The sequence below is a fragment of the Lepisosteus oculatus genome, chromosome 16 (genome assembly GCF_040954835.1).
Source record: "Lepisosteus oculatus isolate fLepOcu1 chromosome 16, fLepOcu1.hap2, whole genome shotgun sequence".
In the NCBI taxonomy this organism is placed as follows: Eukaryota; Metazoa; Chordata; class Actinopteri; order Semionotiformes; family Lepisosteidae; genus Lepisosteus; species Lepisosteus oculatus.
Window position 1 is genome coordinate 6,195,628 of NC_090711.1, and position 135,339 is coordinate 6,330,966.

At 37.6% G+C, this 135,339-nt stretch overlaps 3 protein-coding genes across 10 annotated transcripts; 2 read left to right on the plus strand and 1 right to left on the minus strand.

The window, feature by feature from the left end:
• The first annotated feature begins 14,438 nt into the window (after positions 1–14,438).
• On the plus strand, positions 14,439–56,924 carry LOC102697711 (EMILIN-3). 7 transcript variants are annotated; one of them, XR_011181793.1, is made up of 6 exons: positions 14,439–14,996; positions 20,654–20,773; positions 22,370–22,692; positions 22,986–25,920; positions 26,767–26,816; positions 56,162–56,922. XR_011181793.1 is itself a non-coding variant. In XM_015364843.2 (4 exons), the coding sequence occupies exons 1-4, from the start codon at positions 14,830–14,832 to the stop codon at positions 24,797–24,799; spliced, it is 2,424 nt and encodes an 807-aa protein (XP_015220329.2). In that variant the 5' UTR covers positions 14,439–14,829; the 3' UTR covers positions 24,800–29,430. The 7 variants fall into 7 exon arrangements, 2 of the variants coding, with proteins under 2 accessions (XP_015220329.2, XP_015220330.2); XR_011181794.1 differs by lacking the exon at positions 56,162–56,922 and adding an exon at positions 28,804–29,430; XR_011181791.1 differs by having other exon boundaries at positions 22,986–26,816; positions 56,162–56,924.
• On the minus strand, positions 29,785–67,601 carry b4galt5 (UDP-Gal:betaGlcNAc beta 1,4- galactosyltransferase, polypeptide 5). 2 transcript variants are annotated; one of them, XM_006639527.3, is made up of 9 exons: positions 67,176–67,601; positions 46,003–46,125; positions 44,676–44,789; positions 43,852–43,976; positions 38,959–39,075; positions 38,073–38,260; positions 37,022–37,144; positions 36,641–36,742; positions 29,785–36,129 (listed from the first exon to the last, which is right to left on the minus strand). In XM_006639527.3, exons 1-9 carry the CDS (start codon positions 67,279–67,281, stop codon positions 35,982–35,984), a joined length of 1,146 nt encoding a protein of 381 aa, XP_006639590.2. In that variant the 5' UTR covers positions 67,282–67,601; the 3' UTR covers positions 29,785–35,981. The 2 variants fall into 2 exon arrangements, with proteins under 2 accessions (XP_006639590.2, XP_069035764.1); XM_069179663.1 differs by lacking the exon at positions 67,176–67,601 and adding an exon at positions 54,483–54,583.
• A 4,937-nt stretch (positions 67,602–72,538) lies between these two features.
• slc9a8 (solute carrier family 9 member 8) lies at positions 72,539–102,181 on the plus strand. Its single transcript, XM_015364915.2, has 16 exons — positions 72,539–72,886; positions 75,128–75,309; positions 78,462–78,542; positions 80,064–80,122; positions 84,294–84,377; positions 84,630–84,731; positions 85,243–85,277; positions 85,554–85,697; positions 89,670–89,808; positions 90,591–90,696; positions 91,380–91,496; positions 92,135–92,217; positions 92,690–92,801; positions 93,094–93,314; positions 98,056–98,202; positions 98,935–102,181. The coding sequence occupies exons 1-16, from the start codon at positions 72,636–72,638 to the stop codon at positions 99,046–99,048; spliced, it is 1,977 nt and encodes a 658-aa protein (XP_015220401.2). The 5' UTR covers positions 72,539–72,635; the 3' UTR covers positions 99,049–102,181.
• Positions 102,182–135,339: the final 33,158 nt, after the last annotated feature.

Consider the following 135,339-nt stretch of genomic DNA (forward strand, 5'->3'; position numbering starts at 1 on the left):
GACACTATCGGTTCCCAATCCACAAAGTTAACCATAATTCAATCTTAAATCCAGTTCTGCTCTTCCCTCAGTGCACAGGATTGCCCTGTCAATAAAAATTGAGCCCTAACAGAAAAAAGGTAAGCCATTCTTTGAGATTCATGCACTGCAGCTGTTCGCCCACAAACCCATGGCTGATAATTTGCTCTTGCCACAAATTTGTTGCACAGATTTTGAAAGCTTCTGTGCTGGGGAAAAGATTTCTGGATTGACCCACTGTAAAATCAAATTTCAAAGGAAACAACTTTGAGTGATCCAGTCATATGATCTGATATATAGTACTGTATGTGAATACCATATTTGCAAACACTGCCAACAGCACCTTTTACTAACGTGAGGACCTTTTGTTTTGACTAGAGTAGTGAAGCCACTGATTACTATGTAATTATTTACTAGTAAGACATCTCACTATTCATTTCCTGCAATTAATCTTTAAGAATGTTTTTGTTTGCTGTGAAATCTAATGACATACCACAGCAATGTGGGAGAAGTGGATAGTAATTGCCTTGATGAAACGGTTGTTAATAACCCATTTATGAGGAAATAAGGAAGCGAAATAACAAAGCTTCACTATGCAGTAATTATGGATTATACCTTTACAGGTTAGCATGCCATTGTGATAGTCTGCCCTCTTGAATAAAGAACTATTATTATTGTTAGAGCCAGGTAATGCTTTCTTTTATTTCTGTCCAGTTTTTGGTCAATGAATACACATCTGGTAGTTTTGTTAGGCATAACAGAACCATTCCTACTGTAGGTTGAAATCAAACATAATCAATGCCTTCTTTTTATCCCTACATATATCATTTTTGTTTCAGCTCGATGACTACTGAATGGAAAATAACTCCATATTGCCAGAGTAATTGCTATGTAAAAGTAAAAAACTACAGAGATTTTAAGTGGTCTCTTGAAAAACAAAATGTACCAATGAAATGGACCTGCAACAGGTTTCTGGCAGGTTTCTTCAGTAATGATCCTCAAAACCTTGCACAATTATTCAATAATTCCTCAACAATAAATATACAGAAGAACAGAAAGGCTATCTGTGGCAGTGAAATTGTTTTATTCCACTACAACCATTGTCAAAATGAAAATAAAACTAAAGCTGTGATTTTGAGGAAAGATTGAGAGCCAATCAATTTGTGGAGTATATATAGACTTACAGTATATCCCCCTAAAAAATACCTCTAACCTACAGTATACACATATACTGTACATACACACATATTGTATATAAACAATGTGCACAAATACTGTACAGCATCATCATCTTCATCATCATCTTCTGAAAATGCTTCTGTATGATCTGTCCTTCTCTTGCCTGCTTCTGTAATGGTAATAATTTAATCATTTACTCAGGATGAGTTCTTCCTGGTAATTTTGTGTGTCTAGGGATCTAATTCAGTTCAGTTTCTTTGGCCCAGTGGGGATCCGTTCTGTTTAGTTTATGTCTGCTCCATTTTCCATTGACAGCAGCCTTCTGTGACAGGTACAGTAGATGGTGGACAAGAACACTTCTTTAAATGTTACAAAGGCTTTTATTATGAAAACACTAAGCTGGTGTAAAACATTAAATCCATTACCATGAACAATATACAGTGGGCCATCAATGTGATACCAATTGGAAATGTAGGTTCTAAATGTATTTAAATGTAATACCCTTTTATTTTATCAATAAAAATGCATATTTTATTATAAGGTGCACCTGGACAATTTAATTATAATGTTTCAATAAAAAAATGTATAAGGAAGCAATATTTTTTATAAATGTAGTGTTACTGTAAATGTACACTTTGCCTCTCTGTAACTATAGGTTCCAAATATGGGTTAATTAACTTCCATTCTCAAAGTGGTGATTTATGTCCAACCATTTGATGCTAATTAACATTCAAAGAAACCTTTTAATTGAAGTTAAACAAAATACACCACATTCATCAACAAAACGTAGAGAGTGAATAATGAACGCAGCAACTGTTAACCCTATTGTAGTGTTTGGTCAAGGCTACATGCATTCTTTTCAAACCAAAATAAATATCTGAAATTTAAGAAAACACTGAAACACATTTTACAATGAACACTGTCAGTCATATTTAAGTAATTAGAACAGCCAGAAACCTGCTAATCAATTAGAAGTTAAGAAAAATAAAGAATATTAAAAAATAACTTATTTTCAACTAGCTCACACTTCAGTAATTAAGCACCATCAAAAGCTGGCTATGACTGTAAAACCTCATTATGATCAAAAACAGATGTACAGGAATCTGAAACCTTTGTAGGCACTAATGTTTTCATTGCATTTAATTCTTTATCCTTCATTGTGAGTCGACAAGACATTTCATAATACAAAAATTCAAATAAAAAAAACACTAAATATTTTATTTTTTCACTTTTTGACTTTAAACTTAGAGGGATGTCTTCTCTCTTACAATGTCTGCAGGTAATTAATACTCACTGTGTTCCACAATATGGGACATTTTCAGTTTCATTGTTTGTCTTTTTTAGAACTGCCACAAAAAACAAGCTTCTGATTCAGACTGTATTCCAAAACAATCCAGCCTATTTATCCTGATATTTATACCTACTGACTTCAGAACATATTAGAGTTAAGTAAAGGCTGTTCATGTAGACTGAAGCAGATAAATCTAGTTACTTTCACACAGCTTGATTAGAAACTCCTGTCTGTTGTTATGGCTCATGTTAGATTGTGGTATTACTACTCCTCACTGAGACTGAGACAGTTACCTGGGAGCTTAGGAGGACAACATCTAGGGTATAAATGTATAAACATCTAGGGTATAAATGTGCTTCAACATTTGCAGAAAACATGCATTTAAATGTATAAAGTGAGAAAATGTTTTTAATGTGTTATTTGGTAATGTAATAGTGTGCATTACCAAAGTATATTCCATAGAAAATGTTTAAGTTACATTTTTAATTCGTCAAAGTATATGCAGTAACTATTCTATTTAAATTGAATCATGGCTTCTATGTCAAGGACTACAAAAAAGTGACAGACATCTCAGATGGTAGAAGTTAGAGTTGCTCACCTGATGATTACAGATACTGAAACTGTTGCATTGACTAGAACAGCAGCCACTAGAAAATGATGTCAAAGAACACGAGCTCCCAATGTAAAGCTGCTTGATGCTTCTGTTTTGCAAGCCTGGCCTCTTTTTTTTTACTATAACAGCAGCAGTTTTGGAGGTTTACCAAGATTTTTGGTCTGCAGGGAAAAAATCTGGAACACCCTAAGTTATGATATAAATCGCCAGGAACAAATTTAGAGAATTCAATATCACACAGTGCCTGTGTCTGCCCTTTGCCACAACTCCTCAGTAGTATTGGAAGGATTTTCAAAAGCGAGAAAAGACCCCTATACACTGTACAGTATGTGTAGACAAGATAAAAACAAACTCAGGAAACAGAGAGCTGTTTAGCTAAAGCTAAGATGTTCATGTTTTTTTACTTAACATCTTAAAAATGTAGCATAATAGGCAATTCTTTAACCCCAGGTGTGAGACCTGTCATGCTTTTATAAATCCCCTGGTGTTTTTCTCCAAACCGAGCAATAGGAGGCAGTCAGTGTGGTTCCCTGTGTCCCCAGCCTCTGTGTGCAAGATCACATTCTGCTTCCATTCAGCTCAGGAACCTCACATACCACATGCTGTGGCACACTGGTCATGCAGATGTGACAAATACCACAGGCTAACCTAAGTGTCACATTGGCTAAAAATAACAAGTCTCCATGCAATAAACACTATGGCTATTATAATGCCTGGCCTAACTGTATAGTTCAAACTGCATGCAGTGCGTTTGATGTAAATGCTGAGCTTCCTGTGTCTTTTCTGCAGGTATTTTGACCTCCACATTCCATGCAAGGCAAAGGAATCATTGTGTTCCACATGAGGTTTCACTATCTGCCTTACAGGAAATTGAGAAAACTATAAGCTCTCCGTCTGCGAGGTTACCAATATGTGTGAGATAAATTCTCTTGCTTGATGGCACCTGTTTTTCACATTAAAGGCTTTTGAGGAATATATGCATGTGCACACATGCCAAGAATGGATCATTATCAGACCATAGGAAATACTGGGAAGAATCTCAAGTTGTAAAACAAAAATCATAAAGTTTGCAACGTCGATGCGGATAATGGTAAAGGCTTAAAGGATAAATAGCTAATGAACTTCTGAAGAGGATGTTGATTATATATATCAGGTATGGCAGATCTTGGTCATGGGGAATCACAGTAGAATACCTGTAGGTCTTTCATGGCATACTTACTGTTCATTATCAATATCGAAACAATTGGAACAATTGCTTTGACCATTTAAGATGATTAATTAAAAATGTAGTTTAGAAAATTATTTGAAATTAAACTTACTGCATTTATATAAACAGGTCCATATCTTACTAATATGATGACTTAATGATTACCTAAAAACATGCTGAATTGTGGCTCTTCAGAACCAGGGTTGGTCACCTCAGATATACTGTGTATAGTCCCAGTGATGCACACATGAAATTACATTTGAGTAAATATATATATATTCATATTATTAAACATATGTAAATACGAGCATTTATGTGTCTATAAAAATTCCACAAGCATTTAATCACTGCACAGTATTAATATTGTAACCTACAGAGTCTAAGCTATGAAAGCATAAAACATATTTATAATAGTTTTAGAAATCGTCTGAAAACTAAAAATACCAACTTTGTAAACAGAGTTGATATTACATCTTTGACAAAGTACTACAGATTTCCCAAACAATCACTATCAGTCATCTCTTAAACAAGAAAAAATCCAGACCCAGGTCCTGGCATGGTGAAGGGTTTTCCAATCAATGCCAGAAACCTTTCCCTCACACTAGGTGCTCATAAGCAAAAAGTAAGAAAATACACTGAAAGGGGCGACTTCATCTGTGCACTTTTTCCAAAACACTGGAAGAATGGCTTGATTGTCTTTTTCATTTGTTTACTGGAGGTGAGATTACAGGATCTCGGGATCTCTGTTGATTTTAATGTGGTGCACAAGTGCTGTTGCTTCATGGTCACACATGGCAGGGATGTCACACAGAGCTCTCGCACTGTAATTCTTCTGTTCTGTTTTGAATTGTTTTGATAGCAGTGTACCATACATCCACTTTCTACTGTCTAAACGTCTGTGTACTGTATATATGCTCTTCTTTCTTTCAAACACACTATCATCCTATCTTGGTTTTTAATTTGGCCTCCCATGTATTGTGGCTTTGTCTTTGCTGTTATATAATGTTGATGAGTTTATTGTTTAATCCGTGTATTATAAAGTTGTTGTTACGAACGATAATAATAATAACTGCCAGTTGGAATTCTGGCCAACTGAAAGAATGGAAAACCTACAAACTAATGGCCCAGTAAAATGTGTAGAGTATCACTTCCTTTGCTTCTACTGTTTAACTAGAAAAGTGGTTCTGAGCTGAGAGCTCCAGCAGTCTTCCTACAGTTTATATATTCAAGAGACTTTGTATAATTTGCATTTGTCTATATGGTTTTGTAGTGTCCTAGCTTTAAACAATAAAAGAATGAAATAGTCTCTTAGTCTGGTTTAGTATCCATTGTGTGGAGGACAGCTACAGATCTTTGCACGTGGCTTGTCCTGTAGAACAGGACCTAGGCTTTCTCTCTAAAATGCCTCACTAGAGCCTCGTTGACTGTGCATGTTAGTTTAACTCTGGGACTGAGGACTGGGGTTTGGGAAGCAGAGAGCGGGATATGTTTGGGAACGCTTTCTAACAGATTTTCTCTGAAGAATGGCCAAAAGGGAAACCCAGCCAAAGGTTACTCTTGTTGATTATTTTATTCCAGATTAGTGGCATTAGGCTTCGTGGAACTGTTGTTATTACGAAGGTCACAGTTTTACTTCCCAAAACCGTGGGCTGGATTTGCCCAGGTAACACCATTCCAGGAATTCATGCTGAGGTTCTTGTGGGGAGAAACTCAAATTAAATACTGTGATGTCAGTAAGTGTGCAGAGAATGGAGGGATTAGGAAAACATGGGACTGAAGAAGAGGGATAACTTCAGAAAGGCTAATGTTTGAGGGAGTGCAAAATAAATGCAGGGTGAGTTAGAGAAGGAAGAAAAGAGGCTAGATGGAGTGTTACGTTTTGAGTTTGGTACAGGCCTTCAAAAACAAAGGCCGGCATTGTTAAACCAAGACTGGAGCTCTGACTAACCCCCTAGAGAGAGTCAGAAACAGGAAATCAGGAGACAGCTCACAGTGGAGAGAAAGTGAGAGAGTTTCTCAGTTTGCCTGGAAAGGATCACAGTTGAAAAGCAGTCCAAATACTGGAGTCACACTGTCACTGTGTGCTACTCATGTGAATTCCTTTTAAAAATGTGATGAGTGTGCACTGACTTAAGTCAGAAAAAAAGTAAGAAAATAGCAAACCACAAACAGTGGTGGAGATAGGTGTGATGGAGAAGCAGTTTAAATTAGTTTCCTTAAAGGCATCAAATTCTTAAAAAGCTGTTAAAATGGAATATTAAAAGAGGAATGGAAACAGAGATTCTGAAATGCTTTGGGGATCTTTCACTTTTGGTCTGAAGGAACTGAAAGAAACCCAGTAATAGGGCTGATATTCTGAAAGAAACAGTTCAACAGTTCTGTATTTAGAAGACTGATGTATGGGGTTGTGCACTATTAGGTGTTGGGGTGAAGTGTGAACAGCTACAGTCAGCCCATGGCACAAGAGCAGGTATTGAGCCAGAGTTCAGATTCCTCAATACAATAATGGAAACAATTTTAACTGGCAGCTGTGGCAGCACCCCATCACTCCTGTGCCCTAATTACCTCATGGCTGCTTCTAAATTAAGCTCCTGCTTCATCATATTCCCAATGGCATGCACCACCAAGTTCACAGAACACCATTTAAAATTGCTAATGCAAACATCCAGGCACAAAGGTGGGCTTTATCATTCCCAAAACATTCACAATAACCCATTTATAAAAGTTGTTTTGTTTATTATGTCAGTAGTATACAGTCAGTAATTATGTTACCCATCTTAAGTGGGTACTGACTAGCCTGCCTGGTTGGCAGCCAGTTGTGCTGCAGTCTGCAGTCCTAATATTATAAGATCAGGGTCTTTTAAAGAACATTATGTGAGACTAAGGGCTCTTACAAGCACTGTTCCTGGACCTTAGTGAAAAAGTCTCTCTCCAACTTAATCTGATCATGTTTCCTTAAATTACTGGAACTAAGGGATGAATCTGGTTGGTAAATTAAAACAATAGAGAATACAATATGTTGAAATCTTTGGAACTACTGTATATCTTGAGTGAGCACAAAGAAATGTAATACACGCAGTGCTATGTCAAAATTCCAAACCCATTACTGTTTCAAGGAAGATGAGCAGTGTTTATGCTTGGGCTGTGTTTGGCTCCAGTGAGAAAAAGTGAGCTCAGATATTCTCCCCAAACAATTCAGAATCAAGGGCCTATTCATCTCTTCACTGTGTATAATCTTTTACAACAGAATGCTTAGATTAATTCCTTACAGTATATTCTATTTATATACAGTATGCAGAGAGGCTCACAGGTGTATTGGCAACCTTTATCTGAAGCTCGGCTATTAATGACAGTACTTTGTTAAATACAGTTTATTTTTATCTACATTATAACTACTTTAAAGTGATATCTCTTCAGACTATATTAAAACGTATTTATCTTAATGGTCAAGATACTCTAATACTCTAGTAAAAAGAACAATTTAAAAAACAGGATGCCCATTCTCTATATCTTGGATTCTGCAGATGTTTATACTGCAGGTTTGCTAATGGAAATTTCTTATTCAAGAAAACAATGCTGAAAATCCACTCCGAAGAAGCTGATATCGAGACAGTGGGGGAAAATAACAGGGCTGCATGGTGATGTGGTGGGTAACTCTACTGCTTCACAGGCCCAATGTCCTGGGTTTGATTCTAGCCTCACACAGCTTTGTGTGAGTAGACCGTAGGCATAATCCCCACATTTGTGTGATTTTCACTGGATGCTCCAGTTTTCTCATTTCTCTCAACAGTACGCAGAGAAAAGATTTGGCTAGAATTTAATTGGCTAATTTAAAGTGTCCCTTTCTCCTGTGCCCTGTGATGGACTGGAGTCCTGTCTAATCAAAGAGCAGTTGTGTGCTCTCAGTTTTCTAACTGATTTTCTGTAACAATTTACATTGAAATATTTCAGTACCTGAAGCAGAGGCGCCTGGTTTAGTATCCATTGTCAATTGCAGTTACTAATTTAACTCAACCATACTGCCCTGAGTTCAAAACAAATTAAATTTGGATAAAATGCAGATCTAGGGTGTTGAATATACATTGTTTTCGCAACGAAGGTTATATGAACCCTCATTCAAAAACCACAAGGTTCTACATCTTGGGCTCATATTCAGAAGAAATATGATCAAAGAGATAATTGCCTTTGCAAGTTAAATTATTTTGATTTCATTTAAAAGCAGAAACATGCATTGTGGAAAAAAGAGGCTTGTCTAAGCAGGAGCTTATCTGAAATGAAAAAACAAAATTAAGGTCTCCACCATCTCCACCATTAGAAAATATACTATGCTTTCTTTTCTTAAATAGGCCCTATTCCAAATCAAGAACAGTGCCCAATTTAAAATGAGCAGTCCTACCCCAAAACACACACACCAGCCATAGTAATATAATGGCTCCCAGTGAGTCATGCACCTTAATATGAGTCTATAAAACATTTAAAAGGGAGCAGAGCAGAAAAGAGATTGTATTCAGTGAAAATAAGACCAGGGGTTGATAGCTTGCAGCCGCCTGTTGGACCAACAGCATTTCGGAAATTAGGTAAACCATTGAGTTAGGCACTTGCTTTAAATAAAGAGAGACATTGTGTTTGAGCTTACTGGTTTTCAATGATGAGGTATGGGGAGGGGGGATGTAATTAAAACCAGATGCTCATTTGATTTAAAGTACTAACCTACTGAAGAAAGGGACCTCAATGGCATGTGCAAGGCCCAGTAATGATTACAAATCCTCGGGAATCTCATATCCTATAACTGACATTTTTTTGGTGGAATAAAAATGCACAGCAAACAAGAGACATTTTATGTGCATGCATACAGTAAATATACAGTATACATAAGTCATTGGAATGAAAGCTCTGTATTTTCCTACTACTACTCCAAATTTCTGCAGCAGTGAATTTTTTTTTAATGAGAAATGCATTCAAATCAAGTGTGCACAATTGTCAAGGCCCAGGGTTTCTTATTCCTCTGCTTCCTTTGTTTTCTGTGTGTCCTGGGTCGGACCTTGGTTTGGAACCCAGACACGTGTTGGACAGTGTCGCTCTCTTAGTGTAGTCCAACGCTATGCTTCATTTGCTATGGAGAGCGCAAATGTTCTCTCGCCCTGTCAGGAACATAGCAGCTTTCAGTCCAGGCTGATTTGTGAATTAACAAAGTGCCTCCCTGTCTCATAGGCCTTTGGAAAATCCTGCCCAGCTTTCCTGAACACAGGCGCTCCTGGGTGATGTCACTTGCAAAATCATATTTGTCAGAGAAAAGTATAAATTAACGGAAGCAAAAAGTGTTAAATAAACTTTTACTTTGAGCATGCAGGGCTAGGAATAATCATCCATTTTAGGCAGGGGCTGTCAAAAGTGCAAGACTGGCTGTCTGTGTTTTTGCTCATTGCTTTGTTTGCCTTGCTGAGGTCAGATTTTCAGTGATGGTGATGTAGGAAAAGCTCAAGGGCTCAAGGGCCAACCAACATCACTTTATGACAAGGGTCCCTTACCCCTGCAAGACTGCTACAGAGGTTTTGTTTTCACTGACAGACTCTGAATGTCTTTATGGAACCGTGTGGAAGGTTTTATTATTTAAAATGTTCCATACCTCTGAAGTGTATCTGATGAATAATTCACTTTGACTGAGCCTTCCATACGGCCTTAGCCTAGGGTACAAGATTGTAGTTTTGCTTAAAATATTCTCTGTATTTCAAGATACAGTTATAAGTGTTTTATTCCTCCACTCTTCAAGCATATTGAGTAATTAAGAAAAAGGAGCGGATATAATTGCCATTCATTAATAAGGACATAATCTGTTACAAAGTACTGCATGTAAATCGGAAGGCAACCGTTAATTATAACATAAATCAAGTGTTTCCTCAAAACTACATGGTTTTGTGTGCTGAAAGTTTTCGGACATGCTGGGAGACCACATCACCAACGTTCCAATTTAAACAGAAAATACACGGGATTTCTTATCACCAAAATGCTGTCTGAAATTTTAAAACCTGCCTACACCTAATCTTTAAGTCTAGGAAAGTCTGGCAAACTAAAACAGTAATATTTCTGTTCCTTGGTTCTTAAATCACTTCGTTTTCTTCAAATGCTTACAAGCACTTGTAAATATTTACAAGCAAGACAAATAGACATTTGTCAAGTGATGTGTTAGGAGTTAGGCAGGTGCTTTCATTAGTATTAATCTACTTAAGCAATTAGCAGAGAGTTGCGGGGAAATCAAACCTGAGGCACAGAGAGAGGAAAATCTGGGGAAATGGCTGAGGTCAATGAAATGATTGAGGTCAATGTCCCTTTGCCCTCCCACCCTCCCTTGCACTCAGTGGCTGTGTGGATTCCACAGGTCTGCCCAGATGTGTTGCAAGAAAACATCAATGTTTGCCGAGCACAGACAGCAGAGACTAGAAAATGAGAGGAGGGTTGAAAACATGCAGCTCGTCGCAGTGTGGTGACAGGGGCAGCCTCTTTAACGTCTGGCCGCCCAGACTGTCAAGCCATTGCCAAAAACCTGCTGTCCTCCTTGTGCTACTGTTCCCGACTCCATTAGTTTGCTTATTGGATTATTTTTCAATCCCGCCAATTTGTGTGCCTGTTTGGTAATTTGTTTGGTATTGTCCTTTTGTTTTGTATTCATCTGACTGCCGTGCGTTGTGCTACTATATACATGTAGTATACAGTACTTCATCCAATCAAGGTCTCCCCTCCTCTATTCTTTGTAGACATTGATAAAAAGTTATTGGCTAGTAATGTATAGATTTCTATTTGATTAAAGCTCATTATTCATATGTACATTTAAGATGCATGTACAGGTACATGATACTGAATGTTGTTTTACATTAACTTTGTTTTAATAAATGGAATGGGAAAAGATCTTACGATGAACACTGAACTTTGTGCAATATTTTTCGTTGATCTTCAAAATTGTGTCCTTTATACAGTAACTAAGGTAAGGAACTAAAAGTTTTGTTAATTTTTTTTTCTTCCTTTCAGGAAATCACAACACTTTAATCATGTCAGTCCATAAATCATTGCTTATTTCTGTTGATGCATGTACGGCCATTACAAAATAAGATTTTTTTAAAAGCCAGTATTAAAAGGTTAATGGCTAAGGTTTAATGTTTCATCTAAGGGTCAAACCACCAATGATTAGGTGAACAACTGGTCTGATGTTTATCCCATTCCTCACACAGACAAGTACAATACAGTGCAGTAAGTGAAATTTGAAGCTAAATACACATGCTTTCTGCTACCACAATAATGCTCCAGGCTTGTAATGTGTATTAAATGACGTGTGGCAATGTATACGTTTAGCTGTTAGGTTCTGTTAGTGATACCATAACCATTTGTGTGCAAGCCTTTCAGCATCCAAATACACCGACTGGTTCTTAGCGACTGCTTCAACTGAACTCTTGCTAAAAATGCCTTGTAAAGATGTTTAAGGCCAAAATCAAAAAGCAGCCACCATTGAAAAGAAAATGGAACTACTGAAAGAACAGCATGAAGGACAGATTTCCCTTGGATTGATTGTATGTTTTGTACATTCTAGTCAAAGTAAGTTCTCAATCTGCAGCCAGTGCCAGGGACTTATTACCACTTATTACCACTTCTCCCTATTGCCTATAAACAAGACAAACATATAAAATAGAGTTGAAAGCCGTGCTCAGTAATGTTTGATTGCAAATGACCAGGGAAATGTGTAGATAGAACACGATGAGACTAGTGACAGTAAGAGTAGGAATAAAAAACCTCGTTGTGTTAATAAGTGCTGTACTACATTAGCTACGGTAGCTTTAACATAGGGATCAGATGAATATATGTCCACCACTGTTTTCGTAACCATCACTTTTTCGGGCTTCTTTCCAAAGTCAGTATTTGATCATCAGCAAGATAATGACCTGTATAGTCTGACTGACATCTATTCACTGCTTTCACAAGGAGAAATGACTTTACAAAGTTCAAGTTAAACCGATAGTTTTGGAGCTTACCTCAACATTTTGTTTTTCAACCCTATCTGCAAAAGATTAACATTTCCAAGAGGTGTGATAGAAATGGTCAACATGTTAATGAAATGCTGGCTTTCCGTTGACTGAACAAGATGGAAGTGATTTTTTAAAATAGATAAGCCTCCTTATCCGAAACTGTTTGCAGATGTTTCTTAAACTGTACAAAGGGGGATTCTGACCAACATGTTTAACTAATCACAAAGAAAATTGCCACATCAAATAAAAACCATACAGACATTTTATGCATGTTAATCACATTCTGGAATCTATTTAATTAACGTGCTTTCTGATGCTATTCTGAATATTCTGTACCTGTGTCTGCACCCAGGTTTGACCAAGTAAATGAAATATTTAAGAAAGGAGAAAAAAGTGGTCCATGTCTGATTTTACCCCCCTGAATGGACTTACTCACAAAGTATTCTGACAGAAAAGTATTTCCTGTTTTCGACCAGTGTGTATATAATCAATAACTCCTGTTTTCCCAGTTCACTGTGCACTATTAAATTATAAACTATATAATACATTCTGTCTTACTGGGAAAGGACTTGCTCAATTTAATTGCTTTCTAACTAATTTCCTTACAATGAGGAAGTGAGGGTTCGTGGTAGGATCATTGCACCTGTTTGTTGTTGCTATCGTGCTACTGAACAGGTGTAGAATTGTACACAGAGAGAGATAGTGATACTGTAAACCTAAAAAAAGAAAGAAACAATAAAGACATTTTATTCTCTCTACTGCCATCCACCTGTTTCAATTTGGACAAGCAAGCTTTCTTTAAGGCAACATTGGAGTTCACCATTGTCTTCACATAGTGTAAGCTTCTACCATTGTCCACTGACTGATAAGAATACAAATAGGTGTTTGCTGCAGAATTCACACCTCTATGCTTTTAGTTGGAGAACTGGGTGGGCTGACTGTTCATAAATAAAGTTTTCGAGTCCTTTCTTCAATTCCAGCTGAAGCTTTTGTTCTTGTTGCAGTTCACCCTCAGTGTATTTGTAGAGTGTGTCAGATTGGGCTCATTGTTCCTCAGTCGTTCGCATGATCATCTGTCTCCCCAGAGCTCCCTCGTTTAGCTGCGAACAGCTGACACATTCAAGTTTAAATTATGCAGAAACATTGAAGGAAGATGTCCACATGCTTTTTTCTTAGTCTTTCACAAAAGAACATAAGAACAGTTACAAATGAGAGGAGGCATTTGGTAGCTAGTAGTAAATTGATATGAGGACATTTCTTGAGAGAACCTAGCATATTGGGCTTCAGCAACATAACTGGGTATCAACTGTCTCCAGTTCTTGGTTTTAAATTTAGTTTGTGTTTCCCTGTTTGTTCTAAAGTCCACTGGGTTGATTTTTTTCAGTGTCTTTGTCAATGCCTTACATATTGCAGAGGAATTGAAAATATTCTACCACATTATAATCTAAATTGTTAGGCTGATCAGCCCTATTCAGAAAACAAAAAAGCTGTCCATAGCCTCTAACTAGAACTTTATGTACATAAAAGGCAGAATTAGAAGTCTCTGGACCCCCTCCCAGCACTGTGAAATGCCAAGAGCTAATTAATATTCATGTTCATAATTCATAGCAACTGTATGCTTGTAGAAGAAAGGAGTTCCTTATCCTGTACCTGAAGAAGGCTCCACAGCCAGAACATTATTTTTTCTTCTTTTACATTCTCAATGGGGAATGTAAACTCTTCTTGTTCCTAGACAAATAAATAGAAAGGCAGGCAGACATATGGACACGTAAACATCAGTAAAAACAGAGTACATGTGAATTTTCCTTGCTTTGGTCTGTATGGGGGGGGGGTCTGTACAGTACAGTATGTATGTGCAACAAGAAGTTACCCCATCTGGGTACCCTGTGCACGGTAACCCCCCCACTGCCTTTGAAGTCGAGTTGCTAGAAAGACTGAAGGGAGGAGAATGAGAGACTGCTTGGAAAAGGATTGGTGGATTTATGTTGTTCCTCTCAAATCTAATTGGAGAAAAGATTTATTTCCCTCTGGTGTCCCCGTGTATAGCATTTCAAGGCAGAGGTTGGGCGGGATATGCAAATCCATTCCTTGCTGCCTGCCCCCTTGAAGAGACACCAGCAGGCTGTAGCTGGGAGGGAAGCAGAGCTGGCTTAGAAAGCCCAGTTAGCAGGTCAGCATCAAGAAGGCTAGTTCATGCAGTAGCTCTCCATCTGCCACTCTCTGTCTCCCTCTCTTGCTTTCTTTCTCTGTAACTTAGTTTCTCTCTGTCTTTTTTGCACCCCTCCCAGACCGCGCAAGAGGTGATGATGCAGCACAGATGTTGCAGATGCGATTTACTTTAGTGTCTGTTTGAAATCTCATGTGGCCAGCTTCAAAGTTCTGGGACTAAGCCAGGATTTTGAGTACACTACCTGCTCTTCCGGGAAAAAGGGGATCTTTTTCGACCGAAGCTGACACTTTTTATTTTCTTCTGATTTTTTTTTACTGAGAACTCACTTACCGTGCAGTAATGAAGCTGCACTTTTTCCAAGTGGTTCTCCATCCATTTCTGTTTGGAGTTTTCCTGACTCTCATTGATGCCAAAGGTACCTTCTATGGCAGTCCTTACAGGTACAACCTGTACAAATCTGGATCCAGCCCTCATTACACTCCAGGCAAACCCATGGGCAGACACAAGTGAGTACCCCTCTTGTCCTTGTAACACGATTGTAATGAATGCACAGATTATGTATGCTTCACGTGCAATTACACAGATTACGGATATTGTTGTGACTTTAATTATATAATAAACCAGAAAGAAGACAATTGATGACTTGCATCTTACTGCCTGTGGATTGGCTCTGTAGCCAATGTCTGATCTGATAACAGTGTTAAAGAAGGGACAGTCAATGACTGACAGAAAACAGAGGTTGTAGAACCTTGTACCTTAGGATATTTTTGGACTTACATCATTGTTTTACCATACAAGTCTATGAGGTCATATGATTTCAATAGACCTTCATTATATTTTACAAATACATGAATATCAGAATACACCCTGTGAAAAGGTTCTAATATATTTCAGAAGAATTTCTAATTTTCTGAAAAACACCTCAGTATTCTTCCTGTCATGGGGGTTCTCTTATGGAGGTGCTTAAGCACAAGCTTCTAACAATCTGGGCATTTCACAGACCTAACAGGGGACAAATCCTTTGCTTTTGTTCAACTTAGCTTTAGAGTTGTATCTGTTCAGATGGTTTGCATGCTGCTTGCTGGTTTTCCATAGCCATTTTTATTTTGTGGCAAAACTTCTTTTATTAACTTAACCAAATTTCCAGCGGAGTCTAAAAAGGTCATATTTCAGATTCAACTTTCAATTCAAAATAGTAATACCTGAGTACTGGAAGTCTACGAATACGTGTTTTTTTGGCAAGCCTGATTAATGTTAGTTTAATATTAGCCCCAACTGTGCTTAAGACTGATAAATCCAGAAGTGAGATTGCCTCATATTGGTGATGTGCAACTTGAAAATCAGTGAACATGTTCTCTAGTATTCTTGCCCTGTGTCTTCTGAGCGATTCTAAAAACTGTTGCCCTTGTTGGACGTAATTGTGTCTGGGCTCTCACCAGTTTGATTTTATTTCCTTTGGCCATAGTGATTTTAATAGTAGGGTCAAAACCTCGCTTTCACTGGAGTGCCCCAGATGGATTCATAAAAAACATGACATGTTACAGTATGTCAGCATAAGGTCTTTAGACTGCAAACATAGAACCTCTAGAAAGATCAAATGGCCTTTCTCACAAGAACACCCGTGGAGTGATCCGAGAGACACTGAGTAATGCTGCTCAGCAGCAGAATCTTTCCTTCTTCGCAACTGGGGATTTTTCTTCATTGCAGCAGAGCCTATGATTTGACTGCCTCACCCCCCTTTTTAAAACAAATGGTTCCTGGTGAGAGTCCATTATGAGCAAACACTTATTTGGAGTGACATCTTAAACAATGATCACAAAGGTCACACCATACTGTATTCCTGGCTGAAGTGCCCAAAAAAGAAGGTTTTTTGCTTAAATTCACCTCATTAGGCTCCGATCTTTCCCCCAGTCTTTTCTGCCATCCACCCTTCCCTTTTTGAAAAGATTTCTTGAACATGCAAACTCATTCTTATTACTTAGAATTTTATCTTGCATTTGTCTTGTACTTGGAAGTCACTGTAGTGTGCTACAAAAGTACAAGTATGCACCTTTTTCAGCCTTGCACTTAATTAATTAAATATTGCTATGTTAAATACAGTTTGTTAACAAGAACTTTTTTAAAACAAGGGAACCCAGGCACTTTAATTCATTCCACATCCAATTGGCTTCGCAGTTCAGTCACAATTTTACATTTTAAAGACAAATTCAAGAAGAAATATGTATAAAAGCAAAGCCAAGGGTGGATTTTTAAAGAGAATTTTTTTAGAAGAGCCTACTGTTCTGGCCAAGTTCCCCTGTTAATTCCAGTATACGTTATACATGTATCCAAAGTCTGGGTTTGATCATCGGGTCAGATCCAGGTGACATAGCACTCTGAACTCTTGAAGTCCAGAGAGTTCAAACTTGGCTCAGGTCAGGGGCTGTGTCTGTAAGACCTGTTTAGTTATTCTAATGGTGATTTCCCTGAAGAAAAATAACTACATTTTAAGTACAGCAAGAGTCTCTGCTATGCATTAACAAACATAACTACAACCAAACATGACAGCTGTGCAAAATTACTTTGCTTTTTGAAATATAGTAGCATGGTCACTGCATCTTAATACAAAGCATGTAAAGTATAAAGTTAACATTTTCCAGGGATGCATTAGTGTTCTTAAATAGCATCTCTTGTATTTAAGTAGGTTCTTTTTGCTTTACAAAACAAAATGGCAATTAAAATGGAGAAAGAGAACACGTGAATTTCACCACAAATGTTTACTGTTCTTTTAAAGAGGATTGACTTTGTTCAGCTCCCAGCAAATCTAGGATTTGCATACCAAAATCTTTAGCTACACTGGGCAAGTAATATACAGCATATAGAATCAGTGTAGAAGCCTGCTAGCTAGCAGCTAAATTCAGTGAGCAACAGGTTCATACATTACTGTATATAGGTAGCTTGTTGATTTGCAAAAAAGCTATTCTGTTTCTTACCACAACTTCAATTTCACTTTAAAATAATTTCTAATCAAAATACAATGCAGCCTTTGTAATGATCTGGTTGATAAACTCATTATACTATTTTTGAAGAGTGTTTAGATAATTTATCTTAAATGCATTGCTGACTTAAGTCCCATACAACCTCAGAAGCACACAAAGAGTTTCTAGACTTGTATAATTTTTTATCCTGAAAAGTTGCAAAATAAGAACTTGAAGCAGAAGAACCTTAATGATAGCAGTCACATGCCCTGTTACATAATGCTAAAATGCAGTCCATTGTATTGAGCTGAAATGGTAAATAGCCAAAATAAATACAGTACCTCAGTCTGACATAATATTCTTCTGCAGTGCCATAATGAGAAGTGAACTGCTGTAGATCTCATTTTCATTGCTATGTCATGTATAAAGAGCAGAGGATTGAAATCAACATTTTTTTTTCTTCAGACGAAGGATAAAGCTCACTTTCTCAGTAATAAATGTCACTTGATCAGCCTAGGCAATTTATAAGGACTTTTTAACCACACAGGAATTCGGCAGGTGCATACAATAAACGGTTCCATAAAGACATTCAGAGTTTGTCAGTGAAAACAAAACAGGACAGAACAGCATTAGAAGAACTTGGTATAACACATTCATCATAGCTGCCTGCCTCTAAGTTCCTTTTTCAGGAAAGACCGAATGTTTCTGCATAGTTTTTGACATCTCATCTGTGTTCATTTGTAGGACAGGGACATCTCCTGATAAAGTAAACAAGCAGTGACAATCAGCCTGCCAGTAGATTAAAGACATTTGCCAAAAAAAATCATCCTGTTGAAGTTTGTTACGCCGCATTGCCTCAAGTTACACTGATGTCTCAAGTAGACCTAGTCTACTGTACATGAAGAGGGAGCCTCCTGTGCTCATGACACTCGATCAGTATTATGTTTCCTGCTTTTTCAAATTACTTGCTTAAATGTCCTCACCTGCTGAAGGTGTTAATGTCATTATTCAAAGGGTTTGAGACTTTAAACCTGCCAAACCACTCAAAATAGATGTCATAAAAAGAAAGTCTTGGATGAAACCACAGCACAAGGATTTGTTTTTCCCTCACCAATAAATCTGAGGAAGGTCAGCTTGCGGTCGGCTGCTCGTGTCGGCAGGTGAAAGGATCACATTATTTCATTTCTTGAATGTCGCCCCCATTTACAATTTCATTAGAAGGGGAAAAAAAAGCTGCTTGCAATAATATTTGACAAAAAACACCATATGGGAATCTTAAAGGGAATTCTCCTTCACTCCAGGGACGGGCAGGAGGGATTTGTGAACTGTAATGGTATCCTGAAAATATTTACAGTGGGACCCGACTTACCAAAAAGGTATTCACCCAGAAAAATGCTAATATTATTAAAGCAGCAAGAGGTTCGCTCACTTTGCTTGCATAAGGCCTTCGACGCAAAGAAGTTTTATGAAAGGGACACAGAATCAAATGCAACACTTCCCATTCTTAAGAGCATATTTCTGAAGTATTGTAAGTAAACACAACGTTTCGGCTGTGGAGCCTTCTTCGGGTGTCGTGTTTGCTTTCTTCTCTTTTCAGCATGGAATAACAACTTACTTGTTCATTTGCAGCCTATGCATGATGATGCAGCTACCCACCATAATTATACAGTATAAGGCTTTAAATCCATGACAACATGAATGCTAACCAAGCATCATGTTGTATGAGACAACAGATCTTAAATAATAAATGTTAATCACCTGATTTTTTTTGCTATATTTTGCTCCATGAAACTACAAGATCTTTTTATAAGGCTTTTTGGCAAAAGAAATGTATATATACAACAAAAATAAGCAATGCACCCACCCCCTTTGCAATCTTCATACTCTGCCCAAGGTTGAAACAAAATAAGCAATCATTCTCAACAGTATAAATTATTGCACCTTCTTTAAACAAAAGGAATACTGCACCCTCATTGAACTTCGCAACAGGACACTGCTCCCCAGTGGCAGGGAAATGAATTCTTTGAAACAGAGAAACAGAAAAGAACGACAGAGGTACAGTAGCAAACACATAGTAGGGTGAGAAGAATTATTTTAAGAACTTCTGAATTACTGTGTAGGAGCTTTGAAAACTATGAGTACTATACGAGTATAGTTGCCCCAGTGTAAATCTGATCATCAAATCCTAACCTTTGAAGCAGAAATTCCTTTAGGAAGCTGATGGAAATGCTCCTTAAATCCCACATTAAAATGCAGTTGTGCATAATTCCAATCAACATGGAAGAAAATATTTCAGAGCCTTCAGGATAATTCAGTGAAAAGGAGAAATAAAAATAGAAATGAGCAGTTCATTATCTTCATATTTCAGCAGTTGACAATGTTTACAACAATGCCTGTGAATCTTGGCAGAGCCATGCCAAGAGCCTGGAAAAGAATTACAGGTGCTTCTTTCACTGCTGAAACAATTCAAAACCACCTGCAAATGTTGAAAAGTGAATAATGCATTTTTGTATACAGTACACACGGTTACCAAAATGAAAAATTTGTGGATGTGTGTGCCTGTGTTTACCAGTACTTTAGAACTGTCTATAACGATGCATGATGCAAATGCAAGTACAAAATACTGACTAGTCCAGAAATTAAGAGAGAACATGATTCTGCTTGACAGAGCACATCCTGGTTAATGCAGGATCACCACACTGGCCTAGCATCATGCCATCCATCCAGGCCATCTGAGTAATACTTTTCATGACTATAGCTTTTGAAATACAAAGACGTAATCTGTTCATGAGCAGGATGATTAGAACTTGCCATTAGCACAAAAATGATCTGCACGCTTGGAGGCCGTTCACATCATTTTTATGAAGATTGCGTTCCACCTTTTTTATTCTAGAAAGTGTCAGCAACTATTATCTGAACTTTTTTGCTCCTATGTTGTAGCATCTGTAAGCGACAATTGAAAGCCTAAGGGTTGATTTTGTCCTTAGATGTACTGTAGCAGACTGCTAACTCAGAGACTCTGAAGTTACGATTCAATCCAAAATTCCATAAACATAAATACACTCCCTGTTTATTCTGTTTGTATTCATAAGGTTTTTACATACAGCTGTTTCATTGCAGACATGTCTGGTACTGGAAGCACATTCAAAACCTGGTCTTGTCTGTCTTTAAACATCCTGTTGTTCTGCTTCCTTTTTTCTCCACAGAAACTATTGTGCATATGTTGTCCAGAGGAATATCTCATGCACAATACAGGATGGGACAGCTACCTATGTTAAGGCTGAGTACAGCAAATGTACCTGGGGACAGAAATGCCCAATTGTCATGTAAGTAAAGTATCAGTGAAACATTGGTCACACTTACCTAAAGAACACCAGTAATCTCACCCCCCAGCTACGATATCTTCAATGGTCCTCCCGAGTATTGCAAAGTACTAATGCACTTGGAATACATCGATCCTGGATAGGCAATTACAATCCTCAAGGGTAACAGCAAGCTTCTGTTTTCAATCCACCTCTGTTCATTAATTGAACTAATTATTTGGAAAAAAAGCTGAAGCAGTTTTATTAGGTGCTAATCAGCCGCCGGTGAAACCTGCAGGACTCTGGTTCAACTATCCCTCATACAGACACTATATTCCTATAGCAGGAGTTCTCAGAGACTGTTCATACATAGGGCCACCTGTAATGAAGGGGTGTAAAATCTAGAGTGGGTCAGTTCTAACAATGCTCACATAATTTTTTGAGTAGTGTTCTGTTTGTAACACTTTATAATTAGTAGGGACATCAAAGTCAAAATATGGAGCTCTGTTCCAGGCTTGGGGGCCTCCTTTTCTGGACTTTGCATGTTCTTCCTGTGGTTGTATGGACATTCTCCAGGTCCTCCACATTCCTCCGGTCTCACAAAGAGGTTCGATTGGCTACTTTAAACACCTGAGGAATGGAGATGGGCATACCACCTCATTACTTACTGTCTTGTAAACAGTAGCTCTGCTGTCTTTCTGATCTGTTCTACAAATCAGGTATGGGTGTAGTGGAAGCATAGATAGACTGACAAGTAGAAAGATGCATTATTTAGAATTATAGAATTCTGCTTGATTTTTTTTTGTTTTAAATAGAGGATCTTTACTAAGAATGTCACCCTACCAAAAAAAGCTTGAAAATCCATGATGTAAAGCTTTGCGTCTTTACATATTATCTTGAGAGAGACACGGACCATGACAAAATATCAGAAGAGGTCAGTGTTAAAGAGATTTCTCATGGTCTTCCACCTCTGTGGTAGCCACTCTACTTGGTATTTCATGCACTTTCCAAGTAAAATAAGTCACTCAGATATACACTGTACTTTAGAAAGCTAAGACTGAACAAGTTCATTCCAATGTGACGGGAATGTAAATCGAACACTGACCTCTTGTGTGTCAATTTGATTTTGCAATGCATTAAAAGTTTGAGACAAAAAATTATGTGTGGAAAAGACATGATGACTTTAAGTTAAAATTCAAAGGATTCAATACAGTGTTTTCATGAGTAAAGCACATATAATGAACATAATCTTTAAGAACAGGGGCACACTGTACACTGCAGCAGAATAGTATATACTGTACAGTATCCTTCTGCTCGTGTTTTAAGAAAAATTGAATTCACAAAAATACACATGCATTGAACAGCTTATTTCATAAGGCTGAAACAGAAAAAAAATATTTAAACTGGTAAACTACTAATTCTGTAAGTATTTCAAAAGATATTCACAAAGCAATAAAGTGAACATATTTCCAGTTGTTACTAACTTACTAAAACATATAACCAGTAGCAGAACCAATGTTTCTGAATGGTTTGTAAGACATGACATTTATGGGATGGACTGACTACATGAAATTAATTTATCTGCGGCTCTGGGTAGTAATTTCATATCTCCTCTCCCAGGTATCGGACCTTCTATAAACCTAAGTACAAGGTGGGTTACAAGGCTGTGACAGAGCTGGAGTGGAGATGCTGTCCTGGCTACTCAGGGGAGGGCTGCCATGAAGGACCCACATCACTCCCCGAGATGATGCCCCCGTTCATGGGTTCTATGACCCCTCCTGGTTTCAAGGGGCAACCCTGGGGCCATCCTAGAGTACCACCTGACCAGAAGACCGTCCCCACAGGTCACCTCGAGCCATTGAAACCTTTCCCTGTGGGACAGCCAGAGCAGAAATCCGTCCCTAGTGGGCACATACCACCTGGGCACAAAAAGTCTTATTATGGTGAGTGAATTGCCTTCCGTCAAACATTGACTCATATAGTTCCTGGTAATAATGTACTTAGGTACCAGGCACCACTACATGAAACATGGAAGCTTTTTTACTAGTTTTAAAAATCCTGGATGTTATTTGTGTTTTGAGCTAGACAGTGAGATGTATCAGACCCCAGTTTCACTGGATTCCCATTTCAATGACGATAACGGGCAGCCAGCTCAGAGTACTGTAACCGTACCAGATGACTCAGCCTGTAGATCTCTACAACAGTCATGATATTGTTGGTCATCTCTCTACTGCAGCTCGCAAGCTCACAGGAGTCCTTGGGGAGCGGCTGGACAGGATGGAGGAAGAGCTGCGGCGACTGTCCCAGGGCTTTGACACCTTGCATGGCATGGTGACCGGCCTGGAGGACAGCCTGCGCCTTTCCCTGAGGGAAGACACCAACAAGATGCTGGGCTCCCTCCTGAGCTCACCACCACACCACTCCGACTCTACCGTGGGCTTTGGGGTAATTCCCGATGGTAACCCCGATGGCCTGGAGGGTGGAGAGGGCTTCCCAGGCTTTGGAGACCTGGCAGGGAAAGTGACAGAGGTGAAGGATGAGCTGAGGATCAAGAGCGAAATGCTGGATGAGCTCCATGGCATGGTTTTGGGCCATGATGGGCAGCTCAAGCACTTGTTAGAGTCTGCCACTGGAAGACCCTCTCCCCTGACCTCGCAGAAAATTCTGGAGGAACTTATAGATACCAAGCTGGCAGGAATACGGGCAGAGATCCTGGATGGCTTTGAAAAGCGCTTGTCTGGATTGCAGAACCACTGTGAGGCACGTATTGGGGAGGTTCAGCGCCAGTGTCACCAGGAACAGCTCAATGGGCAGGAGATGATACAGCATTCCCTGGATGGAAGGGAAACAGGCCTGAGAAAGGAGCTGGGGAACCTACAAGCTCAGATCCAGGGCCTGACTCTGACAGAGAGCTGCTGTGGCCAAGTTTCAAGTCTCTCAAACAGAGTCTTGTTGATCGAGGAGTCATTGAAGGGCCTAACTGAGTCTCACAGAGAACTTCAACCCATACTGGACGCACATTCCACTATTATAGGGAATGTGTCCGACCGGGTGGAAATGCTGGACATCAGGCTAAGTGCTGTGGAGAGAGAATGGGTTGATAGTAAATTTGAAGGACAGAAGACTTGTTCTAAACGCCTGGAAGATATTGAAGCACGATTAAATTCTACAGAGGTGACTTTATCGAAGAACACAACTGATCCTCCTCTCCTGGAAGGCCTGGAAATTCCCACTTTGGAGACGGATCTAGAGGCTATAAGGAGGCAACTGGAGGGAGAGTTGAGTGGGATGCAAAACCAACTGTCTCATCTAGAGATCCTGTGCTCCTCGGCCTGTCCCAAGGCTTCTGGGATGGTGGAAAAGCTCCAAACAGAGATGGAGGAGTGCAAGGACACAGAAAAGAAAGTCTCTGGGCAGCTGGACGCCCACACGGATGACCTGAATAAGCTCAACAGCACCCTGCAACAGGTCCTCAACAGGCTGGTCAAGATGGAAGGGGAAGACTCCATTCAAGGCGAAATCACACTCCTGAAGATCAACTTCAACTCTGTAAATCGCACCGTCAAGGGCCTGAAGGACTCCGTCGGCCTCTTTGCTCAAGAGGTGAGCCAGGCTAACTCCACGTGGCAGCAGCACGAGCTCTGGCTGACAGACCAGGTCCATGGCATCCAGCAGCTGGTGGGACAACAGGGCTCTCAACTGGGCCTAAGCGAACGCCGTCTCCATCAGCTGAAGGGGGAGCTGCAGACTTTGAAGCGCAGGTTGGCTGGAGAGCTGCAGGGCTGCAAAAGCACGGCCCTTAATGTCCAGAGAGAATTCAGCGTGGTGGATGGAAGAGTGACGCAGGTAGAAGGGTTGTGTGGAAATCTGGGAGGGCTGGCGGACGACTTGGAAAGAATCCGTGGGGAGCTGGAGAGCCACTCCAACAGCTACCTCTCGCAGGTGAAGGGGACTCTGTCTACCCACTCCCATCAGCTAGCTGAGCTGAAAGACGGACTTAAAGACTGCCTCAACAAAACAGGAGAAGCAGGACAGAATGGAAACCATTAAAACCATTAATCTCTGTTCACTGACAAGGAGTGGGTGTGCTCATGGCTGTATAGATGAAAAAGATTTCGTCCAGGTTTTATATTAATGGGGCATTTTTTCACTTTTATATGGACTTAAATGATAGTTTTAACTTATATGAAGATAAAAGAAGAGAGACTGCAATGTGATATATTGGTAAAATTTGTTAAAGCAAAACAATACCAGAAATTACTAAGCTGCTACGGGTTTCTACTGGCAAGTCATTTCTATTTCTTTTTAAAATTTTAATTTTTTTACATTTTCAATTTCAAAGGTGCTAAACATTTTTGTACATTTGTTTTGTGTGGAAAAACACGAGTTTGTCCAAAATTAATTTGTCCTTTTGTTGTATTTGGCTTTCCAGTAGTTTTCATTATTATACCTTATATCTTTGTTTCTTAATTCAGAAAAAAAAACGATAAATCTGCAAAGTGAAAAATCTTTGGCCTTTGACAGGTAGATAAGGAAACAAGAAGTACTGCAGTACAGTTAGTTGTTGACATTTCACTATATTACCACAAGGTGCCAGTCAAGCACATACAGTATATTAAAATATCTTCCACATGTTCTTTGGGAACATTCAGAGCTATATACTGTATACTGTAACTGCCAGGGATGGATAACCAATTAAGTTAAAAGGGGGTAAAATAACAAGAGGCATTGCATTTGTTTTTTGTTTTTTCATTTTCAACTGCACGTTTGTTTTAAATAGAGTTTTCAAAATTCAGACCTTTACTCTTAGAGGGGCAAGTCATCAATCCCGTTTTTTACAAAATACTCATTTTGACGGTAAATATATTGAATGGTCATCTTTAATGATTCTTCCAAATAAAACAAAACAAAAAAACAATCGCCAGGAACCTTTTTGTGAAATGCGAAGCGGACACTGGTTGCAGTCAAGGTCCCGATTCGAAGGATGAACTGGGAAAGAAATAAAGCCCTTTTTATGAACTGTGGCTTTAAATCTAAAATCCTGAAGATTAGAACTCTAATTCCGAGCCGTCGTGTCAGTCAGTGTAAGGCCCGTTGAGGCACAAAGCCGTTTGATTAAAACAGCATCAACAGGGGAGAAAATGACAGGAAACGCTTCTCACGGCCACAACGTAAGTCTCAGCATCTGCTTTTAAAACACAATTTACGATTCCTCAAAGCACAAGTTTCATAAAACATAACTTTTTTTTATTTAGACATAACCACTGTTAGAAGATATTTCGTTTGGTAGCAAGGTTTCTTTAGAATATACAAAAATATATTGTACTGATGAAAAAGCAAACAGGATATTCTGAGTCTTCCAAGAGATAGCACAAGCATGCCTGATCCTTTACGATTAAATAACATATAATACAAATATGTAAACAATTATAGTTTAAACACGTTTAAAGTACCTTTTATACTGAATTGTGTGTGTGTGTGTGCACAGGTAGGTGATGTCAGTAGAGCTGACAGTCGTGTTTTTGTTTTGATTATCCTTGATTTGCACACGGGAGGTATTTCTTGTGACGCAGCTCCAAGGGCTGAGGTTACTAAAAAGCTTTACCAGAAACCTCTGGGAGAAAGACAGCATTGACTTCAGGCCCTGAGAGCACTGTGCTGATTAATTAGACAGGTTGCAATTGTCTGTAGAACCAAATACACCTGACAGTTTTGCGCAAGATTCTCTTACGCCCGGAGTATGAGTGTCTCACGGGCTTTATTAAATCACTAATTACCATGCAGTAAGTTGAGCGCGTTTTATGCGGAGGTCCCAGTTTAGCCGTGCTGAAATTAAATGCATTAAAAAATCCATTCCGGTCCTTGACGTCAGTACTATCCTATTAGCACATGGATTTTCTGCAAGTTTTAATTAATGGAACGAGTCAAGAAAACTGGAATGGCTTAAAATCCAGGTATCCACGATGTTTTGTGTTTTTCTCAAGAGCAAATCCCACAGAAGCTCTCTGTTCAAACAGGCCATCGAGAGAAGGCACCAGGAGACAGAGACCGATAGCGAGGTGTCACAGTAAGTGTGGTAGTTCTGCACCTAGGCTGTCCCCTGCAGTATTTCTTGCATAACATCATCCACATCATAACATCATCCACAAAACATCATGTATCCTGTTATGTCTCCTACAACTTCCCACCTTTTTTTTTACCAACAAGTACTGTAGATTTAAACCATGTCCCTTTTTTATCCTATTTTTTATACAATGGATTTGCTTTTTAAAGAGCAATAGATGCTACACCAATGAAGAACAGATACACTTTAAGACCACTGAGACATGGCTGGTGTTTAAAAATAAACAATTCAAGAAGCAGTCATGTAGTTGTGATGTCAAGGTTATTATTATTTTTTTTATTTTCAGACCTCTTACAGCCTGGGTCAGTATCTCTCAGCAAGAGAGAGCCAAGCAGAATAAAGGGTCAGTGACAGGGCAGGAAAGGGGATCTTGATATAGGTCTTGTGAAATATCATATGAGCCTCTGAGGATGTCTCTTGTGACTTGCGTTATGAGAACAAATTGGTGCTTACTTTTTTTGGTGTTAAATTGAGCTATTATGCCGTTGAAAGAACACATTAAAATTCTCAAGTGGGTAGCTGTGTCTGCATGTGTACGATGCAAAGGAACAAGTAAAGATTTATTCCATGTTGAAAAGAGAAGAAAAGGAACAACCTTTTGGCTGTAGATGCTCAACAGCCAAAAGGTTGTGTTTCCTTTCTTCTCTTTTCAGCATACATTAAAATGTTTCCTAGTGCTATAAAGGAATCACTTGGTGCCAGATTTCCTACAACACTTTGTTGGCTTGTGGTGTGCTGTCTCTGTTAGGGTGGTATCAATTCTATAGATCTAATGGGAGGTTTTGGAATGTCACATATTTTGAAAATAAATGTGACAATTGTGAGGCGTGTTCTGAGAATGCAAGAACAGTTTTATAACCTACTGCAACCAGTGGTAATACTTTTATTTAAAGTTACTACCAACATTTTAAAAAAAGCAGACTTGCACTTACAGGGAAACTGAAAAAAGAAAGCAGTTGAAAATGAATTGCTTGTCAAATTACCAACATGGCCCAGAACTAGATACTAAGATTGATAAATCTGCCACTGGTCCATAAGTCTTCTGAGGAACAGGACTGTAAGGTAGATAATGTAACTGACAAAGGCACTTTGTAAATCCCAACTGCTGAAGGCCACTCTTTTCATTCTTGGCTGTAGATAGCAGAAAGAGAACTGGGGGAATAAGAAGCAAAGCTCTGATAATAGGGCTTCAACTGATTCTGAGTGGCATCTCAAGTCTCTGTAAATCATTTTTCCTCAAATGCAGTGCTGTTAAAGTACCTTTCCTTTCCCTCTCTCGTGTCTATAAGCCCCTCAAAGTCATTTGTATTGTCTAAGTGCAGTTAAATGAAAGAAATTTTGGGAAGCAGATGGCTGCTGTCTTTGTACACTTCAGACACCTGCATTTCCTACTCTTGAAGAAAACTGCCTGATTTCATTTCTATTTGCTACAACATCACATGGACCAAATTGCCATACCAAGAAATAGAAAACACTACCTAAAATACACACTCCAGACAATGCAACCAGAGGAACCATACATTTACACTGTATTTTTTCAATTATCATTTTGACCAGTACAGTGTTACAGTGAGCCAGAGCCAAACCTGGCAGACAAAGTTTGCAAAATGCTGAATAAGTGCCAATCCACTGCAGAGAAAACCCTAACCATCCTAAATTACACTTAAGATGTAACAGGCAGATGTTTTAAAAGAATATTACATATTACTAGTCATATTTTTGCACTCTCCTTGGCTCACTAACTTAAGCCCAACGTTGGGGACTTGAGTCTGTGGCTGCCAGGTGACTGGAAAATGGCTGCAGAATGAGATGCACTTAATCCGATGTACTGATTAAGTCTGCGGGGCTCAGTGGGAAAGGAATACGCTCTTGTGTTAATGCATCGTTTAATACCAGGGTACCTTCTAATGTGACATGGCCCTGTCCACAGGGTGGGCTGAGATGCTACAACCAGACTAGTCTGCTGACACTGAGCACTGGCATAGACTGAAGAAAAATGCAGCAAGATCTCTTCTGCTAGTGTGAAAAGGGGCAAGGAGAAATGAAGAAAGCAGATTCTCATGTTCTCTCAGTTAATAATGCACATTTAATCTTATCTGTTCAGATAGGTGTAGGTTAGTCAGTCTGTGAAGGACAGAAGATCTGTTTTTTCTTTTCATTTCTGATAAAAGCTCAACAGATAGTAAGGATGTTATAGGCGAAGAACATTTTTGAGTGCAACTCAGCAGACACCTCTTGTACAGTCCATGTCAAATAGATTAGTGGCCCCCAGACAGACAAGCTTATCTTCAGTTGATGTTAAGTGTGACTTTGGATTGAAAGATAATGTTTAACCCATGCATACAGTATCTATCCTCTTTCTATTGAGATTGTTAAACTCCAGTGCAGCCAACTGAATGTCTCAGTGTCTGTGAACTGTAATGCAGTATGTTTTGTATGTTCAGCAGTACAGGTATATGGTGTATCCGATTCATCCTTTTAAAAACTGATTAAAAATTACTAATGGCAGTTTAAAAAATATAAATAAACACAAATTTTAAAATATAAAGGCAAATCACATGGAAAGTGACTAAGTGTGGTTATTTGGTCTGCATCACCATTATATTATGCAGGCTACTGTACTTCTTTTGCTGTGCCTGCATTCAAGTCATACAGTATGTTTCTTGATAAAAGTTGGACATTGTGATCACTGTTAAAACCGTGACCATAGAGACAATCCTTCAGCGGTCCAAAGAGATAGAGAAAGATTCAAAATAGTTGTCTCATAACACTTGCATGCCAATATATACAAGGAGTTAGTAGGTAGCTTCCCTGTGCATTGCACTAGTAATGCAAAGGCCTGTGGCTCAAACAATGTGCTAGGCCAGAGCAATGTATCACACCCCAAATACTCCAAATGAAGAAGCCCTCATTTTACATTTTACTCACTGAAAGCATTTATTTTCAGCATAAGGGAATTGTTCTTTTGATGTATTTTATTGGTTGATTAAAAAAACACTGCATCATACAAATCTTTATGGTCAACAAGATATGCAATAGTACAGATACAAGGTTTCAATTATGCATGTGACAAATGGGCTCATTATAAAGGTTGTATTGTTCATCCAATATGGCACTGAAGACAGAAGGTGCAGGGGTAGTCCAGAAGAAACCTTTAAATACACCAGTGAGCCATCTTATGATTTAGAATGTAATGGTGGAAAATGTGGACAAGTTTAAGATATCAAGATAAAGTACTGAACTGAAAACCCTTGAACCATTATAAGCTGTATAAGACCCATGTACTGTATATTGTGTGTGCTTTTATACTCACGAGCTTGAATTTGGAGGTGGAATAGTAATAGTGCAGTTGCATAGAGATAGATGTTACAGGGAATCCATAATGTTCAAGGTTGTCCAACCAGCCAAACCTAACTGGCTCTGGCCCTTGATCAGCTGGTGATCGCATGCAATTTCTCCCTCTATATTTTCTGACCCTACTGCATCTGGGATTCCCAATTTAACAAGGTCTTGAAATGGGGGGGGGTAAGTATCTCCCTTAGGAAAAGAGGAACAAAAAGGATCCTATTCTAAAAAAATAACACATCTGCTGGGAGGACAAACTCTACTGGGCTCAGACAGACATCAGACCCTGGATGTGACCTCTGGATCATTACTATTCCACTATCAGTAATTATCTCTACAGTATAAGGCTGCATATCAAATCGAGCTTCATTTAAAAAAGGGACAGGAAATGGGAATGGATACCAACATGCTTTAGGACAAACATGGTTTAGAAACAGCAAACCTTAACTTCTCCTTTAACTACACTATTCTTTGAAGCAGGACTGCTTAAGGGAACTCAAAGCTAAAGTCCTGTGTAGATAACGCCTATTATGTAAGGACCTACATGTAACACACAACAAAATATATACAGGTATAATTTTTTCGGTTTTATTTTGAACATTAAATAAATTTATAAAAAATAAAAATGCATAAAATAATTTAAGTCTTTAAGGCCCCCAACCATTCAGGGAGTAGCTATCCCTTCATTCCAGTTGCCTGAATTGGATTCCTCCAAGTCTAGAGCAAAGGCAGTCTAGAGAAGGGCCCGTGTGTGACATTTCTTCTTTGATGGATTAATGTAGCAGTATGACTCTGCACAACAGAACACCTTTTTTTCAGACTAAATATAGGAGACAAGATTTAGAACACTTTCATTAAGCAACCCCAGTAAGCACCTCAACATTACTGGCTACATGAATTCATACTGTGTTGCAGACTGGTTGAAAATTTCAGAAGTAAGAAAGCAGACATTTTAAAATATACTCCTTTCTCACCTGCTCCCAACTCACCTGAACAAAAACACAGGTTCTTTTCTTTAGAAACAGTGAAAGTATTTTAAATCAAAATTACACAGAGCATATACAAAACTGAGGTATTAACAGCAACAGCAGCAGCAGCACGAGAGCCTAAATGAGGTGCTTAAGGAGGTATTCTTCATAAATGTTCTATTTTTTATTTCCTTTACAGTCTTCATTCAAAATGGTGCCCTGTCTAAAAACAGAGCTGTACTTTGAACCCACAGGAAGAAAACATACACCAAGCACAGAGTCAAAAATCCATAGCTGCTCCGTTTCAACAAAACAAAAATTAAAAAAGAGGCCTGCCTCTGTGCAATATTATTACAACAAAACTATTTATCCCGAAAATGTAAACCACAATTAATCAGAAATCAAGGCTATTAGAAAAAAGAAACATTTAGTTTGTGTTGTCTTTTCAGATAAACCAGTCAAGGTAAAAGAATGATAAAACCAGCACTAGCTTATCAGTTACTCAAGAAAAAGTACCAGTAGAACCCAGGTTTATTTTTCTAAGTCAGAGGCCTGCAGATCATGTCCCAGGGGCCACATTAACTTCTGTTTATTCCAGACAAGGTCTTAATTAGTTAACATGCTTTCCATATCTCTGCTCAAGGCTGCCTATAAACATTGAAGGACTGTGGCTCTCCAGGACTGGAGCTGCAGACCCCTATGTAATCTATGCTTTTATACTGAACCACAGATGAGATGCCAGATATTGTAAGCAGTGTAAATAGATCAGAGCATTCTGTTCCAATACCTTTGGGTTAAAACGCACATTTGCTGCCAGCCTTGATCTGGTATCCCTCTCCTCTATTTATAGAGACTATCACATCTCTATTTCTGTTATAATAGCATTGTTGGACAGAAATCTCAGATGCCAGCTTTGAGGACTGTTTTTAAGAGTGTCAGTTAACAGGTGGTTCTTTTGGCACAGGCATTAGAAGTGCTTCCAAGAGGTATTAGTAACCTAGGTGTACAAATACGTTTTGGGCACGTTATATAGGTGTATTCACTTCATTTTGGAGGCACAACTGATTAGAAATACCACAATTCCACCTCTTTTAATTTAATGGGTTTCTACTCCATGAATTAGCTCAGTGTCACAGGGGGTCTCTTATTTACACAAGATCATTGATTGCACTAGATTTACGGACAGGTTTACAGTTACACAACCTTGTATTCCAGACCCTGGAATGAAGCACAGATTTACCCAAGTGAAAGTTGAGGAAAAGACACTGTTGAAAACGTTTGAGTTTGTGCCTGTTCTCATAAACAGCCTCATATACTGGCAGAATTAATTGGGTTCAGACTCCATAAATAGTTGATTTGGATTCTGAATGGGTTTAAGGTATATTTGGTAATACACCTAAGCTCTGTAAAGGTAAAATAACAAAAAAGTGTTTTCAACAGTGTTCTCAACCTGGAAGTGTTCTACACTGAAACTGTGTGGGGAGAGAACACGTACTACAAAACAGAACAAAAATAAGAGCTGTATGACTGAGCAACCTTTGTCAAGAGCACTGATAGTTGATAAAAATGTTATAGCCTTCTCATTTTCTGCATTTCCAGCTAGTTTATGATGAAAGCTTTGAGAACAGCAGGCAATGTTTGTGGAATACAGCTCGGCAGTTACACAAATGTACATGTAATAAGCAAGTCTCTAACTTGGCAAAACAAATATTTCTACTTGGTCTCCAAAACACTAAAAGCCACATCAAATCAATGTTGCAATAGAAAAATACAGACATTTTATAAATATAGCTGGAGCAGTGCAGATCATTTTGGGTTAGATAAAGCATTGTAACTGCAAAGAGTGTGCTAGTCTCAAAGTTTCCATCATCAACTCACAATATTACACCTTCGTTTCGGTAATAAGGGCAACATCTAAAAAATCAGATCTTGCTTTTAGGTTCTAATCAGTACGTGTAAAACCTACATGACTTTAAGACCTCAAGGATGAACTGAACTAAATGATTTTAGAAGACTAATATGTTCAAAGTATTCCCAAGTTAAAATGTCATACATGCATGAAATAAAAACAGTTTTGAATACCTACATTAAATTAGCACATATTGTGGTCCACTGGACAGGCCAGTGTGTGAGAGGGAGACAGTCTGAATGGAGAATGGCTGATTAGTTAATGTAATTAATGTAAATGTAATTAATGTAAATGTAATTCTTTGTATTGCTTAAACACACTCACGGGGGTAACACTAAAACATCTTCAATAAACCTTAATTAAAGTTTCCATTCAAGGTAGGTGTTTGAGAATTGTGCTTTGAGGACTGTCACTGTATTGTTATCACAACTGATCTACTTCTGAACATAGTTGAGGGCAGTTGGAGGACACAGTCTAGTTCTATTTTCTAAACCTACTGTAAATGACCACACTGTGGCATCAGCTGCCATTTTAATTAAGCAGAAGAAAATAAATTGTGCTGTTTTGGAAAAAACAGTAATATACTAAGACCAAGGTGTTTATTTCAAAAGCATTGTTCCTTTCAAAGTCTTTTAGTTTAAAAATCTGACTCTACATGTCCCTGTAATTTAGGATTATATTTGCAGTTCAGTGAAATTTTAAGAAAACTGAAGAATCACTTCTGATTTCACATTGTTTTCACCATAATTATAGTATTGTGGAGGCTGAACAAAGTAATGGTAAAGAATATTGCAGAGTAAATCTGTTTGTTTTACTTTTAATTTTTCTATAATTATTTTTATTCTTTTATGTATTTTTAGTCACAAAGGCTTGTGTGCTTGTAGGACAGACACATCAACAATGTCATTGTGTCCTAATTCCATTAACAGTACTAATTATTAAATAGTTGATTGAGAATTCTGGATAATTTATGTGGCCAACAATTAACAGCTCAGAAATGACTGAATACTAAAAACTGTCTACTCTGTTATAAATCTGCCTGGAACCACTGCTGTTACAGTACAACCGATTCCTCCAAAACCCAGAGTATTTTCTATTTATACACAGAACGCTGGAAACCTAATATTAAGAACATGTCAGTGTTACACTGCAGCCTCAAGCAATACACGCATTTAAATCTTACATTCTCTAAAAGTGGAATTAATGTGGAAACCCCAGACAGGTACATTCGTCTGTTTCACACTGAACTATATATCATATACAGGATACAGAGTTTAACACTGACATAAGATACCACATTGCCAAAAAGGTGTGAAAGTAACAATTTTTCTAAATAAAAACCTCTGCCTTCTGGCAGGAACATTTTCTGAAGTTGTTTCTTAAAGAAGTGATATGCAAATTGGTTGCACATTGCTCAAGGAGGCTGGTGAAGTAATCAAAGCAACTTCTTGGATACCCTTCATCTGGACACAATATGAAACATGAGGCTGTGAATACTCAAGGCCACTGAAGGCTGGCTTTTTAGATATCCACAATATTTCACTTGTCTACTGTTTTTTTCTGGGGGGGGGGGAACCCATCCAACACCTGCAGATATTTTACACTGCTAGTAAAGCATATAGATACACCCCTGTACATTCAAATACATTCTTAAAAGAGTTGGAAATGGCCTGCAGCACACAAAAGTGTGAGCGCCAACCCTTGATGACACATAAACTAGTGGACACTTGAGTGATTGCTTGAGATTAAGGGTCGTTTCTGAAGATTTGTTTTTCAATAGCAGCTTCAGTGTGGCCAGTTCTGAGAAGTCAAAGGACATAGTGCTGTACGGACAGTAGCTAATCCCACAAGACAAGGAAGACTGGTGGCACAGATTCAGCTATTTTGTCCAGGAAGTGTCCTCCATGCATGACAAAATTCCATGACAACAGTCACCACAAACGAATGTTCTGAATTCCATTGCAAGACACTCCCTTTCCTTAAACTATTTCCCAGTGTCACTATTCCCCTCCAAGAGAGGTTCTTTTTAAATAACCTACAATCCACAAGCAGAACCAGCTGCTGTGTCCCTAAATGCTGCTCCCATGTTGACAATAATTGTAAATATTCTTCATTTCAGTGCAGGGAAAGTTCTTCAGTGTACAGTTCAGCACACAGAGCTGGTGAAATGCATGCTCTCTATATTCTCTTGTGATGGGTCCACAACAGTAAACTCTTGCCGTATGGACAACGACACCACGCCCTGGTGTGAAGGATAAGAGAGAACCGAAGTTGTTGCACACGCACGCTTTCTGTCCTGGTAATGTGCCCAAACCCACACATGTTCAAGGACCGTTGCCGATGTACGAATGCACAACAAACGTGTTGGTCATGTTTGCATGTGCACTGGAATCATATCGCTTTTGCTGTTTGTGTTACTCAATAATGGAACATTCAGAAAGGAGACCTCCACACTGGAATAAATCAAACAAGACCCTGTGCACTTTGTTTTGCTCCGAGGTGTTGCCTATGGGAGCACGTTTTGCCATTTCACATGCTGGTACGACAAAAGTCAATGCAAACAGAAACGAATGAAGTCAATGAAAGTGAGTGGGCCAAGGCCACCATTCCTTTAAACAAGGCCTGCTGTCAGGTGGAGGCACAAAAACACAATAAAAAACACAGTGGAGCAGGAGTGCCAGGTTGTGTTGACACTCAATCTATTGATATTTGCTGGATCAATAGGTGAAGCCTCCTTTCAGAAACTCAACCCCAGGAACCAAAAATAAAAGGTCTCTGAATGTGACTGTTGTGTTAAACCCGATGATTACGTTAAGCGTCGCTTGAAACTTTCACGAGTGCTTGTGCTGTTGTAAAGCAACACTTGGAGCCGTCTCTGTGAATCGGTCAGTAGTCGGCAACAGGAGCCAGCTCTGGGCTCAGGTTAACCGTGATGTTGGTGAACAGGGCCTTCTGGGAGACAACAGGGTAGTACTTAAGGTTGTTCAGTCCATCCCGGCTTTGCCTGTCTTTGGAATGTCGCAGCAGAGAGTACCTGCAAAGACAGATCCGTTGCAGGCAATGCATTGAATACAGCCCAACAAACTGCCACCCAAACTAAGAGTGACAACTGTTGCAATACAGTGTGCAGAAATAAAAGACTGAGGATGATCATTGTGAAATGAAATACAACAAGAATATTAGAAATAAACATTTTAAAAAAATCAACATTCAGGACTGATCGGATACCATTCCCAGTAATGACATTTCATAGGGAAGATAATATCTAGACAAATATATTGATTAATACTTGTTAAATGCTTACTGTTGTTAGTTTGATGACTCTGTCAAAAAGGTAGTATTGCCTAGCTGTTCTATTCATTGTGTGGCTGTAACTGCTTTCTATTGACTTCACTTTTGGCACATGGGTCCTCTGGTATTTATGGTACTGGCTTATTGCAATGGTAAAGACAGCTGTACAGGGCCCTGACTGCTTGTTGTCTTAGCTGTAGTCCAGATGTTCACAGTGTGGCAGGGGGCTAATGGAGGAATAAAGGGTTTCTCACCTGCCCAGGAACTGCACTTCTCCTCTGTGGTGGTGAGGAATAGACATGTACCTCCCAATGTTACCCGGAGGCCGGCTAACTGTATATCCAGCAAATTGAACCCTGCCAGACACAAATCCGCATTACAAAGAATGATCATGGCAGACCGAGGGGTGCACAGGTATGGCAGTCCACCATTTGTTGCAAAGGGTAAATCATATGAATTTTTTAATCGGTAATAACTTCCAAATGATTGTATTCAACACAATACATCAAACAAAAGACAGTAAAATTATATTTCAAAAACAGACAATAATAAGAATACTAATACCAAAAATCAAGATCCACAAAATAAATGTGTACACTGTGTTATCTAAAAGTAATATAACCATAAAATCGTACCTATTCCAGAGGTCATCGTCCTCTCCTCCCCAGCCCCAGAATGCATTTGGGAAGCCATTGATTTTCCTAAACTGTTCCACAGTCAGACCACTGACGCCCCCGAAGAACTCATTGTATGGCAGCCTAAAGAGGGAAAGAGAAGCAGCCTCAGTCTTCCATTATGCCATGGAACTTGTCCTATTAAGTATTCTGGATAATAAAGGTTAGTTCCATTATGATGGAGTAAGGTTAGAGAATGAAAATATGTACCGTATTTTTTTACAATTCTGAAAATCACAAATTATTGTACATCCACCTTCTACTCCCACATTGGGATTATGCAGGCCCCTTGAACATTTGCTTTTGTGGGAATTGAGTCTAAAAGACAGAACCAGATTGCTGTTTTGAGCTGGAGCCAGTCAAGTTGCATGGGTAGCCTGAGCACAAGCCTCCGCCCTGTTCCTTGCATCACAGATACAGTATCACTGCATGCCTGCAGGACACCAAGTCACAGGAAAGGCTGTTGGCCCGAAAGCTGCAAGAACTCTTGACAACTATTTTCAACTTTACCTGGCCGCCAACAGCTTGGGAAATCTTTAGTCGTAGTTGGCTAGTGGAAGAAAAAAGTTTTTTTATCACTTTTGTTTTTCATTTAAGCTCATATACAGTTTAATGTATGAGTCCTTGAAGGAAATGGAAACCAATTTTAATTTTAATTCTATGAAAACACCTGCCAATCAAAAACAAGCAGTTCTGACAGGTTAATGGTCCAGTTTCCAATTACTTTTGTGGTTACTATCATGTGTGGCTTATAAGGATGTCTGCCTTTAAGGATGAGGAATGCGAAAAAGAGCTTGGATTTGCAAGAGGAGCGGGAAAGATCCCATATTATGGACCTTGTATCAGTAGAACGGCAAATTTATAGTGCATATGAATCTCAAATTTCATACTTTCTGTACATTCCATTTAAGAGCAGAAAATAAAGTAAAACAGGCAGCTCTTACTTTCTTTCGATGGATATTACTGTGGTAAGGCTTTTACAGAACTCCTGCAGGAGTGGCGGCTGACTCACATGTAGGAGTACTTATTGAGCTTGACGGCGAAGTGCCGGGGCATTTCTCCACAGCCGTAGTAGTTGCGGTCATTCTCTAGGATGTGGTCAACGTCATGGAAGATGAAGCAGTCCCAATTCAGGTCCTTCATTGCCTCCTGAAACCCCACGTTGAACAGCATGGCTCTGTTAAAGGGCTGCGTTCCTGCCTGAGAAATACCTGGTGTTACTCCAGAGCTCAGACAGCAGGGGGAGCCCCAGCTAAGCTCAATTACTCTTCAAAAGGGCACTTCCTTATGCACAGTAGGTTTGTACACCTACAAAGAAGCTGTTAAAATGCTTTACCCTACACTACACATTGCTCCCCAGCTCCACCACTGACAAAAATTACACTGAAACATTAAGATGGAATAAGCAGTACAACAGCACCCATAGTAGCGGAACATAGTTTTGAGGGAGGGAATGACTAATTCCTCTGGTTAAAAATCTCCTGTGTGTGAGTGCTCCTACACTAAAGATCTGCACCCCAAGCAAAAGGGGCCTCTTGCAGCAGATGACATCTTGAATACTCCCATTACTGTAATTTAGTCTTTTTTAGAAGAATCATCCCAAACGAGTACTACTCTGCTATTCTGCAATAGCTTTCAATTGCCACTACAATGAAAACAAGTCACTGGTGTAGAAGATTGGAAAGCCCTGCCGTGAATAATTTAGAGTTTCCCAAAAGGGTATTAAGCAATGTTGAGTAATTAGTGTGAGCCAGCTTAGTAGGAGGAAAGGTTGAGTAAAACATACCAAAGAAGTTTCCACACTGTTAATATGGCTTTAGTTTCATTTGGCAAGCATTTGACTTTGAGCCTGGTTTTGAAACAATGCCTAAAGCACACAGGGATTACAGGAGTCCTACCTGCTCAATAACGTAGAAGGCAAACTGAAGCCGTTGCCTCTGCAGAGCTGGGATGAGGTGTCTGAAGAGCACTGGGAGATGCTCGTGACGATTTCGGAAAGGAATAAGAATGGCCACCTGCAGCACAGGGAAACAGCACAGTGAGCCAGGCACAGTGCACCCAACCCGTTTTACAGGTGTGGCATTCTCCAGTTGCTTTCTAAAGGCCTACACCTTTTTATTAACCAAAAAACCAAATGCAAGGAAAGAGCTGCTTGCTTTCACAAAGGATGGTAAACACTGTGGTGGTGGGGTGAGACTGTTCAAAGTTAGGATGAAAAAGGCACAGTCACCACCTTGTCGCAGATCAGGATCTGTAAAATTGATTGCTTGTTGACTGGCTACAAACAGGCTTTTGAGATGTCCTGTCATTGAGCTTGGTGACAATGAGGAAAACTATTTAAAAAAATGTAGATGTGTTACAAACTGTGTTTATTCAATGCAGATTGTGAAAAGAATCCATACAGCTGTACATTTAAATCTTTCCTGTGGGCATAGTGTTATGGCTACAGTGGACTAGTAATGAGGTAGTACCCTTGTTGCTGTGGTTCAGTAGCAGAACCACTCTATTTCAGCAGAGTCTAATTTCACAGCATGTACTCAATCATCTACTGCATTCAGCCCCTAAGGCAACACTATAACATAACCACTCTTCCAAACACCAAATCCTGTACAGTATCTTGCCAGAGCCGGATATTCTCCCTGATTTTAGTTTCATTACCTGGTTTCTGTCTTGTGTGAGGAAATATCGGATTAAGGAAGCTCTGCCTATAGTGGGGGGGCTGATGTAACATTTCCTCAACACGGGGTGTAAGAAGAACTGTTAAAATGTTAAGTGAGCAACAGATCATAGAAAAGCAAATACCTAACTACACTGCACTGTCTGTGTTTGTTTCTGACTAATTTACCCAGCCAGAAATGAGACAAAACAATAACATTGAAAAGTCAGTCAAATTTCATATTGACAGAAAGATTGAGTAGCTATTACAATTTTATTTCAGCACAGTAAGTATCCTAGACAATTCAGAAAAGAAATTCTTGTATGTTTTGCAGCCCTAAAGAACCATCTATAGCCAGACATGTCAGATAATTAAGACAAAAATGTACAGTACATTTTCTCAAATTCACATCTGAATGGCAACTATGTAAATACAAAGGATCCGGTATTTATGATGCTCTTTCCTTTAATTTTGCTCACTAGAGCTACAGCAATTGTGTACTCTTCATTTTTTGTTGCTTACCATAAGTCCATGAAGTATGAATGAGCTTTTAATTTACAAGCTTAGAAATTATAGTTTGAGATAAAATAATCTCTTGAAAACAAGATTGAAGGGCTAGATTTATCTTAGTTCAGGTGGGTAGCTGCGTCAGCATGCGTAGGCTGCAAAGGAACAAGTAATAGGTTTATTCCATGCTGAAAAAAAGAAGAAAGAGAACACAACGTTTCGGCCGTGGAGCCTTCTTCAGGTGTGAGAGAGACAGGGCAGTAGGCAAAGGTAAAGTAGCTGGAGAACAAAGGTTGGGAGGGAGGAGGAGTGAGAGGCGGGAGCAGGGGACAGAAAGAGAGGCCAATCAAGAGGTGTGAAGTCAGAATGGGTGCAGAGAGGTGTGAAATGAAACTTCCAATGAATGGAGAAAATTTAAAAGAACAGTAATCTGTCGTTAAGGGAAGGGAGAATGTGTGATCCTAACTGCAGAATAATTTTAGTTTCGGTGGTCTTTCTGATGTATGAGTTCGGAAAACCGTCTTTGAGAACACAGACGGAGAGATTAGTGTGGTCGTGGCCGTCAGAGGTGAAATGAGAAACAATGGGCTTGGAGAGATCTTTAATCTTCACAGCCCTGACGTGTTCTCTGAAGCGGTCTCCGAGTCTCCTTCCTGTTTCACCAATGTAGATGGCTGGGCATTTACTGCAAGAGATACAGTAAATAAGGTTGCTGGAGGTACAAGATGCTGTCTGGGTGATCCGGAATTGTCCTGAGGGGCCTTGAATGAGTGTGGTGGTGGCTGTGTACTTGCAGGTGATACAGCGAGCTCTGTTGCAAGGGAAAGTGCCTGGTGTGGATGGTTGTTGAGGGCGGTCAAGGGAGCTGTGAACAAGGAGGTTACGCAGATTAGGTGGTCGGCGATATGAGATGATAGGGCGATCAGAAAAGAGGGCCCCAATGGAGGGATCATCCTGTAGGATGGAAAAATTCTGGTTAATGGTCCTGGGGATAGGAAGTGTGTTAGGGTGGTAAGGAAGCACCAAGGGAATGCGGTTGTTACGGCGGGAGTTCCTGATCGGGTTGATGGTCCGGGGGGTGTTTTTGGCTCGGGCAAGGGCCCTGTCAATCACACTGCTGGGATATCCTCTGTTGATAAAAAATGAGTACATTTCGAGGGCTTGGTTCTCGAAGTCGATGTCGTCGCTGCATAGTCTTCGTAACCTAAGGAACTGTGAAAAAGGAAGAGAGTTTTTAGTGTGGTTGGGGTGAAATGAGCTGTACAGGAGGTAGCTGTGTGAATCCGTGGGTTTGTAATAAACTGAAGTGGAAAGTCGGGGGTAGTTGATAGACAAGTGGATGTCTAGAAACGGAAGAGTGGTGGAAGATATGTGAACTGTATATTTGAGGGACGGGTGGAAGTTGGTGAAATGGTGCAGGAAGAACTCGAGCTGATCGTTGGAGCATGTGGCGGCACCGACGCAATCATCAATATATCGTTTGTAGAGGTCAGGGACAACATAGATTTATCAACATAGGGTCAACATAGATTTATCTTATGTTGCCATTATCAGTTAAAGGAAAGTAGCTTGGCTGACTTAGTCATGAAATTCTAGGGGCCTCTGTTCAGTTCCATGAACAGGTTCAAGTGAGACGGATAAAATAATTAAAATGAACTTTAAAAAGATACCCAAGCTCATTAAAATTTACTCAACTGTAAATAAGACAATGACATAATCGAAGTCAGTAAGAGTAAGACACTACTGGCTTTTGCTGCTGTAAGTTTTTAGAGGATAAGAAGTAGGTCATTCATCAGGTATACCTAACATCTCAAGATACAACTTAAAGTATTCTCTAGTTCTCTTTACAGGTTAGATGTCATAACACACTGCTCATCCTGAGTCCGGCTCTTTCAAAATGTCACTGCACTGCAAGAATATTTCTCAGTTTAAAGAGGTCCGAAAAAACAACCATAGATACTGTACACGTGTATACCCATATCAGTCAATGCAATTCAGTTGTTCTGGTCACTTTTTGAGCTTCATGCAGTGATATCACATTCTCCAGGTCAGTAATGCTCTTTCATATACCAAGAGCATGTGTACATTTTGTAGTGAAAGCCTTTAAGAAGAGTCAAACAAAGTTCAAAGTAACTTGGGTAAATATTTAAATAAAATGTATGTGGGCTTCAAGATTAATTTCTTTATTTTCATCCTAAAGCATATTGTAACAGGCTCCATAGGCTTTAGGTTTGTGCATTAAATCATTCATTACTAGAAATAACTGGATGGGGAAAAAAACGTAATCGCCATTCAATTATTCAGAATGTCACTGATGCTGTTCTGCTTTTTCAGTCATACGCACAGCTAGTTTCATATCTAAGAGTCAAAAAAGGAATTTGTTCTCTGTCAATTACTATTTTGTACATTATTATTAACATCAGGAAATCCTCATTTCAAAGGTGAATGTGGATAACTGCTCACATGTGCTACAACTAGGACGATTTCTATTGTGCTCATTTAATAATAACATTACAAAAAAAGAAATGAGAATTATTTTCAAAGGTTTGTAATAGGGTTCTGATCTTTCTAATGTGGACATTTTCCATTTCACTTCTGTCACTGAAGAATCTCAGATGAGCCTCTGTTTATAATTGTATTTGATCATGCTTCTACCTAAAGTGAACTGTCATGTTCTGCTTTTAGTTTGTCTTCTAATTTTATACATCCCCAAGACCTTGAAAAGCATTATCCAAGCACACTACCACAGGACACCTACAGCTTAAACCTTTTATAAGTGCAGACTTCATTACAGAATATTAAGAACAGGGCTATCGGGTTTGCACATCATTCATATTTAGTAGAATAAGAACAGGGACAGCAGGTTCTGGACTTGTAACTGGAAGTTTGTGGCTGGCACTGCAATTGTACACCTGTTGTTCATTTTTAAAGTGAAAGACAGCTATTCAGAAATTTGTCACTGTATGCCAGGGCTTTTTTGATCAACTGAAATAATCCAATTAAGCAGTTCCATCTGCTACTCTTCTTAAGCTTGTAAAAGTGTATTTAAAAATGCCCATCACTTAGAGGTAAGCTCTCTGAATAATGCACAACAATCTAAGATTTTCCTCCTATCTTAACCAGTGACAACAGTCTAAAATTTAGTACTAATTACATCTTTTAAAAGAAAAAAATATGGAAAACAGAGGCAGATGCTGCATTTTCAAATCATTAAGGAGTTTCTAGGCAACCTCCAAAGACCTCCTGCTTAGTGTGCTATCAGTGCAGCCAAGCACATAGTCACACACACAACCGCACAACTTGCTTAGGCAATTGTAGCACATACTTTTTTCTCCATGAAAACCATCGCTCACCCAAAAAAGAATCAGGCTGGATACTTATATAGAAACAAAAGCTCTTTGAGTTCCTGTCAACTTTTTTGTCCGTTATCTTTTGTAAATATTGACAAGAGATTAAAAATAAAGACCAGTAATTCCCTTTTTGAAAAGAATGGACTAGGGTGAGAAAAGGGAAATTTCGACAAGGGAGGGAGATGCTGAAGGTCGTGGTGGTGGTGGTGGTGGTGGGGGGGTCACAATGCTCTGGCAGCTGAGCCCTGGAGTCCTTGAGGAAAGTCAAGGCATCTCACCTTCCAGCGAGGAATGCAGTCACTGGGCTTCCAGTGCCCTCCTGGCAGGAGATTAGGGTCCTCATGCAGCCACTGCTCCACCTCCTCCAGTGCTATCTCGCTCATGTTCACATCCACAGCGCCCTCTGAGACACAGACACACACACGGGCAGGAGAGGTCAGCATCAGATTCACACGCCCTCTGGACATTCTTACATTTCTTGACTATGGAGAACTGAGAAGAAGAAATGAGCCCAGTCACAGGCATACAGTATACACCATGACTACTAATAAGGCCACACAGGGATGACAGCTAATATTTGTGAAGTTATATGACATAGGGCTCACTAGTCCTTAACTTTCTCAGGATTTCAAACCCTTGACCTGGACTATTGGCTTGAAAAGATGTTCATTTAACCAATTTCAGATTTAACAATGTTACTGGGGATTGAAATTCACACTCATCCAGGCTGCTCATACTGTAAGTGAACAGATTTCTGGAATGTAAGCAATCGAGCCCACAAATCATTAATGATGCTTATTATGGAAGTGTTTTGTATATTTTACCAATGTCTCTCTGGATCACAGACTACTAACCTACAAACAGGTGTTAGGCATGGGGAGAGCACGTTTATTAAACTAGTTGAGGACAGAAAGATCAAAGTTCTATTGGGTACATCTCATCTTATTTGCCAAACGGCTTTATACCATACAGTGTCGCGGGAAGCTGGAGCCTACCAGACAAGCAAAGATCGCAAGGCAGGGTAGACCCAGTCAGAACAGTCAAAAAGGGTTACTGATTTAGTAAAGAAATAGTGCCGGGATTTTGCAACATTGACACTCACTCATTGAGGGGAGTCTTTCCGGACATGTCTCATTGGGATGATATGTAAAGCCCTCTGGTAGGAAAGTTGTAGTTTGGATGTATGGGTCACTGATGTTAAAGTCATAAGGATAATCTGTACAGAGGAATAAATAAACTATAAGTACTTTTTAAACCAAGACAAAAGGCACATTGGAAGAGATCCCATTGCACATAAAACTTAGCATTCAGTAGAGATATTTTTATTAAAAAGTTATACAAACCCTTCTTAATGTTCAAAGGAAAAATAAAAATGGCAAATAGTTGTATAATTTTAAAACTGTACTTAAATATATAATAAAATATTCAGATGGTCAATACATATTGGTGTTAAAAGGCATGCTCTAAAACACTCTTCATCTATGTCCTTGTTACCACACAGGATGCCCATTTCCTCTTTAACAGTTTTTGGTGTTAATTGCCACAGTGTAAGTTCCTCAGTTAACATCATTTGCAACAAAATCTTTAGTTGACAGAAGTATGCATGGCCCATTTCAGCCTTTACACAGTGTGCTACTATTACATGACTGGAAAACACATAAGCCATCAGTTTTCTCATTAGTGAAAAGTACTTCTTTCGTGCTTAGAAACCAACGCTTCAATTACAGAAAAAGAACACCTGTACAAAGTGCAGTACATGCTGAAAACCAGCCCATCTAAAATGAGTATCTTTCTATATGTCTTTAAGAGACTTTTGAACCTGTTTAAGCAAAAGCTAGGTACTGTAATTATGACTACATACTATGGACAATTTTTATTTTTAAATTAAGGAGGGCATTGTGGAATTTATAAATTAACTTAAATTAAATTAATTTATTAATTACTGTAAGGTCAAACAGCAGCTATATTGTGAAAATAGGACCCCAGAGAGCACTGAAAATTGGTGGACATGAAAGAGACCTCAGGGAACATGACTGCATACACCAAAGCAGCCATTCCAGCACTGGACCTTATCATTTCTGTTTGTCTTTAAGTCACCAACCAGTTTATGACTGTGGAAGAGGAAGACTGGGTTATTTACAATTTATGAAGACTAAGAAGTCCTTAGGGTCCAGAGTCCCACAGGTTTAAAGCTGGGAACCCCAGCTCTAGAGGGCAATAACATCAGGGGATCCCCCCATTGACCAAGAAGTATATTTCTGAGGTAAAAATCCAGGTGGCCAATGCCGATATCAGTACTCTGTGGTGTTTCTCATCTTTCACAATGGGGAATGTGTTCCCTATGATCCTATTGTGTGGGATTTCGTTATGTAAACAGATCATTCCTCCATTATCAACTAACAGTATGAACACCCTGACCAAAGACTTACCTGTGCCATTGAAGGTGCTATAAGCCCCACGGACTACCTGCTCATAAACTTGAGCTCCAATTGTCCTCATGTTCTCTCGGAACTGGATTCCCCGAGCTTGGACCATGAACAAGTACTCATTCACTGAAAGAAAGAAAAGGAGGAGTGAGTACTGTTACAGCACTACTGTATATGGAACATATGCAGTTATGCCCTCAAATCATACTACAATTAATAATCTTCCATTATGGCTAATATACCAAATACAGTACACAGAGAAGGATGACAGCTCTTGCATTTCCTTAATTCACATTAGCCTGGACAATATCTCTTTTAGGAAGTTTATGGTCCCAATATAACATTGTACAAAATGTTCCACACTTAAAACTATTGTTACTGATAGAGGTGGTCAACATCTAGCTAATGTCAACATTAGCAGCTCTGGGGATTTTCAATGCAAGAGAGGAATTGAGCTGTGCACCCTGTTGTAGAGTGTCTGAAACACATTGATCAAAGGAATCATATGGTTTACCCGGGTTATTTATGTTCTTGGTAAATCATTAAGAGTCATCAAAAGTCCAGGTACACAAGATGTAACAACAGAGGAGAAAAGGCACAGACAGATGGACCCAAGGAGGGAGAACGGACAGTGCCAGGTGGAAGGTCCTTGTCCCGATCGGGCTTTAATACCAGATTCAAGTATTTGAACCTTGTTAACAGAGCCATTCTGTTGTTTTAGAAAACATTGGTTTCCTGTATAGATAATCCATAGGTTAAAAACGGTCTCTCCTGGTTAGTGAATGCATTTTTAGAATTGGGTGATAGGTTTCCCATTTACTTTGTAGCATTTGGATTTATAGAGAGATTTAATTGTAGACTGAAATCTGTTTGGTTTAGAAGGCAGTTTTTTTGCCTGTTTTGGTATTACATACTGTACAGTAGGATTTGAATACTAAGTAGCAGTCTGGGGCTTTTTTTTGCTTATCCAGGATGTTGGCCTCTAAGATGCCTTGTTTGTAAATAGAGTAACTTGGATGCTGTATTTTGTGTTGTGCGTTCCTTATGTGTGTTATTGTCATAATTACAAAATACATATTTAACCCAGTGTGCCTGATTTAATACTCTATCTCCAAACCTGTGCCAGAGAACAAAGATCTCAGGTGCCTTTAATTATACCATTCGCTCGGGTACATTCTTAGAATATCTTTACAATTTGTGGGTTATGATTATTTAATTACTGATTAATCCACTCAGTCTATTTTCTGTGATTCTTTATTTTCATAACCTCCTATTTGTAACAGTATTTATCATAAAAGTGTTTTGTCACCACATGGTGGCTATTTAACATGTCTTACAGCACATCTTTTGATATGCAATGTAATCACTAAGTTAACAAGAAGCCAACAAACACCACAAAAGAGATACTGGAGTTTATTTTAGTAGACAGTTCTGTAGTGGGTCTCAAGTGTTTCTTCTTGGACTACAAAACCAAAAGAGTTTACCCCAATACTTCCTTCGGAAAATAAAGGTACACTCTATGGCCTCCAATTGGGAAAAAACAGCAGACACAGGGGTATTCCAGGATTGAGAACCACTGGACTAAACCACTATAATGTCCTTCTCTTGTCTGAAGTCAGTGAAGAAACAGACTCACTGAAACATGTTGGACTGCTACAGGAAAGACAACAGGACAGTGGCACTTTGCTGCCACTCCTAACGAAATACCAAGAAAAAGACATCACACTACACAGAATAATAGAAGTAATCAGTAAAATTTCCCTCAGTCTTTCCAACTCATCAGGATGAAGGTCTATGCACCTTCATTTGTTCAGCACACTCTCCCACCCCACCAACACCACCCAACATTCACTTACTATCACCATGACAGGTGATATGCTTTTAAACAAATGTACTGACGCTAAGGTAGCACTTAACCTCGCCAGCCTCTATAATCTACACTCAGAAATCTATCAGTTCTCAGAAAGCCTTCCCCACCATCATATTCTAGTCAGCTTCAAACCTCCTTTCTGACTTCTTGCTCTTAACTTCATTTAAACCTTTGGTCAATTCAAAGAATGTCAGCCTGGAAACACAAGTGTCAGCTGTGAATGTTTTAACATTTCCTGTTTCACTGTGGGATATCTTGGCTCAGGCCTACATACAGTAGTTTTGAGTAGTCTCTCCTTAACTGTGGTGAATTTTATACGAGAACTCCCTCACTTTTTATTCAGGCCTATATTCAAGGTTTTTGAAGGTCTGGAATTGTAATGAATCTCACCATTGCAAAAAAAAAACTACACCTTTAACATCTTCTCCCTTCAAGCCAGCCTGTTAATTAGTCATAAAGTCGTCACTGCTTGTCTCAGATAATAGTGCCAGGACTATGGACTCCAAAGTGATGTGTCTTTTTATCTGAAAAATTTACATCAGTCATAATATATTCTCAACTTTACTGCTCTGACATCTCTATTCAACAAGCACAGCTGAGAGGAGATAATGAACCTTTTCAGGAAATTAATTTTTTAGTATGGAAAACTACCATGGGGATTGTAGACAAGGAACAGATAGGGTGTTGCTTTAATCATTCCAAAGATTATGTGTGTGCTTCAATATGTGACTTATGCAAGTTGTGCTTCCTTGAGTTTCTCTTATTGGAATAATGACAAAGCACTAAAAAAATCTAATTTTGCTAAGCAATAATACCAGAGTTTTACTTCAATGTTCAATCAGGTCCCAATAAAAAAATCAAACACATGTACATATTCAAAAAATCAACAAGCTTATTAATGTATTCTAAGGTAGCATTACATTTATTGTTATTTTTCTTTTTCATTACCAACAGAGGGATATAGGCTGTAAGGTGTCAGGAAAACTGACACTTGAACAGCTCTTTAGTGACCATTTCAGTCTACTCGAAATGAGTAAAAACATCTGCACACCTGATAAAACTGTTGGGTGTGAAACAGATTGATATTAAATATGAGAAAGTCAAAGTTGTGCCCTCTATGATACAAATTTCAATTTATTTTCAGTTCATGGATTACTTCTAGAAACTGCATCAGAACATGTTCCAATGAAGGCTGTAAGAATGAAACCTTTTTTCAGCCACAGATTTAATAACAGTCTTCAAGAGCACATTTTTAGTTCAAGTGAAAACACTAAATAGTACAAAACAGAATATCAGTATAAAAAAAGATACTGGCTAGCATGCTGATACAGTAGCTTTTCTTATGCCAAAGTGAGCTTTGCTTCTGTTCTACCAAATAAATTAGTAAAGATGCAGCTGCGCTTTGGATCAATTTCCACAAATAAGGATTGATGGAACTGAAATCTAGTAAATTTCCTCCTTCCTCATTCCTCAGTTCTGACAATTACAGTATCTTTCATTCTGAATGTAAAGGGTGGGCCAATTCTTTCTTCCCAACTCTACTATAATTATAGCTAAACAAATCTTACTTCAGAGTTTTCACATTCTGTAACATACAAACCCGGTCTAGAAGATCAAACTACATGTTCAGTATCTACTGTTTTGAGCAGTAGTGAAAGCAGTAGCCTTTTTGTCATTAAAATCTGTTATTAGAAGTCCCTTGGGATTTTTTTCCAATCAATCTACAATTTTATCTAGTAGTAAAAAGTTAAAAGAGTTAGTAAGTCTAGAACAGCCAGATCTCATGTGAGAGAATTATGTTTTCCTTTATGGCCGGGCATTTTTTTTAATTCAAAAGTCACAAGTTACAATTTGTAGCTAGGAGACCATAGCCTGTCCTCCGTGAAGGCCCCTGTAAACTTTCATTTGTCCAGTGATACACAGTATATTGCAATTATAGGTTATGACTAGAATGCAGTTTTAATCTTCACATGAAAGTGACTAGACTCAAAACTTATCACGTCTGCAAAATATTGTATCAATCTAAATGTAAGGTCAGTATAAGCTCCCTCCATCTGTAATTCACTAGAACATATCCCAGAACAAATGCATGATGAATAAACTCTAAAATGCCAATGACTAACATCCATGGTCTAGCAAGAAATATTACATTTAATAAAACTACATTTATCAAACGGCTACACATCTGTTCACAACTGTACTACAGTACGACCTCTTAAAGAAAACCTGTTCTAAGGCAAAAATACTACTGTATAAACCCAGGTGCAGCTAATGACACTTTGCTACAGCTAATGACACTTCGCTAAAACAATTATGTGGTTTCTCTTTGTGAAGTGCAGGTAATAATTAAGCTTAATGGGCAAAGGAAAACATACATTAATCATTCAAAGACTTTTAAGATACTGTACAATGCAAGAAACCTCCTTCCTATCAGGTTCATGCTATAAAGTCAGAAATGCACTAAGTAAATTTACTGTATAAAATTTTCCAACTGTTTTTTGTATATCCCGAGGCGGTGTATACAATAAAATATTTGACTAATACACATTATGTAGCTTTTTTCATTAACAATGAATCACAGTCAACCACTCCAGTACTATAAGATTAAGTAATCTGGACAGGAGTGATTAATCTGTCTTTAAGACATTTCCTTTCTATCCAGCTTGCTTCTGGGGTTCTCTTCAACACGCGCTTAAATACTCTAAATACTTCACAAGTGGAAAAAGAGAAAACGCTCTATCCTCCCTTTCCCTGAATTAACCACATGCACAGTCAGATAAAATGCTGATTTTGAGGGAGAGAAATGCTGATCAGAGTTACACTGAAGGGGGATGGCAGTTTAATTGCCACAATCTAGCAGTAAGGCAGTTTACTGAGTAAGGCCTGCAGACCAATGGCCGTTAAGTTCAAAGTACTGTAGGTCCTTTGAACCTACAGTTCCTGCAGAACCTGCAGTAAGTTGATTTAATCTTTTTAGCCTGCATTTTCAGAACAATTCGCAATCAATTATTTAATGAACTAGCAAACGCATTCAATGGTAAAGTACTTATGCAGAGTAAGCGCAATCTCAAAGCACTTTCCAAATAAATGTTCAGAAAGTTCAAAGACACCGGAAAAGTGAAAACTTCATTAGTGAAACAGAGAAACATCAACAAGAGGTCACAAGAGTAAAGTACTGTAAGTGTACATGCATTTAAATCATCAAGATCAGAAAGCAGTTCTTTACACAGCAGGATAGTGGAAGTATGGAACAAAAAGGCTGACTGTCATGAAATGACTAGAAGAGATTATCAGATCTATTAACTACTAAATACTAAAGGTCTAGATGGTCTGAATTAACCCCCTCTTGTTTGTAACTGTTCTTACCGTATGTATGTAAACGGATGTAAATTTACGGAGCTGTATTTGTTTTTATTCTGAAGACTCACCATAATTTCAGCACTGTCTATATACTGTATCTGTCAGTATTTGATCTCATATATCATTATGGAGAGTTCACAGGTCGTACATGACATTTTCTGATTTACATGATTTTCTCCCAACAACCAATTGCAGTTGTTTTGCTGAAGCATATGAAAAGCACACTTTCAAAGATTACTGTAACTGTGCAGCTTTCTATCCGTAGGAACAAGTGCACAGAAAGCTACATCACAGTGGACAGCCGTTTTTCTCCTCTCCTTCACAGTTAAAACTCATTCTGTATTTCTCGCCCAACTGTTTAAGCAATGTTAAGCAATATGCTGTCAGGCCACAGTAAGGTTAGCAAATGGAAAATACCCACAGACAATGTGAAATCAAACTACTGCAGGAGACAGAGGACCTACAGTACTCTGAACTTAACGGCCATTGGTCTGCAGGGCTTACTCAGTAAACTGCCTTACTGCTAGATTGTGGCAATTAAACTGCCATCCCCCTTCAGTGTAACTCTGATCAGCATTTCTCTCCCTCAAAATCAGCATTTTATCTGACTGTGCATGTGGTTAATTCTGGGAAGGGAGGATAGAGCATACAGTACCTTTGAAAAAGGGAATTTAAAAAACAACTTTGAATGGCACATTTTTACCCCACATTTAAAAAAAAATACTAATGATTCAGAGATGCTCTTTTACAGACTGACAACTATTACTATCAACTATGCATAATGTGACATTATACCAGTTTTTTTTTTCATTTTAGACCCACTCACTCTGAATCCCCAGGGGTGTTAGTGGGGCCAGTAGGGGGCGCTCACCCTGCGGTCTGTATTGATCCTAATGCCCCAGTATAATGATGGACACAATACTGCAAAAAAGGTGCCGTCCTTTGGATGAGACATAAAACCCAGGTCCTGACTCTCCATGGCGTTTCTTGAAAAGAGTAGGGGTGTTACCCCAGAATCCTGGCCAAATTTTCCAATCAGGGCCTCCTCATAATCTCCATCTGAGGAACTGGCTTCATCACTCTGCTCTCCTCCTCACTGAGAGCTGGTGTGTGGGGAGCGTACTGGCGCACTATGGCTGCCGTCGCATCATCCAGGTGGGGCTGCACATTGGTGGCGGTGGAGGGGATCCCCATTACCTGTAAAGTGCTTTGAGTGGAGTGTCCAGAAAAGCTCTATATAAGTGTAAGAATTTTTTTTTATAGTGCCACCTGAAACGTGCCTAAAATCCCCCCAAAAAACACTTTAGAAATTGATGCCTACACTGCCTGCAGGCTCTCTGCAAATGATCAGCCGCGTCTTGCGCTACCCCAGCCAGAGGTGGGGAGTGACCGACGACTCCACCAGCAATCTGCACCCCTAATGCTCAAGGCAGGGGAAGGTCCCTTTTTCATTTCTTCCAGAAAGCACTTTACAGGAGGAACACTATTACCAAAAAAAAACAATGAATAACACATCAATAAGACCAGGCAAGTTAAATACAAGCTAAAAAAGAAAAGTTAAGACAACCACAAGAAGTGATAAGTAAACTGGGCTATATGAACATTTTTATCTAAAAGTAAAAACAGCACTGAGGACTTTCCCTTTCAGCCCTGAGCAGGACATTCCTTAATGTTAATGTAATTTGGCTGAAAACCCATCTACTTTAAGAATAAAGTAGTAAATTTTCGAATAATGGTTATAACAAATACCCCAGCATCATGGGTCAGAAGCATACAGTTCTATAAGATTTGCTATATAATATGTAAATTCAATGTAATTTTGTTCAATGGTAATAGCTAAAGCTGCCCCAAATTGTAATTCTAGTCCAACCTTTAAATTAGTTTTCTGTATAGCTGGCACTGAGAGCTGTAGATTTCATCACGCATCTCTTTGGAAATTATAAACTGCCAGGCATCTTGCTAGCTCAAGGGATTATCAAATACAGATTACCAAAGCAACTATTCACATTGTACCATTCTTAAACAAAGCAATCTTTGATGCTCTGAAATGGGATCTTCAACAGACACCTCCACGTGCGAGTTTAGAACACATTCAGTGTCCAAACAGTGGAAATGAAACATTCTGTTCCTTGCTTTTCATTTTCAGTCTTGTTTGGTTTTCCCACTGGGGTTTGGTTCAGTGTAATGCTCAACACACAGTGGGCTTACAGCCCAAACATTCCTGTTGACTGGTGACAAGTGCAGTACAGTGTGTTTTGTGTTCCAAGGAGGCTTTATTCAAAGCAATGTATTGATATTGTGATTCACTGGTGCAGAAAAACAATATTTAGCATTTCTGCCACTTTCCAGTTTGAATGACTTGATGATTTTAGTTAATTCAATTTCATAACATTTTTGTTCATTAAATTTTTGTCATGTACTGTACAGTTCTAGCACTGAAATCCACAGTGTGCGTTTTACTGTTCTGTGACTTTGCTTTCTTGACTTTTCTAAATTAAATGATGTATCAACTGTAAAAACAAGCTACTGTCCCTCCTACCTATCTTTCGCATATTCCAGGAAACCTACAACAATAACATAAAATCCAAAGCCAAGCAGAACAACAGTTATTCTCTTTTCAATGAAATACGTCAATGAGCCTGCTGGAGGAGGATGCTGGGTGCATTTTCAGAAAACTAGTGGCACAAGTCTTTCTTCACTTGTGACATGTTGCTTCACACAGCAATGGAAAAACAAAAACTCCACAAATGCTATGCTCAAGCTGGAGCCTGAGAAAATCCATTTGAAAAGTAGCCTAAGGTGTAACCTGTGCATTAGGAAACAAGCTAGACGGCATACCCTTCAACCTGCCATCTATCTTCTGCTGAAAGTGATTCACTCCCATGTGAACCGAAAATCATTGCTCACATAGTGCCAACTGAAACTTGCCTACAAATACCGTACAAACTCACACTTTACATTTGCTGTCTATCTAGTCCCATGGAATAGATGCATGAGACTAAAAATGAAAAGAGGACAGGATCCTTTATATTAAACCAGATAAGACCGCCGTGACTGTGTCTCATAGCTATATATCCATGTGCAAATGTGGAAACCTCAACTAAATACAACTATCATGAAAGTAAAATAAAAGTAAATGGGAATGTAGTGAAGAATTGACAATCAGGCCTGACAATTCACTCGGGCCTAATCAAATTCCAACACACTGCAAACAATGTGGGCTGTTGTCTCTCCAGTCAAACTTAACTCTTACCTTGTGATTCCATTAAGTCTCAGAAGACAAGCCTAGGCTTTGCTGGGAAGAATACCCCTCACTCTCAATAAGAAGAGTCATGAGACACTGAAGAGTGCTGCCATAGCCCAGGGCAGCCCTTCACTGGGATTGCCTCAAGGAAATGCCAGTGCAAATGTGACCTGACCACACGGCTCACTATCACATGAAACAAGTCATGTGCTTGTCATATGACAAGAAGCCCTTGTGGTGTCCCCCATTAAAGCTACAAGGTTCGGCAGCCAGTTCAATTCGTTTTCCCTGATAATTGTGTAATTCTTAGGCATTTCTTCTCTGTAAAATTCCTCTCGTGTTTAACCTCGTGTGTTCTCGGAGAAGGAGAAGCATGTGGAAGGCCTTCTTATCTCCTTTCTTCATTTCCACGGACCGATACTTTGAATAATGGATTTCAAATAGGGTAGAGAAACCATATTCCACGGTTTTGTTGACACTTTTCTTCCCATTAGAAAACCTCAGCAGCATTATGGCTTTTAAATATGATGCACAATGTTTAAGATGTAGGATTGGAGAACAGGATTTCTCCTTGAATGTGCAAGAAACAAACATTATCAATGAACGTTTTTTGTGCTGCAGTATAGTACATAACTCAGGTCTAAGCAATGCAGAAGGAATGCAGATGAGCCAGTGCTAACGCAATCTTGCCATGCCTTAAAAACACTGATGCTTTTGCACGTACAGTAATAACACAACCCCACAACACACACAGGAAGACATCAATGAAGAGATATACTGTAGACTTAAGTCACAACTCTGCTTCTCAAAATAAGTGACCTGACAATAGAAGAAGGAAGAATACTACAGTTAAATTAAAGCATTCAGTTAAAATGATTTAGTTGTCATTAATTTTCATTTTAATTTTTGCTGCTGTCATACAGTACATACAGTAGTCCAGTGAGATGATGCAGATAAGCACTGTACACTTGGCTCTTCTAAAAAATAAACCAAATTAAAAATAAAATTAAGATTGGGCTAAAAATAAAGGATTAAAAATATTATTGTATCTGTGACAGCCAGTTTCAATGATAAATTGAACAGGAAGAACTTGGCTTCGTATGACTTCACCGATACTTCAGAAACTGGCTAATCCAGTCCGTTTGCATGGTTAAAACATGATGTGCTGCGAAAGTGGGTTTGCACAATCCCCCCAAGGGCTGTCCGGATCCATGGATATGTGTCACGGGGGAATTACAGGGATGCCTCTAAAACTCAAACCATCAGGTCTGCCTCCCCCCTTTACCAAAACAAAAAAACACACTTTATTGACAATGAGTCAGTCACCTTCCCTAAGCTCTTTCAAATGTACACTCAAAATCTTCTTCTGTAGAAGGCCCTTTACTCAGCTGATTCTGTTAAATACCCCTTTGCTCCTAGCACATTGTAATACCCCCATCTTCTATCTCCTCTCATTGTGTATATCTTTCTTTCATTGTTGTTGTCCATCTGTAAAGCACTTTGAGAAGCCACCTTTAAAGGTGCTATATAACCTTTAAAGGTTCAGTATTATATTTATTTTTACTGGTTTTATAAAGTGCAGAAAATTATACTCCACTGTACATACTGCGATACTCTGACTGAAATGGCAGTTGGATATGCAACACTTGTGAGGTACTATTTGTATTTGTATTTTCTATTGTTTTCAGAAACGAATCAGAAGAATGTCTCACAGCTGTGGTCAAGAACTATGCCAAGGATTGCAACCGTATTCAATTAATTCTCTCCGGCTACATTTTGATCCTGTGTTACTGTATGTTATGCAAATGACTTTCCCAATAACAGAAGGCAACGCCAGGAAAGGCTCCAGAATTACAAAGAAACCATGTTGTACTTAGAATTGCAATCAGCGCATCATTGAAGTACAGCAGATCAAAATCCTTGCTTGTCACAAGAAGGTATTTGCTACATTTATTATTTGGAGTCCATAATTAACTCAATAGAAATTACCAAATTACTGCCACTGGCGAAAACATACAGTAGAGTAGTTAATATGAGCCTTGACCATTCTACCCTACTCACACTAACTTCAATTCACTATTTCTAGCACTACTGTCTATGCAGCAACCATGGACAAATCATGTGTGGTTTATCATTGCACGTCTGACTACCATATGACCAAGTGACAGCCAAGGTTTTATTGCAATCATTCTCGTGGTGTACTTCTGAAGTACTTCTTAATTGCGGAGAAAAAAGATCTTGCCTTTAGGTATTGCAGGAAAAAGACCCATGTTTTGGTAACATGAATATACTGTAGCTGATGTTCCTGAGATTTTATCATGAATGGAATATGTTCAATGATTTTGAACTTCAGAACTCTCTTCATTCTCTTTAAGACTGAACCATGGCCTCATTTATGAAGGGAAAATTATCTCAATTGTGAATTGACATAAAAAAACTGCAAATGTTAGGGTCATTCAAAAAGAAGTAAACTGTTATGAAAGAAACAGCTGTAGCCATATTTTATAAAGCATGCACTCTATTACAGTTTTTCCTGGGTGTTCTGTACTTTTTAGTCTCAAGAATGGAATATTAAAACCTCCTTTTCAGGGAGAATTTTTACAAATACATAAATCTAGGTGTAAAACTGGGCAGTATTTAACTTTAGAAACCTAATGCTGAAAAGAACTGTGGGTTATCATATGCTGGAACTGTTCAGCGGTTTAAACATTGGACTGCATTGTAATACATTGTTTAATACATTTAAATAACTTTTCCAGGAAGCATCCTCTTAAAACAAGGCAGATGCATAATAATCTGCATGGATGTCTAAAGGGTGGTGCACAGTTTTTGACAGTTACAGTTAATTTAATCCTCTCACCTACTTTAGTACTCATTAGAATGCCTGGAAGTAATAAACTTGCCAGAAACACCTTATAACACATTACATGCAGTATATTGCAGGGTAATGATTCCCATGCTAAACTCTGTGTATGTATCAAGTCTTTTTAGCAGTGGCAAACAAGTTTACATTTTAACAATACCTGGTTCCAAACAATAAAAATGGAATGCCAAACAATTTGGAGGTGCAGTCAATACATTTTTCTTCTTAAAAATACAATGATGATATCAATTCATAGAATTAAGTAATCAGTATCTAACCTAAGAAAATAAATATAAGTACAGATCTCTAGGACCATTACCAAAAGTATTTTGACCATTAACAACTGTTTGTAACAAGTACTGTTGTTTGCTGTGGCAGCATATCAGGGGTCAGTGGCACTGATGTCACAACCTTCAAACCTGGAATTCTCCTTCAGCAGAGTACCTGATCCAGCAGCATAGCAGAGTTTACCCCTCACAAGGGAGTGGCGTTGTGTATGCTCTGAGCCCATGAGCAACTGTGATTGAATCCCAGCAAGGACAGAGCAAAGCTGTACCTGTTACTACAGGATGACTAAAAAGGATTCAAATGAGAAAACAAATGCAGCGAATCTATTACTCATACTGTGAAGGACCGTGACTCCAAAATGCTTGGGAATAACTTTAGCACTAGTTAATTCTTGATGCCATCTTAGATAAAGTTCCAAAGTTCCTGTCGTAAGACAAGGCCTACAGAACATGCAGATAACTGTCTTAAGCTGTAAGCCCTCTGCTCTAATGCTCTTGGCGCATCAACAGAGGATTGTTCTTCTCCCAGATACATTACTGTACATCGTAATCCCACTAAAGCTTGTTAACCTTGTTCTCCCTGTCCACACATCATATACTATGCTCCATTTCTTTGATAAAAATAATTTAAGCCCTGATGGCAGCCAACTTTTCCATTATAGAATAGGTTGTCTTCAGCTTCATACTCTTCCTGACCATCTTCTTCTCAACAAGCACAGACATAGTTCAATATTAACAGCTGTGAGTGCAGGGTAGCCTACTGTAAACCTCAGTTCTTTTTTCCCTTTTGTAGGACACAGTCACTGAGTTATTTTTTCAGTCATTTTTCTGCAAGGAAATTAAACATGTAATTTTCCAGGATCGCCAGTACCCTTGGAAACATGAATTAATTTTTTCAGAGCCAGAGGCTAAACGTCATCAATCTCCTGTTGAAGGACAGTATACATAGGGCAAGAGCTGAATCATCCCTAAGGAGAGGACAAACCCATTAAAACATGCATCTCCTGAACATACACTTGTGATAGCAGCATTAATCAACACTGTACTACATGTCTGATGGTACTAATTTACAATACAATGTAGGGAAGGAAAAAATACAAGTTTTAATCTCATCAGTCTTGATGTTGACAGATTTCTCAAGCTTAGAAACGTACATTTCTATATATCAAGCACCACAACTTATATACATGAAATCTTTTTCCTGCTCATGGTCACATTCTGTACAGAAATCAGCCAGTCATACTAAGTGAACAGCCACTGAAACACTGATTTGTTCCCCGGCAATAAAAAGGGAAAATTCACTATGCAACCTACAGATGCAGCCATTCAAACTGCATGGTACAAACCCGTACCGCATGCAACTACAAGCCACGGCCACAAGCCACAAGCCACGGCGGCATACCTATATGATAGGTTTGAGTATAATAATAAATCAGGAAAGTACTTGGCAAATCAGTTAAAACATAACAAAGAAAAATCGATTATTCCAGTGATTAGAGATTTGGCAGGGAATACAATGCAAACACCAGGGGACATAAACGATACTTTCTGTACATTCTATATTTTTATAGTAAAATTATACAGTATACTTCAGACCATGAACCAAATCAAGCAGATATTGATTCATTTCTCAACAATATAAAGCCTCCAAAATTAACAAAAGAACAAGCGGATGAACTTGATATCCCATTAACATCTGACAAATTACATAATGCACTCAATCAGTTGTCAAATAAAGCTCCAGGACCTGATAGTTTCCCTGCTGAATTCTATAAACATTTTTGGGAAACAATCACACCATTGTTTCTTAGAATGATTGTTGAAATAAAACTCTATTCAAAAATCCCATCAGAAATGAATACAGCTTTTATCTCAGTACTCCTAAAGCCTAACAAAGACCCAACCCTGCTTTCTAGTTATCGTCCTTTATTTCTCATTAATACAGATGTCAAAATGATCAGTAAAGCACTAGCTACCCGAATTGAGAAAGTTACTCCATTCATAATACATCCAGATCAAACAGGGTTTATTAAATGCAGACACTCCTCAAGCAATATGCGCAGACTATTTAATTTAATTAATATCTCTAAAAACAATAGTCTGAAAAGAATAATTGTGTCATTAGAGGCAGAAAAAGCCTTTGATAAAGTAAATTGTGAATTTCTGTTTACCGCTTAACAGAAATGTGTTTTCGGTGAATCATTTACTCACTTGATACTATACAACTCACCTATGGCTAAATTCACAACCAATGGAATAACATCTCAAAGTTTTGCATTACACAGGGGAACTAGGCAAGGATGCCCTCTATCACCTTCTTTAGTTGCCATTTGTATTGAACCTCTTGCTGCTGCAATACGGCAAAATATGGGAATCCAAAGCCTCCAAACACAGCACAAAAATCAGTCTTTATGCAGACAATATTTTCTATATTTGCAAGATCCATCAGACTCTATTCAAGAACCTATCTAATTACTCCAAAAACTGGAATAAATCCACAATTTTATCGCTGTGTGCAGACAACTGGAATGCTGCAGTTTGAAAACTATCTCTTCCCCTCTCTACTGGCAATATCAGCTATCTTAGTTGTTTTAACTAAATTTTGACCCACTGTTAAGAAGAATACAAGATGATTTACTGCACTAGATAAACGTACCTCTCTCCATGATTGGTAGAATAGCAACCACCAAAATGACAATCCTACCTAAAATCAATTATTTGTTTGCAATGATCCCAATTCAACTCACTACTAACTTGTTTCAGTCACTTGATTCAATAATAATAAATTCTATTGGAAAAACAAAAAACCTAGGATTAAACTAACCACCTTACAGAAACACAAAACTCAGGGAGCATTAGAAGCACCCAATTTTTACTACTATTACTTGGCAAATCAGCTACAATACATCACTAAATGGCTTCATCCTAATCAACAGGAATACCTTTGGACAGAAATGGAACAGTTAAGGAAATGAGTGTAAGGGAATCTCACCTACTGACTTGCCATTTCTTAATACTACTATAAAATCACATGGTTGTTTTAAGAATACAGCAATTTCAACAGCCTTGAAAAATCAACAAAACTGCAACATCCACATGGACACCTTGCAAATACACTCCAATCTGGCATAACCCCGACTTTCGAATGAACAATAAATCAATTCTCATTAAAGACTGGAAACAAAAAGGTATCATGCATCTGAGTCACATTCTTCAGAACACCACTTTCATACCCTTCAATGAACTCACTGAGAAATACGGTATTGGGGAAGAACAATATCTCCACTTTTCAAGTATTTTCTTATAGTCTTTTTGTTATGACATATCCTATATCCTAAAAAAAGAAAAAAAAAAGCCACAGGGTACAGCTCTCTGGCTGGTTCAGGACACACCTGTCAGCTCCACAGGAGAAGCCACAGTACGATTAAGAGTGGGATTGCTGTTCAGAAACGTGATGCAGACTGTTGCTTTAACTAAAACATGCATGTTGATTTCAGCCTCAGACTAGCGGGCGGTGGAAATATCTTAACTTTGTAAACGAGGAACAGGTTCGGCTGGCCTCTCTCCGAGCGGCCATGAGGCTCCTCTAGCATGCTGAAACCGAGTAGCCGGAGTGTCTCTCCGGGTGAGCAGAGGTCAGGGGCGGGACATGTACACGTTCATCTCCAGGTGTGTTGGAGCCGAGCAGCTGGAGTGACTCCCTGGGTGTGTTTTAGCCAGGGCTGGGGAATGCACGAATGCAGCTGGAGTGACTCTCTGGTTGTGTCGTAGCCAGGGCTGGTACGTGCACGTATGTGCATGCAAAGCCGCTCGGCTTTGATTGTTACCAGAAGGCACAGTATGAACAAAGTACAGTTGAAAAGCTTAAAGAGTACAGTTTATAAGGTCTAATTAAGTCATCAACCCATTCTGCAAAGTTCAGACAGAACAAGCCATATCTACTGCATGATAAATAAGTCAGTAGAAAATGCTTCAAAGTTCAAAGTGTTTACAGGGTTGTTAGTCAGCTCTTCCTAGTGTTTTCATTACATTTAAAACCAGACTTACACTCTAAGTTACTTGTTAGCCTGTTTTTTTTATTTTTATTGAAGCCTTATGTAGGTTCGGTGACCTACAGTTTATGAATGCCTACTGTAGTATTTCAATCACAAGTCATGTTTTTCCCTTTAAGATAGCCTACTGATTTTGCTGACTTAAGGTCTTGAGTTTTATTAAATACATTACAGGTTAGAAAATGTGCTGGATACAGTTCTGGATATGACTCGTCTGATAAAACTGATACGCAGCTAAATCCCATTGTTAAAAATGGGAGAGAGCATTCAGACACCCTTGGACTTTCACCATTAACCTTGCTAATCCTAACATGATAAGCATGGTTAAAACACACACCAAGTGTATTTTTGTCTGTGAACAAAGTCATAAATATAGCAACATTCATGAATAATAATAAAATATGTGATGTCAAGGTATCTTATAAATCACCTCACTTTAAATCGCAAAAGACGTTTTCTTACTCTATTTTCCATTACAAGGGCAGGTTTTCTAAGAATATTTTTCCATGGTATTTACAGTAACGCAAAAGGAGGCAAGAAAGTCCATACTGTTTCAATAAGCACTTTGAGAGGCCTCTGTTGTACTCTGTTGCATACTGTACCTTCGGTCTTAACATAGAAGCTGGTCTCTGAGCAGAGGCATGCACACTGTCATTTTAAATGGGGCACATGATACACAATGGTCGTGTGCCCCCCAAATCTTGTACATTTATAAACTTTATACAAATACTTGAAGTATTAACATTTAGATACTTCCATATCTTGGTTTTCTTTTTCTATCTTCTAAACTTTTTTCCAGATGTGGCATGGTCACAAAGCATTGGCACACCTGAAATGGTTCTTGCTTTAGTAAAGGCATCTATAAAATAAAACCTGTATCCTCTTGTTATTTTATATACTGTACAGTACCTATACCCTTACAAAAAAGCACAGGCATTTCGGCTGCCCTTGGTCCGTCCCTGCAATTATGTTGCATTAGGTAGGTTATTGCAAACCACTAAGTCTTCATCATGAGGAGGATTAAAATTACAAGACCTCAGACAGGCATGGCCTGACAATTCCATAATTGTCTTTCCAAGCATGTGACAAGAAAAGCAAAAATAAGTAATTACAGGAAAGAAAAGTTGGCGCTGTACTTTTCTGTGGTATTCACCACTTCATTAATGCTATTGTTTGCTTTTAACTCACTCAGATGCAGAAAACCACAGTTTAATCTAATTATGCCTTTCTGGGTGTCAGATCTTATGACAAACGTGCATTCTATATTAAAAATTGAATCCAGATGTTTTTTTGGTCATCGAGATCCTATGACAGCTTCCCACAAAGGGAAACAGTACATTACGAGTCATGTACTGTACTCAGCATTTATAACTCTCCTAAAGATTAAGACCATGTGAAAAACATTACTAACTCAGGGTTGTACTTTGTGATTAGTAACTGTTGTGACAGCACTGCATCATCAAGTAATATATTAAACAACATACACCCCAGTTGACTTTCCTCCGCTTGCACCCTCACTGGTTTCATGTCAGGTACTACAGGACCTTTACTGTGTCTAGGAATGAAACTCTGGCCTTTTACATGCTGTCACCACAGTATCTCTGGCTCAAGAGGCACTTAATCTGCCTCAAACAACACATACACAAACCCTAATCGGCGAGTACCATGCAGTAGGATAGCATGACGCCACCAAAAACTGAATTTGATCTCATTTTTAATACCAGGGATAAAACAACCACATAGTGTAAATCATCACTGCAATCTCCTCAATCAGTCTCAGTCCTAGGGCACTAAACAACTAGTAACCATAAAATCCTGACCATGCAGACTAAGGTGGTTATTTCAAGCCTGTACTTAGGGTTTATAAAGAGGTCAATAAACAAAAACATGTAATTTTTGTGCGCCAATTTCTCCAGCAGAGCAGACAAAGAATCATTTAAGGGGTATCAGTACTGCCTCGGACTTTTAGCAAACAGAATCTGAATAGTACCCTCATCCAATGGAGTATTTACTGCCTAATTAGCAATTTTAGGCAAAAGGCCACACTTAACACGATAATCATTATTATCTATATTTTAGCTAAAGAAACATTAGCTGTAGTTTAACAAAACAGATTAGTAGCATTAGTATGATTTTATAGCAAATCAGGGCTTCGCACTACATTTTAAAGAAATCAAATAAAAATGTACTTATGATTCATGATTTTGATCATGGTTAAGTCAGATAGGTATACACTTTCCCCATCGTCTACACCTGGCCAAGAGATTCCCAGAAAAGCAGCAAATATTTCCTGACAGAAAAATTAAAAATATTAATCCTAGTGAAGTGAATAAAATCACATCTTAAGCACAAACAAACAGGAATCATCTTAGAAAGGAAATCTAATTTTAACTATTGCTAGACTTCCTACTAAGAGTTGATGGACTGACTAACAATTTAATGACAGGATATTCATAATACTTCCTTTTCCTCCAATTGTTTTGCATATTCAACACTGCATTCTGCTGGGAAACACATTATTTTAAATATTAAGTCACCAGTTCATGTGGCACAATTCATACTGTAGACTCCAGAATTAGAATTTGGCCCTGAAACCTGTTTTCATCTGGGTTTCCCCTCTCATTCTCCTCAAGCTTTTAATGAAGATTATCAGACATGTGGTGAGTAAATATGATTCTGGGAAGGGGGGAAATGAGCCTCCTCAATGGTAGCAGATGGACACTAAAATGAGGAATTTTCTTTCTTGAAATTCACTGCTTAGTGTCTGTGACCAGCATACAGAATGAACATGAAGTGCAAAGAGCACCTAATATACTTTGTTTTCAGCATTCAAACCACTGCCCATAATCAGCAGCAGAGCAACAAAACTGCAAGAAGTGAGAGCATGTCAGTCTGTTGGTTTCAAACAGTTCCCTGCCTCACAGGTGAAAGTTCACCCGAAAGAGGCAGTGACACATACGCCTCATTAGAAACGGCCACATGAAATCTTTCTAACTCCTGAACTGATAATTGCGCAAAATGGACATGTGGTCTGTTAATCCGACTGATTTCGTGATTTCCCAATAGCAGTAAAGGTATTTAATACCCTGTGGTCATAACATTTCATAAAACAAAACACTTGCAAGTTAAGATTACGCTACGTTAATACAGTTACCACATATTGTAAGAACAAAAATATTTATACAAAAATAAATATTTTCAAAACATATACCTGTAAATCACTGCCCTCTTCAGATCTGGTAGTAAAGTGCATCAAGATTGTGTAATGATGGGCTATCCTAAATACAGTAGTTTCTTGCTTGAGTGACTCCTCTTACTCAAAGCACTATGCTGCTCTTGTGTTTCCTCTCGTATAAAGGGCTTGATGAAATCTTGCAGGATTCTCCTGTGTTTTAATTAAATTGCTCTATTACAATCCAGCTGCGACCAGCCTAGCTCTGATACACCCTTAGTTATAGATGTGCTGAGCATTGCCTAGGCCAGGAATGTCTTCAAATAATTTAGTACATGCTGGATGTATTGATCTGGTGTCAATGTATACAAACACAGGTCCAAAAAGAAAGCAATCCCACTTCCTGAAACCAAATATTACTGAATTGTTAATCTTTACCAAACATATTAAAACAGTTCACACAGACGAAACAAAAGACACAATGTTAAGGAAGCTTCCTCAGATGAAAATAAACACATGCACTCTCATCTCGGATATCTAGATATAGATACTGTAGCTTTTAAATGTAAGCTGCATTTTTTCCTTGAACAGGAACAACGTAACCTTAAGTTTTCAGCAAAACACAGACCTGACCTGCGTAATATTTCTCATTCATTAACATCACACAAAATTGCTTTCCTTTCTAGCAGATGTGTTGTTCAGCCACGACACTAAAGTTTACTGTTTAGAGGTGGGATTGATTCACAGAAAACAATATTCCACCGAATTCCCTTTTTTTCTAAATGTAGAAGTGGAGATTTTTTCTGTCTCAAATTCTCTATAGCACTTGTTAGTCTTGTTTGAACCTGCAGAGAATTTGAAACAAAAAAATGAGCAATACACAACACTAATCTGGTTTTAACAAGTCACAGGCGGTCTTGAAGGTCAAGGGAAAACACATTACATTGGCCCTGAAGATTCCAATTGCAAATGATACAAAAAATAATCATAGTATAGCTCATGGAGCTACATTACCAATTTTTATGGCTCTTTCTTGTTGTATCAGCATGGCCTTGAATTTCCTGCAACAGTGAAATGGCTGAAATATAGTATCCCTCAAGATTTGAAAGTAAAGGCCCAACCAGAGTGCTTACCGATATGGCTTCAAAAAGGACCGAAAGACCAGTGTGAATTTCGTCTCCCAAGTAAACACAAAAAACATCCCCAGTGACAAAACTACTGAGACCCAAATGAAGGGAAAATCTTTTCTGATCAGAGCACAAATAAAAACCATCTACTCCACCTTACGGGGTTAACAAGCAGTGGGTGAAAACGTAGTCCCTAATCCACAGCTAACAGTTCAACCTTGCATCTTATGGTAGGTTCTCACTGTTCTGCATTAAAATAAAAAGTACTGCAAAATACTGTATACATGAAATACTAATATTTTAAAATAATGAATACGATTTACAATTACAGAGAAAATATCTTCCTTGGTGTGTTATACACACATCCTAGGTCACAGAATACACATCTCTGTTTTGGAGGCTCTTTTGAACTAGTTCCTATTTCAGTACTATAATAATAACTCCAGCAATAATAATTAAGTGTTCTAAAGCCCATGATACAACGTAGCACTGTAACAATTTCTGAACCTCCTTTTGTTTCCGGCGTTGTATTACATTATCTTAAATTACTGCTTTAACCACTCTATACTGTACATATTTGCTTTATGTATTTATTTTAAGGTTCGTTGATAGATGGACGTCAAAACAACTTTGGATAAAGCCTGCAGTTAAATAAATAATAATGAAAACTACAAGTTATTATAATCATAACGATGCGTCGAAAACAGCGATGTCTACTGCTAAAATTATAAACAGGCAATACTGTACTGAATGAGAGTGTTTTGTAAGTGAATCAGCATACTGTATATAGACAGACCATTCGAATTTCACCTAATCAGCCAGAATCTTAGTTAAAACATTAACATATTAGTTTAGCTTATATTACGGGAAGGTAATCCTTTAATGCTAGAATATTACCCGTACCAGGCTGCCCGTTTCAACATAAAAATGCATGTTTTGTTTCTGTAAAAATGAACTCATGAACATCATGAATTCTTCCTTCCGTACAGTATATATTTCAGAGACAGTTTATCAGCCTATTTCATTACCGGACACAGGTGCAGAATCGCGGTGTGATTACTACATTCACACAGATTAAGCAAAGCACAGACTACTCCCCAACTGAATGCCTATTACTCCATTACTCCGTATTGCACGCTCATCAATATAAAATTATATTCAATTAACATCAGTTAATTTAATATGAGGATAAACCCCTTACCGATTCCCGGTGCTGAATAGATGAAGTACATTGCGGAGGTGGAGAGAGAAAACAGAAACAGCAGACCAAAAAATGACCTTTTCGGTGCTCGAAAATATTTCCGCATTATACAAGAAATTAAATTTAAAAGCGATATGGAAAATAAAAATCCTACTTAATTTACAACATAAAATCTTTACCGAGCTGTACTACACCGTGAAAGCACTAGAATAGATAACGCCTGTCACTGAAGTGAGGAAGTGCCAGATAGCTCCTAAATCAAATCTTAAAAATTCAAATCTTATCACGGCGTAATAGTATTATTTACAGATGGCATTTGCGGCTTAATTTTTTTTATTGTTTTATTTAATAAAATTTCACCTAAGGATAAATCTAGAGCCTCAATTTGAGGGGGAGCCGCAGCCGCTTCTGCGAAAAAAAAATGAATGGGGAGCAAGGAGCGTCCGCACATATTAACCATACCTCTGTTTAGGGATCGTCAGCAAAGCATTGCGGTAGAGAAAAAGCTCAGAGTTAGGGAGAGTGTCCAAATAACAGCACGTTTTAAATTCGTTAGTGCTCAGCTTCACCATCTATCCGTCGTGTATGAGATAATGACAACAAGTAATTTAAACCTACTGCTGATGACAGGACAATATCTTAATATTTTAAATAATTAATATTGCAATATTAAAATAATACATTAAAATGGAGCGGTGAAATGGCTGAAATGTGGGTCTTTGAGCGGGTAGCGACAATAGTCTAGGACTACAGTACATCAAGGGAACATAATACTTTAGCATTATAATCTATAAGAGAAAAGGAGTAGTGCCCTCACTTTATTGGCATGACATTTGACACCCGTGTATCTTTGGCTATTAAAATCCGTTCCATTGAAAACTAAAGTAAATAACAATTAAAAGTTCATGTATTCGTGTAAATAGAAGGTAATGTATCTGAGTCCTTGCTAGCACATTTAGCATGTAATCTTTTATCACCATAGTATGCAGTGCTTTAATAAAACGTGAATAGTTTAAATAATGCATTAGGAAATTCCACATTTACAGCAAATAATCTCATTCGCCTTTCAGCAACACACTACCAGATAAAACAACACCCAAGATACCTTCATGAACTTTATCTTCAGATAATCTAACATAAAATATACTGTATGATCATAAAAGAGATCACAAAGAGGTCAGGTCATTCCCATCTTGCTTATTTGGTTGCTAGTAGCTAAGTGATTTCTATCTTTGACAACATGGCTTGACTGCTAGAGCATCATATCCCTTTGTGTTAAACGTTCCTCCTGCCCTTAGTTGTAAATGAACTTCATTGCAATGCCTCTGAGGATTTGGCATATTTGAAAAAGGTCTCCTCTACAGTATGTACACAACCAAAACGATTCAGATCTTTAGGACTGGTAATTTGTCTAGTTGCTCTTTTCCAGAACAGAATAATCCTTTTTTGTAATAAAGACAACATTCTAAGTGAGGTCTAGCTAATTATAATTATACTAGTGCAGCGGTATAATTTAATACGACATCCATTGATTTAAATTCTACACGTTTAATTATATAGCTAAATAAACATTCTTCTTATATTTTTCATTGGCCCCCCATTTTGTCTAGAAGGGCAAACATTAGCCAGTTCTCAATCCAAAGACAGGCACAATCCTCAACTGCCTGTTTCCTGCAATTTAAAGATTGATCTTAAAGCCTTCAGTATTATTTAATGAATGTATTTAGCATAATTAAATAAGAATTGAGTGTTGGATGAGAGCCCTCCCCGGTTCTCTTCCTGTGCTCTCAAACTGTCATTCCTTTTCCAGGTTACTCCATGTTTCGTTTCCAGTTCTTCCTGTGACCCGTACTGGGATCAGTTATGTTGCTTTTTTACTCCACTGCTGTTCTATTCTTCTTCCAGTGTGCCTGGTTCATGATCATTTTTACCTCTTCACACTTTCAAAACTCCTGCAGATCTTTCTTTGTTCTACAATCCATTTGTTCTTCTGTTTCTTCTTGAGCATGCATCCTTCCAGACTTCATTATTTTATTTTTCTTTGTGGGATTTTTGCATTTAATCAAGTTTTCATACACAACAGATACATTTTCCATTTCTCTAATCTTTTCCCTTATTCTTTATGTACTGTATTAACGCAACTCTATAGTGATTGACTGGAATTGTGTTCATTGTGTTTTACAATAACATTTAATGCTGATAAATTAAAACATAGTCTTAAGCTTCAATATAAAGACACATGGTTTTAATGACCAGGACCACATAAGAATGAATTTGATTAAACTGAATGGGTGAATGTGATGAATCAATTCCTACAATACTTGGCAGATATAGTTTGCCTTGTGTTGTTGTAAATCTTGTTGTTGTAAACCTTGTGTTGTAAAAGGTTTGAAGGAGCTGGAGAATATGAATTAATGGTGGGAAAATATTGAACGTGGTTTCCTTTCATACAAATTTAACTGTATTAATAACAACAAAAGTTTTTGCGATTAATCTCAGATTTATGCACAGCAGTGGAAGTCAGTACTGGTTTGTATTAAACAATGACCTTTCTCTGGGGACATATGGGCAGATAAGTAGTATTTTGCTCACTGTCAAAGTGAATCTACTGTAGGTTTCAGATAAAGCTTTTAAGAAAGTGCACTACTGAGTCCAACACAGAGGAAAGCATACAGTGAAGGTGAGAGCTAAGGCGGGGAGGTTGGCTGGAGAGGATATGGCACACAGGAATGAGGAGTTTTCTGAAGTTAATGTGAACGTGCGTGGTTTTCCTGTGCTTCTTGGGCTGCCTATGAGCATATGAGCAGGACTATTTCAAGTAAAATAATCATATCTCTGTCAATGGAAAATTATGGTAGGTGAAAATAAACAGAAGCAGAAGCATAGCTTCATTACATAACAAAAGAGCTTTGATCCGTAAATAAAACAAATATTGTATTAATAAGACAAGAGCAAAATGTTAAGTGAAACAACAATTCTTGCTACTATTAGAAGATACTAGTTGTGCTAATAGCCTACCATTTTTCCAGGATCACATTTCCTTGCCCACAATAAATGAAACTGCCTTCAGTGATTCTCCACATATAAGCAAATTCTTCACATATCAGCAAAGATAAGAAGGATTATATACAGTAACGCCTTGTTTATACTGAGAAGCAAAATTAATTGGTGGGCTTAGAAAATGTCATATTAGAAATTGTCATTGTTGGCACACAGAAAGCTTACTTCCTGTGGGACAAGTGCAGGCAGTGGAGTGAGTCCCAAGGCAAAGTCAATATCCTTTAATTATTAATCTGAGTCGTAGAATTGCTTTGCACTAACTTTGCACTCAATAAAGACCAATGGCAGTGCACTTACCTACAGCTTGTTTGTAATACACACCACATAGAGAGTATAGTGTGTTCATGAATCCTTTCAACAAAAATGGACATTGATTGTTTCATTGTATCATTAGATTCTTTACTTAATTCAGATGAAACATAAAAACACAGACTTTTTGCAGTATAAACTACAATGTAAACTATGCATTTTGTCACCTTCTTTGTGACTCACAACAGAAATAGGACCTCGATCACTTCTTATTTCTTTAATATAGAACGTGTTAGACACACAGTGTCAGTGGTGAAAGAAGACCACAAGCATCACAAAAAGACCTTTATCTTCATTGCTGCCCCATATAGACTACTCTTGCTGGTTCCGAGCTAACCTTCTCATATCTGTACTATAGCAGACTTGAAGTAATGTACAATACTGTATATCCCTTTACATATGGCAGCAGTATTGTTAGAATATTCCTCAGAAATATAATATAATATCCCTCCAATATAAGATAGGGAAGGACATGGTGGGTGGAGATAGTAATTCCTGAGATTCTAGTTGGAACCAGATCAACATGATACATCAGGACAGGAAGGGTTGCTTACCTTGTCTTTAAACAAAAACTTAACTTTTACATCAAATTGTGCATTAATTGCTTGCTAATTATCACTAACCAGCAGGAAAAAATAGGTTTGCATAAAATAAAAAAATCTTATGCATTTTGTATTATTATTCTGTGGTTCAAACAGAAGTGAGGGAAACATTAGGGAAAATTTGGAAACCTTACAGGTGGAGTTCAAAGCAAAGATTGACAATTTTCGTAATGAGACTTTGAAGGGAAGGGACCAATCAGAATTAAATCAGTGGAAAATCAATGACAACAGCTTAGACTGGTTCTAAGATGAGGAAATTCATCCATTCAGGAAATAGAAGGATGGTTATAGTGTATTTTTCTTAAGGTCTTTTACAGTTCATTATGCCCCTCACTTCATTACATGTACAATTACCCTGCACCTTTAAAACACCTAAGAGCCTGGTGAGATGTGTTAAAATTACACAATAAGTAGTAAATAAAATAAGAAAATAAATTAATTATCCAATAATAGTTATTGAATTAGATCAACTGTGTTTTCAGTAGTACTCTTTCAAAATCACTTACTGTATATGTGTCTAAGAAAACAGGTTTCAATTGACTAGTACTGCAAGTTTGGAAGAAAAACCAGAAGACGCCAGACCTTCCAGTTTAGACATTCATTCAAGTTGACCTTAATGCTCAGTTAGGTTTAGCTAGCAGCATATATAAAATGTGAAAATATATGAATTGTTATGCTTTGTGAGTTTGAGGCACTGGAGCTACACATTCATTTGTTTCGAATCCGGCAGAGAGATAAGCTGAATGAAGACATAAAGACAAAATCAGGGAGGCATAACAGCAAAGTAACTGAACTTGGTCGTTAATGTATGAAAGAAGTAAAATAACTCCGACTTTTGTTCTTAATTTATATTATTAAATGCCTTTCTTTCATCACTCTTAATTCACCACAACTTTCTGTAAATTACCATCACATCACCAATACAAATACACGTCGTAGCATGTTGTTTTGCACATGTATTATCCAATGAGAATATGTTGTTTAGTATCTACAATACATCACCTAATACTTTGCAGGCAAAACATACTCTAAAGTGAAATACGAAAACACCCTATATTTAAACAGTCAACATTCGTCACAGTGTGGGTTAAAACGAAAAGACATCTTTCAAATATACTGAACTACAAATCCCAGAGAAAACCAGAGGGCCCCTATGAGCTCAGGTATGAACAATGCTCTCTGGGAATAGTAGTCCAAACGTATACATGTTTATCCTTTTTTTTTACCCGTATCTTATTTCTCATCCCTTTCAATTAATGCATCCCTTATTTGTTGATACGATTTTAAGAGTATAAATAATAAACAACTGGAAGAAATATCTGTGTAACCACACGACAAGAAATTATTACTACAATTCCCGACAGGCACGCTGGAAATGCGGCTAAACAGGAAGTTGGAGTGGTGATGTGGTATATGCATAAGTGGGTATAAAATGGTTTCGGAGCCCGTTTTACAGTTTAAAAATGTATTTTAAATAAAAGCGTCAGCGATGCGTGTTGTAAAACAGTTGGGCCGTAAAGGGGCATCTTGCCTTTATTTGCTGCTGTCGGTGTCTTGTCTGTCACACGGCTTAAACAGGCAAGATATATCTGTGCATGCTAGAGCTGAAGACGATACAAGGAATGGTGTTCGTATCGATAAAGCTGGTGATACGACAGGTGGTAATCAAAGAGGTGAAGAGAGGGATCCAGACAGAAATCAAAATGTGCAAGGAAAAGCGTCCCTGGAAGAGTCCATCAGGTAGCTTTATCTTCTCTTGTATTGCTGCTACCTTCATTTTCGTCTTGAGTTCAGTTTCACTTACTGTATACAGTATTTCAGATTGGTGTTGTGGGTAGACGTGGGGGGCTTATTGTCTTTAATTTACTGACTAGTCAATTAAACAATTAAACCCAATTATTGTCTTAAATATACGGCATTTAGCATTTTGTCTTAAGGTTGTTTGCAATTGATTTAAAACATTCACTTTCTTATTGATAAAGATACCTATGAAACACCTAAGACCCTGGTTAGAAGTATTACATTTATACAGTTAATTAAATAATTAAACCAGCTTTGTAAGTACTGTATATGCTCAGATGGACCAATAAACAGAAGACTTCAGGCTCTCCATGAACCGAGTGTGAGACACCTGTTGTGGACAGTGAATCAGTTTGGGCTGATACCCAGGCACATACAGCTAATGACAGTTGAGCAGTTTTACAGTAATATGCAAAACAATTCTAAGTATTTGGTCATATATAATTTACTACAGCTCAATGAGGAAGTGTTCTCCACAATTTACATCTTAGTAGTTGTCTTTCAGGTTTATAGCTTCATACCCATATTGAAGAACCTTGAAAGATGCCTCAACACAACTGATTGCAGTTGTTTTCCTTGGTTAATTGAAATGTTAACTGCTTCATTTGCAATAGTCATCTGAAAATCTGTTTAACTTTTGTTTTGTGCTTCTAACAATGGAATGAAACTTACAATATAGCCTATCAAACACAATTTTAAATCCGTAAGGATATGTTATATTTCATTGAAAATGTCATACAGTGAAAAGTCTGCATGAAAGAACTGTGTGAGAGCTTTAAAGTAGCAAGTATATAATAAAGGATCTAGGTTCAGATTGGGGCAAAATACAGTCCCAGCATCTCATATTTAAAACTGACATTTGTGTAAAAATTCATCAAGATAATCGCAACTGAAAGAGATAAAAAACGTCGCTATTATATTATTTTTAGGCATAATACCTCCATTACAAGTGAATAAGATCAGCATTACTTAGAACATATTTTGCAAATCCATCAAATCCAGCATCCAGCATGAATCATCATAACATTAACATGTCAATTAAGGATAGGTTAATTAGTCCCTAATCATCTACGTGCAAACTCTGTCACAATTACAATTTATATGCAATAGGGAAAATTTACCTGAAGCATTAAATTTGTATAACAGACCTATATTCACTCAGATTTATCCAGCATATTCAGGTGCTCTTAAATCCATCTACAAACACATGCTGATTAAAATGGTTCTGTAATTCTTCAATTATACAATGCTATCAGACTTTGTGCTTACTTATGCTTATTGAGTCTAAGTAAATTATTTTTAAAATCTTGGTAATTGTATCTGTGTGATGCTTGGGTTGAAAAATGGTCTATTTTTAAATAGAAAACAATGATGGGGTTTGATAATCAAATTCAAAATAATTGGAGTGTCTTAGTCAAGTTTCACTTCAGCGGGTTACAAACTTTAGTGGTTAACCTATGTCACAATTTCCTCCTTTGGTAAGGAAGAGTGTAAATAATGGAGTAAAAGGTGAAATAATCAAATAATTGAAAAGCAAAAAATTACACTATTCTATTGCTTCTTCTTTTAAGCATATAGTGTCATTATTACTATGCACCCACAAATTTGAACACTCTTATTATGTATTTTACATACTGTTTATAGATATTGAAATACAACATTCGTTGTGTGTAAGATTTACAAGTCAATTGGTTTAAACTCATGTACAAACACGTTTCAAATGGTTTAAAAATTGTATTAATCCATGTTGCTCAAGGTTATAACCTACTAAGCACATTTATGTCAAACTGCTGTCCATTCAGACTGGAATCCACTCAGTCACATGGTCTTGCTGTGCACAACCACTTCAAAACTTTTAAAGTGTGTGAAAGTCACAAATGTGAGTTTCTGAATGGCAATTGGCAGAAGTTTGATTAGTGAGTCTTATACTAAAGACTAGTGAGAATTCAGTATTATCAATTGCACAGTACAGTACACTGTACATGAATGCAGGTTTGGAGCTAAATCCTGTAAATGGGTAAAAGAAACTTGAACACTTGGAATGAGTGACTGCTTCCCACAGTAGGTCCTTTACAGCATCATTGGCATTTTATCCCAGATGGGGGGGAAAAATAAAAATAAGAAAGTTTAGAATTGTGTTCAAGATACGTTGTTATTTTTCCTCTGGTGTTTCCTTTGCAGGCTGAATGAAACAGAAAATGCTGGTAATGATTCAATTCATGCCACCACTGCTGTTGCCAAGACAACGACCCCAGTGCCTCCCACACCTCCAAAGCCCATCCTGCCAGTGCAGACAGGGGTCCAGGCCCAGGAGGAAGAGCAGTCCAGTGGGATGACCATTTTTTTCAGCCTGCTTGTGATTGGTGAGTCCCATAAGTGGGGTGGGGCAAGATCACATCAGTAAATCTGGACCACTAGAACATGGTCCACCAGATTAATACTGACTAGGAAAAGAACCCCCAGAGTCTCCACTGTAGAATTTAGGAATAGCATCACATAATTTAATGTAAGTACCCAATGAACAATTGTAATGCATACAGTATATGAAATTATATGTATGATATAGGCTGTATTTCTGTACTAGACTGTGGTTCTGTAGTCCATATTCCAGTCATTGATGTTCCAGCAGGCCATATTCATATACATTCTTTTGCTTGTCATGGGCTGGGCTCCTGTAACACCTCAATTTCCCTTCAGGATCAGTAAAGTCTTATCTATACTTGGGAGCCATTTCTGATAGCTGCAACTCAATTTTCCTCAACTATTACAAACACAGGTAAAGGTAAACTATAGACTTTTGAAATGTTTCCCTCAGTCAAGTGTAAAATGTAATTCCCTGGAATCTGCAAGACTGTTTCCCCAGTACTTTTTAAAGTTCTGCTTGTGCACTCTTGACCAGTTAGTAAAATAAAAAAAAGTTATGTACACAACTGGGAAAATAGCAGATAGTTCTAAAACTGTGCACATTGAAAATCTAATTTCTATGTATGTTGTGTATTATATAGGGCCCTATAATTGTGAATCTTATATAAAAGCATAATAGTTTCTTTTAGAGTGTGCATTATTATTGAAGGTATTTTTGCATTCAACTGCAATATTTCTTGTAATATACATTAAGATGTATTGTCATATAATTTGAGCCTCAAAAATAAGCATTGTGAAGAGCCTGCATATATAAAAAGCGCACTTTGGAATCCTAAGCATGAACAGCAGGTACTGTATGTCTCTCAGGCGTCAGACTCAAGTGTTGTAATCTATTGTCATGTCTGGCGGTATAGGTGGGACTGCTTATAATTCATATGCCGAGCTTGGACTATTATAGTAGCCAATTATACACTTTCACATTTCAAACGGTTTTGACTCTACTCACTCCAGTTCAAAACAAACTGTACAGAATCACTGAATTTGTTGTTTTATGTGCATGTTTATTCCTGCCTTTCACAGTTTCACTGTGCTTATACAGAATTGATTGTGTTAGCATGGCATAAAAATAAGTTACAAATTTGCCAAGTTCCTGGACTGATGGATGTTAAAATGTTAATAATTATCCTTACACTATTACCAGTGCTGAGTACTGACTAATCCATGTGTAAGTAATCTACTACAGTATTTTGCTTTAATATTAATGTGGAGATATGGTTTGTAATTTGGACAGGATCTCATTTACCATGGACACCCTCTTGTTAGTTCACTTGCTTTCCATTCTCATTCACGTGTCCAGTTATTTAGTGCACATATGAGGTTTATTCCATGCTGTAAAGAGAAGACAAGAAACACAGTTCGTAAAGTATGAAGCAGTTTTACAATTAGGTGCAGGTAAGTTCTGTTAGTGATCTAAAACCCAAATGTTTGCTCACAGAATAAAATGCACATGGAGCGATTGATGTTTGTGTTGTTCTACCAATGTGTTTGACCATTTCTCTGCTCTTCAACTGAGTGAAATAATGAACTTTGATGACTGCACATGTCTTGACTTTGGTACAGTATAGTAGGATTTTGAGAAGCAGGTGTTGTTCAGCGAGTTCTCTGTTTTACAGTTGTGGAATCTGTGGACTTGCTAACTTAAGTGGAAAAAGAAATGCTCTGTTGCCCAGTAGCAACTAAACTCTGTGTTTAGAACTGTTCTGCACTGATGCTAATTTTAACGTAATTTGAAGGGATAATAGTCCTAATTAATTGTAAAAGGTTTAACAGATGTGGCTTAGAAATAGACCTGTTTATGTGAGATACAATTACTTTATTTATTTAATGTGAAAGCAGTGCAGTATATAGTGTATAAAATTTAATAGTCTTTTTCCTGGTTTGTATTTCTGTCTAAGATGGAGATAAAATAACCTGATTAATTATATGTCAGCTGTCTTCTAAAGAGAAGTGTATGGAGCAGTCATCCTGCCAAAAGCTCTCCCATAACCAACTGGAAAGTCATCAGGGAAGTTATAAACAAATACCAGAGTTACTGTACATCCAAGGAAGTGCATAACTGGCTAAAGTGAGTGCTTAGGACTCATCAGACAATGACTGAGCAAGACTGGAGTGCATGGAAGAATAACAAGGAGAAAACCACTGGCCTCCAAAAGGAAAAACATGCCTGCTGCCTGCCTGAAGCTCACCAAAGAGCATATAGATGATCCACAGGGCTTCTTGAACAGTGTTCTCTGGACAGAACCCTTTGGCTTCAGTGAGAAATGTTATGTTTAGCAAAATCCAAGCACTGATTTTGAGCAGAAGACCCTCTGCCCAGCTGTCAAGGCTGCTTTGCAATGAATTCTGCATAGTAGCAAAAGATTCTAGAGGAGAATGTCAGCCCACTCATCCATGACCTGAAGCTGAACTGAAGGGGAGTCATGCAGCAAGAAGATATCCTTAAAAGAAGATCAGTTCTACATCGGAACAGCTGCAGAAGAAGAAATTCCCAGTTTTACAATGGCCCAGTCAGAGTCTGGACATAAAATGCATCGAAACGCTGGGGCAGGGCCTGAAGTGATCTGTCCGTGCAAGGTAGCCCTCAGGTGTCACCAGGCTAAATACTTTTTTTTGTAAGGAGGAAAAGCCAGACTTCCTCAATGGCAATGTGAGGGAGTTAATTGGTGGTTACAGGAAAAAAATTGTTGAAATTCTTGCTGCATAAGAGAGCGTCACCAGTCACTGGACCTGAAAGTTCACATACTTTTTCACACCTGAAAATTGATCTTGCATCATGTGAGGAAAATACATGTTGAAAGAGTATGAAGTTATGTGTCTTTTCGTGCATCAAGTTAACTTTATCTAGTGTTAGGCCTTAGATTGAGATCTCATAACATTTTTGGTTTTAAAATATGTGAAAAAACAATGGGGTTCACATATTTTTACTCAGGACTGTATGACTCATGGACACAAAAACATGGACCACAATTTTGAAGTTCTAAGGCTGAGCTAAACATATGCTAATATGTTTATTTTTATTAAGAGTTCAGGTGTTGATGAATGAGCATTTGGTATCCTTGTCTTAATGTTCCATTTCCTTTTGTCCTTTTAGGTATTTGCATCATATTGGTGCATCTTCTTATTAAGTATAAACTGCATTTCTTGCCAGAAAGTGTTGCAGTTGTTTCTCTTGGTAAGTGACAGAATTATTTTAATTGTACCTCTTTTGACAATGGTCTTCAGTGTAACTGATATTCAGATATTCATCCATGAATAACTCTTATGACATCTGATTGTGGTGTGTAGAGTACACCTCTTCAGGTACAGTAGGTGGTCAGTGAGGCTAACTCTGGCCCCTCTCCCATGTTAAACATCCTTCGTTATGATATTGATTATGATTGTTTGCAAACAAGGGAGCACCTTATATCTCACGTAACATGATAACTTGATGATTGCTTTTTCGTAGCAAGATAACCTGAGGGTTTCATCCTCAGTTGTGTATTAAAAAAACTGATGCTTCGACTTCAACAACATAGCTCAGTAGACTCCCACCACCGTCTTTATGAAGTATTTCCTTCAGTTCTCCTTCCTAAATTGTGCTGACCTTGTTGTGAGAAATATGTGCTGACTACAATATACCAATTACTCTAAGGGGTCTCCAGCCCTGTTCCTGGAAAAGCGCAGTCCTGGCAGGCTGTATAGTTAAGCATTGCTTCATTAATTTTTTTAAACTTGAACAATGTAGTCATGATCAATTAAGAAGTTAGTTAAATGAAGTTATGTGGAGATAAAACTTGGTACAAAAAATATGAATGTCATTCAGCCCTCAAGAACCAGCCTTATTTGAACATGTTATTTACTTAATTTATCAAGTATTTTCAGTCTTTAGAAACAGGTGACTTAGGGAGACATTTAAGACATAAATAAGATAGGAGCTGCCCAGGACCAAGACTGGAGATCTATTTGTATGGAAAAAGGATGACAAGTAACACTGTAGTAATTTCCTTTTACTACTGGACAGCTCTTTCCTTTCTTTCCCCTTCAAAGTGTTTTTTGTGTGTAATTTCAACTTTGGTCTGTTGATGACTCCAATGTGCATAGGCTTCCTTTGTATCTACAGATCGACTGAATGGAAGATCTATGCAGATAACTAAAGTTTTTGATTCTATTGAATTCAGTTTTTCTTCCTTCCTGCCCCTGCTCTGTGGCCTCTGGCTACCTACCCTGTCTTTCAAGAGAAACTAATTAACTCTTTTCCCTGATGCTGAAAGCTGAAACTCTTGTTTTCTCCTTCCTGTCAGAAACAATTAGTCATTAAATTCCTGTTTAGGCTAAGATGCAATACAATCACTACAGATTTTATTATTGAAATAAGCAGTTATATGTATATTTTATTTGCGGTGCCATTGATGTTGAATCTGTATTTGTTTTTTAGGTGTGCAGATTACAGTGGTAGCTTAATTTGCTCTAGAGATTGCTTTTCATATTGAAAGCAACATCCTTTACTGGAAATGGAAAATTATTCTGTAGCAAGTACCTTCTACAGTATATCTGAAAATATTTAACATCTCATCTTTGTGCCTCATCTGTGTATGTAGACTATAAACCAGAATAGTCCCTGAAAATAATTTTAATAATGGTCATTTGTCTTATTACTGCAGACACTTTTGTAATCCCCTACTAATTTTTAAACTAATTTTTCATTTTGTTTCAGGTATCCTAATGGGTGCTTTCATAAAGATTATAGAATTCCAAGAGCTGGCAAATTGGAAGGTAGGTTTGTAGGTTAATTTTTTATAACAAAAAATGTATAAAGATTACTGGTTGCCACCCTGAAAAACTTACCTGTACAGGTCTGGCTTCAGTTTAGCTTGTATGCAAATTCAGAGTAAGTGGAGGATCTGTCTGCCATGACTTGTTTGCATTGGTGTGCAGTACTGCAAGGGGTAATGTTTCCTTTCAGTTTTGTAATTCAGTATCGGCAGTTAACACTGTGTGTTTGGGAGCAATCAGCACAGATAAACAGGAAAGTTCTCCAGTTATAAAGAGCACAGTGAACCACTGTACTTGCAGAAGGTGGTTCATTTTCATGGGTTGATTTGTGTGTCATTTAAATCATGCAGGAAGACATGTTTGAAAGCAAAAGGTGTTTGCTCTAGCAAAATGTTGTCAAAGAAGTCAAAACCATTTCATTGCAGACATCCAGGGTCGTGATACTATGAAACAGCTAGTTGACCTTGTTGGACAAGATTAAACTGGCAGCATAAGGACTGCTGTTGTTTAAATGAGGCCATGATTAGACTGCAAGGTTGGAGATATAACCTGGAGGTTGCTGATTCGAGTTCAGACTTAAGGACTTGGCATCTTTAAGAGTGACATTGTGGTGCATGAACGCTGGCAAGGTTTGGTGGAATGAAGTCAGCTGGGCAATTTTTTGTCAATGTAAACAACAGTTGTGTTGAGACTTTGATAACACAACTCTAGATTATATTATCATTTGCCGATCCATCATAAACCAACATTGGTACGGGGTTGGTAGAGGTTACATGGCTCAAGTTCTCCCTCTTGGGCTTCTAGTTTCCTAAACTGCAGTGCTGGTGTAGTTATTAGCAGTCAGTAATAATAATGTTGCCTTTATAAATAATTTTTTCTTTACTCTTAAATTAAATTTTTACTAAATTATTAACGTAGAATAGAGCAAAATCTCTTGCAAAATGTTCCTTTGAAGAAGGCAGCTTTCTTCACTTCAACTTTGTGATAGTATTAATGAATTCTTAAATGCCATTCCTTATGGGGGGAAAAAAGTTTGAAAGTTTTGTTAGTAGAAAATGAAATTGTAATGTTTATATACCCATCATTTCATAAGCATATTTACTGTGTATTTTCATCATTTCATTGCTTCATTCTGACAGCAGTGTGCCTTCAGAGATACATAACTATCGAAAAGTGCTGTTGGCCTTCATCATATTGCAGAAAGCCTCATTTACCATCTGCCTCTTTTGCCTCCTTTTCCAATTATTTGAATACATCCACAGGCACTAATTAACATTCTCGAGCTTGCAGATCACTGGTGCAGGGTCTCTCCTCATTATATTGAGAGAACAAACTATTGTTTGAAGCGCTGAGTCACTGATTCCAGTAACTGCAAAAGCCCATTCACTAACAAGTTATTTTTGTATATTTCCAGAGCAGGTCAGATTGAGTTTCTTTGAATAACACATTGAAATGACTTTCCCACCACCACAATTTCCTGAAGAAAACACAAATTGTGCAGAAAGCACCCAGTGCCACAATCAATACCATCTTGTATGCTGTATTTGTCTGTTTATGAGTGCTGAATACTGTCTGTTACATTCACAGTGGTTTATATCTATCTTTATATATACCTTTATATCTTTTAGCCAAAGAAAAATGCAAATAAATAACATGTTCAGATTAGCAAGAGAGGGTTTGAAAGCAGCCACCAGTAGTTGAAAACACATAGTATATAACACACATTTATCAATTGAGCTTCACGAATTTATAATATGCGTTTATCTGTGCTTTGTGAGTAGGCTAAACCTGTTGATTTTGTTGAACAAAATCCTTTCCCTATGTGCAGAATATGAACTAGCTAAAAGTAATGCTGAATTTAATTATTTTTTTAGATTAACTAACTACTGCAATTTATTTGTGACTACTTTTGGCATCATTGGAGATGATATTCAAAGTCAGCCTTGTTGTGTGCTACATTGACAAACCTAAAGACAGCGATGGTGAAAGTGACGTTTAAAGTGCAATCCTTCACAGTTACAAGCTTGTGTAATTTTCAAGTTGAGTAAATTAAAAAAATAATAATAAAATATTCATAATACTTTTTAAAAGAAATAGGGATGGAAAATGAAGACCAATTTTCCCCAACATCTTATTCTTTGGAAAAAAAAATCTCTTCTTGCAACAAATTACTTTTTAAAATTAACTTATCCCACCACTACATTTATGTCCAAATAATAATTCTGGATGTTGTACACACTTATTTCTTTTCCAGTACCTGCACAGTCACTGACCAATCAGCTAGGAACCTCCACCAAATACAATTTTAAACCTTTGTGATTAACAAGAACTAATTGAACAGAACAGGGCTGTATTCTTCAAGGTTTTGAAATATCTGCAGCTCTGTTCTATTCCATTCTTCTTGCAGAACCACCATTGATTGAGATAGTAATGATGATAGTGGTGTGTTGGTTTGAATTGGGTGTCTCGCATTCTCCACTAGTTTTAGACCTGATACAAAGGTTGTAATAGTCAGGATAGATGATGAACGTTTGTCTTGTGCTTCTCAAGACAACCATGCATTATCTGCCAAATAGAGGTTTTATGGATTTGATTTAAGATTCCTTATAATTTCAGTATTTCACTCTCACTGTGTAATTAAATAGATTGTATCTTAAGGCGGCTCTCTTGCCAAATCCTTTGTGTCCTTGAATCCTTTTAATCTTATCTGATTCATTATGTCATTAAATCAATCTGCATTTCTGGTACTGCTCTTTGTGTATGCTTTTGTCGTGACTTGTCCAGTAAGTCAGCCTCACGAATCTTTCAAGCAAAAAAGGATACAAAAGAAAGTAGATACGTTTAAATATATCAGTGCCATTGTTTTCAAATTACACCAGTTCTCTATCGTCGGACATATTTTAAATAACGCCAATGTGAAGTGCTATTAATAGATTCTTCAATATTTCCCAGAATTCAGCCTAAAATGAATGTCGTTAGATAATACATTTCATGGCACGGTAGCAGGGAATCCTTGCAGATTAGCTGTAAGACATTGTGCCCTGTGTATAGAATTCATCAAGTCTCTTAACTGGTAATTTATTCCTAGAAGTATGGACTATGGGAGTAGTAGAAGCAGATTTGGGCTGGGTTTTTGGCTTCCTTGGCTCTTTGTGCTTCATAATTCTGCACATTGGGGGGGTTGGCTAAACAAGTAGTAAGGATGAGCCACCATTCCTCACTGGCAGAAGCTGATCTGATGTAGTGATGCATGTGAATAGCTTTCAGTAACAGGATATGTAGGTCAGGGAGGACAGCTATTGTCAGGTCACCTCCTATCTCTGCAGCTTGGGTGGAACTTGTGCGTGCTGATAAATCCTCTGATGTCGCAGGCCATCATATATAATAACAGGGATTTGTAATGGGGCACTAGCTGGCAACTTGCATTACTACTGGAGCATCTTTTAGCTTAAGGTGTAAATGTTTTGAGAAGCTGTTAGCACTGTTTTACGATGTGCGACCAGTGATTAATTTGAAGGTGTGTCCACCTTCCCTGTGCTGTCTTCTTCCCTGACTCTTATAGTGCATGCAAAGTCTTCAGGATAAGGTTAGCAGAAGCCTAACCTAACCTTTTTTTCATTAATCAGTGTTTAGTTATTAAAAGCTACATATAGGAACATTTTGTATAGAAAAAGGTACAAGGTATGCAAACATTCTGGTACTTTAAAAAAAATGATTAAACACTGTTAATGTCCCACATGGAATTTTAGAATCTCAAATGTAATAGCCAGCCATTGAATAAATGCCAAATTTACTTTAAAATGAATGCCATGATGTTGGTTCAAGGTAATGCACAACATTTTATCTTTTTTTTAATGTGTCTTTGCTGCATAGGTTTTTCCTCTCAAGCACTACATGTGTCTTTTTTTTAAATTAAGTGAATAATTTTTGTTACAAAGCAATATCTTTTAAATGAGTTCCTTAAAAAGTGCTGATCAGTTGAATAGGTTCCGAGTTTAATTGAAGGCCCTAGTAAAAGTCTCACCCATAATGACATGTTTTTAATTCAGCCAAGGTAACTGTGGAGACCTGTGAGTTCTTAGTGACCTATGCCCAATACTGCAGATTTATGCTATAGGCTGTACATTTAAAGGAACTGAAAAGTAATGGAATTCTGTCTGTCTATTTGTAGGAAGAGGAGATGTTTCGACCAAACATGTTCTTTCTTCTGTTACTGCCACCGATTATATTTGAATCAGGATATTCACTCCATAAGGTAAAGAGGACAATTTGCATGAAGGATCTGAATATTTCACTTTTATCAGATGGTCCTTTGTGTGACATTTAGGTGATGCTTGCTGTGCCAGCTGGATGTTCCTTTGACATACCTATTCTTGTACACTAAAAATAAAGCAACCCATGTTGAATTATTACTTATGGATTATTACATTATTCCTAATTCTTTTTTGTTTCTTGTATTTTTTGGGACATATTTCCAAATCACATTTTGCGCTCACTTTCTTTCCAGGGGAACTTTTTTCAGAATATTGGCTCCATCACCCTTTTTGCTGTGATTGGCACAGCCATATCAGCCTTCATTGTGGGAGGAGGCATCTACTTCCTTGGACAGGTGCTGTCATTTAGAAATACTTTTATTTTAGTTTACTTTTCTGACGCGTCTCATAAATTCCTTGAACCTTGAACATGTTCGCTTTATTTTTACAGAGAACTGATATTTAGATTTAGGCTTTCCAGTGAAGGCATTTTTAAAGAGAAATAAACTGGTTTTACCTGTCTCTCCACGTTACATTGTTTTAGCATTTATTGGTGGGCACCTATGCTATTTTTAACAGAACAGGCATCGATGCTACATCGAAAAGAAGTATTTTTAATGCAAAAAAACTGCATTTGTTTTGTTCGAACTAGTAAGACTTAAGTGCTTTAACACCTGTATTATGTTTTGCATTAGTGATATCTACAGTCCCACACAGTAGAAGAGAAACCATTTCAAATAAAGTGTTGCAAATTCTATTTGAGTATATTGCCAGCTTCTTCACTTAGTTGTAACTCCAATCTCAGGAAAACTATTGTCATGCTAAATGCAAAAATGTTTCCCAATTCTTTTTCTTTCAAATGTACAGGCAGATGTTATTTACAAGATGACAATGACAGACAGGTAAGTGTGCTTTTTTGTGACCTTGTATACAAAAATAACTGTTACCATTACTTTCTTAAAGTTGCACTTTTGTTAATGCTTTGCTACCAAAGATTTACAGACCACAAAAATATTGACAGGCCTGCAGTCATATACTGTATCATTAAATAGCAGGACTTTTCCTTATGCAACAAACTTAATGCCTTCGAAATTAATCTTTTGAATACTTTCCATTTAGTCGTGCAGTTTGTTTGTGATGTTTGTGAAATCTGTCTGCCTGTATTTCTTAATCTCTAGCTTCGCTTTTGGTTCTCTTATCTCTGCTGTGGATCCGGTGGCAACCATCGCAATCTTCAACGCTCTGAACGTGGACCCAGTGCTCAATATGCTGGTGTTTGGAGAGAGCATTCTGAATGATGCCGTTTCCATTGTACTGACCAAGTAAGCCTCTTTCCTGTGAACTAGAAAGACCTAACACTATCTTACATGTAATTTCTTGTAAACGGCTATATTTGCATTTGTTTTGTTTTCAAAGCTACAGTTTACAGTATTTAAAAAAACAGTATAGAAGTGTAATTATATTAAATAAAGTTAACTACCAAAATAAAGGAAATGCCAACATATTTTTTTAATAGGGCGTTGGACTGTCACAAGCCCCCATAACAGCATCAGTGTGCTTGAGCATAGATTCTACAAGTCTCTAGAACTCTGAGAGCCAAAACAGTGGGCAACTGGGCCTCTCCACCATTTGTTTATATGACACTAAGCATGATGGGATGATAATTGCTTAATTTGCTCAGGAACCACACCTGTCTGGAATACTTTGTATCCCTCATTTACTCAAGTGTGTCCTTTATTTTGGCAGTTACCTGCACAATCTTAAAGTGATATTACTGTGTTCAGGTTTAACAAAGTTGTTTTCCTGAAATTTCCCAAGTTTTGCTGTACGAGTATATATAAAGTCAAAATAGAAGAATTTGTTCATATTTAAAAAAAAATAAATTCATACAGTAGATGCATCTCATCTTTGTACCTATCATATATTTTCAACATTTGTTTCTGTTTGAAAGCAGATGATTCTTAATAATTAAATACTTTGTAAGAATACAGTTACCATTAACATTATTCATTTTCTTCACACCAAATTCCTATGCAGTGCTTATCAATCTGCAGTAATTGCAGTCCATATTCAAGATTCACATATGTCTTTAAACTGCACGTGCTTGAATGGTCTAGTGCCTCAGCAGGTATGAAATTTACCTGGTGCAGGGCTTGCACACTTGTTCTTGCTTTTTGTTGTTGTTTCCCACAAAGAACTGTGGTCAGGGGCACGCACATCTCGGGTTTTACTTGGCTTCTGTTTTTTGATTCTGCAGATAGTGCTTTAAAATCCACAGTTTTTGTTTTTAGATTTGCCGTTGAAATGGCAGTGCTCTGCCCATCTATTGTCTGACTCATACAGGAAATGGCCATAGTTCTTTACCTGCTGGTTAGGAAGAATGTTTGCTAAGGGTCATTTTTTTTATTATTTCTTAGGCACAGCACTGTACAGCTTGCATGCTTTATCCACTTTTACTGGCTTTTTCTTGGAATTGAAAAGAAGAAAATCTGTCAGCGTGTCTCCCAAAAGGGCCTTTTCTTTTCTTGCTACTCTGGTCAGAAAATCTAGCTGTGTATTTTGTGTGCATATGTGGGGAAGTTTGGGTTAAATGTGCCATATGACGATACCGAGGTATTTCTTGGTGGTTTGAGAATTTCCTGTATGCTCTACAATGTAAAGGAATAAGTTGAGGTTTTACTACTGACATTTAATGAATGTCTGAGGGGGTCCTGCGTCAGCACGCGTTAGCAGTAAAGGAACAAGTAAAGCTTATTTTCATAGTGAAAAATAGAAAGAAGAAACAACTTTTTGGCTTTTGAACTTTTTTCAGGTGTATGTATTCTTTTAACTCTTCAGTTGTTAAACTGAAGAGATTTAGCAGCAAACCAAAGTAAACCTTTTGGAACCAAAGCAAATGTGAAGAGCAGGAGAGCATAAGAGCAGTTTAAGGAATGTTACATACTGTAGCTTGAATGTATAAAAGAAATGGCAACAGGCACACCCTCATTTCTAATGAATAAGGTCAAATACAGCTAGATTCTTGCTGCTTAATTGCTGAAAAATATTTCCTTAGCAGTGCCGTTTTACTTCAGTAGATTTTGAAAATACTAGCTAAGCAAGTGGAAGTTTATAAATGGCATTTTATTCCTGCATTAATTGATGAAAAAGAACATACATTATTCAGCTGCTGCAGCTGCAGCTGTAAACAGATTTGAGCTGTCTGCTGGAACTCTGTGTCAGGATATGTGGTCTGAATGTTTTGCATAGTCCCATATCCTGATTTCTCTTTAATTTTGAAAATGTGAGTGAATCGCCATCACAAAGACAAACCCTTGCATACTGGACCAGCAGTGTTGAGGCATGCTCGACTGGCTCAATAACTGTGCAGTACTACCGGGTTTGACACACAAGCAGCAGCATGCAAGTTGTGGTTAGGGTTCTGACACCAGAGATGAGGGAGATGGTTCAAATCGTGTATAGGACACTGCTGTATACCCTTGGTTTCTAGGTCATTACTGTAATAATGTATAGTACTACAACAATAAAAGTCTCTATATTCCACACAAGCTGATATTAATGACCTGTGCTGGTCTCTTTGACATCATCGGCCCAATTCAGAAATATGTGCATTAAATTACTAGTTCTAATTTTTTATTGGATTATATAATGCATAATTGTATATAATTATAATCGTATTGACCCTGTTAGTATCAGATTATACAATAGGTTGGGTGTTTAAGCAGTGCGTAAGGTACACAAAGTGAATCTATGCGTTGCATTGCGCATGGCTTGTGTCCACTTTAGGTATTTAATATTTAGGTAATTTAGGTAAAACTGTGTTTAGAATACTATTCTAGTAGAGTATATGCTAAAAGTTTGAAATTTCCTTTTGCAATGAATGTCTCGGAGAGAACAATATTGTTTCTCTTCTTGACATGCTGTAAGTATTGAGTGTGATGCAGTCCAATAGGAAAGCTGTACAACTGAACTATGGAAAGTTTGTGTTGTCCAATACATCAGTAAGGGTACTTCCATACAGTACTTAAATACATTGGTATATTGAAGCATTAGCGATTTCTTTTTATCACTGTAAAGGATTTATAGTAAAACCTGTCCCAGAAGTTTGCACCCAAGGAGCATATTGCAGCAAATGGTACCATGTGTATTTATACAAAAACATGGATTTTATGGACTGTTGTCTTAATTCTAAGGTACTTGGTAGTGCTCAGCTTCTACAGACCAAAGGCTGATTTTGCTCTGACTTGTAACGAATTTTTCTGCGAAGGTTTAGATGGTAAAGATGTTAGATGGTAAAGAAGAATAGACTCATGCACAGTAAAAAGAAAAAAAAGTAAAAGTACCCAAATACTCCCCAAAGTTTATAAGTCCAAAATAAAAATGCAGAAAGTTTTATTCTTTTTGCAGTCATGCAATATGAATCTTGGCGCAGGGTGCCTTGATTTGAATACCAAAAAAAAGTATAGACATCCTGTTAATATACAGTGACAAAAGGAGTTTGTATCTTGGGAGCAGAATAATTGACAGGAGCAAATTCAACCAAAGGGCAATCTGTCTCATCACGCTTTTGAACTTGGTTTTCCAGGAAGCCTCTCCATTTCTGTCTATTCCCAAGGTACCTCTGCATGTGTAAAAGCACAATTGCACTGCATGCAGATAAAATGTCACATATTTATAAAGAATGTAGATTTACCTGTTCTTAAAATAAAGAAATTAATATTAAACTTCATTTTAGGTATGATATTTTGCAGACGATGAATGCACTTCTGAAGTGGAAGTGACCTTTTACAGAGACTCGGAAGCTTAGTTCCTGTCTGCCGACACTCTTTATCCTCACAACGCTGGGCAGAGGATTATTGTCTTTTCTTGTGTAGCCAGAATTTTATTTTTTCATCAGTTTTTCAGGCTTCCAAAACAACTGCAGCCAAATAAGTTTCAAGAGACCCCACGTGAGGCAGGAAAGTGTCGCTGAAAGACTGTCAACATTAACAGTAATAACAACCAGCACAATAACAAAAGGCTTTCTTCAGGAGCTACTGTCTGTTGTTTGGATTTCAATCACCCACTAGAAAGCATACCTGGCAATCTGGTATAATTTAAAACATTGTGAAGTGAGGCTTTGAAAGCCTTTGGAAAACACACTAGCAGGTTGGCGCTGTCGAGTGACAGAAAATTGTTCTGTTTGAAAAGACTTTTTAGCCTCCCCTTCATGCTCCGTGTCTCCTCCATGCGTTCTCCTCAAACCCTCTCGTTGCTGTGTTGCCTTTGCTTTATTCTCCCATCTCCCGACCCAGCACTGCCGAGGGCTTCGCTCGCTCAGAGAACGCCAACGTCACCGGCTGGCAGACCTTCCTGCAGGCCCTGGGCTACTTCCTCAAGATGTTCTTCGGCTCCGCAGCGCTCGGCACCCTCACCGGCCTCATCTCTGCTCTCGTATGCTTTTTAAAAAAATCTGCAATACTTAGTGCTTTCAGGTTTGGTCTGGTTTTACACTAACACAGTCTCGCGATCCTAACAGAAAGGAACATAATAGAAAACCAAGTAAAATCTTGGTCTGTCAATGTGCATCAGAAAGCTGGTTGTGCCTGTTTCATGCTTTGATCCTTCCTGTCTGTCGCCCTCTTAAATATTTCACAAAAAATATGTGATCTGTGACAACTGATGTTTTTAGGAAAGAAAGATTTCCATGAATGTAGTCCTCTGGATGGGGTGGCGTGGTGGCACGGTGGCACAGTGCTTAGCATTGCTGCCTCGCGGCTCTGGGTTCAGTTCTGGAACTGGGGTGCTGTTTTTGTGGATTTTGTTCTCCCCATGCTCATGTGGCATGTCTTCTGAAAGGAGGAAAGGCATTGTGGTTGGTTAACTGGCGTCTGGGAAAATTGGTCCTGACATGAGTGTGTGTGTGTGTGTGCCGTGCCCTGTGGTGGATTGGTGTCCCCTCCATGGTGTATACCACCTTGCGGCTTCAGACCCACTTCCACCCTGAATTGGATAAAGTGGTTAGAAAATGGATGGGTTCATTAATGTAGGCCTCTAGATTAAATGTAGAATTTCATTTTTGGTGCGAAATAGCATTCTTGATAATGTATTGAGTTTCCATAGCACTGTCCATATTTAGGCCATTGAAAGCCAGTGTCATTAACATTAATTGTTTCATTGAGTATTAAATGAATAATCAACCAATTGCTGATTCCTTAATTACACCTCTCTCCCAGTCATTGAAGCACTTTGATCTCAGGAAGACACCCTCTCTAGAATTTGGGATGATGATAATCTTTGCCTACCTCCCTTATGGACTTGCTGAGGGGATCAAGCTGTCTGGTGAGTCCAATGTATCTCTGAATCCCTTTGCTGCTGCTGTGCCATTTTTCTCACAGGTACTCTAATAAATACTGCTGTATAGTGTAAATATTGTACACCCTTCAGAATTGTTCTTTATTATTTATCCGTAATCCCTAGTCCACTTATTCCTGATTTGTTTACACCCTTATCCACACTGACTTTTAAAGCATTAAATTAAATAGCATAAGTAGTGCTATTCTCTGCAAAGTGTTTAACAGTAGCTCCTGCTTCCTGGTGCAGCTGTCACAATCCCACATTCTCGGGTTTACTGCTGAAGAGATGGTTTTAAAAGCCAACAGGTGTGGAAAGCAGAAAAAAGACATCGCCGTCAAAGCAATAAAACCCCTTAATTTACTCTCGTGCAAAGAATGTCTTTATTTATGTGTTTTCTACACGTAGTGGAGAGCAAAACACTAGTGTGAAAATACTTTTTTTTTTTAAATGACTGAGCAAGAACATTTTTTTCCTTGTGGCTGAATTAGAGTGTGGCTTTCTGTACTGCAAGCTATGCTTTTGGGTACAGCTTCTCTGCAAATCGAGGCAAAGAAGCCTGCTATATCATTGAGGGGAAGTCTTGTAGGAAGAGAGGCTTTGTGGTGAATGATTATTTCTCCCACTGAACTCTTTGTGAATGTCTTGCTGTCTTGCCTCACTCCTTGCAGGGATTATGGCTATACTGTTCTCCGGGATTGTGATGTCTCACTACACTCACCACAACCTGTCTCCAGTGACCCAGATTCTCATGCAGCAGACTCTGCGCACTGTGGCTTTCATGTGTGGTATGTCCTACCCCAGCACAGTCACGTCTGTCTGCTGGCTCTCTTTGCTCTCACATGTCTTTCACACACAATGTCTTTCTTCTGGCAATAAAATTGGAACATTTATTTACAGAAGAAGAGGGTAATGCACTTACATGAAGGAAATTACTTCTGGTCTCAGCTGCACTGACTGTATAACCAAAAAAGGATGTTTTACAGAATTGCCCTCTGTTAAAATAGACTTGTAAAAGTGGAACTACCAAAATACTCAGATTTTTTGCTTTTCTTTCATTCCTTTACTATTTCCTTTAAACATTATTCTAAACTGCTTAGCAGTATAAAGACTTAAACAAAGTCTTTCCTATGGAGAAGCATAAACGGTAGCATAGGGAATCAACTAACAGTCTTTCTTAATTTTAACTTAATCAGTTTATTCTATGCAGTAATATTGGGTGTAAAATGTTTGTCAGCTAAATTAGATTGTATTGTTGTCAGTGGTCATTTTGTACAGTGAATTTGATTTTTAACTCTTCCATAGCACTTTATACAGACATGTTTTTAATTGGATTTTTGAAGTAGTTAAATACTGCAACTATTTGTGCAAGAATGTGTTACATTGAAAACGTTTGGTGTAACTCCAGTGATTTGTACCCCTGCAGAGACCTGTGTTTTTGCTTTTCTGGGAATGTCCGTGTTCAGCTTCCCTCACAAGTTTGAAATATCCTTTGTCATCTGGTGCATAGTAAGTAATGTTTTTGTGAGTCAAAGGCTTTCATACAGTATATATGCTTTAATGTGTAACCGTTTAATGTATAGTAGTGGTTGAGGTTTGATTCTGCATCACTTGATGAAAAATGTGATGGAACTGTGCAATTTTATGTTTTCAGTAGACTTTTATATTTTAAATATTTTTGAACAGATGAAAATCAGTAAATGTTTGTGTTGATAAAAATACCATAAGAACTTTCTATTAAATGCTCAAAGGAGAAAAAAAAAATTGAAATCTGAGTAACCTGTAGAAAGGCTCTATAACATGGCTTTTTTAAAGGCGGTGACATACAGCAGGAAAATATGATTGATTTGTCATTTTTTAGGAAATGTCTTTGGTCTTAGAGGACAGTTAAATGGATGGAACTGGAGGTAGCTTATCAGGGTCCAGGTCCTGATTGTGATTTAGATTCCATTGCTCTTCTCTGACTGTATTTTCTGGGTAGGTGCTGGTGTTGGTGGGTCGAGCTGTCAATATCTTCCCCCTGTCCTTCCTTCTCAACTTCTTCAGGGATCATAAGATCACACCCAAAATGATGTTCATCATGTGGTTCAGTGGTAAGAGCTCACAAGACCTTTGAGTGTTTGTAGCATGACGCAATCCAGCCTGTTGATAGCAGCATTACATGGACAGTATATAGAGTTTAATGGACTGTAACAAACTTTCAAACTGCAATACTTTTTATTACACCTTAAAACCCTTTTATAAAATGCATCAGTTGTGGGGACATAATCTCTTCGTTAAAATCAAGGAGAAATGGGTAAAGATCTCAATGCAAATTTTGTGAAAGGGGGGGAACTTCCATTGCTGCTTAGCCAGACCCCAGTTCTCATGCCCTTGGCCTTGCAGGTCTGCGAGGGGCCATCCCTTATGCTCTGAGCCTCCATCTGGGTCTGGAACCAATTGAGAAACGGCAGCTCATTGGCACCACCACCATCATCATCGTGCTCTTCACCATCCTGCTGCTAGGGGGAGGAACAATGCCCCTCATTCGCCTGATCGACATCGAAGACAGCCAGAGTCACCGCAAGAACAAGAAAGATATCAATCTGAGCAAGACAGAAAAAATGGTAAAGAAAAAGACCCTATATCGTCTATCCCATTTCCACAAAAGTGGAAGTGCATTTAAATCTTTATCCAGAGTGTTATGGAATAAGGTGAATAGCCATGTTATTCACGCCGATACTCTCCTCTCATTTGTACCATTTCTTACGTCAACAAACTGAAGTTTCTAAATTCACTTTTATTGATGGGTGCTGTTTAAAGACGGCACCGTTTTTTTGCACCCAAAAGCTTTTGAAACACTGAGGTATGTAGAATAGGTATGTAGAATAGGTATGTAGAAAGTGCTGTTTGGTGAGATGAGCTTCATTTGTGGTATTTTGGAATGGTGATGGTTATCTCTCTTGACTCGAGGTTCAGTTCAAGTATGGCTTACATTCTGTGTCCATCTTAAAAGAACAGAGAAACCACATACCCTTTATTATCTTGTGAGGCATTATTATGAGTAGATGAAGTTCCGAAACATCTTGTTCTCAGTTTTACAGGTGGAGAAAAGAAAGATCATCTCCCCAGGTTCTGGGATTATATGGCTATTCCTTCAATGCAAACATTAGTCTGTTTTCTTTCTTAAAGATGCTCATTCCACTATGGATAGGAATGCAAACTTACAAAATGTATCAAATTTAAACTTAAAAAGATTTCACTTTAAAGTGTATTTTTTGTTTCAACTGTGAACCGATAAAATTGAACAAAAGCTGCAGTGACCCATCCCTGTCAGGAAAGACAGTTTGAATGGGTTTAAACTTTTGTTTCGGCTTCATACTTTTGGCAAATACAAAGCCAGCAAAACAGGCAGAGAGCTGATGTAGCAATGTACTGTAGGTTATCATAATTTTCTATATTTCGCACGCAGTTTATTTACTGAATCACTTCTCTTACTTTTGTATTTCTTTTCTCTTACACATGTATGTATTGTAACTTAAAGACCAAAGACTAAAAGGAAAAAAAAGGAATCTAATCCCCAGCCTTATCGCTGAGAATTTGGGTAAATATTTACAATTGCATATTAAACCACCAGATATTTCTTGCAGTTCAGTTTTATGTTTACATTGAAACGCTTCCAGCTTTTATGTATAAACAGATTCAGCTGAATGTGGTTCAACACTAAACATTTGTTGTTCACTTCCTTTTGATAAAATGCTTTAATTGTTCTTAAGCTATTCAAAATCACTGTGGAAGAATTATTTTGAGGTCTTGTAAGCATGACACAAACATATTATAGAGAAGTTTACTGCATTTATTACAAACTTTAGTTTCAAGATGTGCTGTTTGTTGTTTCATTGTAATATAGATTTGCAATGTACACAGAATGACTAAGATTGCTCTTAGTTTGGGCAGGTACTGAATAGAACTTTATGATGGAAGTGCTGAGCTTATGTAAAAATACTGTATTAGAAAAGTGCAAGAATTTAGAGAAACAAATACAAATGGAACTTGTGCTCAAATGGAATTGCTCTCTTATTAGAGGTGTGTGTAATCATAAGAGCTCCACCTGGTGGCAGTAGCAGCGGGCTAAGACACAATTTCTTTCCCACCCAAAAAGTGGAACAGTGATGTACAGCAGAGCAATAGCAATACAAGCCAGTCTCTGTCAGTTCCCGGCATGGATGTACTGTATGCAAATAGGTAGAGAGTGTCCATGGATTTACACTAGCCACTCAATTTCTGGCTTGTAGGCAGGTTTACATGTTATTTCAAATGAAATATTGAAAATATACTGTTTATTATTTTCTTACTTAACACAATTAACACACAATTAACACAATAGGTGAAAATATAAACAATGAAGGCTTTTTACAAACATTCAGATCTTTTTGTTAAATTAAATAGCATTCATATGCTGTGAAAATAACATTATTGGTTTTTGGTGTTTCTTTAACAAATCAATGATAGGAAATGCATTTCTTGGCAGAGCAAGTTTGCTAAACGGGGGAGAGCTATTCGCATTCCTTTATTTGTGGGGCACCAGTGTGAAAGCTGATGCTATTATATATACAGTTTATATCATACTTTTCTTGCTATGTGTTCAATTTAAAACGAAATCTGTGTGAATGAATAAGAATATAATAAGATTGTAAAATGGGCATTTTACCTGCATACATGTGCAGAAATTGAGACCATCATCTGAACCTTAAAATGCCATCTTGAGACCAAGGCAGTGTCTTGAGACTCCACCTTGGAGATGTGCTAATTAAATTGAATTGAATTGTGAATGCAGCCCAGAGTTTAAACAAGAAATTAACACTCCTTAAAACTCTTTATACTCATTTCACACACTATAAGTTTCATTGTATTCTGATGAAGAAACAGACATTTTTGCATAAAACGATTAGGAATAAAGTAAAATAGACCATTTGCTTTAGTGACCATAAAATAGGAAATGGTTTATAAGAAACTATCTTTCTAAATTTAAAATAAATGACCAAGAAGTAGCGCATAAACGATTTATTGACAGTAACAAAAGAACACTTTTTGTCACTTGATTGTTATTTATTAAATTTTCCTGTGCTGCTTCTCAATGATGCAGTGTCTTCAATCCACTAAACCAGCTTTACATGTACAGTATAATCAGAATTATACTGTACATTCTGAATTATACAGTATGAGCAGTTTCATACTGCATACATGAGACATGCATGTTTATTGTGCCAGGGTTCTTAAAGAGTTTTAAATTACCGTTAAAAGTTTTTTACCTATAAACTTTAAAACACACTTTAAAGTGTAATAAACACTGCAAAGTTCCTACCTACCTGTGTGCTATATGCATACTACATGCACATACTGTATATTCATATATACACACCGAGACAATTCTGACTGTAAAAATGGAATAAAGTGTCTGATTGTGTCTAATTGGAATATTATTAATCTTATCTCTGTTGCTTTTCATATTGCTTGGGCAGATTTTTCTTCTAGTACATTTATGTATATTTTTTTCTTATGATTACTTCTTATGTACAGTTGATAGAGTGCACTACATTTAAAAATACAGCATGTAAAACTAAATTTAAAGCAGAATGATCAACCAGATTTACCTTTTTTAGAAAAAAATCTCAGTTGGGGGAAAAAAAGAGATGAAAATGTTCTAAATAAATTGAATCATTTATGCATGAGAACATTTAGAACATTCAAGACGGGTACTGAGAACATCAGCATCAATTTACAAGTATTTGCAAGCAGAAGCACCTTGTGTTATCTTATATACATGTATGGGGGCAGCAATGGAGATGTTCCTAGAATATGTGGGAGTGTTTACCATATTTAGGTGTATTATGGATCATGATTTATTGTATCCGAGGACAGAATTTGGACCTAGATTAAACTATTCTGGATGACTAAATATATGTGGCAAATAATGAATGGGTAAAATATTGCAGACAATTAAAAAGGTCAGATTGAGGGTTGTGTTTTTGGTGTTTTTGTTTTTGACAATGTTGCAATGTGGCGATAGGATTAGACTTCTGGGTGAGATTTTGTAAGTACAGTAATTTAAAATGTTGCAAATTCAGGCCCCAGCCCTTCAGAGGTCTAAGAGATCTGTATTGTTGGCTGTGAAGTTTTGGGTTAACTATGCTATATTGCCCTGCTTCCTAGGGATAGGCTTGGGGAAATGGCAATTAACTGCTATATCACAGCTCTTGATTTGAGTATGAACTCTTTTGTGTGGAGTTTGCATGCTCTTCCTATGTTTGTATGTTTTTTTTAGGTACACATGTTTCCTTCCAACATCACAAGACATGCTGACAACATTAATTGGTATCTCTAAATGATCAGTTTGTGCCCTGCAAGGGAAAGGCATTTTTTCCATGTTGTAACCCTGCCCTGTACCATATAATTCTGGGTTATGCTCTGGGTTGCTTTCTGTTCGTGACCTGTACTTTGTATGCTCAAGATGGATACCATTTGTGCTACGAGTGGAAAGCTCCATCCATGTGTGAGGCTGCAAAGAAACAAATAGAGGTTCATTCCACCTTGTGACCTTTTATGTTGTTTGTTTTGCATGTCTTTTTATTACTGAGACTGGGCTGACCTTTTGGGACTGTCATGGAGCTGTGGGGCTGTTTGTCAGCGAACATTGTTGAATCCTAACAAGTGTTTTTGTGAGGCAGTGCATATTAGATCATTCTGGATTTTCCATTTCATATTTTCAGAGATGTCCCGGCTGTTTATGAGAAGGAGTGTAGCATTTTATTTGGTGGGTTTTCAAATTTTCTTAAACAAAAAATCAAAGGTTCAGCAATGTTTGCTCAGAGGTATACAAAGTTCCCGAAAGTTGAATCCCTGACTCCAAATGAAAGGCCAATCAAAATGAACAACACAAAAGGTATTGAACTGCCATATTAATCTCAGGAAGTCAGACAATATACCTAATCCAGAAATACACAGCTGGTATTTCAGATGCCTATCTTTTTGTCTCATTGAGAGGGTGTGGTTGCAATTGGAAACTGGAAGAAATAAATCAGTCCAAAGTACAGTACATAGGACATATAGTAAAGCTCCAAGAAACCTCCTATTCATACTTACAGTATATTGACCTTTTTAGTATCTGCATTCTGTGAAGTAGTCAGCTACTGTATGATGGAATGGCTTTTTGGGGAAAAAAAATCCCTGTTCACTGACTCACATTTGACATCACTAATTTCGGTTCAGATTTTAATAATGTCCTCACTGGTTAGTAACTAGGCCTCTGTGTGCTTTCTGCTTCCTGCTGCGGTACCATTTTGAATTCCGGTGTTATGTGGTTTCCAGGGTAACACAATTGAATCCGAGCACCTGTCAGAGCTGACAGAGGAGGAGTATGAGGCTCAGCTTGTCCAGAGGCAGGACCTGAAGGGTTTTATGTGGCTGGATGCTAGATACCTGAACCCTTTCTTCACTCGCAGACTCACACAGGAGGTGAATTTCTGTTCTACTGCTTCTTCCTGCTCCTCCTTCACGATTTCTGAATTCATTGCTTTTATATACTGTGTATATATTTCTGGTTTGAATTTTCATATTTTTAAAAACATTTTTGGCAGATTAGGTCATTATCTGTCCTTTATAAAAACCTTTGACCTCCTACTTGTGTTTTTATCCATCCATTTTCTTACTGCTTTATCCAGTACAGGATTGCAGAGGGCGCCAGAGTTTATCCTGGCAAGCCTGCTTTTTCATATCATTAATGTAGCTACGGCATCCTCATGTGTAGCTGAGGAATTTTCTCTCAAGTAAACTGATCATAAAAAGCATCAGTGGGAAATGGGTGAGCATTTACTAAATACATATTATTGATTGTTTTGCAATTTCTAATGTAAGATAAGGTAACAAAATACTTCTAACAAAAATGTTTCTGTATTTTTCCACTTTATACATTGCTAATTAAACATTTGTATGAAGTGCTCTCTCATGAATACTCGAACACATGATAGATGGATATGCAGTACCAGTGCAACTGTGCACTTTCAAACCATCACCTTCTTTGAGCTTGAATAAGAAATATCTGCATTGACACAGCCATGAGGAGTCGAAATTCTGATACATAGATTCCTTTTAGTTTCTTATGACTGAGGTGAAAATCTGTCCAGAATTGTATGTTCCTGGAAACAGGCTAATATCTTCCTCTGTACATACATCCATCTGTCTTCCCAGGACCTGCTTCATGGCCGGATCCAGATGAAGACACTAACTAACAAGTGGTATGAAGAGGTGAGACAGGGTCCATCAGGGTCTGAAGATGAGGACGACGAAACCGAACTGCTGTGAAGGAGCCCTGTCGGAGGCTGGGTCTTTTTCGCTGTGCTGAGCTACTGTGAAATCCATGTTCTATGCACTCTGCACAATTTACAAGTGAGAACCATTCTTTGCAAAACAGCCTAAAGACGTTTACTCTTTCTGCAGAGTTTGTGCCCAAAGAACACAAGTGAAACAACATTTTACAGAGCACCAAAATGGTTAATATGGCAGATTGGAAGAGAATCCTTTTTAAAATGGATGCTTCTAAAAAGCAATATTTATGCACTTTCTGGGATCTAAATCCTTTTTTATTTATTTTCTTATTTATCTTGTTCAATCATTAGCAGTCCTTGACATTGATATGTCAGTGGAAATACTGGTGGAGGAGGTTAGAAGGTTTATTAGAAGGTCCTGTGTGCAAATGATTATTTATTGCTATTACTTATTGATTACTTGTAAGGAATAGAGAACAGGGTGTGTTTTCATTGGATAGTGCAGCTATTTGAATAATGAATGAATAATACAGAGTTAATTTGGAATTGTAGGAAGGAGCAAGGAGTTTGTTTGAAGTGTGCATGCACTCGCTGAGGATCTCTGCATCGCTGTATCTTCAGTGTGGTTGAGCTGCTGTTACCTGTTATTCTGGTCATAATAACCTGAGGTTATAATTAAAATGTTAGAATTTTTGTAGGATAGTTTGATTTTTCTTGACCACAGAAAGTGACTTTAATTTAGTACTGACAGTATGGAAGGTCAGGTTCTCTTCAAGCATCAGTAGTTTTTTAATAGGGGACAGGTCAGAAAGCCTGCAATTACATTTTGTCTTCACTAGATGGATCCGTTTTTCCACCTGTCCCCCTCAAACCCCCTGTCCTGACTGCAGGAAAACACTGATACGATTAAATAAAAGGGCTCTTAAAAAACCTGAACTTAAACTATGAAAACTATATAAACTATGATTGAAATGCAGGCAGAGAAAAATATGTGTCAATTTCAATAGAGTAATGACGCTTAATCTTAGATTTTATTGCTTTCCAGATACATGTTACAGAAGCATCTTAATCTTTACTCTTGTATGATCTTATGGGGGGGGGGGGGGGGACTTTTATGAGCCTTGACCTATAAGCCTTGGATTTCTCTGTTTAAGTAATATTTTTGGACTTGAGTGCTGAGCTCAAGATTATTAAGAATGCTTTCATTAAGTGCATTATTCTAGAAGGGTTAATTACTTGATTTTAGCTTCCACTGCAGGGACGTTATATACTTACTTTAAGCAGATTTGTGGAGAGAACTACCAAATAGATTCATACATTTCCACCCACGTCCTGTGTTTGTATACAACCAGCCCAGAATTATTTCTGCTTTCTGTTGCTTACTGCTATACAAAAAAGGACTTACAGTAATTCACTTGTAGTACTGCATGAGCTCTATTTGATGTCCCTGTTTTTCATGTAAGAAGTTTCTGCAGGTATTTCAACACATTAGGCGCAGATTGGCTGTTGGAGTTTAAAAGCATGTTCTTGAAAGTGAATGCAGCTACAGTATCAAACCTTTCAGATGTCCCACTTCGGTATTTCCATCACACAGTCTTGTGGTAAGAAGGAAGGCAACACTGTGTAATGGAGCAGGGTCTAGTGGGACAACTTTATTTTGTTTCAGCAACAGTGGTGTCAGGCTTCCCCACTGGTAATGACTTAATTTCTTTTCAGGGTGCTTGAAGGATTGAAGGTTGTCACAACAGCCTTGTTGTCAATGCTATAAATGGCGCACTAACAACTTCCTTGAGATGAATTAACTTTTACATTTTGTAAATTGACACTCGAGCAATGGGGATCACACCTAAATTCAGTGAAGTCCAATGTTGGGGAAAATGTGAAAAAATCAGCTGTGAAATTGTCCCAAGAATGAATGTAATGCTTGTTAAGTTGTGGATGTAAACTTATTTCTTCTTTCTGGGGGGAGGGTGAGTGAAATTTTTAAAATTAGTAAGGCAATCAATTTTTAAATGTAAGATTTTTGTAACATATTTTATTTGTATCTCAGTTGTCCTTCTAGCTGCACAGAGACAGTTTCATTTAGAATGTTTGCCAGTTGTTTTGATTAATATTACCTTTATACAGCTATGTACTAGAATTAAAATTAATATTGATATCCCATGTGTATAAAATAGAAATTCACACACTTGTATTCTGGTCTGCTGCTGAAAAAAATTGGGTTTGATAATGTGACAAATTAGAGTGCTGTCCAACTGTGTTAACTTCGAGTCCACTTTCTTTTGCAGATTATGGTGGCTGGAAATTCCACTAATTTGTTAATTAATAATATTCAGACAGTTTAAGAAAATTGCATTGTTCTGACAATTTTAAAATGAATCCTGATTGTAACTTTTTTTTATTCATAATTGATAGGTTCTTTTTTTTGAATGAATGTAATACTACAAGTAAACACTGAATTATCAGACAAATAGCTGTGTTTTTTAGTAGGTTTCCTTTCCTTTCCTCATCAGCACAAAAGGGGTTTTCTGAATTTGATATTGTTTTGTTATCTGCTGTTTTTTTTAAATCAGACAGGATCTCTGTGTAACATTTATCGCAAACATGAAGGTGGTTAAGGCCTGTTGTAAGGACCTATGGAATGGTGCAGGGAACAACACCTAGACATTTAGCTAGACCTAGACATGTTTTTAATTAAATGTTTATAAAACAGTATGCTAAATATTAAAATAATATTAATAATAAATAAGGTAATAAAATAAATACACCTGCATAGTTTACACTGCAACATATAATGTATATAAATTATTGATGTCATAAATGCTTGCAGAGGAAGTAAAACCAATTAAACTAGAAGTGTTTTGAAATGAAACAATATGAATAAAAAATGCTGAAGGAAAACCTGAACAAAATGACTGTGTTGGTGAAAGTGTTTCATTAAAGAAAACTCATTACAGTATATAGTTTAGACTTGTACTGTCTCCACTGCAACTTACAGTATGTGACCATAAGTCATTTTTTGAAAATTATACAGATTATTATTGGTCTTTTTTTGTTTGTTTTATGTACTTATTTGCTTTTAAATACAATACATTTTAAAGCCTCCGTGTACAGTATAATATATTTTTAACAATGAAAATCTACAATAAAATTATCTATTTTCTAATTACTATTTAGCTACTATTTATTTATATAATTACTAACACTTCTAAATATTGTATGTAATTCAAAAAAATCTGTTAGTCTAACTGTACCAGTATGATTAGCACTGGAAAACACTAATGGGTTAATAAGTATTATATCATTAAAATAAGATTTTCAGCCACACACAGCTGTGGTACTTTCAGGGTTCACAGCACCACCTGGCAGTTTTACAGAGTAGTGCAGTCCTGCATCAGTTTATTTGAAAAATGTATCCTAATTTATCCATACATAATGATAATGTGATAACGTTTCTTTATTAGCCCTATACCATTTCTTGCATTAGGAATGCATCTTTTTGCATACCCCAGCTTTTCTCCATGGAGACACAGACACACAGACAGGGAGAGAAGCTTGGGGTCAGAGTGCAGGGTCTGCCATTGTACGGCACCCCTGGAGCAGTTGGGAACCTGAGCAGTTAGGGCCTTGCTCAGGGGCCCAACGGAGTAGGATTCCTCTGCCAGCCACGGGATTTGAACCGGCAACCTTCCAGTCACAGGCACAGATCCTTAGCCACAGAGCCATCGCTCTGCCCATACAACAGCATTGCAAATATAAAATGAAACTCCTCTGAGCACCACAAAAAAGCAAACAATCACTATGAACACTCTACAAACACTTAAACTAATACCTCTTCTTTATTGTGTTAACCCTTATTGCACAAATCCCACATACATTACACTTTAAAACATTAAAGGTTGTGATTGACTTGGCTAAAAATACTCTGCTTTTATGTACTTAAATGCAAAGTAATTAAAAGGGAAAAACTGGCAGGTTTGTGAACTAATATCTCCACTGTTTTATAATCAAAGTCTGATTTGTTTTTCATGAATTTAAGCACCAGCAGTTACTGTATATGAGCTACAGTATATGAGGTGTGAACCTGGTTAATACCAGTACCTGGTAAGAAACCTACCCCAGTGTTCTAGCCTTTAATCATAGCCTCCTAATAATCCCCATCTATGAATTGGCTTGATCACTTTTTTTTCCTCCCCACTGACAGCTGATGTGCAGTGAGTATACTTGGGCACTTTGGCTGCTGGCACATCATCCAGGTGGGTGCTACACATTGGTGGTGGTGGTGGGAATATCCATTACCTGTAGAGTATTTTGAGTGAATGTCCAGAAAATATAAGTGTAAGGAATCATTATTTTAAGTTATTTTATATTACTGGTCAGGATTATACTGTTATCTATATGAGGTGTAATCATGAAAATCACTGTGGAAAATTTGTAAGTGATTGTATCTTTGCACATACGGCATCATTATGTGTTCTCTAATTTAAGCACAATTCATATTAAATTGTATATTCATCAGATGACAACACAAAAGGACTGAAAATTCTTGAGTTCACAAGTGTTGGTCCAGATAATTTTTATGTCTCCAAAATTGCATTTAGGACTCTAAAATATCAAAGGCAAAGTATGTTTAATTTTTTGTGTCCAATTTGTAAAATCCAAATTTGGATGGTAATTTAATGGCTGGGAAGAAAAACATCACATATATATTATTTTTCTACCAGGGATATTTTGTGCAGTTTATCAGTAATGACTACTGATGTGTGGTTTTGGTTAAACACAGAGAGAGGAACACAGAAACACAGAGAGAGAGGGGATGTTATACATTTTATGACACGATCAAAGCATGTAATCTTAGTTTAAATCTTCAGATGTGGCTGAGATAATAAGAAGATAAGTGTAACATTTGTGTTTTTATAACTTCTTAGCTGCCATAATTATTTTGTTCATACTGTACTGTATTTTCAATTGACTATAATAAAATGAAAGTAGTTGATTTCTGGTTTGTATACTTTATGGTTTCTCCTCCTTTTTTAAGTTTTTTATTATGAAAAGCATATTCACTGATATTATATTACAATGTTGTTTCATTAGTAGCTAGAGGCTGCGAATACTCTTGTACCAAGAGTAATGTCCCTGAGAGCTATGAATGATATTGTCTGTTCTATACATTTCTAAAATAAGTCTGAGGTATTTTATAGCTAAGGCTGCAAAGGCAGTATTTTTACTGTTGACAGGTTTATTTTATAAGATGGAAGTTTAAAGGACTGCTGATGATAGAAGTTTTCCCCATGTTTATTTCAGTCCACATGAGAAGATAATTTAAACATTTTATTTCAGAAATCATCAGAATACAGTTATTTTAACATTTTCAAATGTAAGAATTTAACAAAATTTAAGAATAAAACTAGCAACAGGGATATTTGCAAAATCAAACTTGCAATTAAAATATTAAAAAACATTTTGTTACCCTTGCAGTTCTCCATTACCTTGAACTCACTAAATCCATTTTCATGATGAGTTAAACATGGAGATTCTAGTTTGGCTCAAACCTGGTCCTTAAGCACAACTCTTCAGATCATTTTCTAGAACTCAAGAAGGCTTCAATTACACCAATGCACACCAATTTATTCCTCATGCAAAAGTTAGAATCTGTTTGGTCTGGAATATGATTTAAGGAGATGTACTGAACTATTACCCTCAAGGACAGAATTTGAGGAGTTCTTTGTTCCTAGAACTCTGGTTCATAAGAACCAGATTTGCAAACCAGAAAATTTAGTGCCCCTCTTATTACAAAATAAGTTATCTACACCAGAATAAATCTGTTGTTTACTTCATTCATTGCCTTATTCAGGTAATCTGAGATGCTGAGCCAAAACCTTTTAGTTCATCCTGTCAGTGATGAGCGAAAGAGTTAAAGTAGATTAAACTTTTTTTTTGCTGCAAATGAGAATGATGTGTTGCACCTCTTAGGGACTATTGCAAAGCACTATACTATAGTAATAAAGCTGATCAGGGTTGTCAGACTGTAAGATCACCAATGTGAGAATAATACCTCTCTCAGCTTTGAAATCTAGCTAATTAGCAAGCTGTCCATAAGGTTGCTATGCCTCTGTGAGACATCCCTGTGATTTTATATGAATGTAACAACTGGTTGTTAGTGATATGCAGCTCAATAGATGAACAGAAGTCTTTTTAGTTCAATGTGATTTGTTTAAGTAAGGTTGAAGGCTGCCTCTTTATAGAAGTAATCCTGTTCATCCCATGCAGTCAGAGCATTAGAGCTGATGCATTATAGAGTAAGAAAAGAGAAGTCATCTGAGATGAGGTCATTTGGCCCACGGAACATGTGTGGTTTCTAGTAACTCGACTCCAGCTGTCCTTTCTGTCTTCTTTAGGATTAAAAGAAGTCATAACTTTTGTAATTTTGCAAGTTTTAACTACTCTTGTAAGAATATAGTAGATCATTCAATTTACTAATGTTTTCCATTCAATATCTCAACTGTTTGACTATAGGTCTTGTGAAGGCTGAGTTGTGACTTTTTTTAGCGAGGTCCAGTGACATCCAGACAGATCTTTTTCTCCACCACTTTGCAGATCCACCAAGGCAGGTTTAAAAGCTGTAATTTGTGTGGAACCTGTGAGATATATATTTTTAACCTTTCTTTGTCAGCTATTCACTTATTTTCAGTTACAAGTGTCAGGAGCAAGAATTTACATTGTTGTTCCAACCCAAGAGCAGACACCAGCTGTTCTAATTCTCCTCACTGGAATTCTCTGTGATGTGCTGTGTTGACTAATATGTAGATGTATTTGTAGGTGAGATGCATCTAAGAACTAAGCACTGAGAATCAAAAAAACTTGTTTGATGGTGATTCCATCACATTGTTGAAGATGGTATTTTTTCATCAGGTAAGTGATATCAATTAGCTACCAGCAACTGAAGGGGCTAAATGGGTCTATTAATTACTTTAACGCTTTTATGAAAGAATTATCTCTTAAATCCGTCATAATAAGTAACCTTTATTTTGTTATTAGAGATTAAATTAGAACAGGTTCCTTTTATGATGCTTTGCTAATACACTCAGTCAAATGTATATCCATGTGTTCAGTAAATGTGGCCTGCCAGTTTTGCAGCTTTGCTGCAAAACCATGTTAATAACAAATGAGCTTCCAAATAACTTAATGTTTCACTTATGCGTAACTTTATGATTTCAGTCAAGTACCAAGTTGTGTTTCTGTTCTGAATGCCAAAACAATAGCACTCTGTTTTTTTTTTTACATTTCCAGCCTAGATAAATCTGCTCTATATAATGTGGACACTTTGGATTTTACGGTAAATCAAGGTCAATGGTGAAGGACCTTCAGTGAGTGGTATTTATCGCACGAAATAGTGTAGGAAGCTATATTTCACAGGCTGGGTTCATTTCTAGTGAGAATGAAGCAGACTAATTTAGGAGATGAATCTGTCATACGAGTGTTTAAATGTTTCTGTTGGCAGAGCAAGTGAAGTAAAGGAAGAAGCTTTTCAGTGAACACAAGCTATACTTGCCAACCTCATCATCAGCTAAGACAGCACCCTGTGACAGGGTCGCTGTGTCCAAGAGTGCACAGCTATTCATCAAAAGTGTCAGCCTGTCATCGGCATCTCAGACACGTGTGTCTCCACAAACGCAGAAGAGGGTTAAAGATTAGGTGAGGAAGGCAGTGATTCATGCTCACAGAGGAGTCAGAACCTGAGACTGTCAGACATAATGACAGGCAGTTTAGTTTAATGACCAGTGCTTGTCGTCTGAGGGTTAAATTTTCTCAATGCGTTAAAGCAATTATTTGGAGTGGAGGTACAGTAAGTGGGGTGAAAAAGTTAATAATCAGCAGTAATGTGCAGTAATGATTCTGTTGCAAATAGGGAAAATAAATTTGTATGACATCAAAACCAATCTCTCTTAAAAAATGTTTAAGGAAATCTCAGAATCAAAGTACTTTCAGCCTTTTTTATTTCCTAAAATGCAATATAATAGCTTTTTTTAACATCTGTGGTTAATGAAGATACTGTATACCATTTTTCAGTGTACATGAAACGTACTTTCTCAGATGCAGAGAATGCAAAGTTGTTTATAAATAGGATTATCAAACCCAGTTACACAGTTTGTATCATCAAGACTTTTAATTGCACCTAACTGGAAAAAGACAAGTGCATACGGTTCTTTGAAATTAAACTATTACTGGTTAAATTAATATTGTTTTCTAGTCTAAAGAAAATACACGCTTCAATCCCATGGTCCATGATACATGTCTGTATCCTCCAGTACAAAAAAGAAAATAAGAATCTGACCATGATAACTGTCTGTCTTTAGTACTTCAGGTGTCTCCATACAGTACAGGATTCTGTCAATGTAATATTTGCATGGATGTTTTATATTTGTTTTTTTTAATGGAATTTAAAGACCATTAAAGATAAAGCTCTCAATATTCCCTGTTTTCCAAAATTATAATACTCTGGAATGCTTCACAAATTCACCATGACACTGCAAAACAAACAGTGCATGCAGACAAGGCAAGCTGTGATGTACTGAATGTCTTCTCATGAAATTACTGTATATTCCCCCCTTTCAAAACTGGGGTAAAATGTGCATCCATCCTTTTTGTACATTGTCAGTTGCATGTACTGTATATCAGGTGGAAAAATCTGTTTTTGTCATATATGTAAAAAAGTATTTGTATAATACTGTATATATATTTAATATATAAGTCATTATGCATTCTGTATATAAAGTGTATCAAAAGAAACCTATCACTTATAATGCAACAAACTCAAAGTCATCAGAAAATGACTAAAATGTTTTTATAGAACAGTAGGTGCACTGACATTTCAACAAACACATGATATTAATGCATTATGCTGATTAGCATTTGTGAACAACGGGGTTAGTGTGAAAGTCTCATCTTAGTCATGTGTATGGCCACTGTTGGAAAGTAATATAAGATGAACATCTGTGATGCATGTTTTGCACTACATTGCTTTTTCTCTTTTGTGCATTGGCCTGCTCACTGGCTTCTGAGCTCTTGTTGCCACATGTCATCCCATTTTATTCTACAGATGTTCAGTGGGGCTCAAGTCTGGCATTAAGGCTTCCACAGTATTACTGTCACAGTCTCATCTTGCAAGACATCCATAGTTACAAAATCTCCATGCTTCTTTTAAAAAACGTACATATGTCTTTAGAGAAATACATTTATTTTGGTGCTAAATATATACAAATATATCTCTTAAAATAAATCTTTTCTGGCCTGCTTAGACATCTAACCCCACTGGAAGATGACGTTAATCTCCTTTCACTTCTCTCTTTCACTGCCCCATGGTGGTTGAGATAGAGGAGTGAGAGAATGCTGCAGTTTACTGAATCTGTTTATCTTTTTAGATAATCCAGGATAATCCCTATTTTGCACATAAATCACTGGATCCAATTTCCACTGTCTCTGTAGGTGTAAATCTCAAATACGATCTTAAGCAGTGGAAGAATCTTCTTTAAACATGCCTCTTAGAGGAATATGTGTCGAGCACTGTATGAAAAGAGTGATGGTGTGTTAGAATAAACCCTGCATTGACCTTGATTTCTTTACAATGCTGTACAGGTCACTGCAGGTGAAGAACATTGGCTTAAAAACAAGATAAATTCATAAAATATATACTGTACAGCTGTTTTTACAAAAAGAAGTGCTTTACATGTTTATAGTACAAGTTCATTTTTATAAGACCTGGCTGATCAAACATTCTGCTCTCTCACTGGGCTTGATTTCTGAGTAGAACTTACAGTCTGAATTGAAGGAGACTTTTTGAAGTCATGACTATTTAAACTATTTGGTCAAAGATTCATATGGAAAATACTTGTGTGTTTACTCTTTGAGGGCTTTTCAGATAGGCTAATATTTGTTTCACAAGAGATTTTTAGCCCAGCACTGCTTTGCAAGCTGTATTGTTTTACAGTATATTTTAAAGCATAGTAGTGTAGGCTGGCAAGGAGACACAAGCGCTGCTGCTTCACAATTCCATGGTCCTCTGTGTGATTCCTGCCCCAGGCACTCATCTGTGTGGAGTCTGTGTGTTCTCCCAGCTTTAATGAGTGTCTCCCAGGGTTCTTGCTGAGTGTTTCATTTCCTCACCATTTCAAAGATCTGACACTGGCTTGTTTTGATTGTTTATTCTGCATTCTCTCTTTTTCTATAGCTATACAACATATGGGTGACCTATCCTGTGACTATACAAGCATTTCTGTGCTCTCTTTCCTGCCTTCTGTTCTGACCTAGGATAAGTCACAGCTTGTTGCGATGGCCACCAGAATAAGTGGCTTTCTGGTGATGGATATACAGTATGATTATTTCACTATTTGAAATTCACCTTTGATATTTTAACATTGATTCCTACTCTACCCTAGTCCACTAAGCGTGGACATAAAAATTACCAATTTGTCTATTGTACAAATATACTATAAAAAGACAGTACTATAAAGTATGTTTGCCTTCCCCATATTTATAGATGTTCATATAAAAAAGAAACCTTATATGTTTATACTGTGATGTAAAAGCTCACTTCTGAGTATCTGTAGGCTAATTTGATTTCCTTTAGGTATGAAAATGCTTAGCTGAAATCTTTGTAAATCTGTCTCCAAGTTAATTTGAGGCCATCTCTTGTGTTTTAACAGTATTTACAATGTGATTTGCAGGATAAAACAATGTAATTACACATCTTGTTGTCACAAGGGAGTAAAGGAATTTAAGAGTCTGTTTCAGTAATGACACTGCAAATTACTACACTAAACGGACCGTTTACAGACTCTGTGACATGGTCTTGAGGACTTGAACAAGTCTAGCAATTTATTCTTTATATTTGTTGCTACAAACAAAATTAACAGTGGCAATTTTAAAGTTACTTGAATGTTTGAAAAAAATACTGCAACAAGTCTTAATGCTTACAGCTGTGATGTTTCTTTAAAAGAGCAATGTTAATTTGCTAAGCACTTGCATACTTTGGATGGTTAGGAGAAAAATAAGGTGTCTTATTAATATATTTTGTGCTCAGCAAAATTATAAACTTCAGATAAAACCAAGCATAATTATTGTTGAACACTTTGGCACTCTACAACAAGGCGGAATACAGTATAGTATTGAACTAGACTTTGTTCTGTTCGGCGGTTTACAAAAAATGACTTGGGTGTTGATTTGAATATTCTCTTTAAAAAAGTATTGCCAGGCACATTGGGGGCTATTGTTGTGAAAAAAAAGTGAATTATTCAGTTCATCTGTATTGTTTGCTATACTTGCTGAACAGCATGAAAAGCATTTAGCCATGTGTAAAAGAAACTGAAAGTTACTAATATGATCTTTTCGATCTCTATTTTTCCATTTCGTAAAGCTGGATTAAGCTTGTCTGCTTAAAACTAAGCTGATATTCTTGTGTTTCGTGAGGTGTGCAGTGTGAATTTATTTTTATTGGAGATAAGAATGATAGTGTTTTCTGCGGGCAGAGAGATAGGAAAAGGGAAAACTGGAGGAAAAAGTCAAGAAAATGAAAATTGTATGGATGTGGTTGTGGATGTGGTGGAAAGTTTTCATTAACATAAAAAGGCATTTTACCCCATGAAATACAGTACTTGATTCGTGTGCTTTGCTTCCCTGGCTATATTCTGCTACACTTCCCTGAAGGTATTTTCTTTTTTTTTCAGTTAAGGATGTACAGCAATTCTCCAGCCCTCCAGAGAAAGAGGGAGACATTTAGCCCATATAATTTGTGTTTATGAGTAGCTAAAGGATCTAAGCTATCCTATGCATTGCATTATTAACATTCTTTTTATAGCACTGTAGATGTAAAGTGTTTTAAAAAATCTTAATTATGTAGAAGATTGTGGAAGTGGAGCAGAGGTTCATTTTTAAGGAAGGCAGGTAAAGAGGACATAAGGTTATAGCAGGCTTTTAAGGAACAAAAAAACACTGAACTATTTTTACATTATTCACTCCTATTGAGCTGGGGCTAATTGTTTTTAAACTACTAGAAACAAACCTTTGGCACATCTGTGGAAATATGTGGTGGATATATCCATCTAGATGCACCAGGCATTCATCCATATCCCATCCCCATCCAGACTTGCCATTAAGGGACCTTAATGCCATCTGGAGCATCTGAATCTTCATCAGAACATCTGGAATACCTCGCTGAATATCTGTGCAGTTGCTGTACACATGTACCCAGATCCCTCTTTTTAAAAACTGCATTGAATTCATTGGCTTTAGAGAAAACTGTAATAAGTTTTAATTGCTTGCCCTTAATTGGATAATTAAATGAAGTTCTGTCTCCATGAAGCTGTCTGACACGAGAATGTAGCTAAGTGCTTCTTTCTCAATGCTTGGCTAAATAGTTAATCAGGTATTTTGTCGTAGCCTTCTGTCTTGTAGTGCTGACACCTTGGGTTCACTTCTGTACCTGAAGTACTACTTGTATGAAACTTGTACTGCATGTTCTCGCTGTGTTCATGTGGGTTTTCACTGGGTGCTTGGGTCTCTTCCCAAAGTCCACAGACATAATGTTAGATTAATTGGCTTCTGGGGAAATTGGCCCTGGTTTGAGTGAGTGCATGTCTGTGTGGCCTGCAACGGACTTGTATCCTGTCTAGAGTGAACAAGGCATTGTGCCCATTGCTTGCAGGGACACGATCTGGTTCCCCTGTGACTGTGAATTGTAAGAAGCAGTTCAAAAATGGATGGATGATCCTGGTTACTCAGTTGTTGTCTTATTTCTGGTTTATGTTCTTTGTATTCTGATGTTTTTGAAAAGCTTTCGTGCTTTCTTTAAGTGGTCAGTATCCATTTAATTTGATGTAATTGGATAAAACTGTGTTTTTCCTCACCGGACATGACAGTGCAGCATATTCTGAGTCCAACAATGGTAACTCTGTCATAAGGTTCTCATTAAAGGAGTTTAATTTATCCACTATGAATGTACAGTACAACATGGTTTAACTTAAAGCATTATGCACACTATAAACATCTTGATTCAATTTATTTTTAGACAGTTTGTTCCCATCATTGAATATTTAATAAATGCCCTTTAAGAGCAATTATTATTGGGTCTACTTGAGCTGGAAATAATGCACAAATGTACTGTAGTTGGCACAGGTTTATGTACAGTACATCAGTGGGAATTTGCTTTTGTCATGACGCTAAAACTGTGAAATCAAACATTTTCTGCAAAATCTGTACCTAGCCAGAGCAGGTGTTTTGAAAGACTGTACAGTGGCAGATACTGTAGAATATGCACTATTATAAATGCCAGTACAAAGGAATATGTAAGAGTGTGATTCCTACTCCCTCCCCTAGTCCTTATGTTTGGACATAAACATTACCAAGTACAGGTATGTGTGATAATGTAATACAACAGTCTTTTCTGAACGAAACATTTCTGTCTGTGTTTCTTTTGTTTTCTTTGTGATTTTCTTGTGATATTTGTTGTATTTAGATGTAAAGATTTGTTGATGTGTGTTTATATGTTTTTCACCTCATGAACAATATTCTTGAGATTGTTCCATTATACCAGTTTGAGCGGGATAACATGAAATTCTAGTTGATAGAAGAGCTGTAAGGTTAGAACAACTTTGCTGTCAATTAGTAGCACCTTAGATATGGTCCCATGTGAAAAGAGTGAAAAATACTATGCAGTTGCATACAATATACAGTAATTACTGCTTTTATGGGTTTAAAATAGAAACATATGAAGACATTTAGACTAGTGTATGGTTCTGATTTTATTTGACTTTCACCTAGAGGCAGTACTGTACATATCTATCGAATTATTCAGTTATTACAAGAGAACATTTAATTTCACCTACAGTATGTGCCCAACACGATCATCTTAATGCATAAGAATTCACATTGGAGCATGGATATGTATCTGAACATATGATGAAACATCAGGATAGCTGTTGATTTTTTCATCTGAAATTTACAGATGGAACTAATTCTGCAAAGGGCATTAAACCACCATAAATAAATGTCAATGATAAACCCTGGAATAAAGAAGCTGATAAAAGTGAATGTGATTTTGTATTTATCTATTAAGCCCTTATCAAGAATGTCACTGTTGTCTGTGTTAAGGGAGCCTAAAAAGTTAGGAAAACAGGGAAATACATGATATTTATATCTTATTCAACACTTTTCGACACAGTGGAATTTTTCTGCACTGTGGAAAAATTAAACTCCAGAAATAAAGCTCTTATGGAGTTCTGCCCCTCGCCTGCTCAGACACGTGTCTACTCTAGGCACAGTTAAACTGCGCTATAAATAATGCTTTTTAATAAGGTCTTTCATCCTTTCTAATCCACAGCATTGCATAACTTTGAAAAAGACCATATTCTTATTTACTTCCTTTGAACAAGATAAATTTTGTTTTATAGGAGCTGTCATGACAATTATCTACTGAATAGAAGTGGGGTGACTGGGGTGAATTTTTAAAATTAGGAGCAATCTTTAGTAATCTAAGAGATGATCTATAAATAAAACTTCTTATAAAGTTAAGGAGATGAATGATATCTATCCAACAGCCTGGAGTAATTTTATGGAAAATAATTCCTTGTTATCTGATCCATGTTTGTATCCCATACAAACTTAGTACAGTTAAAAAAAACTTATTTTACTTAAAAACTTATTTTACTTATTTTCACTGAATTGTGCATTTCACTCTGAAGTTACAGTGTTTCCAATATTACAATAGTAATATCAAGAATAAAATGATTAAATAAAGGAAAGTACAGTATGTATGCATTGTTAACCATTCTCAAAGTCATTATTACTTGCTAGTCCAATACAGTGGATTCTAGGAGAAAAACGCAAATATAACCATATAATTTAAAACTAGTGGTGATGAAAATAAATGTGATTGCGAGTCATAGATACAAGTAACAGTAACTGACGTTATTAAACAGCTGTTGTTTGTCCATAAAGTATGCATGATAAATGAGATTTTGCATTTTTACTGATAGTTTACATTTGAAAATTAGCAAAGAGCCCACGGGGGACTCATTTCCAATTCTTCACTTTACCAAAAGACTGAAACATCTGCTAATAAGTGAACTATAATGGGTGTAAACCAAAATGATGTTGCTTGTAGTAGCAATGTTGCTTGTAGTAGTGATGCACATTTTTATTAATATCACCCTTTTCACCATTGATTGACATCCTCTTTTTTCATGGTGACTTATGTGAGAACATAACAACAGTTACAAATGATAGATGAGGCCGTTAGCACCTCTATTAATTAGTAGCAAATTGATCCAAGACGCCAGGACACGGACTTCGACAAAATGGCAGCTTGTTGCATGCTCCCACAACCCTTTGGGTGTTAGGCTTCCTAGGACATATTCATACTGTTGCTCTGCTTTTTCTATCATGTAGAATGACCTGCATTGATATAGGATCCATTCTACAAATGTAAATGTAAAATACAAAACCAAAAAAGTAGGTTATAAGAGTGTCACAAATTATTTTATATATGTATAAATATTTTTAAATATATTTATACAAAACTACATTTATTACATTTAATTGGCCGATGAACTTGGGTCTTGAATTGTTTCTTACTGGATTATGTCATGTTAATTTAAACAAGATATCTAAAGCATTTGGCAGTCTTTCTTAACAGTGTTGTCAGTCAGTCTTTTGAAATGGTGCTTGTCAAAAACAGTATTCTGATGGATCTGTGTCTTGTACATTAATTAGAAAGCCAGTGCCTGGAAGATGTTTCATATTCATATGTTGGAGGTTATAAAAATGTATGATAAGGACAGTTAACTTTTTAAGCAGTTACAGTATTTGCTTAGTAATGTATGAATACATTGTCTTACCCTGTTCCATGAAGATGGAGAAAAGATGGAGATGATGTACAGTAAGTCCTGTTTTGGTGTGATCAATCTAGGTAAATTTACCTTCACCCAGAAGTAAAAAGAAAACATTTTATTTCTTCATATATAAGGAATAAGTGCTTCTCAAATATTATTAAAAGTACTTAATTTAAAAGTATTGCTTTGACTCTCCTAGATCATTAACTCTGATCAGCTGTTCACTCAAAACAGTGGTTAAAATTAAAAGAGTAGTTATTAGTTTATTATGCAGCAACTTATAGAAATGCAAACAGTGTCACCAGATATAAAACCAGATAGGAATGTAGTATTAACAGGAATAAGAATGAATACTTGCATTTGTATAGCTGTAGTTGCCCCAGATAGTAATATAGTATTAACAGAAATAAGAATGAATACTTACTTGCATTTATATAGCATTTCTATAGCTGTAGTTGTCCCAGATGTTACCAAAGTACTTGACATATGGAAGGGGATCCACTTCAGCGCTCACTGAAGTGCAGAACCCAACAGAATGTCAATTGACACTACGGTCTAGGGCTGGCTGTTAATGGGCAACTGTGACTGGGATTCCACAGTAAACTTGACTTGGCTCGTTAGGAGCATGTAAATTAAAGTGATGGATGAGAGCTGTGCTTGTCCTCTCCCCCTGTGCAGCTCTTGTGCAGGTGCAGCAGAATTGCCGTGTGGTTAAGAGACAGATGGCCTGACAAGTGTCTCAGAGGACAGCCATACAGCCATCACCTCTCCGGCAGGAGCTGCTGCAGTGAGCGGGACAGGTGAGGGAATGGTGATTCTACAATTGGAGGGACATAAGAAAATAATAATTGATGCTTCTAGCTGTGTGCAAAACAACAACAAGAATGTATCGCTTGACAGAATACCTTGATGTACCTGCAATGATGCCTATACAGTATGGTTAGTTCCAAACCACTTCACGCAGTCAAAAAAAGAGAATGATGTTGTATTATGCAGAAACTCAAGGGTCTTTAAGTTTTCAATTTAACTCTCTGCTCAGCACTTTCCCTTTTCTCATGATAGACTGTCACTATGTTGGATGGGAATCGTAAATTAATGAAAACAAACAAAATGTGTAAATGAGATCAAATCTGTGAGAATTAATGTCCTGTAGCTGTCATAAAAGATGAAGGTAAAAAGATGTTTTAACATTCTCATTCTGATTTTAAGCCACAGGCCTGTTTGGAAAATACCACGTACAGTATACTGTGTAATCATAATGGCTAATTATTGAAAAACTGGATCCTTATCAGTATGTTTTTGTTTGTAAACTGATTAGTCACACTCATATAACATATAAAGGGAGATGCAGAAATAAGAAAGAATCATTGAAGTACTCATTACACCCTGTCTAGAAAAATAAGACATTATTTCACTCAACACATTTCTCATATTGTAAAGAAATACCTAGTACAACTGTGTGGTAGTTTAGTACATTACCAGTTCTTTTAGGTTTATACTGTATATTTGGTGCATTTATAGACCACTATGATTAAAGAGTTAGCTTTTTGCTTTTGATGTACTGCATATTTTAAAAATACTCTAATAAATAGCAGATATTTTGTGAGGATGCAGCTTTCTAAACATTAATATATAATTCCTTTTTTAATACAGTAGGCATTTTACTTCTGATGATCAAGCCACAGTATCTAAAACTTAATCTTAACAGGGATCCCAATGTTGAGTGCTTGCTTTTAATGTTGCCCTTATTTAAACACCATTTAAACCTTATTAATTGTAGCCACATTGAGAAGATAATTCTCAAACTTTTTGGGTAAGAAATTGTTTGCCATGTGCATAAGCAGTTAATGGAGGCATTAATGTACCATCTTCTCAAAGAGCATAAAACTGACTTTGACTTAGGGCTTTCATTACTGTACATGTGAGATAGTTTTCTGATTGCAAATGACTAACTTGGAAGTGATGAACTGGACAAGAAGCTGATCAGTTCTCTAAAGGTACAGAGGCTGACGGTGCTTCTTCATGTCTCTGAAAAAGAAAGGGGATTGTCTTATCGGGATCACTGTGGGACCTCACACTGTAGGTGATCACCTTCACAAATTTGCTTATTCTCAATTCGGTCTGGCTGATTGGGTCTTGGATGGAAGAGAAGCACAGCAGGATGAAATCAAGCTGAAGGCTGTTAACCTCAACTTTTAAATTAGCAGTACGCCGGCTTAGGGTCATGAGCCGAATCTAACTAGTGAGTGAGCATCTCCTGCCCCCTGCCACTGTTTCCACTACACAGCATCTGCATCTCAATGTGATCTTGATTTGATGAAAGCTCCAGGTTCTGTGTCAGCAGTGTGGGGAATGACAGGCTGGAAATGACTCACTGACAGTCTAAATTCATTAGTACTACTACTTTAATTATCACATAAGGACGCGTTACTTACCGTGTCTTTTATACAAACATACTCTATTCTGTAGTAAAAAGCATATGTAACTATGTACTATTGTGCATATATGTATATTGTAAATGTGTAGGGGTGGACTTGGTTATATGTGCATTTGACAGTTCTCTGATCCAAACCTTCATGAATGTTAAGACCTTACTGTACAGTGATTAGCAGTGAGGTGTTTTTTTTTTTATAGCTTTCGGATTTTATTTTTTCTTGTGAATTTACTCAAACCATGGTCAGCCAGAGAAAATCTGATGTGAAAAGTGATACTGGCACAGTGAAGAAGCTGCATAAAATGACTGGGTTAGAAACAAAAATGGATATATTAAATAGATATGAAAAGGGTGATTCATTATACATGTGAGCTCAGATGGAAGTTATCCATGGTGAATACCATTGTGAAAGACAAGGAGCATATAGTGGAATATTCTAAAAGATATGCCCCCATGAAATCAATAATTATAACTAAGCAGAGAAGACGTTATTGAGAAAATGGAAAAGATTGTCACAGTACACAGTACATTTTCATGCATAAACAAAGTCTTTTAAAAACATCCACTGTATAAATTGCCCCCAGTCCTGTGATCTGTGGCTTGTGTAACATGGGGCATTCTCTGAATGAGTCTGAAATGTCAGATTACACCTGTGACGTCTGTCAAAATATCCATCCGTCCTTGATATCGTGTATGCAGCTTGAAATAGAGTATGTGCACTGAAGAAAGCTATATAACAACTTAAGAAAGGTATAAAAACAAGAGGAGGGCATTTAGCTCAGTAAGCTTTCTTATCAGCTCAAGGTTATAGAAGAAGTGTTAAATGCCACATTTCCTCCTAGTCATCAGAACACCAACACAGAAAATAGAAGGGATCCTTTCCCCTGTTGTCTGTGCAGTTTATTATTTGTGGCACACCTGAGGGCAGGGTGCAGTAACTGGCTCTTTGAATAGGTGGGGCTCAGAGAAACCGACACACTGCTGAACTCTGTACATAGAAAAATACAGTATTGTGCTCCTTTATTTACTCAATATTCAAAACAGAACACAAACCTTAATCTCCTCTTACTTCCTGAAGTCCCTCCCTTATAATAGTCAGGTAGATAATCTTCTTACTGGCAGCTAAACATATGTATCGCTCATGAAACCATTCTAAAAACATTTTTAATTAACAACTCTCAAATGTTTCTGAAAACATTTTCCAAAAATGTTTTCCCAAAACTCACGCAGCTGTACAAGCCCAATGTTACACAGTGAGTAGGATGTTTCCTTCTCTTCCTCCCTCTAGGGAAGGCACATAACAGATGATGTCCTCTTTAAAGACATCTGATATTGATTGTCACTGGAAGACTGCTTCCTGGTTTTTAATCTCACCCGACCAATCATCTTCCTTCAGAAGTTTAATGACAGAGGATGGCAGGTCATTCCTATTACTCTCTGGGGAGTTTGCTCCACTCCATGACCTGGAATCAAGACTGTCAAGCCTTCAGACTTCAAGACAAGACAATTTTTCTTTAGCAAAATGACTTTGTAACAGCTGCAATGTGGGATTTGCCCCAGATAGGACACCAGTCCATCGCAGGGCGCAAACAGATAAATAGAAACCCACACACACTCACGCCAGTGCCAGTGCCAATTTTCCCAGAAGCCTACTAATACTGTATGTCTTCGGCCTGTTGGAAGAAACCCAAGCACCTGACACAAATCCATGCAAACATACAAATTCCATGCAGATAGCACCCTAGGTCTGAAATTACACCCTATTCCAATCAATGTGTACAGTATGCATAGATAGACTACATACTGTAGATTTAGCTATACAGTATGTGGCATACTGTACAGTATGTGCTTACAGTGTCAGAGTAAGAGTGTCAAACTCCTGCTCTTTATTACAGTATACCAGATATACAGTAGTTTCTTCTTTTTGGAACAATTGGTCAGGTACTGAGAAATGAGAACAAAAGCCCTGTCTTTCTTTGATTGTCACTGAAAATATCCAAGGCCAATGCAATCAGCATGGCAAGCCAATCTGGCCAAGCAGAGTGTGACAGCTCTGCAGGCTCCCAGTGCTGGGGTGCAGATTTTGCTCCCCTCACAGAGACTCAGGTGGAAACACTGAAACATGCCTAGAATCACAATCCTACCCTTCAGACAGCGCTGCTTAATTCACCACGACTGCCTATCCATCCTCTTCATGTTCTGCTTCCCTTTCAGTCTCTCCAAGACTTTCAGTTTTTACCTTTGTTTTTCATGTGCTATTCCCAGGGCATCCTTTCTGACCGGATCATCAGTTGTCCACACTCATCCCAATTGCTCTGTGGTCAGGCTGCTTTAAAAGGTGAGACATTTGTGTCCGGAAGAACCACATTAAACGTGGACCATCCCATTAGCTGTAGCACAGGTTCAGTCAGAAGATACACACCCAAGCAACACAATAGCAGTAAAGCAGGATTTATTTTTCCTGAAAAAAATACCTAAGCTCTTTTATTTTAGTGGTTGACTGCCTGATAAGGAAGTCAGAACACCCAGGTAATAATGGGGAAAAAGGGAAGTTGTTAATGTTACACACATCAGGAAATAATTATATAAAGATGCTTATTTACAGTAAGTATACTCTGAAAAGCTGGTATCTCCTTTTCATTGTATTGCAGAGCATAGCAGTCTAATACATCGGCATGGATCACTCAAAATTACTCTTTTGATCACTTCCATCTCTTACCAAAACATATCAGTGGCGGATATAGTAGCTGGGTTAAGTGTATTCATAAGATCATAGCAAGAAAGCTCTCTGTGGTTACTGCTTCACATTTAAATGTGATGGTAAACTGTATTTACATTTAAAGGTAAAAGGTACAGTAGGTAGCCTTTGTATTCCTTTGGCAGAGCATACTGCATTTTCAGGTGTGTCAGTGAACAGTTCATTTTAAAAGCTAGGTTCAAGAGTAGTGTGAGACACTGCAGAAACTTAAAACGGAGCCTAGCATGTTAAAGCACATTACAGTATAATCTTTGAGACAAAACAGGACACTGCTTGATTATTGTCATGGGAAATATTTTTAACAAAACATTAACTACAGTGCTTCCAATTGGCTAAAGAGCTATATCACGGGTTGTAAAGCTTTATTTTATGTCTTTTTCTTCTGTAACTGCCCCAGTAATTTATTAAACATTAAAACATGACAAATGCATATTATAACCAAAAGCATGTGTTAATTCCCCTGGTGAAGTGCTACCTAGAGCCCCAGTCAAGGGCTCTAACCTTCACAAGGTCAGACTTCACAAATTTTGTGAAGCAACACTCTCCCTGGCTGTAAGTGCTATGTTTAGCATCATAATTCACACAGACAAGTTGAGACAATACCTGGGACCATACAGAGAGGCGAGCCTTTGAGAGGGCGGGTGAGAGCTCATCCCGGTTTGGAGAGAAAGAAGCCCACAGCAAAAGCTGGAGACACACTCATACCCTCAGCTTCACACACGCAAAATGCTGGAAACTGCACCATTTCTGAAAATGCTGATTCCCTGAAAAAGAGCTTAGAAGCAGAATATTAATCCTAGAGGGGGTTATTCAGAGCCGGCAAGGCTGTTTTAGTGTGGGTAGGTCCCCGAGCTGTTCTTCCCAGAGCTTGGGATCTGCCACGGTATATTTTAGGAAATTCCTTTTTAGGTCACCGGAAATCTGTTGGATAAGAGAGAAAGAAAAAAATGTATGCAAGTGAATGGTGCTTGCTTCATTGAAGATGTGCAGTTCTCATGAAAGCCATTAGATCCACATAGGAGGTTTTTTAATCTATACAATAAACTTAAAAATTAATTTCTTGGGGGACTGTTAATTTAATGTGACTATACTTTCCATTCTCTAGATATGTATGACAATGCTAGCTCTTAGCCTATCATGATGTCATGGCTTGTGACCTTCTTGGTGGTTTAAGTGGCCTGATGCTATGCTGTGACTAGAGGCTGGACCCCTCGGGGATGATACTGTAGATCATTTGTTGCTCCTCTTGCGTTGAAGGGCGAACAGAACCCTTCCTTCTTCAGATCTTCCTCGTTTCTCTGTTACTCTTTCCCTCAGGATGTTCTCTCACACAGGCAGGACTCGTTTCTCTCTCAGTTCTTCTTTACTCACATTATTCTCTCAGTCTTCACACAGTGTTTTTCCTGATTCACATTGTGAGACACTTTTTCAAAATCTTCCACTGCCTATCTCAGCCAGTGCGCGTGTGTCTACGGCTGCTGTGACTGATTATGCATTATGATTTACGGTTATCATCTTATCTAAGCTATTAACACTCTCAGTGGGAAGGTGTGCTGCTCCCACTCTTAGCAATGGTCTTGCATGGAAAATGAAGCCCCCGGTACCTGTGGTGTGTCCTGATGAACAGTATTTTCCCCATCTACCAGCATAGTCTGTTAGCTGGCCAGATCATGTCTTTAAGGAGAAAGCCTCACTCTAGCAGCTGGGATTAATTCTATGTAAAAATAATGCGGGATTCTCTGCTCGGCCCTTGCCAGGGTTCAATCGAGATCACTTACGGACTCTGAGTTTACACAGACAGTGGCGAACTCCGCTGTGCCAAAAGACGCACACTGCCACTGCCGCGGCAGAATACCACGTTGTCTAGGTTTAACTTACAGTATGTGGCATTCTCACTGCAATGAGTCTTCTGCAGCAACTTCAGTGGCTGATGGATATTAGCCTGTGAAGTCCAGTTCGTGGCACCACTGAAAAGTGCAAAGTTTCGCTCTGCCCGTGCTAGGCCTGGATCGTGGTTGCTCATGGGCTCAGAGCAGACGCAGAGCCACTTCCCAGAGAACGGCACATTTTATGGAACCAAAATGATGGATTCTCTGCCGTGACTGAATTCTATGCTGTCAAGCTTTTAAAGTCAGTGATGTCACCTCCATAAGTTGCTTACTGCATTCAGACCTGCCAAGTTGTGAAGGAATAAACTTCCAAATGTGCAAGGAGCCAATTTACTGTGATGAATTGAAATCCTTTGCAAACCTGTTTACCCATGCAGCCATTGTATCTCAGAGAACAATCTCAGAATACTATTAAATCTGAGGACTTTCATATCTTTTTTTAATTTTCTTACGTTATTGAAACGTCGCATTAAAATCCTTTTCTTGCTACAGTGCTGTGCCATCAGATTTGGAATTTTCAGATTGGTTTGGGATTTTGTCATTTCATTTCAGAGGAAGAGAACTTCATTGCTTGAACAGAATCATCATGAAAAGTGGGCAAAAACGATACATAAATACCTCTGGTTGTATTGCAGAGTGGACAAGACCAGAATTGCAATGAATAGCAAGTCAAGATGGTTTTCCCTATGGATGACACCTCACCTACAGAACTGAAAGATATGGTCAAAGTCACAGTGTATCATAACACTTTTGTTTGTGCTTTGCCAGTATATAGTGACTTTAAAAGTACAGATTTTTTTTGTATTAAACAAATACAACTGAATGATAAGGCACAGTGCTAATAATTCTCTTCCCTCCCTGTCTTGCTGAAAATTGAACATGACTGTTAAACCACAGTCAGGAAAGATGTGGACCTGTAGAAAACTGGAATGTGAATGGAATGCAAGGTAAGCAACCCTGTCCATTAAGCTTTTCTTTTTGTTGCAATTGTTTAAAAATATTTTTTTGAAAGCTGTACTACTGTAAAGCTGTAAGGGATGCAGGGTCATCAACGCAATGGAGAGCTGTTGAAAGATTCAAATACACAATTCATTTGACATGAAGCAGGTACTGTATTGTGCAGTGTGCTTCAAAATAAGTGAATTAATACTCGAGGGAGAATGCTACACTAAAGGAGGATGGTGGTGGTTCTATGTGATTTCGATGGCGAGAAAGGAACTGTGCAGTTTTGGCCTGAATATATTTTTGATATAATTCAGACAATCAGAATTAAGAGCGTACAGTATGTTCTTAGTTCAGGATTCCAGGTATAATAAGTTCTAGAGATATTTTGATAAGTTTTGCAAACTATGATGTAGGTATGGATTACAGATGTTTTGTTTTTTTTCATAACTGTAGGAATTTAAAAAATCTGTTTGACCTTTAGATCTGTCTCCTGTACTGGTAGTTTTTTAACCATTCTTAGTTTAAAAAATGTAATTTAAAAACCCTTTAAAAGACTGTTTTCAAACCCTTTGTTGTGTCTTGACTCTTATCATTGCATTTGGGAGCTTCCTTGCCTGCACAGTTGTGGATCAAAACATTCAAATAGACTATGAACATAGGGACCAAATCTAAAAAGCCAAGCTGCTTATTTGCGATACGTTTGGAAGATCCACAGCTCCTTGAAAGATTATATCGCACAACCCAGTTTTGTTAGCCATGCATCATGTGGTTACTGTATGCTCTGCTGTTTGCCTGACCTGTTTCTCAGTTTGGAAAAGGGCTTCTGGCTCTTAGCTTGTCTCCAGTAGTTTTGACAGGCTTGTCGCTTGTGCTGATGTCAGTTTGTAACTCTGACTGGCAACATTGCTTGCTCTGTAGCATTGTTCTGTGCATGTTCAACTATTTCTGCAATCTTCTACAGATCTCCACAACCTTAATGCATTTTGCTTGGCCTGACACAGTTAATGAACTTTTTTGTTTTCACTAATTACCATGCACTTACTTGTGCTTTGTCTGTTTTACACCTTGAGTTTCCTTGCATTTCTAACAGCTACTTTATTTGTTTCATTAGTTGTTTTTGGTAAAAGCGTTCTTGTTTAACCAGAATGTAAAGCCCTTGGAACTAACAGGGCTCCAGAGATCTAGGACTGTTCCTGGTTTTATGTTTAAAGTACAAAAATAATAAAACATATAATAGGTTTTAACCCTTGTCCTGCAAGTTTTACAAGCAGTGACAACCTCTCGGCGAAAGCAAACTCCTTTCTGACTGGGATTAAAAAATATGAAAATGTTATTAAATCTGGCATTTGTTAAGGCTTTCCTGGTAGTAGCTTCTTTCAGTTATTTCAGTTAGAATTGATGTTTGTTCAAAACAAGAAACAACAAAGCACAGATCTAAGCCAACAGAAGGCCAATAGGGTGTGTACTGTATCTTTATTTACAGTATTATGGAAGATATTTACATCACATTGGTGTAGTAATAGTCATGTCTAGAATGGGTAACAGCACTGGGTTTACTTGTGCAATATATAGAATGTGGATATATATCCAGGATAGTAACAAGAATAATTAATGAGACATTACTTAGTGATTCATTCCTTAAATAGCTGAGTGTTGCCCAGCTGCTAGAGAAGATGTCGAAATAATTAAAGCATTTATTGTTTTATTTATTCAGCACTTTTCATTCAGTTTGTAATAATGCCAGATACTAGAGCACAGAAATGCATTAGTATTGTATTCATTAGTATATGCATGAGATGAAACTTGTTCTTGGAAACGTGTGTGCTATATCAATGGAATACTGTATATGTTACCCAGAAAAGCAGGAGGTCACGAGCTGAATGTGTTTGCTTAGCCCTTGCAAATTGGTGTCACTTGGAATAAGTTGGGTTTTTTTTAAATGAATCTTAATGAAAAAATATTTTTGTTGGATTTAAGTTCAACAAAAATCCATAATCTTATATATGTGCATATATTTGAAGTAATGAGAAGAAACCAAACTGAACAGGACTACAATATAAGTAGAGTTTTGTCTAATCCCTTCTGACTGGAAGCCTTGTCTCGTCCTGCCTCTGGCATCATAAACAAGAGATGATTGAAGTGTTACTGTATGTTTCCCTATTTTTAGAATTGCACTCTACAGTTTCTCATAGTCTTGTAAATTTCCATACTATGTTCTTTTCCTTGTGTTCACACCAAATGTTTTTTTTGTCAGGTTAAGTTGAGAGCAGGCAACACATACGACTGTTGCCTTACCTTTCACACATTTCAAATATTCTAGGCCATAGATTTCAGGTAAGTTGCTTTTTAATCAAATATACTACACTTTTGCTAAGAGAAAATAGGGAGAAAACAAGAAAAAAGCAGGTTTCCTGCAGTGGGACATACAGTATTTCAAAGGGGTTTTCCGAGTCTTTACTATGACTGTAATTCTACTGTATGTCTGTAACTCCCCTCTTTTAAGAAAGTCTTCCTCATTCTTCTTCTTCTTCTTCTTTTTCACAGCCTTAGTCCCAGACTGTCCTGGGGTCAGCTGCTTTGGTTGCTCTTCTCCATTTGTCTCTGTCGAGCACATCTTCCTCACTCACTTCACATACCTCCATATCTTTTCTCACACAATCTATCCATCTCTTTCTAGGCCTGCCTCTTCCTCTGTTACCTTCCACCTCAAATTCCATTACCCTCTTTGTTACTTCCTCAACGTCCCTCCTCATGATATGTCCATACCACCGTAACCTCGCTTCTCGCATCTTCTCAACCACATCCACCACCCTACATCGTCTACGGATTTCTTCATTTCTGATCTTATCCTTCATTGAAATCTGCAGAATCCATCTCAACATCCTCATTTCAGTTCTTCTCATCAAGTTCTCTTCCCTCTTTCCAACTGCCAAGCATTCAGCTCCATATAGTAATACAGGTCTAATCACAGTCTTGTACATTTTGCACTTTAACTTTCTGGGAATTTTCCTGTCACAGATTATTCCAGTTATTTCTCTCCACTTGTTCCATCCAGCTTTCACTCTTTGTTTTACTGCCTCCAGTGTTTCTCCTCCCTTTACCAGTTTTGATCCAAGGTATTTAAAGTCTTCCTCATTCTGCACAGTAAATACTCTCACGATTCCCTTTCTGTATGAGTATATATACTCATTAGGTATACATACTGTACCACAGTAAATGCACCATGGATGAAATGGGCTTCATGTTGTTCACCAGTCATAATTTTCACCTAGGTTGGGGAAGGTAAACCTTCAGGTTTGCAGACAGTGTCTTGTTAGACACAGCTGCCATTGATCTATCTGGTTACAGATCTGCTACTGGTATGGTCATTCTAAACTACTCCCCATGGTATAGAAGTGTCTTCTGTCTCAACCAGGGTGAGAGCAGTCATAGAGTGTACTTTCAGCTTCACTCTGTGCCCAGGGATAAGAATCAGATTGCTTTAACCCTAACCAGGACCAGGCTTTTAGATAACTTATGATCATCTGAGTGTTAATTAAAACTGAAATGGTGGTGTTCATCTTTCTGACCATCTTAAAAAGGTATTACTGAATAAATCTTCATCAAAAGAAACCTATCTAAAATAAGTATATCAATGTACAGAGAGATGATATGTGCAGTGTTGATTTTTCTACTTAAAAGTTAACATTTAAAGTAAATGTAGGGCATTTATAGTACATAATTTGAAGTGCTTTTGGATAATGTATTCTTGGCAGTCTTTCTGGTGCTTGGAAACAGTAGACCATTCATTTTGATCAAATAAAATATCAGAGTTTTCAGAAAAAAACAAAAGCATTGCTGGCAGAATGTGCTGTTTGCAATGGTCATCACGAGTAGCATGTGAGTCACAGAAATGTATATGCTTCTTTCAACAAGAACAGCAAGCACAGAGCTTGAGGATATTTGTAACAATAGAGCAAAAGCAGATTTATATGAGGAAAATGAACACTGATTCACTCACCGGTGAGACTGTGGAATATACTGTTTCTCAAAAATTTGGAACCCTTCACCAAAGACTTTTCTACTAATCAAAGCAAAATAAGTTGAACAAAATACGCCCATATGAATGTTTTTCTTCTGAAACAATTTCTTTAAGCATTTTTGGGATTGCTCAGCTCAGGGATTGCTCACTAAAATTGCTTAGATACAAACTTGTGATTAGTAGAATACTGTATGAATCATCATTCATTGCATTTACTGCATTAACAGTATGAATAATCTTGATGGATCCTAAAGCACTTCACATATAGAAGGGGACCCATCTCTTCCATAACTGAAGCACAACACTTAGCATGATCAAAGGCTACCATTATGAGCCAGCAGTCCCACTGCACAGTTGATCATGTGTAGAAGTGAGCAGCCTGAACCAAGGCACAATTCTAGGAAGGGCAGATTGTACAAACCACAACAGGAATTTAGCCAAGACTCGTGGGTTAGCACTGTACTCTTTAATAACCAAGTAGTCAGGACTCAAAGGAAGGCACCTACTATATCACAATTCCAAATGAACCATCGGCTTTTAAGAGGATCCAACATTTCATGAAGACAAATTCATAAGTTTCCCTCTAGGCAACATATATTAAACCATGAAGAAAACCAACAAAACACTATTATACAAAACAATAACAGTAGATGCATAGCCAATCAGTTCTAAATGATTAACTCCAAAAAGCATTTCTCTAATTTAACTAAATTAATAAATGTGGGTTTTTTTCTGAAGTATGACTAAAAGTTAAATCTCATTTATTACAATTATCTAAGCAATGTCAGATGAAGAAGAGAGTTTTGGGGCATACTGCAAATTAATTACTGCATAAGTTTGCATATAAATAAGAACAAATGTTGCACTGACATTATTGGGGCACATCTTGAAAATATAGAATGATCCACAGCTGTAAGACTGGTCATAAAGTTTAAGTTGTAAAAATAGTTTTACTATTCTTTATGAAGTAGCTTGTCCAATTGTTCTGGCTACAGGGCAAAAATAGCCATGAAATATTAAAGAATTAAATAAAAAAAATGCCCTTGTTTTTAAAGCAGGATGCCAAGCCAACATGTACAGTAGTACACAAGGCATGCTAAAATGCATGCACGCTGTATGATTTTAGCATATGTTTCTTTGGTTAAAAAACAAAATTCAGTTAAACAATATTTCTGCATGTTACTAGCCATAATGTAACATACTGTTTATAAGCTGGCCTAGTCCCAGGATTGCATTACACACCTGTATAATGTTCTTTGTGAAACCTTGGGAGTGTTGGTCACCACAGCTGGGCTCTTTCTAGCTTATCCTCTATTGGATGAGTTCATGCTTTGCTAGTGCAAAGGTTTTCCTCACCACTAAAGAGTTTCGAAAACTTCCAACTATGCATTACTCCTGCTACGAACAGAAATTTGTTTGAAGTAAAGACTAAACCACTCAACCTTCAGTACAACTTTATCCCATTTTATAAAATCTTTTGTTACTAAAGAACATGTGGGAATTGTGACTCTAAGATTTTAACCAACACACATACTGTACATGTTTGTTTACACTTGTGTGCTACATGATAGCCCAAGCGCACATACAGTACTTCTTGGGGTTCTAGTGCAGTAGTGTATGATTGCATCACCTAATTTTCTAAAATAAGATGTCAAACATCACAAAGTAGTATATTAATGTATTTTATTGGTACTAGTTCTCTCATTGACTTCAAGTGTTGAATTGATTTATGAATTAATGAAAAATAGGAAACCAGTAAAATTATGATGTTGCTTGCTGGAGAGCATTGCCCTTGAGAATTTTCGTCTCTTGTAATGAAATATGTCTGGAGATGTCTAGATTTACACCAGTAAAAGTTCCAGCCATTCTGAAATATGCTCCCAGAGTTTGAGAGGATAAGAGGGCATAAAATAAAAGAGCACATTCTGAAACATGTTTGTTTCCAATTACATCACAAAATGTACTGGAATGTGTCCTCTTCACGTTTCATTTTAGAAAGCTGTCATTTTTGCAGCATGTCTCGTTTGAATCCTTCACTGCTGAGAGCACTTTCCAGTTTTGCTCATCTGTTCCACTTCAATAAGATGCAACCTGAAGTAATTCACATGTAACAATCTAAAGTTCAAAGGCATAATTACTGCATATCAACAGTAAAACGTGTTTAGAATGAATGACGACGGGCTTCTCCTTGACCCTCCTGAATGGAACATTCAAGATAAAATACAGAAATAAAGTAAACCTATTCTGATGCAGAACTCTTCTTTCGGTTTTGGTTTTTTTTAATGGCAGATGGAATTTTAATTGCATAAAAAATATTTATTATGTTTGGTTTCTTTTTATTTTTTTTATTGCTGTATTTTATGTAGAGTAAAAATTGCTTTTAATTCCAATGATTAAGTATCTCTTAAGACAGAATTTTTATTTTGTAACATTTTACAAATTGCAGATAATCACATTACACTCTTAATGCTACTTACCACACAGGACATTAGTATTGCTTTTGTAATCTGATGGTATCTCAACCCAAGATAAAGCTTCCTTTTAAGAGTTCAACAACAGTGTTGAAATATAAAAAAAATGAAAGAGATCCTTCATGTAAAACAATGCGTTTTGGTTTTGTCTGAGAATGAGATTCTGTACTTTCCACATCAATTCAAATCAAAAAACTTTTTTGGGGTCAAAACAAATATTGTACTGAGGTTTTCCAAAGCTGTACCTTTCATGGTATTTCTACAAAAAGGACTAGGACGTAGAATAATAGATAATGAGGTGTGCAAAGTTCCCTTTGTCGTAAGTAAAGTGCTCCGCTAGAACCCTTGTGACATACAGCACAGGCAGCCCTGCTGGCATGTTATTAATGTGTTTTTAATGTCCAACACCACCATGGAAACATGACAGCTGAAATGTTGTGTTTCGCTGAATAAATCTGCCTTTCACATTCAGTTCTCATTTAGAAAAGCTATTGAAAAACACTCCTGCTCTGAATAAGTGGACGTTTTTATGGTGAGAGGAAAAATGAGAGAATGTTTTGTTGTTAGAGTACTGTCTGAGAACTCATATGTGAAAAGATATAGTCCATACCAGAGGTACAGCTCATCCTGTTTTCTGTAGTAGAGACACTAGAGAGTCCATGACTTGCTTTCTGGATGAGATGCCAGTCACTCCTCCCGGAAATGCTGGTCCACACTTAAACAGCTGGGCCAACTCTGGCACCTGGGATAAAATACTTGATCAAGGCACAACCGCAATGTCAATAGCACTCGGATATGAGTGCAGAAGCTAACCTAGTATGTTACTCGCCCCCTCCTCCAAAAGAACACATTCTTTGTGGCATAAATCTGTAAAATAGAGGGAGATCAAATTGCCTACTGTCTTCACTTTACTTTCATTGATTACTGTTAATTGCACCACTCAGTTTTTCACATGCAGTTACAGTATGTACAAATACTATGCTCCTGGTCATGATATAATAGAATAGAATAAATAATTCATAGAAGGATGCAGTAAATGTGGCCACAGAGCAACCCCACAGCAATTCATGTCTGATTTGTATTTGTCATAAGAATGTCGGGTTTAGCGTACTGATGCTTCTGCTAAGGCTTTGCTTGCACTGGCAGGAATGTGTTGTGCTCTGCATTGCTGCCTCGCAGTGCGGGGACCTGGAGTGTTATCTGCATGGAGTTTGTATGTTCTCCCTGTGTTCACATGAGTTTCCTCCGGGTGATCCGGTTTCCTCCTTCAGTTCATAGCCTTACTTCTAAGTTAACCCCGGCTTCTGGTGTGAGTGTGTGCGTGTCGGTGTCTGTGTGTGACCTGCTAAGGACTGGCGTCCTGTCCAGGGTGTACCCTGCCTTGTGCTTGTTTGTACTTGCAGGCATGGGCATCTGATCATCCCCAACCCTGACTAGAGGTGAAAAAAAAAAGTCTGTTGGATATCTTCCATATAGTGTACAGTATGTGCTCTCCTACAGTATGTCTTCCATTGCTTTTAGAAAACTGCCCTCTAAACAGTTCTTTTCAGCACATCCTTGTGCCTTGGATTACAATGCAGACACAGAGTCAAGATATTGTTTGGGTGTGCACTATTTTACCATTGCATTGTAACAGCTACTGTAACTAGCTCTTTTAAGGAATGATATCAGGAACGTGAAGTGATAAGACATGGTCTTCCTTCACATTTACATGTAAATTGGATTTAACACATCTGTCTCTGGGGATGGTTTTCTGTTTTGTGAAATTTTGTGAGCATTCTCTCAAGCTGTTTTCCCTATCACGTAGCACTTTGTCTCTTCAGATGGGAATGACATGGTAACTGGTCTGTGATGTTCTGGAGATGTGCGCATCATCCAGCTGTTTTCCAGTTTGGTGTAGCAGCTGCACTTAATGACTTGAGTAACGACCATTCAGTTCAACACACACACCCTTGTCAGAATAAACGTGGAAGCATTAAAATGATAACAGAAAAAAATATTTTTCTTTTTTAGCATCCCTACATTCTTTACAGGCTTTGAGATTTACAAAATGGTTAGGAAAGAAGGTTAGATGAATTATTTTATTTACTCTTAGTGTCCTGTGGTATAAATAGGAATATGATTTAATCAACTTAATAAAAGGAGAAGCCAGTGTATTTGCTCTTTTGTGTTGGTTGCTTGGTTGTGCTTCAGTCTAGTGAATGTTTCTGTTTTCTGGGATATGTAACAGTGGAAACTGCTGTAACAAACACTTTGTTACAGCACTGAATGTTATCTTCTGCAGATGTACTGTACAGTCTGGAAGCACTGGACTCAAGATGGGACTGCAAACATGAGGTGTCAGCCCATCAGGTGTGATTTGGAGACACAGCTGTAGCCAGCATGACATTAGAAACTGAAACACCTGGAGAAAACCCACATAGACGCAGTGAGAGCATGAAAACCACACAGGACACTCACTAGACTGGAATCAAACCCAGGAACCTAAAGGTGTGAGCCAACATTGATAATAGACACTACACCATTCCACACATGTTGAAATACGCAAACACTGTATTTGTTTAAGAGTAATAATTACATTGTACAATCTTATTCTTATCATCTGCTTTGTTAATTAAACATTTTGCATATCAAAAAAAGCTCCTTTCCAATGAGTGTTTTACTTCATCGGCATCCACTGAAGATAGATGTCATCCATTATACTGTAAGAGCATTGAAGCACCCTGGCTATACCAATCCCTTACATTGATACATTAATTCAAAATAGTATTCAAGACATGCAGCAATACTTAATTGTTATTCAGTCCACTTTATACTGTGTATCATTCATTCTCTGCTCTGTACGGTGACAGCATTCATGTTGCAATGTGTATTTCATGCATTGTCTCACACCCACTGCCTCCTGTCCTACAGACTTAGTAGAGAGGTACAGTAACTCAATAAATGTCAGCCTACAACGTAGTTACTGTATCTCCCCAGCAGAAAGATTCTGTGCTATTTTATTCTTAAGTAGTTTTTTGTAAAAGGTTGCAATGCTTCAGAGAATGGTGGCTGTATATGTGGTTTTGTGACAGATATTCTTTAATTTCTTCTTTTTTGCATGTAATGCACCCACACCAAGGACACGCTGGTAATGTGGCAAACATTGAACAAAGGAACAAGTAGAGGTTAATTCCACTGAAAAGTAAAAAAACAGAGGCAATAAACATTCTGGCTGTGGAGACGTACACTAGAAAAAGACTTTGTGAAACATTGCTTTTTCACTGTTTGGTGGAGACTTAACCTCTCCGTATTCCTTTGCACCTCAGACCCGAGACACGCCTACAATCAAACATTATGACATCATCCTCCACATCGCTCATAAATGGTAACATTTAACACAATTTACCAACAGTACAATACCATAATACAACGTAACATTCAATGACATCACTAAATCACAACCCTTCCAGTACCATATGATTAAAAAACAGACAATTTGTTTGCTTGTAAATAGTCTAAAAACAAGAAGAAGCAGATCCCTACCTACAAACAACTTTTTCATTGTTCACCAGCTGAATGGTTTTAGATGTGAAGGAAGTACTGTAAATGCTCTCTTTTTCCTGCAGGGAATCTGGTACATCCTCCCAGAGGTGTTCTAAGATGGTGCAAAGGGGTCACCTTGGATTTTATGTGCAAGATTAAGAATATATCACTCCTTTAGCTATATTTTGAGTCTAAGGATGCACCAATGCTGATCACTTTGTTCAACTTATTTTTGTTCTGCAAGGACAAACACCTCTCCAGCTCTGAATACAAAAGGTTATAACACTCTGAATAAAAATAATATAAAAAAGTGTCAACATTGTACTTTCTAGATTAAAATGTCTTGAACATCCTTAAAACATATAACCTATAGTGTGGCTCATATTGGCAATTCAAGTCAATTTACAATCGATAATAGTGCCAAGGTACTCAATATTCACTTACTGTTTCTATATGAGTTCCATTAACACAGAGGAATAGAACTTTCTAAAATCAATCCAATCATTTCCTTTGTTTTCTTTGTGTTTAAAAACAGTGAATTATCCTGACACCGATTATAAAAAAGATCTATCTCCTGTCTGTAAATGTTATTTTTCGTAATTACCATCATTGAAAAGTCCAATCAAGGCAACATCATCTGCAAGCTTAACAATTAAACAGTTGTCATTAATATACAATGTGAAAAGTAATGGGGACAGCACACAGCCTTGGGGTACTGATTGTAAGATATTTCCCCGAGCTCACTTGCACGTATTGTTGTCAATCAGTAAAAAAACAATTATATCCACTGACTAAGTGTATGATGTACAGTACTCCCATATCCAAAAGCTTCCTTACCAGCCTGTTTGCCTGAATAGTGCTAAATGCTGATGAAAAGTCAGCAAAAAGAATGTGCACATACTGTATGGTGATGGACTTTCATATCAGTGTTAAAGCCATCATATTTATATCCCAGGACATACAAGGTGCGCTTTGGAATAAAGTTTCCAAGCTGTTGCTGCTGTTTTTCACAGCAGGAAGTTTTTTTTGTCAGTTGTAATTATGAGCCATGATATAAATTTTGGAAGGTCAAAAAACAAAATGAGCAATCCCGTGTTCTCTGATGAAGGTGGCTTAATCACCTGCTTGTCTCTGACTGTAAGGATGCAAGGATCGTACCTGTTCATTTTCTTGCTCACATTAAAATGTTGAAAGGTGAACTGACAATCATTGATCCAAATGCCATAGTGATGATACAGACCCATCCATTTTCAGAAAACTGCTGATTCCAATTTAGGATAACCTGGAGCCTATCCCGAAAGCACAGATATTATGACAGGACTACATCCTTAATGCTATTCCATTCCAGGAATGGGCTAACATACAGCACAGATTAGAGAACCAATTAACTCAGCCTGCATGTTTGGAAGGTGAAAAGAAAGTGGAACACCAAGTGAAAATCTGCACAAACACCAGAAGAACATTTTCCACACAGATGGCACTTCAGCCCAGAAATTAACCCACGATCCAAGAACCTTCATGCAACAGTGCTAACAGTTTCTTTATAATTTTAAGTAATATTTAATGGGCACATATGGTCTTAGCCTGCAAATGGGTTTCAATAAAGACAGGAAAACAACAGCACAAAAATGGAACTCCTTCACTGGATTTGTATGTGTGGAATCTGTGGTAGAAAATGTTTTTTTAAGGACCGGCATCTTTGAGAGAGCAATCAAAATCGGAATCTGTGGCGAGACCTGTTTTTCATCTGAAAATCTTTTTTCTTCATCCTGTCACGAGAAGGAAAGATGAGGCAAGTAATGTGAGCTGTGATACACATCAAATCACATTTATTATGTCCTCCAGTTGCATGGATATCAAAAGAAACCCTGTGTCAGCAAAAAAAAAACAACACAATAGAAAATCTACAGTATGTGAATATGCCCTAAAACTTTAGAAAGGGTATAACATGTAGATTAGATGAGGTTCAATTTCCTTTCTGTGACAATTGTTCATCAGAAAACTGTAGACATTTTATGTCTTCCCTTTCAGTTGTGACTAATGCATCATCATTTTCTATAATTTTGAAATATGTGCAAAATGTTCACAACTGCTTCGTTCTGCATTTTTGTATTGCATTTCCTCCAATGAACCCAAAATACTCAAGTCTTTGAAAGATTTTCCCATAAATAGGAAGATGATTATTCAGACACATCAAGACTGTGCCCGTCTCTGACTGGTTGTCTCTTCAACACACAGAGGTTCAGATCCTATTATCTATCCCTGGATTTGCTACAATATCTCTATTTCACAATGTTTTACTGTGTAAAAGGGCAATGTACAGTAATAGGCTGATGCAGTATAACAGAAGACAGGGAGCTACAGTAGTCATAATAATCTCAGCTGTTTTTACTTTACAATA

Excerpts from the sequence above, each read along its gene's own strand:
- LOC102697711 (XM_015364843.2), top strand. The coding sequence starts at position 14,830 with ATGAAGCTGCACTTTTTCCAAGTGGTTCTCCATCCATTTCTGTTTGGA. Across the intron at positions 14,997-20,653 it reads AAACCCATGGGCAGACACAA|AAACTATTGTGCATATGTTG; the intron begins GTGAGTACCCCT and ends TTTTCTCCACAG. Across the intron at positions 22,693-22,985 it reads GCACAAAAAGTCTTATTATG|CTCGCAAGCTCACAGGAGTC; the intron begins GTGAGTGAATTG and ends TCTCTACTGCAG.
- b4galt5 (XM_006639527.3), bottom strand. The coding sequence starts at position 67,281 with ATGCGGAAATATTTTCGAGCACCGAAAAGGTCATTTTTTGGTCTGCTG. Across the intron at positions 46,126-67,175 it reads CTATTCAGCACCGGGAATCG|TGAATGAGTACTTGTTCATG; the intron begins GTAAGGGGTTTA and ends TCTTTCTTTCAG. Across the intron at positions 43,977-44,675 it reads GGAAAGACTCCCCTCAATGA|AGGGCGCTGTGGATGTGAAC; the intron begins GTGAGTGTCAAT and ends TCTGTGTCTCAG.
- slc9a8 (XM_015364915.2), top strand. The coding sequence starts at position 72,636 with ATGCGTGTTGTAAAACAGTTGGGCCGTAAAGGGGCATCTTGCCTTTAT. Across the intron at positions 75,310-78,461 it reads TTTCAGCCTGCTTGTGATTG|GTATTTGCATCATATTGGTG; the intron begins GTGAGTCCCATA and ends TTGTCCTTTTAG. Across the intron at positions 92,802-93,093 it reads GTTCATCATGTGGTTCAGTG|GTCTGCGAGGGGCCATCCCT; the intron begins GTAAGAGCTCAC and ends TTGGCCTTGCAG.